Source organism: Hyla sarda, unplaced genomic scaffold (assembly GCF_029499605.1).
Source record: "Hyla sarda isolate aHylSar1 unplaced genomic scaffold, aHylSar1.hap1 scaffold_624, whole genome shotgun sequence".
NCBI classification, from domain to species: domain Eukaryota; kingdom Metazoa; phylum Chordata; class Amphibia; order Anura; family Hylidae; genus Hyla; species Hyla sarda.
In genome coordinates, this window is record NW_026610639.1 from 382 (window position 1) to 141,736 (window position 141,355).

The following is a 141,355-nucleotide window of genomic DNA, read 5'->3' on the forward strand; positions in this document are numbered from 1 at the left end:
CATACACAGCAAAGGAGAGATGTTGTTTACACCTAGTGATGTCAGTGGTATTGAGTGACATCACAGCACAGTGCTAAGGCTCCTGGGCCTGGACACAGCAGCGGCTGCAATATCTCAACGGAGAATACGTTTATATATATGTGTGTGTGTGCGCGTATATATATATATATATATATATATATATATATATATATATATATTTCTCCGCCGAAATCACTTTTAAACCCATTTCCACCTTTTTTTCCCTTCTCTTCCTCTTACTTTTTTTTCACGTTTTTTTACGTTTTTCTCCTTTTCGCCTCTTTTCTGGGCGTATTATTCTTCTTTTTCTTCTTTTTTTTCGTCTAATGCATACCCCATCAGTGCAGCAATGCTTATTCAATACCGCCAGCAGATGGAGACACTGGGGGATAATTTTCTAAGGATTTATACTGATTTTTCCTGTCTGAATTTGTCGCACAGAAAGTTGCAGGCCAAATATGTGTGACATTTCTGCGACTTTAGCTTCTAGAGCATTTTTACAACATTATACATAGGTGCTGAATACATAAAAAGCGACTGTTCAGCGACAGACAAGTCGCATCGGCTGAAAGTAGGCCAGAATGTCAGTCCATGTTGGAGCAGGTTTAGATACAGTCTAAAGTATAGATCTCAAAGTCTGTGCACAGAATTTAGCAAGGGCCTCGCACCTTCTGATGCATCAGGTAGGTGCACAATAGCATAGCCTAACCCTCTGTACTTTGGTCTATATTGATGCGGGACATAGACAGCCAGCTGATGACCAATCCATTAGTGCAATGGATGGCTGGAAGCATTTGTCTTTGCCTTTGCAATACCACAGAAGCAATGCATGGTCAATGTACAGCAATGACACACCTGTGTGAACAGCCAGGAGACCCCCCCCCCCCCCCATGTTATGTTACATAGTTACATAGTTAGTACGGTCGAAAAAAGACATATGTCCATCAAGTTCAACCAAGGAATTAAGGGGTAGGGGTGTGGCGCGATATTGGGGAAGGGATGAGATTTTATATTTCTTCATAAGCATTAATCTTATTTTGTCAATTAGGAACATTCAGCACCCACCCGCTATCAAGGCAGCTGCCTATCATGTCATGCCCTACCTGCACAGGTGTGCTGGCTACTCAAATGATCCAATTAAGGAGGCCATTTAGTCAGCAGCAGCAGAAGTCCTGTGCCTGGACGCTCCAACAGCGGCCAGACACAAGCAGAAGCAGCAGAAGCAGCAGAAGCAGCAGCAGCAGCACCACCTTTTGTTTTTTGGCTGCAGCAGCAAGGCCCACAGGGCTGGCTAGCTGGCTAGCCAGCAAGCAGGTAGCAATGAAAGTAGGAATCTTTCTTTTTAACCCTGTAAGGGGGTGGTGCACTGTACCTGAAGATACTGCCATATCGGGTCAATGCATAGGGCGACGGAAGCAAGCTTCGAAATCGGCCCCCGTTCTCAAAAATCCATTTAATATATGGTCCCCAGATAGGGGACGTATCAGATATTAAACTGATAAGAACAGATTTTTTTTTTTTTTTTTTTTTTTATCTAAAGCCGAGGAACGTGCTTTCGATTCACCCAAAGTGCAAGAAAAAGTGCAAACGTGTTACACTAAAAAAAACGTGCACAAAGGATGCGGTCTATCGCAAGCCCTTCTCCGATAGGAGAGAGGCCCCCCAACAAACCTTACCCTTCGCCTCCGGACCAAAAGATACCTGCGAGGTTCCAGGTTCGATGTCCCTTTTCGCCGAAGCTACTAGGGGACCACAAATGCTCCCGGCATCCCCCTTGGCGTCAGCCAAGGTATCTGCCCGCAGAGCCAATTACGGTAGGTACCCTGCCAAAGCAGGAGTACCCGGGGTGTTTGCAGGGAGGTGCGGAACCTAATGGCCACACACACCTCCCCTAGACCGCCAGGAGGGACACCCAGAAGGGCTACCGCATCCTGACAAATCCTGTGAACACACAACACGCAAAAAGTGACACAGTGAGACAAAAAAGAAATAAATAAGTGAATGTGTGCAGATATACTGCCCGGACATCCGGCCGGATCTATAAAAATTTCTCTGATCCTAGCCAGAAGGCCGGGAATCAAGAGGTGAGTGCCACAAGGTGAAGAGATTATGGTGCCCGTGCTTCAACTCAGTGAGTCTATCCTCCCAGTGAGTTTCGGCACCTCGGGGTCACCACTCCCCGAGGCACAAAAGTACCTCGGTTCTAGACCCTCTCAGCCTCATGGCGAGACCCGGAGGGAACAGGTCACATCGGGGCAGCCGTCGAGCTGATTCCTCAGAACCAGCCCCGGAAAGCCCTGGTACACCTGCATCCTCCATGCAGCACCCATTCCCACCAGCCCCATATCGGCGTTACGGTCCACCGGCATGAAAAACTGATAAGAACAGATACTACACTTGATCTTAGCCAAAAGGCCGAGAAGCGATAACCGTGAAAGGGGCGGGCCCAACAAGGTCCCCTTCATGGGCACTATCACTGCTTGCTGTCAGGGAGGCTGCCAGACAATTTTCCATGCACACTCTGGGCTGGGGGGCAGTCAACCACCAGTACACACAGCAGAACCTAAACCCATACCATTATTGCTAAGCAGCAAGACAGGGGCCCATTGCACTCCCACGGGGCCTTTTTAAATGCAATCCATAACCCGGATTTGCCAGGAACCCTTCTTACTCCTCCTACTTGCATGTGACACTGGGCTTAGGATCTGCATAGGAAACACACACACAAGCACACACCTACCTTTGTTGCCTGCAGATGCCTCCTTGGCCGTCCCCAAACGGTATCAAACCAACACCCACGGGAAGCTGTAAGCATAGAGGACATGCCTGCACCCCATTGGACTTACCTGTGTGGGTTAAATCCGGGTTATTTGACAACCTATGGCGGTGATGGTTCTGCTCAGGCAGAGCAGTGCTGATGCTCCTCATAAAGCTGTCGCTGCTGTGAAGGTTCTAGGTGACATCACAAATCCCTATGGTTACATACACAACAAAGCTGGGTTGTTGTTGTTTACACTCTGCAAGGCCTGTGGAAGTCAGTGACATCATAGCACTGTAGTTCTGAGGGTTCTAGATGGATGCAACAATCTCCTGTTGCTTCTATGAAGGCCATAATAGACGACATCACCAAACAGCTCCATAGTCACATACACAGCAAAGGAGAGATGTTGTTTACACCTAGTGATGTCAGTGGTATTGAGTGACATCACAGCACAGTGCTAAGGCTCCTGGGCCTGGACACAGCAGCGGCTGCAATATCTCAACGGAGAATACGTTTATATATATGTGTGTGTGTGCGCGTATATATATATATATATATATATATATATATATATATATTTCTCCGCCGAAATCACTTTTAAACCCATTTCCACCTTTTTTTCCCTTCTCTTCCTCTTACTTTTTTTTCACGTTTTTTTACGTTTTTCTCCTTTTCGCCTCTTTTCTGGGCGTATTATTCTTCTTTTTCTTCTTTTTTTTCGTCTAATGCATACCCCATCAGTGCAGCAATGCTTATTCAATACCGCCAGCAGATGGAGACACTGGGGGATAATTTTCTAAGGATTTATACTGATTTTTCCTGTCTGAATTTGTCGCACAGAAAGTTGCAGGCCAAATATGTGTGACATTTCTGCGACTTTAGCTTCTAGAGCATTTTTACAACATTATACATAGGTGCTGAATACATAAAAAGCGACTGTTCAGCGACAGACAAGTCGCATCGGCTGAAAGTAGGCCAGAATGTCAGTCCATGTTGGAGCAGGTTTAGATACAGTCTAAAGTATAGATCTCAAAGTCTGTGCACAGAATTTAGCAAGGGCCTCGCACCTTCTGATGCATCAGGTAGGTGCACAATAGCATAGCCTAACCCTCTGTACTTTGGTCTATATTGATGCGGGACATAGACAGCCAGCTGATGACCAATCCATTAGTGCAATGGATGGCTGGAAGCATTTGTCTTTGCCTTTGCAATACCACAGAAGCAATGCATGGTCAATGTACAGCAATGACACACCTGTGTGAACAGCCAGGAGACCCCCCCCCCCCCCCCATGTTATGTTACATAGTTACATAGTTAGTACGGTCGAAAAAAGACATATGTCCATCAAGTTCAACCAGGGAATTAAGGGGTAGGGGTGTGGCGCGATATTGGGGAAGGGATGAGATTTTATATTTCTTCATAAGCATTAATCTTATTTTGTCAATTAGGAACATTCAGCACCCACCCGCTATCAAGGCAGCTGCCTATCATGTCATGCCCTACCTGCACAGGTGTGCTGGCTACTCAAATGATCCAATTAAGGAGGCCATTTAGTCAGCAGCAGCAGAAGTCCTGTGCCTGGACGCTCCAACAGCGGCCAGACACAAGCAGAAGCAGCAGAAGCAGCAGCAGCAGCACCACCTTTTGTTTTTTGGCTGCAGCAGCAAGGCCCACAGGGCTGGCTAGCTGGCTAGCCAGCAAGCAGGTAGCAATGAAAGTAGGAATCTTTCTTTTTAACCCTGTAAGGGGTGGTGCACTGTACCCGAAGATACTGCCATATCGGGTCAATGCATAGGGCGACGGAAGCAAGCTTCGAAATCGGCCCCCGTTCTCAAAAATCCATTTAATATATGGTCCCCAGATAGGGGACGTATCAGATATTAAACTGATAAGAACAGATACTACACTTGATCTTAGCCAAAAGGCCGAGAAGCGATAACCGTGAAAGGGGCGGGCCCAACAAGGTCCCCTTCATGGGCACTATCACTGCTTGCTGTCAGGGAGGCTGCCAGACAATTTTCCATGCACACTCTGGGCTGGGGGGCAGTCAACCACCAGTACACACAGCAGAACCTAAACCCATACCATTATTGCTAAGCAGCAAGACAGGGGCCCATTGCACTCCCACGGGGCCTTTTTAAATGCAATCCATAACCCGGATTTGCCAGGAACCCTTCTTACTCCTCCTACTTGCATGTGACACTGGGCTTAGGATCTGCATAGGAAACACACACACAAGCACACACCTACCTTTGTTGCCTGCAGATGCCTCCTTGGCTGTCCCCAAACGGTATCAAACCAACACCCACGGGAAGCTGTAAGCATAGAGGACATGCCTGCACCCCATTGGACTTACCTGTGTGGGTTAAATCCGGGTTATTTGACAACCTATGGCGGTGATGGTTCTGCTCAGGCAGAGCAGTGCTGATGCTCCTCATAAAGCTGTCGCTGCTGTGAAGGTTCTAGGTGACATCACAAATCCCTATGGTTACATACACAACAAAGCTGGGTTGTTGTTGTTTACACTCTGCAAGGCCTGTGGAAGTCAGTGACATCATAGCACTGTAGTTCTGAGGGTTCTAGATGGATGCAACAATCTCCTGTTGCTTCTATGAAGGCCATAATAGACGACATCACCAAACAGCTCCATAGTCACATACACAGCAAAGGAGAGATGTTGTTTACACCTAGTGATGTCAGTGGTATTGAGTGACATCACAGCACAGTGCTAAGGCTCCTGGGCCTGGACACAGCAGCGGCTGCAATATCTCAACGGAGAATACGTTTATATATATGTGTGTGTGTGCGCGTATATATATATATATATATATATATATATATATATATATATATATATATATATATATTTCTCCGCCGAAATCACTTTTAAACCCATTTCCACCTTTTTTTCCCTTCTCTTCCTCTTACTTTTTTTTCACGTTTTTTTACGTTTTTCTCCTTTTCGCCTCTTTTCTGGGCGTATTATTCTTCTTTTTCTTCTTTTTTTTCGTCTAATGCATACCCCATCAGTGCAGCAATGCTTATTCAATACCGCCAGCAGATGGAGACACTGGGGGATAATTTTCTAAGGATTTATACTGATTTTTCCTGTCTGAATTTGTCGCACAGAAAGTTGCAGGCCAAATATGTGTGACATTTCTGCGACTTTAGCTTCTAGAGCATTTTTACAACATTATACATAGGTGCTGAATACATAAAAACGACTGTTCAGCGACAGACAAGTCGCATCGGCTGAAAGTAGGCCAGAATGTCAGTCCATGTTGGAGCAGGTTTAGATACAGTCTAAAGTATAGATCTCAAAGTCTGTGCACAGAATTTAGCAAGGGCCTCGCACCTTCTGATGCATCAGGTAGGTGCACAATAGCATAGCCTAACCCTCTGTACTTTGGTCTATATTGATGCGGGACATAGACAGCCAGCTGATGACCAATCCATTAGTGCAATGGATGGCTGGAAGCATTTGTCTTTGCCTTTGCAATACCACAGAAGCAATGCATGGTCAATGTACAGCAATGACACACCTGTGTGAACAGCCAGGAGACCCCCCCCCCCATGTTATGTTACATAGTTACATAGTTAGTACGGTCGAAAAAAGACATATGTCCATCAAGTTCAACCAGGGAATTAAGGGGTAGGGGTGTGGCGCGATATTGGGGAAGGGATGAGATTTTATATTTCTTCATAAGCATTAATCTTATTTTGTCAATTAGGAACATTCAGCACCCACCCGCTATCAAGGCAGCTGCCTATCATGTCATGCCCTACCTGCACAGGTGTGCTGGCTACTCAAATGATCCAATTAAGGAGGCCATTTAGTCAGCAGCAGCAGAAGTCCTGTGCCTGGACGCTCCAACAGCGGCCAGACACAAGCAGAAGCAGCAGAAGCAGCAGCAGCAGCACCACCTTTTGTTTTTTGGCTGCAGCAGCAAGGCCCACAGGGCTGGCTAGCCAGCAAGCAGGTAGCAATGAAAGTAGGAATCTTTCTTTTTAACCCTGTAAGGGGGTGGTGCACTGTACCCGAAGATACTGCCATATCGGGTCAATGCATAGGGCGACGGAAGCAAGCTTCGAAATCGGCCCCCGTTCTCAAAAATCCATTTAATATATGGTCCCCAGATAGGGGACGTATCAGATATTAAACTGATAAGAACAGATTTTTTTTTTTTTTTTTTTTTTTTTTTTTTAAACCTTCAGGTTTGGACATTAAAACATCAAAATCCAACTCCATACTTCGTCACTTAGACTTTCTGAAGTAAAGTCCAACTCATCATTAGGTCTTTCTTTTTATTTTCAATTTCAAACAAACATAAATACCATCACCAATTACAAACTTACAAGATATCTCCATTTCAAAAACTTCCATATCCCCTCAGCATCCTTATCCCCCAAATTCTTCCTATCACACAAATAAACCACATATAACCTATCTAGAATCATCTTAATACAACCCTCCACCGACACGTTATTTCTTTTGAATACACATAAATTCCTAACATCCCAAAGTACTTCTTTAATAATGGCAAGCAACACAAAAAAAACCCTTTCCTTATCTCTCCCTACCATACTAAGTCCAAACATAACCACATCATACGACATATACCTTATACCAGTCAATTCTTTAAACAGCAAACTCACCCCTTTCCACACACCTTGCGCCATTTCACAATTCCAAAATACATGCATCACACTCTCAATCCCATCACACCCATCTCTTGGACACCTCTCATACCTTCCAATCCCTCTATTTCTTTGAAATTCTCTTACCGGTAACGCACCATGCAAACTCTGCCATACTATCTCACGTTGTCTATTTGTTACTCCAACAGTCATTATACTCTTCCACACTCTCCCCACATCTACAGCTCTCACCATATTAATTGAACATTCAACTTCCTCTTTTTTAATGTACCCAATCATACTCTTTTTACTCACAAACACTTCTGGACCCACACCAATCAACCTATAATTCTCCAAAAATTTCACCACATATACATACCAACTAGGACACACAAAAGCATAAGGCACTCTCAAATCTCTTTCCAACCAACCCAATTTACATAACACACTGCCACCCAAATATCTCACCATACATGCACAACTCTTTTCACCTCCCATCATTCTTTTCAAAGCAAAAACAATATTCACACCCAGATACACATCAACATTCGGAAAGTCCATTCCTCCATTTTTACCATCTTTCATTACAATCTCTCTCTTAACTCTTTCCATCTTTGTACCCCACAAAAACACAAATAACATTCTTTTCACCTTTCGCAAAACCATATAACTTGGCGGAAACACAACAGCAACATATAACAGTATTGGCAAAATCACACTCTTCACTATCATAACCTTACCAACCATTGACAACTCTCTCAACCTCCAAAAATTCAATTTCTTTTGCACTCTCTTCCCCACATCCTCCCAACTATTTCTACCATCCAACCGTTCATCCATCTTAACCCCCAACACTTGAATAGGCCCTTCCACCCCTTCCATACCAACATCCTCACTCTGAGTCACACCACCAAAACATTTATATTCACTCTTTCCCCAATTGACCTTAAAACCAGACGCACCACAAAACAGACTTACCAATAACTTGGATCTTCTTACAGCCGCAACAGATTCACTTACCACACATACATCATCCATATAAGCCAACACTTTAACCTCTTTACCACGACCCCCCGGAACTCTCACACCTCTCACACATTTATCCTTACGCAATAATTCTAATAATGGTTCCATAGCACAAATAAAAGCAATAGGTGACAAGGGACATCCCTGTCTCACCCCTGAACATACTTTAATCTCCTCAGTCATCCATCCATTAATCAGAATCTTACTATACACTTCCTTATACAACATTCTCACAATATTCACAAAATCACCTGGAAACCCCATTTTAACTAGCACCTTAAACAAAAACCCATGCGACAAACGGTCAAAAGCTTTTTCAAAATCAATTGACAACACACGAACCACCTGCTTTCTACACATACCATCCCACAATATATCTCTCAACAAACACAAATTCTCACTAATTCTTCTTCCTGGCACACCACACACTTGCTCCTCCCCAATCACTTGCTCTATCACGTCCCTCATTCTATTTGTAATCAGCTTTGCAAATATTTTATAATCCACATTCAACAAAGTTATCGGCCTCCAATTCCTTATATCATTCACATCCCCTTTCTTATAAATCAAAACCACTATCCCACTCTTCATACTTTCCACCAATCTTCCATTAGCCCACATATACTTAAAGATACTCTCCATATCATCCTTCAGTACATCCCACAATTTCACATAAAACTCAGCCGGCAACCCATCCTCTCCAGGAGTCTTATTTTTAGCCATACTATCAACCGTCCTTTTAATCTCTTCCATTCCAATCTCTCTCATTAAACTCTCATACTCATTACAATCTACCTTCTTATCAATCACTTCCAGCACTTCCTCAGCCAAACCCCTATCACACTGTTTGACTGCATATAAGTCCTCATAAAACTCTTTCACCACATTCAGTACAGCTTTGCCTCTCACCAAACCACCATCCTTATCATACACACTCACTAAATCATCCTTTCTCCCAATCACTTTCTTAAAAAAATATCTTGAACACTTTTCATCCTTCTCCAATTTATCCACTTTTGCTCGGTACATTAACTCTTTTCCTCTTTCATTCAACCAATCCTTTATATCTCTTTTCACAGCATCAATCTTACCATCCACTCTCCATCCCTTCTTTTTCAACTTAATGAGAAACCCCAACCTTTTATTCAGCCATTCATACTTCTTTCTTTCCCTAGCTTTCCTTTTATAACCTTCCCTCTTGAAAAAAACCTTAGTTCTTTCTTTAACCCACTCCCACCAACACAATAAATCCAAAAATTCTTTTTTCTTCTCACACCATAACTTATACTTCTTAATATACCTATCATATACCTCCTTTTCATCCAACAGTTTCACATTAAGCTTCCAGTAACCCCTCCCACTTATGCAAATCTCATCCAACACCAAACCACAACTCACACGCTCATGATCAGAATAAATCACTCTCTCTTGCTTATACCACATACATCCTATCATTTTGGACACAAAACACATATCTAATCTTGACTCACTCCTTCCACTCTCAGCATGATATGTTGCTAACACAGGATTCACACCACACACTTCAACCACATCTCTTAACTTGAAATCACTCACCATACTCTTAAGCATATTTCCAGAAACATCCGCATCCCTCCCAATCTCACAGTTGAAATCACCTACTAACAACACTGGTTCCTTCCCAGACAAAAACCCCTTAATTATTTCAAACAAACCCACCCTCTCCTCCTTATTCACAGGTGCATAAACATTAATTAACTTAAACTTAAACCCATGTAACCCAACCTCCACCAACACACACCTTCCTTCCCTTAACACCATTTGACTACAAACTTTAAACTTATTATTCCTAAACAAAACCCCAACTCCATCATTTCTATTTACATTAGAGCAAGACCACACTGCTGGTCCATATCTCCACTCCTCCTTTTTTGGAGGAAAATCCAATCCACATTCCTGTAGACAAATTATGTCATTATTAGTTCCTGCCAATTCCTCCAGAATGGCCGCTCTTCTATTCTTATTTTTAAAGACTCTAACATTTGACAAACTAACCGAAAAAGACATATCAAATCAAATAACAACCCATAGGAAGAAAAAACCTAGAAGAGAGTTAATGAACTTTACGGCTCAGTGTCGAGGGAGAAGTTTCTTCTCCAATGCATTTATCCATTTCACCCTCAGATATTGCGGCAAAACGATTACTCGTCTCCACCACCGTCTGCTCCATCTTTTCACCACTGGCACCTCTCGCCGCCTTCCGTGGGGGACGAAAAAGATCTTCCTCTCTCTCTTTAGCACTTTCCTCTTCTGAATTCGACCATTCAACTTTTTGAGTGCCAGACACCTGAGGACTAGGCACCTCTTCAATTCTCACCTCCTCCTCCATCTCCTCTTCAATCTCCTCCTGCACCTTCTCTTCCACCACCGTTTCTTTCTCAATAATAGCAATCACACTCTTTTCTGCCATGTCTGCCTTTGCCTTTTCCCTTTTTTTAATTGCCAAATCTTTTCTGGCCTCTTTCTCCTTCTCCCTTTTAGCCACCTCCGGACAATTTCTATACACATGTCCAACAAGGCCACAAAGATCACAAGTTCTGGGCTGTGGACAAGCTCCCGCTTCATGCCCTGGCATTTTACAATTTCGGCACTTCTTATTACCTGGACAAGCCTCTTTAACATGTCCAAACAGCAAACAATCACGGCAAAACAATGGCTGGCCATAATAATAGACATAACCCCGGTTTCCGGCGATTGAAAAATTGGCCGGTGGGTGTTTCACTCCACCAATGCTCCCAGGATCCAGCTTCAGTTTTACAAAGAACTTCCATGTGCCATTAAACACACCCAAACTACTAGTTTGCTTCACTCCCCCTTGGACACTTTCACAGTAGATACTTAGAAAGTTCTTAATCATATCCGGGTCTAAGAATGGATTGTACATATGTACAAACAGAGTCTTCACTCCCATCTCAAACAGAGGAAAAAACTTTACATTTTCCAAGACAGGGTTATTGGCATTTCTTTTCAAACATTCATAGAAGTTCTGGCAATCAGCTTCATAGATGAAGGACACATCATATATTCCTTGCTTCCTATTCTCTTGCACACAGAACAAACTATCCATGCCAAAACCACCCAATTTCTCCACAAGTTCATGTCCAATGTACTCAATCCGATTCTTACCCCGGTCAGAAGTTTCCACCACAAAACGTACAGTCTTCTCAATCGCAGGGAGGTATTCCTTTCCAGCCATTGTTCTTCTCTTGTCTGTCGATTCCACAGTAAGATCACCACTCCGGATTCCTGCTCAGCAGAACACCCGCACCCCTGACCCAGACCAAGTTTACACTTGATCGGAGCCAAAAGGCCGAGAAGCGATAACCGTGAAAGGGGCGGGCCCAACAAGGTCCCCTTCATGGGCACTATCACTGCTTGCTGTCAGGGAGGCTGCCAGACAATTTTCCATGCACACTCTGGGCTGGGGGGCAGTCAACCACCAGTACACACAGCAGAACCTAAACCCATACCATTATTGCTAAGCAGCAAGACAGGGGCCCATTGCACTCCCACGGGGCCTTTTTAAATGCAATCCATAACCCGGATTTGCCAGGAACCCTTCTTACTCCTCCTACTTGCATGTGACACTGGGCTTAGGATCTGCATAGGAAACACACACACAAGCACACACCTACCTTTGTTGCCTGCAGATGCCTCCTTGGCTGTCCCCAAACGGTATCAAACCAACACCCACGGGAAGCTGTAAGCATAGAGGACATGCCTGCACCCCATTGGACTTACCTGTGTGGGTTAAATCCGGGTTATTTGACAACCTATGGCGGTGATGGTTCTGCTCAGGCAGAGCAGTGCTGATGCTCCTCATAAAGCTGTCGCTGCTGTGAAGGTTCTAGGTGACATCACAAATCCCTATGGTTACATACACAACAAAGCTGGGTTGTTGTTGTTTACACTCTGCAAGGCCTGTGGAAGTCAGTGACATCATAGCACTGTAGTTCTGAGGGTTCTAGATGGATGCAACAATCTCCTGTTGCTTCTATGAAGGCCATAATAGACGACATCACCAAACAGCTCCATAGTCACATACACAGCAAAGGAGAGATGTTGTTTACACCTAGTGATGTCAGTGGTATTGAGTGACATCACAGCACAGTGCTAAGGCTCCTGGGCCTGGACACAGCAGCGGCTGCAATATCTCAACGGAGAATACGTTTATATATATGTGTGTGTGTGCGCGTATATATATATATATATATATATATATATATATATATATATATTTCTCCGCCGAAATCACTTTTAAACCCATTTCCACCTTTTTTTCCCTTCTCTTCCTCTTACTTTTTTTTCACGTTTTTTTACGTTTTTCTCCTTTTCGCCTCTTTTCTGGGCGTATTATTCTTCTTTTTCTTCTTTTTTTTCGTCTAATGCATACCCCATCAGTGCAGCAATGCTTATTCAATACCGCCAGCAGATGGAGACACTGGGGGATAATTTTCTAAGGATTTATACTGATTTTTCCTGTCTGAATTTGTCGCACAGAAAGTTGCAGGCCAAATATGTGTGACATTTCTGCGACTTTAGCTTCTAGAGCATTTTTACAACATTATACATAGGTGCTGAATACATAAAAAGCGACTGTTCAGCGACAGACAAGTCGCATCGGCTGAAAGTAGGCCAGAATGTCAGTCCATGTTGGAGCAGGTTTAGATACAGTCTAAAGTATAGATCTCAAAGTCTGTGCACAGAATTTAGCAAGGGCCTCGCACCTTCTGATGCATCAGGTAGGTGCACAATAGCATAGCCTAACCCTCTGTACTTTGGTCTATATTGATGCGGGACATAGACAGCCAGCTGATGACCAATCCATTAGTGCAATGGATGGCTGGAAGCATTTGTCTTTGCCTTTGCAATACCACAGAAGCAATGCATGGTCAATGTACAGCAATGACACACCTGTGTGAACAGCCAGGAGACCCCCCCCCCCCCATGTTATGTTACATAGTTACATAGTTAGTACGGTCGAAAAAAGACATATGTCCATCAAGTTCAACCAGGGAATTAAGGGGTAGGGGTGTGGCGCGATATTGGGGAAGGGATGAGATTTTATATTTCTTCATAAGCATTAATCTTATTTTGTCAATTAGGAACATTCAGCACCCACCCGCTATCAAGGCAGCTGCCTATCATGTCATGCCCTACCTGCACAGGTGTGCTGGCTACTCAAATGATCCAATTAAGGAGGCCATTTAGTCAGCAGCAGCAGAAGTCCTGTGCCTGGACGCTCCAACAGCGGCCAGACACAAGCAGAAGCAGCAGAAGCAGCAGCAGCAGCACCACCTTTTGTTTTTTGGCTGCAGCAGCAAGGCCCACAGGGCTGGCTAGCTGGCTAGCCAGCAAGCAGGTAGCAATGAAAGTAGGAATCTTTCTTTTTAACCCTGTAAGGGGGGGGTGCACTGTACCCGAAGATACTGCCATATCGGGTCAATGCATAGGGCGACGGAAGCAAGCTTCGAAATCGGCCCCCGTTCTCAAAAATCCATTTAATATATGGTCCCCAGATAGGGGACGTATCAGATATTAAACTGATAAGAACAGATTTTTTTTTTTTTTTTTTTTTTTTTATCTAAAGCCGAGGAACGTGCTTTCGATTCACCCAAAGTGCAAGAAAAAGTGCAAACGTGTTACACTAAAAAAACGTGCACAAAGGATGCGGTCTATCGCAAGCCCTTCTCCGATAGGAGAGAGGCCCCCCAACAAACCTTACCCTTCGCCTCCGGACCAAAAGGTACCTGCGAGGTTCCAGGTTCGATGTCCCTTTTCGCCGAAGCTACTAGGGGACCACAAATGCTCCCGGCATCCCCCTTGGCGTTAGCCAAGGTATCTGCCCGCAGAGCCGATTACGGTAGGTACCCTGCGAAGCAGGAGTACCCGGGGTGTTTGCAGGGAGGTGCGGAACCTAATGGCCACACACACCTCCCCTAGACCGCCAGGAGGGACACCCAGAAGGGCTACCGCATCCTGACAAATCCTGTGAACACACAACACGCAAAAAGTGACACAGTGAGACAAAAAATAAATAAATAAGTGAATGTGTGCAGATATACTGCCCGGACATCCGGCCGGATCTATAAAAATTTCTCTGATCCTAGCCAGAAGGCCGGGAATCAAGAGGTGAGTGCCACAAGGTGAAGAGATTATGGTGCCCGTGCTTCAACTCAGTGAGCCTATTCTCCCAGTGAGTTTCGGCACCTCGGGGTCACCACTCCCCGAGGCACAAAAGTACCTCGGCTCTAGACCCTCTCAGCCTCATGGCGAGACCCGGAGGGAACAGGTCACATCGGGGCAGCCGTCGAGCTGATTCCTCAGAACCAGCCCCGGAAAGCCCTGGTACACCTGCATCCTCCATGCAGAACCCATCCCCACCAGCATGAAAACTGATAAGAACAGATACTACACTTGATCTTAGCCAAAAGGCCGAGAAGCGATAACCGTGAAAGGGGCGGGCCCAACAAGGTCCCCTTCATGGGCACTATCACTGCTTGCTGTCAGGGAGGCTGCCAGACAATTTTCCATGCACACTCTGGGCTGGGGGGCAGTCAACCACCAGTACACACAGCAGAACCTAAACCCATACCATTATTGCTAAGCAGCAAGACAATGGCCCATTGCACTCCCACGGGGCCTTTTTAAATGCAATCCATAACCCGGATTTGCCAGGAACCCTTCTTACTCCTCCTACTTGCATGTGACACTGGGCTTAGGATCTGCATAGGAAACACACACACAAGCACACACCTACCTTTGTTGCCTGCAGATGCCTCCTTGGCTGTCCCCAAACGGTATCAAACCAACACCCACGGGAAGCTGTAAGCATAGAGGACATGCCTGCACCCCATTGGACTTACCTGTGTGGGTTAAATCCGGGTTATTTGACAACCTATGGCGGTGATGGTTCTGCTCAGGCAGAGCAGTGCTGATGCTCCTCATAAAGCTGTCGCTGCTGTGAAGGTTCTAGGTGACATCACAAATCCCTATGGTTACATACACAACAAAGCTGGGTTGTTGTTGTTTACACTCTGCAAGGCCTGTGGAAGTCAGTGACATCATAGCACTGTAGTTCTGAGGGTTCTAGATGGATGCAACAATCTCCTGTTGCTTCTATGAAGGCCATAATAGACGACATCACCAAACAGCTCCATAGTCACATACACAGCAAAGGAGAGATGTTGTTTACACCTAGTGATGTCAGTGGTATTGAGTGACATCACAGCACAGTGCTAAGGCTCCTGGGCCTGGACACAGCAGCGGCTGCAATATCTCAACGGAGAATACGTTTATATATATGTGTGTGTGTGCGCGTATATATATATATATATATATATATATATATATATATATATATATTTCTCCGCCGAAATCACTTTTAAACCCATTTCCACCTTTTTTTCCCTTCTCTTCCTCTTACTTTTTTTTCACGTTTTTTTACGTTTTTCTCCTTTTCGCCTCTTTTCTGGGCGTATTATTCTTCTTTTTCTTCTTTTTTTTCGTCTAATGCATACCCCATCAGTGCAGCAATGCTTATTCAATACCGCCAGCAGATGGAGACACTGGGGGATAATTTTCTAAGGATTTATACTGATTTTTCCTGTCTGAATTTGTCGCACAGAAAGTTGCAGGCCAAATATGTGTGACATTTCTGCGACTTTAGCTTCTAGAGCATTTTTACAACATTATACATAGGTGCTGAATACATAAAAAGCGACTGTTCAGCGACAGACAAGTCGCATCGGCTGAAAGTAGGCCAGAATGTCAGTCCATGTTGGAGCAGGTTTAGATACAGTCTAAAGTATAGATCTCAAAGTCTGTGCACAGAATTTAGCAAGGGCCTCGCACCTTCTGATGCATCAGGTAGGTGCACAATAGCATAGCCTAACCCTCTGTACTTTGGTCTATATTGATGCGGGACATAGACAGCCAGCTGATGACCAATCCATTAGTGCAATGGATGGCTGGAAGCATTTGTCTTTGCCTTTGCAATACCACAGAAGCAATGCATGGTCAATGTACAGCAATGACACACCTGTGTGAACAGCCAGGAGACCCCCCCCCCCCATGTTATGTTACATAGTTACATAGTTAGTACGGTCGAAAAAAGACATATGTCCATCAAGTTCAACCAGGGAATTAAGGGGTAGGGGTGTGGCGCGATATTGGGGAAGGGATGAGATTTTATATTTCTTCATAAGCATTAATCTTATTTTGTCAATTAGGAACATTCAGCACCCACCCGCTATCAAGGCAGCTGCCTATCATGTCATGCCCTACCTGCACAGGTGTGCTGGCTACTCAAATGATCCAATTAAGGAGGCCATTTAGTCAGCAGCAGCAGAAGTCCTGTGCCTGGACGCTCCAACAGCGGCCAGACACAAGCAGAAGCAGCAGAAGCAGCAGCAGCAGCACCACCTTTTGTTTTTTGGCTGCAGCAGCAAGGCCCACAGGGCTGGCTAGCTGGCTAGCCAGCAAGCAGGTAGCAATGAAAGTAGGAATCTTTCTTTTTAACCCTGTAAGGGGGTGGTGCACTGTACCCGAAGATACTGCCATATCGGGTCAATGCATAGGGCGACGGAAGCAAGCTTCGAAATCGGCCCCCGTTCTCAAAAATCCATTTAATATATGGTCCCCAGATAGGGGACGTATCAGATATTAAACTGATAAGAACAGATTTTAACTTGACTACCCTTACGGGGGCAACTTTATTAAAAATTAAATAATGTTAACAAAGTTGTGCAAATATGTCAATAAATACAGTTACATATAAATAACATATTTACAACATATTAAAACATAAAATGGGCACTTGGTGGCTTTACAAGATAGAATTCCATTCTTTTAAAAACCATTTTCTAGATAAAAGCGGAAATCTCTTCTTGTCTAAAAGATAGTACTGGTACATTTCATAAAAACAGATAGATAAAATGTCCTTCACAGATAAAACCTCATGCTTGAACAATAAAATATTCCTGGCCTTCCACAGAGCTGCCTTCACACAGTTTATGATCTTCCATGCAATAGTCTCTTGAGTCCGTGTTGGGCATTCCAGGCAACCATAAAAAACCACTGCAATATTTAAGTCTTTTAGTCCAGTTATCCTTTTTACCAGAGGGAGTATCTTTGTCCATATTTTCTGCGAGTAAAAACAAGTCCATATTAGATGGTGCACGGTCTCCTCTTGGCGGCATCCCTCCCTCGGGCAGGTTGCAGAGTTGGATAATCCTCTTCGGTGCTGGAATGCCCGGCATGGAAGACACTCGTGTGCGCAGCTCCAGGCCAGGTCCTTCTGTGAATTAAAAAGATAATTAATACTCAACATCTTCCAAATCTGTATACACTTCTGTTCGTTAAAATTTTTGATGGGAGTCACGGTACTGGTTTCTTTTATTTCCTTTAGTAGTTTTTTGCTATTGCACAGATCCTGAACACTTTTACCTTTAAAATTATATAAGTTTAAAATTTTTCCTAAAATCATGTATTGAGGGGGTAAATTCAAAGAATAAGGGCAACTTAAAACTGTAGAAAACCAGCCGTTCCTCCGCATAAAATAACCAGTATTAAAACGAACAAAATAAGACCAGTAGCTATCTTTAAAAACAGTAGTAAAACACATGCTAAAAAACTTTATTAAAAGGAAAGCTTTAAAATCTGGAAAATCCTTACCGCCCCTGGAGTTCGGTTTTATCACAATTTGTCTCTTTAATTTTTCGCTCTTAGAACTCCAAAAGAAAGTAAAACAAGCTTTTGTTATTTTCTTTAGAACCATTTCGGGGGGTGGGAAAACCAGACTTAAATACAATAAAATAGGTAAAAGCACCATTTTTGTAATTAAAACCTTCCCTTCCATTGTAAGTTCTCGCATGTTCCACATACATATTTTCTTATTTATTTTTTGAGCCACCAAGTCCCAGCTATTAAAACCATTATTAGACTCGTCAAAGGAGACACCTAAAATCTGCACCGACTCAGACACAGGGACGGGCACATCATACAAAGGCATTCCGCCTATGTTTAAAATGTTACTTTTGTTAAAATTGACTTTAAAACCGGAGGCACAATTAAAATATTGAATCTGTTTTAGCGTCTTCTGAAGCGATGGGGTGTCCCTGCAAAACACCGCAACATCGTCCATGTACCCCACTACCTTCGCCTCTAGTCCCCCTCCTCCTGGCAGGGGGACTCCATGGATCTGCTTATCCTTTCGTATTGTACATAAAAGAGGCTCTATTGCGCAAATGAAGAGTAGTGGGGACAAGGGACACCCCTGCTTCACTCCGGAATTTAAAATCACGCCCTGTGTCTTAAAACCATTTACTAAAATTTCACTAGTACAGTTATCATAAAAAGCTCTAAGAGACAATAAAAAGCCATCAGGTATACCCATTTTCTCTAAAACCTTAAAAAGATAAAAATGCGACACCCTGTCGAAAGCTTTTTCAAAATCTATGGATAAAACCGCCAGCTTTCCTTTTCTTAATTTGGTGTCGCTAATTACATCCTTTAAAAGGTTTAGGTTCTCCCATAGACTCCTCCCAGGCACCCCACAGACTTGGTTTGTATGAATTATTTTATGGATTACGTTCTTTAAGCGGTTAGCACACAGTTTCGCCATTATTTTATAGTCGCAGTTCAGAAGGGTGATTGGTCTCCAGTTTTTTAGTTCCGACCGGTCTCCCTTTTTGAATAGCAGGGAGACATCACCCTTCTTCCATGAGCCTGGGAGGATTTTAGACTTAAAGACTTCAGTAAAAAGGGAGAACAAATCTTCTTTTAAAATACCATAAAAAGTAACATAAAATTCAATGGGTATACCATCCGGCCCAGGCACTTTACCTGTTTTAAAACTCTTGACGGTCTCTAAAATCTCCTGCTCTGAAATATTCTGCAATAAAAAAGACTGTGAGACAGGATCTAAAAAATTGGTGATCTCCTTTAACGAGTCATTCATAAAACATTCATCAATGTGTTTTACATTAAAAAGATCCGCATAAAACTCTTGCACCTTTTTTAAAATACCCTGTACATCATTCACTCCTTCAATGTTTTCTATTAACCTTCTATTTTCATGTATTTTCTTAAAAAAATACCTGGAGCAGGTCTCGTTTTCCTCAAGATGCTGTATTCGAGACCTAAAGATAATTTCTTTTCCTTTCTGCTCCAGGCACTTAGTTATTTCTTTTTTAAGATCATGTACCTCCTTCTCCACCTCCATCCCATGTGCTCTGAATTTGTACAGGGTTTGCAGACGAGTATTTAGGATATTATAAAATTCACGTTTTTCTTTAGCTTTCCTAACCCCAACACGGATAAAAAATTCTTTTATTTTTAGTTTCATTTTTTCCCACCAGATACTGGTGGGAGTGTTGGGGTCTTTTACTCGTCTGCATTCCTTGTAAAAGGTGATAAAATCTGATAAAACCTGCGGATCTTCTAAAAGGGACACGTTTAACTTCCAGGCATTCCTACCAGTTCTCCTTTTAAAATCACTTTTAACTTTAAAATACAATAATTTATGGTCAGAAAAAACATTGGTAAAAAGATCACAGTTAAAAGGCAGTACTTGATAAGAACAAAAAATAAAATCTATCCTGGAGCTACAGCTTGCATTGCTCCAGGTAACACCGTCTTCCTCTGGTACGTTAAAATTACATTTTTTAAAAACATCAGTGAGATTAAAATCTAAAATCAAGTTTTTTAACATAAAAGACGTCTTATCATAGTTCCTACTCACTGCGTTCGAAAAACGGCGTTCTCCCCTTAAAATACAATTAAAATCACCTGATAAAACAAGAGGACTAGAATTGTTAATAAAAAGGGGTAAAATCTCCAACATTTTTATTCTTTCATTCTTATCAGGAGAACCATAAAAATTTAAAAACTGCCATTTAATACCATTAATAAAAGCGCTGACCAATAAAATTCTGCCTGGTAAAATTTCGTTAAAACTCTCAATTAAAACGTTCCCTTTAAAAAGTATGGCGACCCCTGCTGATCTGGACTCATTTGATCCAGACCAGACTGATGGACCGTGCACCCAATCATCTTCATATTCTTTATAATTTAATCTGTGCGGGATGCCACATTCCTGCAGGAAAAGGACGGAAGCAGCAAAAACCGACAAGTAATTAAATAGGGCAACCCTTCTTACTCTGGCGCTCACACTTCTCACGTTCAAGGACAGACCGGACAACTCAGCCATGGGAATGTACAAGAAAACGTCTTACACCTCTGATTCCCCCTCCGAAGCCTCATACCCCCCAAAATCTGACTCAACTGTACGCATAGAGGAGGCAGGAGAGGAGGCACCATCACTCAGCCGACCCCCCTCCTCCATCATGATTGAGGCATAGTTGTTCTCGGGCATCCTGGCAATCAGGGCTCCAGACTCATTGGGTTCTTCCACCTCTTGCCCCTCCATAGGGGTCGGGTGTTCACTTAGCTCCGTCTCTGGTACCTCAGAGACGGTCACCCCTGAAACCTCCTCCTGGCAGGGAGGAGGGGGGGTATCCCCTATGGGGACCTGTGGAGGAACGTCACTTGGGTTCCCTGCATCCGCAGGTACTTCCATCGGCTCCCCCTGGACCGCCTCCGAATAGAGTCTTCTGGAGCCCCTCCGCCTTTTAACCTTCACCTCTCCACCCGGATCATCGCTCTCAGGGGGACCCTGAGCCAGAGGTTGCTGAGGAGCGGATTCGGCCGCCGTCCGCTCCTCTCTTAACCCAGCATGCTCCTGGGGGCCAGTTTTTTCACCACTTGCACGTTTTTTGGCCATCCTCTGCTCTTTAGGGTCCCCTCCTTTTGCCTGAGGGGGGTCTTTCTCCTTCTCCATCTCACCGCTTACCTCTTGTGGGGGGGTAATCACTGGCTCTGCTTGCCTCGGCTGATGTCCCGGTTGCTGTCCTTGCTGCCTCCAGGGTTGCCACTGCTGCTCCGTCCTATGTCTGTGGGGACAAGAGGAGAAAAGGTGACCGAATTGTTGACAGAAATTGCACCTCCCTCCTCTTGTGCATTTCTCTGTCTCGTGCTGTGTGCTACCACATTTTTTGCATGTACTTTCACAGTTTTCTTTTGTGTGTCCATATCTGTGACACTTCCTGCAGTAGCTTGGCATCCCCGCATAAAAGAGGTCGCCACACATATTATTTATTTTAAAACGAGCTGGTGGTAGTTGTATTCCCCCTGGCAATCTGTCATCTTTTTCGCATGTAACCTGAAATCTCCACTTAGATGTCCAGATGCCACAGCTGTTCATGATTTTTCCTCTGCACTCAACCTTACTAAAATAGACTTGTAAAAACAACTCAACATCGTGTAGGTTGGCGAAAGGGGAATACATCTTTACTACCACCAGCTTAATATCGTCTAGAACGTGCTCAATAATCCGGACACCCTGAAGCTTTTTGTCTTTACTCGCAGCAGCTCTGGTAACAAAATCTCTGTGGATGCCATTTTGTGTGAACGTCACATCAAAAATTTTACGCTTCGGGTAGTCCTGGATTGCCAATATCTCGCCCTTCTGTATTCCGAAAACTCCTCCGAGCACGTCCTCTACTACGAATTTCAAATCGTCCGCCCTTTTGGTATCATCCGTGAGAATGACTCTCACGGTGTTTTTGATCCTTGCGTATGCCGGCACAGAACCTGGATCCGGATCATCATCCATGGTTCTAACCTCTCTCCACCCGAAGGTCTTGAGAGGCGATCGCTACTCGTTACCCTGGGACTAGGCCCTCTCCCCAATAGCAACAAGTGGGTGAAGCCCAGGCAATAAACCTGGGCGATCCCACAAGGCCGAGGAGAGGGGTACCCGAGTACCTTCTGACCAGATCTCCTGTATTACTACACTTGATCTTAGCCAAAAGGCCGAGAAGCGATAACCGTGAAAGGGGCGGGCCCAACAAGGTCCCCTTCATGGGCACTATCACTGCTTGCTGTCAGGGAGGCTGCCAGACAATTTTCCATGCACACTCTGGGCTGGGGGGCAGTCAACCACCAGTACACACAGCAGAACCTAAACCCATACCATTATTGCTAAGCAGCAAGACAGGGGCCCATTGCACTCCCACGGGGCCTTTTTAAATGCAATCCATAACCCGGATTTGCCAGGAACCCTTCTTACTCCTCCTACTTGCATGTGACACTGGGCTTAGGATCTGCATAGGAAACACACACACAAGCACACACCTACCTTTGTTGCCTGCAGATGCCTCCTTGGCTGTCCCCAAACGGTATCAAACCAACACCCACGGGAAGCTGTAAGCATAGAGGACATGCCTGCACCCCATTGGACTTACCTGTGTGGGTTAAATCCGGGTTATTTGACAACCTATGGCGGTGATGGTTCTGCTCAGGCAGAGCAGTGCTGATGCTCCTCATAAAGCTGTCGCTGCTGTGAAGGTTCTAGGTGACATCACAAATCCCTATGGTTACATACACAACAAAGCTGGGTTGTTGTTGTTTACACTCTGCAAGGCCTGTGGAAGTCAGTGACATCATAGCACTGTAGTTCTGAGGGTTCTAGATGGATGCAACAATCTCCTGTTGCTTCTATGAAGGCCATAATAGACGACATCACCAAACAGCTCCATAGTCACATACACAGCAAAGGAGAGATGTTGTTTACACCTAGTGATGTCAGTGGTATTGAGTGACATCACAGCACAGTGCTAAGGCTCCTGGGCCTGGACACAGCAGCGGCTGCAATATCTCAACGGAGAATACGTTTATATATATGTGTGTGTGTGCGCGTATATATATATATATATATATATATATATATATATATATATTCTCCGCCGAAATCACTTTTAAACCCATTTCCACCTTTTTTTCCCTTCTCTTCCTCTTACTTTTTTTTCACGTTTTTTTACGTTTTTCTCCTTTTCGCCTCTTTTCTGGGCGTATTATTCTTCTTTTTCTTCTTTTTTTTCGTCTAATGCATACCCCATCAGTGCAGCAATGCTTATTCAATACCGCCAGCCAGATGGAGACACTGGGGGATAATTTTCTAAGGATTTATACTGATTTTTCCTGTCTGAATTTGTCGCACAGAAAGTTGCAGGCCAAATATGTGTGACATTTCTGCGACTTTAGCTTCTAGAGCATTTTTACAACATTATACATAGGTGCTGAATACATAAAAAGCGACTGTTCAGCGACAGACAAGTCGCATCGGCTGAAAGTAGGCCAGAATGTCAGTCCATGTTGGAGCAGGTTTAGATACAGTCTAAAGTATAGATCTCAAAGTCTGTGCACAGAATTTAGCAAGGGCCTCGCACCTTCTGATGCATCAGGTAGGTGCACAATAGCATAGCCTAACCCTCTGTACTTTGGTCTATATTGATGCGGGACATAGACAGCCAGCTGATGACCAATCCATTAGTGCAATGGATGGCTGGAAGCATTTGTCTTTGCCTTTGCAATACCACAGAAGCAATGCATGGTCAATGTACAGCAATGACACACCTGTGTGAACAGCCAGGAGACCCCCCCCCCCCCATGTTATGTTACATAGTTACATAGTTAGTACGGTCGAAAAAAGACATATGTCCATCAAGTTCAACCAGGGAATTAAGGGGTAGGGGTGTGGCGCGATATTGGGGAAGGGATGAGATTTTATATTTCTTCATAAGCATTAATCTTATTTTGTCAATTAGGAACATTCAGCACCCACCCGCTATCAAGGCAGCTGCCTATCATGTCATGCCCTACCTGCACAGGTGTGCTGGCTACTCAAATGATCCAATTAAGGAGGCCATTTAGTCAGCAGCAGCAGAAGTCCTGTGCCTGGACGCTCCAACAGCGGCCAGACACAAGCAGAAGCAGCAGAAGCAGCAGCAGCAGCACCACCTTTTGTTTTTTGGCTGCAGCAGCAAGGCCCACAGGGCTGGCTAGCTGGCTAGCCAGCAAGCAGGTAGCAATGAAAGTAGGAATCTTTCTTTTTAACCCTGTAAGGGGGTGGTGCACTGTACCCGAAGATACTGCCATATCGGGTCAATGCATAGGGCGACGGAAGCAAGCTTCGAAATCGGCCCCCGTTCTCAAAAATCCATTTAATATATGGTCCCCAGATAGGGGACGTATCAGATATTAAACTGATAAGAACAGATTTTTTTTTTTTTTTTTTTTTTTTTCCTCAGTTACAGACTATTGTTTGGACGATCATCAGGTCACCTACCAAGACTCGTCACTTAAAACAATATCTGAAAAAACATCATACGGAAAAAACTAACTAAGGGAACCGAGTGCCAAGAAAAAGTGACCAAACAACAAAACAAAAAAACATGTCAAAAACAATCACAGAAATTGGTCAAAAACTTACAGCTTTCTCCTTTACGTACTTCTTATAAATTTTTCCATCGTGTATGCATCCAGATTTTCTCCGCTTCTTCTTCACCAATTCTCTTTTTGTCCAGTAGAAAGATAGTAAAAATCCTTCCTAAAAACAATCTTTTCAATTCCCTCGGAGAAATAACAACATTTTTAAAAACAAGCAAATTGCGTGAGTCCCATAAAACCTCTTTAAAAACAGAAAAAAGAATCCAATTAGTACGTGTATCTTCCTTTTTACTAAGATCTTGACCAATAAAAACTTTCTCAAAAGAAAAACTGTTATATCCAGTGAGTTGGATTAAAAACTTCTTTAAAAACATAAAAAATTCTTTTGCATAAAAACAGTCCCAATAAAGGTGCACTAAGTCTTCTCTACCTCCACAACCCTCTCTTGGGCATCTGTCACTTATTCTCAAACCTCTTCCATTTAAAAAAGATCGGGTTGGGAGGCAGCCATGAAAGGACATCCAACTAACGTCTTTTTGTCTGTTTGATAGTCCAATAACTTTAAAAAACTTCCAAATCTTCACAGACTGAGCATTAGTGCAGAATGGTACTTCATATAATCTCTCATTTTTCCTTATTTCTTGTTCTATTTTCTTTTTATCAGGTTCACCTAAAGAGCTCAAACCAAATTGATCATTGAAAGACCTGAGGAGCACATAGAAGGTAGGTATCACATGTGCTATGGGTCTCCTCAAATCCCTCTCACACCAGCCCCATTTGGAAAACAACCATCCTGCAAGGTATTTACTCATGTCTGCCGCCCTATTATTGCACTGTATCAATTTAAAAATTAAAAGAAAATAGTGCACCTTTAAAAACAGATCAATGTTTGGAAAGTTATATCCGCCCAAATTCATACTCTTCATCACTTCTTCTCTTCTCATTTTCTCCATCTTAGACCCCCAGAAGAACACAAAAAGCTTCCTTGTGACTCTCCTAGTCCATAACTTCCCTGGAGGAAGCACCATAGCCGTATACAAGAGAAGCGGTAGGATTACAGACTTAATGATAAGAACTTTCCCTTTAAGTGACAAGTTCCTTAACCTCCAGAAGGATAGCTTCTTCTCAATTTTACTGTCCAAATTCTCATAACTTTTCTTTCCTTTGAGGTCTTTATCAAATATCACTCCTAGCACTTCAATGTCTTCTTTTTCCTTAACACCATCCACTACTATATTCTCTTGGTTCCCAAAACTGCATAATTGGCACTTCCCCCAGTTCACATTCATCCCAGCCACACAACAAAAAATCCTCACATGCAAATTTACTCTGTTGAGATCTGCTTGGGATGTACAAGTAAAAACCACATCGTCCATATAACTTAAAACCTTTAACTTACTACCATCACTACCTGGAATAAAAACACCACTCACACATTTATCTTTCTGCACATTCTTCAACAGGCCCTCTATAACGCATATAAACAGAATTGGGGAGAGTGGGCATCCCTGTCTGACTCCAGACAAGACATTAAAAGCAGGCCCCACATGCCCATTTACTAAAATCTGACTTGTCACCCCATGATAAAAACTCATAATAACAGATAATAACTTTTCTGGAATACCTAAGTGTTTTAGAGCAATGAACATAAAATCATGTGCAACCTTATCATAAGCCTTTTCGAAATCTATGGACTCAACAAACAGTGCATTCTTGTTAAAGTTACTGTAATAAATAGAGTCTCTTAAAAGCAATAAATTATCTGTTATTTTTCTTTTCGGTACTGCACAAACTTGGTATTCTCCCACAAGGTGGTCCACTACATCACTCAGTCTATTAGCCACAATCTTAGCAATTATCTTGTAGTCACAATTTAATAAAGTTATAGGTCTCCAATTTTTAAGATCTCTGCCATCACCTTTTTTATGAATTAATGTTATGACCCCTTTCTTCATAGATTCAGCTAAAACACCTGAGTTAAAAACATATTGCACCACCCGTGTAAACTCTTTACTTAAAATATTCCAGAACGCGGAATAAAACTCAGCGGGGAGACCATCACAGCCTGGTGTCTTCCCTTTGGCCATCTTATCCAGGGCCTGCTTGATCTCCCCTTCACTAACATCATCAATCAAAAAATCTACTTTTTCAACAGGAACATTATTCTCCAAAATATTACAATAATCATTCATCTCCGTCTCACTGGCTCTGCTCTTATTACTAAAGAGTGTCTCATAAAATCTGCCAATCTCCTTCACCATCTCCTCTCCAAAAACTTCCCCCGTAGGGGTAAAAACAGATTTAAAAACACCTTTAGCATTAAAACATTTTTTAAAGAAATACCGTGTACACTGCTCATTTTCTTCTAGGTGCTGCACTTTAGACTTATATACAATATTCCTTCCCTTTTCCAACAACCTTTTTTTCATCTCCCCCTTCACCTTAACAATCTCATCCTCCACCTCCACACCAACACGTTTAAACTTATAGAGAGTCTCTAACCGGGATACAAGCCTTTCATCACTCCTCCTCTTCTCTTGTGCTCTCTTTATGCAAAACATCTTAAAGAAATTAGAAAACTCTCCTTTAGCCCATTCCCACCACACTAAGACATTACTAAAATCAGGTTGTTTAGAAACACAGGATAAAAACACATGATTAAAACCAGCCATTACTTCCTCATCTTCCAATAGACTTACATTTAATTTCCAGAGCCCCCTCCCAAAATGAAGGGACTCTGTGACACTTATCTCAGCCGACACCATCTTGTGGTCTGAGAAAGTTGACATCATTTGATTGCACCGGACCACCTTAATCCCATCAGAGACCAGGATGTAATCGATCCGGGATTTACAGCGGCCACTATCTGATATGTACGTATATCTTTCATCAGTGCTAACCATCAGTCCAACATCAGTAAAATGCAAGTCTTGAATAATTTGATTTAAAACATTGGAAGTAATATCAGTTCTAACCTCAGCAGAGCTCTCACGATCATTGACGGATCTAATGCAGTTAAAATCGCCAACAATAATAGTATCTTCACGACCAGGGATAAAAAACTTAAGGGACTCTAAAAAAGACAAACGTGCTTGTTTTTCTGCTGGAGCATACACATTAAAAATTCTCATCCTCTGGCCCAAAACCTCAAAAATTAAAACCATACAACGACCAGGTACTAAAGTTTGGCAATTTAAAACTTTAATGTCCCTGTTTCGCAATAAAATCCCAACACCTTCATTTTTGTTTTCTGCACATGTGGACCAGAAGGACTGCCCACACTTCCACTCATTTGCATAAGGTGCTGACTTTATTGCACACTCCTGTAAACATATCACATCACTTCTAACATTCTCAAGAATATCAAAAATTGCAGCTCTCCTAATTTCAGACTCAATACTTCTTACATTAATAGTTGTTACAACCAAAGTCATAATAACTAGGAAAAGAAAACCAAATGCTTTAAAATCCATCTTAACTTAGAAATTAACATTTTGGCCTTCAACTTTCCTATGTAAACTTGCAAAACAATCAGGCGACCCTATGTTAGAGTCCCTGTCTATTTCATTATCACTACCAAGAACAAGGGCTTCCTGATCCTCAGACCAGCTCCCTGTCTTACACCTTTTATTCACAACCTGCACATCCTCATCTTCCTCCTCCTCTTCTTCCTTACTGCGAGAAACTCTCTGACCAGGTGTTAGAGATCTCTGAGATGACCCAACAACCTCCATTCCCTCCTCCTCCCCCACAATTGGGTTTGGACATTCAATATCATCCATAGCCTCTTCACTAGAAAGAACATCACCATACACTGTCTCAATTTTCTCCACCACTTTCACTTTTTTTGCTTTTTTCTTTTTCACCAAGGTAAATTCACCTCCCACACCTGTCTCCTCACCAGTCACAGCAGTGGAAACACCCTCCTCCCCTGACCTCTCCTGAGTGCTAATGTGCTCCACTATCACAGAACTTTCCTCAGCCACCTGTGCCACATTAACACTCACACTCACACTCTCACCAACTCCAGGAACAAACCTCCCTCCCCCTTTTTCTCTTTGTTCTCCTCTATTCCCAGCTGCATCAGCATAACTTCTCTTCTTTTTATACCACATATCACAGCCTCTTGCCAAATGTTCCTCACTTCCACAGATATCACATGTCTTCTTCTCTGTACAAATACTTGCTTCATGACCAGTTTTCCCACAATTTCTGCAACATTCTCCTTTCTCAGGGCAATAATCCTGCACATGGCCATAGGCATGGCACTTTCTACAATATTGCAACTGGCCTTCATAAAAGCAGAAACCTCTCTCTCCTCCGATAGAAAACACCTGTGGTATGCTCTTCCTTCCATCTTGCATTCCTTCATCTTTTTTAAATTTTACAATAAACTTTCTCTTACAATTAAAGTACCCAAACTTGTTCTTAAGTCTTCCTATAAATTTCACTTCCTCGCAATACCGGAACAAAAAGTTTGTAACCATTTCATCAGAAACCTTAGGATTATACATGTGGACAATTACTACCTTTGTTGTATTCATAAATAATGGTTCCACTTTAATCTTCTTCATTATAGCAGGCTCACTTTTCCTCTTCATTTCTTCAAGATCCATATAGACTTTCTGGCAAATCTCAGAACCACAAAAAGTAATATCATAAATTCCTTGCCTAGGAAAATCCTGTATAGCCAATACATTCCATACCTGTAGGTAATCAAGCTTGCGAAGAATCTCCACAACGATTTGGTCAAGTCCGATCGTCCCCCGGTGCTCGCCAGGAACGTAGATCCGCACCGTGTCCTCAAGTCCACGCGCCTTCTCGCTCATTTTTGCAGGTAAAACCCACGATCGCAGCTCAGCAACAATCCAGGGCCCCCCGTAAAGAGGGCCCCGATCACCACTCCTTTCAACCCAAACCACGCACAGAAATCCACACGTGATCTTAGCCAAAAGGCCGAGAAGCGATAACCGTGAAAGGGGCGGGCCCAACAAGGTCCCCTTCATGGGCACTATCACTGCTTGCTGTCAGGGAGGCTGCCAGACAATTTTCCATGCACACTCTGGGCTGGGGGGCAGTCAACCACCAGTACACACAGCAGAACCTAAACCCATACCATTATTGCTAAGCAGCAAGACAGGGGCCCATTGCACTCCCACGGGGCCTTTTTAAATGCAATCCATAACCCGGATTTGCCAGGAACCCTTCTTACTCCTCCTACTTGCATGTGACACTGGGCTTAGGATCTGCATAGGAAACACACACACAAGCACACACCTACCTTTGTTGCCTGCAGATGCCTCCTTGGCTGTCCCCAAACGGTATCAAACCAACACCCACGGGAAGCTGTAAGCATAGAGGACATGCCTGCACCCCATTGGACTTACCTGTGTGGGTTAAATCCGGGTTATTTGACAACCTATGGCGGTGATGGTTCTGCTCAGGCAGAGCAGTGCTGATGCTCCTCATAAAGCTGTCGCTGCTGTGAAGGTTCTAGGTGACATCACAAATCCCTTTGGTTACATACACAACAAAGCTGGGTTGTTGTTGTTTACACTCTGCAAGGCCTGTGGAAGTGAGTGACATCATAGCACTGTAGTTCTGAGGGTTCAAGATGGATGCAACAATCTCCTGTTGTTTCTATGAAGGCCGTAATAGACGACATCACCAAACAGCTCCATAGTCACATACACAGCAAAGGAGAGATGTTGTTTACACCTAGTGATGTCAGTGGTATTGAGTGACATCACAGCACAGTGCTAAGGCTCCTGGGCCTGGACACAGCAGCGGCTGCAATATCTCAACGGAGAATACGTTTATATCTATGTGTGTGTGTGCGCATATATATATATATATATATATATATATATATATATATATATATATTTCTCCGCCGAAATCACTTTTAAACCCATTTCCACCTTTTTTTCCCTTCTCTTCCTCTTACTTTTTTTTCACGTTTTTTTACGTTTTTCTCCTTTTCGCCTCTTTTCTGGGCGTATTATTCTTCTTTTTCTTCTTTTTTTTCGTCTAATGCATACCCCATCAGTGCAGCAATGCTTATTCAATACCGCCAGCAGATGGAGACACTGGGGGATAATTTTCTAAGGATTTATACTGATTTTTCCTGTCTGAATTTGTCGCACAGAAAGTTGCAGGCCAAATATGTGTGACATTTCTGCGACTTTAGCTTCTAGAGCATTTTTACAACATTATACATAGGTGCTGAATACATAAAAAGCGACTGTTCAGCGACAGACAAGTCGCATCGGCTGAAAGTAGGCCAGAATGTCAGTCCATGTTGGAGCAGGTTTAGATACAGTCTAAAGCATAGATCTCAAAGTCTGTGCACAGAATTTAGCAAGGGCCTCGCACCTTCTGATGCATCAGGTAGGTGCACAATAGCATAGCCTAACCCTCTGTACTTTGGTCTATATTGATGCGGGACATAGACAGCCAGCTGATGACCAATCCATTAGTGCAATGGATGGCTGGAAGCATTTGTCTTTGCCTTTGCAATACCACAGAAGCAATGCATGGTCAATGTACAGCAATGACACACCTGTGTGAACAGCCAGGAGACCCCCCCCCCCCCCCCCCATGTTATGTTACATAGTTACATAGTTAGTACGGTCGAAAAAAGACATATGTCCATCACGTTCAACCAGGGAATTAAGGGGTAGGGGTGTGGCGCGATATTGGGGAAGGGATGAGATTTTATATTTCTTCATAAGCATTAATCTTATTTTGTCAATTAGGAACATTCAGCACCCACCCGCTATCAAGGCAGCTGCCTATCATGTCATGCCCTACCTGCACAGGTGTGCTGGCTACTCAAATGATCCAATTAAGGAGGCCATTTAGTCAGCAGCAGCAGAAGTCCTGTGCCTGGACGCTCCAACAGGGGCCAGACACAAGCAGAAGCAGAAGCAGCAGAAGCAGCAGCAGCACCACCTTTTGTTTTTTGGCTGCAGCAGCAGCAAGGCCCACAGGGCTGGCTAGCTGGCTAGCCAGCAAGCAGGTAGCAATGAAAGTAGGAATCTTTCTTTTTAACCCTGTAAGGGGGTGGTGCACTGTACCCGAAGATACTGCCATATCGGGTCAATGCATAGGGCGACGGAAGCAAGCTTCGAAATCGGCCCCCGTTCTCAAAAATCCATTTAATATATGGTCCCCAGATAGGGGACGTATCAGATATTAAACTGATAAGAACAGATACTACACTTGATCTTAGCCAAAAGGCCGAGAAGCGATAACCGTGAAAGGGGCGGGCCCAACAAGGTCCCCTTCATGGGCACTATCACTGCTTGCTGTCAGGGAGGCTGCCAGACAATTTTCCATGCACACTCTGGGCTGGGGGGCAGTCAACCACCAGTACACACAGCAGAACCTAAACCCATACCATTATTGCTAAGCAGCAAGACAGGGGCCCATTGCACTCCCACGGGGCCTTTTTAAATGCAATCCATAACCCGGATTTGCCAGGAACCCTTCTTACTCCTCCTACTTGCATGTGACACTGGGCTTAGGATCTGCATAGGAAACACACACACAAGCACACACCTACCTTTGTTGCCTGCAGATGCCTCCTTGGCTGTCCCCAAACGGTATCAAACCAACACCCACGGGAAGCTGTAAGCATAGAGGACATGCCTGCACCCCATTGGACTTACCTGTGTGGGTTAAATCCGGGTTATTTGACAACCTATGGCGGTGATGGTTCTGCTCAGGCAGAGCAGTGCTGATGCTCCTCATAAAGCTGTCGCTGCTGTGAAGGTTCTAGGTGACATCACAAATCCCTTTGGTTACATACACAACAAAGCTGGGTTGTTGTTGTTTACACTCTGCAAGGCCTGTGGAAGTGAGTGACATCATAGCACTGTAGTTCTGAGGGTTCAAGATGGATGCAACAATCTCCTGTTGCTTCTATGAAGGCCGTAATAGACGACATCACCAAACAGCTCCATAGTCACATACACAGCAAAGGAGAGATGTTGTTTACACCTAGTGATGTCAGTGGTATTGAGTGACATCACAGCACAGTGCTAAGGCTCCTGGGCCTGGACACAGCAGCGGCTGCAATATCTCAACGGAGAATACGTTTATATCTATGTGTGTGTGTGCGCATATATATATATATATATATATATATATATATATATATATATATATATATATATTCTCCGCCGAAATCACTTTTAAACCCATTTCCACCTTTTTTTCCCTTCTCTTCCTCTTACTTTTTTTTCACGTTTTTTTACGTTTTTCTCCTTTTCGCCTCTTTTCTGGGCGTATTATTCTTCTTTTTCTTCTTTTTTTTCGTCTAATGCATACCCCATCAGTGCAGCAATGCTTATTCAATACCGCCAGCAGATGGAGACACTGGGGGATAATTTTCTAAGGATTTATACTGATTTTTCCTGTCTGAATTTGTCGCACAGAAAGTTGCAGGCCAAATATGTGTGACATTTCTGCGACTTTAGCTTCTAGAGCATTTTTACAACATTATACATAGGTGCTGAATACATAAAAAGCGACTGTTCAGCGACAGACAAGTCGCATCGGCTGAAAGTAGGCCAGAATGTCAGTCCATGTTGGAGCAGGTTTAGATACAGTCTAAAGCATAGATCTCAAAGTCTGTGCACAGAATTTAGCAAGGGCCTCGCACCTTCTGATGCATCAGGTAGGTGCACAATAGCATAGCCTAACCCTCTGTACTTTGGTCTATATTGATGCGGGACATAGACAGCCAGCTGATGACCAATCCATTAGTGCAATGGATGGCTGGAAGCATTTGTCTTTGCCTTTGCAATACCACAGAAGCAATGCATGGTCAATGTACAGCAATGACACACCTGTGTGAACAGCCAGGAGACCCCCCCCCCCCCCCCATGTTATGTTACATAGTTACATAGTTAGTACGGTCGAAAAAAGACATATGTCCATCACGTTCAACCAGGGAATTAAGGGGTAGGGGTGTGGCGCGATATTGGGGAAGGGATGAGATTTTATATTTCTTCATAAGCATTAATCTTATTTTGTCAATTAGGAACATTCAGCACCCACCCGCTATCAAGGCAGCTGCCTATCATGTCATGCCCTACCTGCACAGGTGTGCTGGCTACTCAAATGATCCAATTAAGGAGGCCATTTAGTCAGCAGCAGCAGAAGTCCTGTGCCTGGACGCTCCAACAGGGGCCAGACACAAGCAGAAGCAGAAGCAGCAGAAGCAGCAGCAGCACCACCTTTTGTTTTTTGGCTGCAGCAGCAGCAAGGCCCACAGGGCTGGCTAGCTGGCTAGCCAGCAAGCAGGTAGCAATGAAAGTAGGAATCTTTCTTTTTAACCCTGTAAGGGGGTGGTGCACTGTACCCGAAGATACTGCCATATCGGGTCAATGCATAGGGCGACGGAAGCAAGCTTCGAAATCGGCCCCCGTTCTCAAAAATCCATTTAATATATGGTCCCCAGATAGGGGACGTATCAGATATTAAACTGATAAGAACAGATACTACACTTGATCTTAGCCAAAAGGCCGAGAAGCGATAACCGTGAAAGGGGCGGGCCCAACAAGGTCCCCTTCATGGGCACTATCACTGCTTGCTGTCAGGGAGGCTGCCAGACAATTTTCCATGCACACTCTGGGCTGGGGGGCAGTCAACCACCAGTACACACAGCAGAACCTAAACCCATACCATTATTGCTAAGCAGCAAGACAGGGGCCCATTGCACTCCCACGGGGCCTTTTTAAATGCAATCCATAACCCGGATTTGCCAGGAACCCTTCTTACTCCTCCTACTTGCATGTGACACTGGGCTTAGGATCTGCATAGGAAACACACACACAAGCACACACCTACCTTTGTTGCCTGCAGATGCCTCCTTGGCTGTCCCCAAACGGTATCAAACCAACACCCACGGGAAGCTGTAAGCATAGAGGACATGCCTGCACCCCATTGGACTTACCTGTGTGGGTTAAATCCGGGTTATTTGACAACCTATGGCGGTGATGGTTCTGCTCAGGCAGAGCAGTGCTGATGCTCCTCATAAAGCTGTCGCTGCTGTGAAGGTTCTAGGTGACATCACAAATCCCTTTGGTTACATACACAACAAAGCTGGGTTGTTGTTGTTTACACTCTGCAAGGCCTGTGGAAGTGAGTGACATCATAGCACTGTAGTTCTGAGGGTTCAAGATGGATGCAACAATCTCCTGTTGCTTCTATGAAGGCCGTAATAGACGACATCACCAAACAGCTCCATAGTCACATACACAGCAAAGGAGAGATGTTGTTTACACCTAGTGATGTCAGTGGTATTGAGTGACATCACAGCACAGTGCTAAGGCTCCTGGGCCTGGACACAGCAGCGGCTGCAATATCTCAACGGAGAATACGTTTATATCTATGTGTGTGTGTGCGCATATATATATATATATATATATATATATATATATATATATATATATTTCTCCGCCGAAATCACTTTTAAACCCATTTCCACCTTTTTTTCCCTTCTCTTCCTCTTACTTTTTTTTCACGTTTTTTTACGTTTTTCTCCTTTTCGCCTCTTTTCTGGGCGTATTATTCTTCTTTTTCTTCTTTTTTTTCGTCTAATGCATACCCCATCAGTGCAGCAATGCTTATTCAATACCGCCAGCAGATGGAGACACTGGGGGATAATTTTCTAAGGATTTATACTGATTTTTCCTGTCTGAATTTGTCGCACAGAAAGTTGCAGGCCAAATATGTGTGACATTTCTGCGACTTTAGCTTCTAGAGCATTTTTACAACATTATACATAGGTGCTGAATACATAAAAAGCGACTGTTCAGCGACAGACAAGTCGCATCGGCTGAACAGTAGGCCAGAATGTCAGTCCATGTTGGAGCAGGTTTAGATACAGTCTAAAGCATAGATCTCAAAGTCTGTGCACAGAATTTAGCAAGGGCCTCGCACCTTCTGATGCATCAGGTAGGTGCACAATAGCATAGCCTAACCCTCTGTACTTTGGTCTATATTGATGCGGGACATAGACAGCCAGCTGATGACCAATCCATTAGTGCAATGGATGGCTGGAAGCATTTGTCTTTGCCTTTGCAATACCACAGAAGCAATGCATGGTCAATGTACAGCAATGACACACCTGTGTGAACAGCCAGGAGACCCCCCCCCCCCCATGTTATGTTACATAGTTACATAGTTAGTACGGTCGAAAAAAGACATATGTCCATCACGTTCAACCAGGGAATTAAGGGGTAGGGGTGTGGCGCGATATTGGGGAAGGGATGAGATTTTATATTTCTTCATAAGCATTAATCTTATTTTGTCAATTAGGAACATTCAGCACCCACCCGCTATCAAGGCAGCTGCCTATCATGTCATGCCCTACCTGCACAGGTGTGCTGGCTACTCAAATGATCCAATTAAGGAGGCCATTTAGTCAGCAGCAGCAGAAGTCCTGTGCCTGGACGCTCCAACAGGGGCCAGACACAAGCAGAAGCAGAAGCAGCAGAAGCAGCAGCAGCACCACCTTTTGTTTTTTGGCTGCAGCAGCAGCAAGGCCCACAGGGCTGGCTAGCTGGCTAGCCAGCAAGCAGGTAGCAATGAAAGTAGGAATCTTTCTTTTTAACCCTGTAAGGGGGTGGTGCACTGTACCCGAAGATACTGCCATATCGGGTCAATGCATAGGGCGACGGAAGCAAGCTTCGAAATCGGCCCCCGTTCTCAAAAATCCATTTAATATATGGTCCCCAGATAGGGGACGTATCAGATATTAAACTGATAAGAACAGATACTACACTTGATCTTAGCCAAAAGGCCGAGAAGCGATAACCGTGAAAGGGGCGGGCCCAACAAGGTCCCCTTCATGGGCACTATCACTGCTTGCTGTCAGGGAGGCTGCCAGACAATTTTCCATGCACACTCTGGGCTGGGGGGCAGTCAACCACCAGTACACACAGCAGAACCTAAACCCATACCATTATTGCTAAGCAGCAAGACAGGGGCCCATTGCACTCCCACGGGGCCTTTTTAAATGCAATCCATAACCCGGATTTGCCAGGAACCCTTCTTACTCCTCCTACTTGCATGTGACACTGGGCTTAGGATCTGCATAGGAAACACACACACAAGCACACACCTACCTTTGTTGCCTGCAGATGCCTCCTTGGCTGTCCCCAAACGGTATCAAACCAACACCCACGGGAAGCTGTAAGCATAGAGGACATGCCTGCACCCCATTGGACTTACCTGTGTGGGTTAAATCCGGGTTATTTGACAACCTATGGCGGTGATGGTTCTGCTCAGGCAGAGCAGTGCTGATGCTCCTCATAAAGCTGTCGCTGCTGTGAAGGTTCTAGGTGACATCACAAATCCCTTTGGTTACATACACAACAAAGCTGGGTTGTTGTTGTTTACACTCTGCAAGGCCTGTGGAAGTGAGTGACATCATAGCACTGTAGTTCTGAGGGTTCAAGAGGATGCAACAATCTCCTGTTGCTTCTATGAAGGCCGTAATAGACGACATCACCAAACAGCTCCATAGTCACATACACAGCAAAGGAGAGATGTTGTTTACACCTAGTGATGTCAGTGGTATTGAGTGACATCACAGCACAGTGCTAAGGCTCCTGGGCCTGGACACAGCAGCGGCTGCAATATCTCAACGGAGAATACGTTTATATCTATGTGTGTGTGTGCGCATATATATATATATATATATATATATATATATATATATATATATTTCTCCGCCGAAATCACTTTTAAACCCATTTCCACCTTTTTTTCCCTTCTCTTCCTCTTACTTTTTTTTCACGTTTTTTTACGTTTTTCTCCTTTTCGCCTCTTTTCTGGGCGTATTATTCTTCTTTTTCTTCTTTTTTTTCGTCTAATGCATACCCCATCAGTGCAGCAATGCTTATTCAATACCGCCAGCAGATGGAGACACTGGGGGATAATTTTCTAAGGATTTATACTGATTTTTCCTGTCTGAATTTGTCGCACAGAAAGTTGCAGGCCAAATATGTGTGACATTTCTGCGACTTTAGCTTCTAGAGCATTTTTACAACATTATACATAGGTGCTGAATACATAAAAAGCGACTGTTCAGCGACAGACAAGTCGCATCGGCTGAAAGTAGGCCAGAATGTCAGTCCATGTTGGAGCAGGTTTAGATACAGTCTAAAGCATAGATCTCAAAGTCTGTGCACAGAATTTAGCAAGGGCCTCGCACCTTCTGATGCATCAGGTAGGTGCACAATAGCATAGCCTAACCCTCTGTACTTTGGTCTATATTGATGCGGGACATAGACAGCCAGCTGATGACCAATCCATTAGTGCAATGGATGGCTGGAAGCATTTGTCTTTGCCTTTGCAATACCACAGAAGCAATGCATGGTCAATGTACAGCAATGACACACCTGTGTGAACAGCCAGGAGACCCCCCCCCCCCATGTTATGTTACATAGTTACATAGTTAGTACGGTCGAAAAAAGACATATGTCCATCACGTTCAACCAGGGAATTAAGGGGTAGGGGTGTGGCGCGATATTGGGGAAGGGATGAGATTTTATATTTCTTCATAAGCATTAATCTTATTTTGTCAATTAGGAACATTCAGCACCCACCCGCTATCAAGGCAGCTGCCTATCATGTCATGCCCTACCTGCACAGGTGTGCTGGCTACTCAAATGATCCAATTAAGGAGGCCATTTAGTCAGCAGCAGCAGAAGTCCTGTGCCTGGACGCTCCAACAGGGGCCAGACACAAGCAGAAGCAGAAGCAGCAGAAGCAGCAGCAGCACCACCTTTTGTTTTTTGGCTGCAGCAGCAGCAAGGCCCACAGGGCTGGCTAGCTGGCTAGCCAGCAAGCAGGTAGCAATGAAAGTAGGAATCTTTCTTTTTAACCCTGTAAGGGGGTGGTGCACTGTACCCGAAGATACTGCCATATCGGGTCAATGCATAGGGCGACGGAAGCAAGCTTCGAAATCGGCCCCCGTTCTCAAAAATCCATTTAATATATGGTCCCCAGATAGGGGACGTATCAGATATTAAACTGATAAGAACAGATACTACACTTGATCTTAGCCAAAAGGCCGAGAAGCGATAACCGTGAAAGGGGCGGGCCCAACAAGGTCCCCTTCATGGGCACTATCACTGCTTGCTGTCAGGGAGGCTGCCAGACAATTTTCCATGCACACTCTGGGCTGGGGGGCAGTCAACCACCAGTACACACAGCAGAACCTAAACCCATACCATTATTGCTAAGCAGCAAGACAGGGGCCCATTGCACTCCCACGGGGCCTTTTTAAATGCAATCCATAACCCGGATTTGCCAGGAACCCTTCTTACTCCTCCTACTTGCATGTGACACTGGGCTTAGGATCTGCATAGGAAACACACACACAAGCACACACCTACCTTTGTTGCCTGCAGATGCCTCCTTGGCTGTCCCCAAACGGTATCAAACCAACACCCACGGGAAGCTGTAAGCATAGAGGACATGCCTGCACCCCATTGGACTTACCTGTGTGGGTTAAATCCGGGTTATTTGACAACCTATGGCGGTGATGGTTCTGCTCAGGCAGAGCAGTGCTGATGCTCCTCATAAAGCTGTCGCTGCTGTGAAGGTTCTAGGTGACATCACAAATCCCTTTGGTTACATACACAACAAAGCTGGGTTGTTGTTGTTTACACTCTGCAAGGCCTGTGGAAGTGAGTGACATCATAGCACTGTAGTTCTGAGGGTTCAAGATGGATGCAACAATCTCCTGTTGCTTCTATGAAGGCCGTAATAGACGACATCACCAAACAGCTCCATAGTCACATACACAGCAAAGGAGAGATGTTGTTTACACCTAGTGATGTCAGTGGTATTGAGTGACATCACAGCACAGTGCTAAGGCTCCTGGGCCTGGACACAGCAGCGGCTGCAATATCTCAACGGAGAATACGTTTATATCTATGTGTGTGTGTGCGCATATATATATATATATATATATATATATATATATATATATATATATATTTCTCCGCCGAAATCACTTTTAAACCCATTTCCACCTTTTTTTCCCTTCTCTTCCTCTTACTTTTTTTTCACGTTTTTTTACGTTTTTCTCCTTTTCGCCTCTTTTCTGGGCGTATTATTCTTCTTTTTCTTCTTTTTTTTCGTCTAATGCATACCCCATCAGTGCAGCAATGCTTATTCAATACCGCCAGCAGATGGAGACACTGGGGGATAATTTTCTAAGGATTTATACTGATTTTTCCTGTCTGAATTTGTCGCACAGAAAGTTGCAGGCCAAATATGTGTGACATTTCTGCGACTTTAGCTTCTAGAGCATTTTTACAACATTATACATAGGTGCTGAATACATAAAAAGCGACTGTTCAGCGACAGACAAGTCGCATCGGCTGAAAGTAGGCCAGAATGTCAGTCCATGTTGGAGCAGGTTTAGATACAGTCTAAAGCATAGATCTCAAAGTCTGTGCACAGAATTTAGCAAGGGCCTCGCACCTTCTGATGCATCAGGTAGGTGCACAATAGCATAGCCTAACCCTCTGTACTTTGGTCTATATTGATGCGGGACATAGACAGCCAGCTGATGACCAATCCATTAGTGCAATGGATGGCTGGAAGCATTTGTCTTTGCCTTTGCAATACCACAGAAGCAATGCATGGTCAATGTACAGCAATGACACACCTGTGTGAACAGCCAGGAGACCCCCCCCCCCCCCCATGTTATGTTACATAGTTACATAGTTAGTACGGTCGAAAAAAGACATATGTCCATCACGTTCAACCAGGGAATTAAGGGGTAGGGGTGTGGCGCGATATTGGGGAAGGGATGAGATTTTATATTTCTTCATAAGCATTAATCTTATTTTGTCAATTAGGAACATTCAGCACCCACCCGCTATCAAGGCAGCTGCCTATCATGTCATGCCCTACCTGCACAGGTGTGCTGGCTACTCAAATGATCCAATTAAGGAGGCCATTTAGTCAGCAGCAGCAGAAGTCCTGTGCCTGGACGCTCCAACAGGGGCCAGACACAAGCAGAAGCAGAAGCAGCAGAAGCAGCAGCAGCACCACCTTTTGTTTTTTGGCTGCAGCAGCAGCAAGGCCCACAGGGCTGGCTAGCTGGCTAGCCAGCAAGCAGGTAGCAATGAAAGTAGGAATCTTTCTTTTTAACCCTGTAAGGGGGTGGTGCACTGTACCCGAAGATACTGCCATATCGGGTCAATGCATAGGGCGACGGAAGCAAGCTTCGAAATCGGCCCCCGTTCTCAAAAATCCATTTAATATATGGTCCCCAGATAGGGGACGTATCAGATATTAAACTGATAAGAACAGATACTACACTTGATCTTAGCCAAAAGGCCGAGAAGCGATAACCGTGAAAGGGGCGGGCCCAACAAGGTCCCCTTCATGGGCACTATCACTGCTTGCTGTCAGGGAGGCTGCCAGACAATTTTCCATGCACACTCTGGGCTGGGGGGCAGTCAACCACCAGTACACACAGCAGAACCTAAACCCATACCATTATTGCTAAGCAGCAAGACAGGGGCCCATTGCACTCCCACGGGGCCTTTTTAAATGCAATCCATAACCCGGATTTGCCAGGAACCCTTCTTACTCCTCCTACTTGCATGTGACACTGGGCTTAGGATCTGCATAGGAAACACACACACAAGCACACACCTACCTTTGTTGCCTGCAGATGCCTCCTTGGCTGTCCCCAAACGGTATCAAACCAACACCCACGGGAAGCTGTAAGCATAGAGGACATGCCTGCACCCCATTGGACTTACCTGTGTGGGTTAAATCCGGGTTATTTGACAACCTATGGCGGTGATGGTTCTGCTCAGGCAGAGCAGTGCTGATGCTCCTCATAAAGCTGTCGCTGCTGTGAAGGTTCTAGGTGACATCACAAATCCCTTTGGTTACATACACAACAAAGCTGGGTTGTTGTTGTTTACACTCTGCAAGGCCTGTGGAAGTGAGTGACATCATAGCACTGTAGTTCTGAGGGTTCAAGATGGATGCAACAATCTCCTGTTGCTTCTATGAAGGCCGTAATAGACGACATCACCAAACAGCTCCATAGTCACATACACAGCAAAGGAGAGATGTTGTTTACACCTAGTGATGTCAGTGGTATTGAGTGACATCACAGCACAGTGCTAAGGCTCCTGGGCCTGGACACAGCAGCGGCTGCAATATCTCAACGGAGAATACGTTTATATCTATGTGTGTGTGTGCGCATATATATATATATATATATATATATATATATATATATATATATTTTTCTCCGCCGAAATCACTTTTAAACCCATTTCCACCTTTTTTTCCCTTCTCTTCCTCTTACTTTTTTTTCACGTTTTTTTACGTTTTTCTCCTTTTCGCCTCTTTTCTGGGCGTATTATTCTTCTTTTTCTTCTTTTTTTTCGTCTAATGCATACCCCATCAGTGCAGCAATGCTTATTCAATACCGCCAGCAGATGGAGACACTGGGGGATAATTTTCTAAGGATTTATACTGATTTTTCCTGTCTGAATTTGTCGCACAGAAAGTTGCAGGCCAAATATGTGTGACATTTCTGCGACTTTAGCTTCTAGAGCATTTTTACAACATTATACATAGGTGCTGAATACATAAAAAGCGACTGTTCAGCGACAGACAAGTCGCATCGGCTGAAAGTAGGCCAGAATGTCAGTCCATGTTGGAGCAGGTTTAGATACAGTCTAAAGCATAGATCTCAAAGTCTGTGCACAGAATTTAGCAAGGGCCTCGCACCTTCTGATGCATCAGGTAGGTGCACAATAGCATAGCCTAACCCTCTGTACTTTGGTCTATATTGATGCGGGACATAGACAGCCAGCTGATGACCAATCCATTAGTGCAATGGATGGCTGGAAGCATTTGTCTTTGCCTTTGCAATACCACAGAAGCAATGCATGGTCAATGTACAGCAATGACACACCTGTGTGAACAGCCAGGAGACCCCCCCCCCCCCCCATGTTATGTTACATAGTTACATAGTTAGTACGGTCGAAAAAAGACATATGTCCATCACGTTCAACCAGGGAATTAAGGGGTAGGGGTGTGGCGCGATATTGGGGAAGGGATGAGATTTTATATTTCTTCATAAGCATTAATCTTATTTTGTCAATTAGGAACATTCAGCACCCACCCGCTATCAAGGCAGCTGCCTATCATGTCATGCCCTACCTGCACAGGTGTGCTGGCTACTCAAATGATCCAATTAAGGAGGCCATTTAGTCAGCAGCAGCAGAAGTCCTGTGCCTGGACGCTCCAACAGGGGCCAGACACAAGCAGAAGCAGAAGCAGCAGAAGCAGCAGCAGCACCACCTTTTGTTTTTTGGCTGCAGCAGCAGCAAGGCCCACAGGGCTGGCTAGCTGGCTAGCCAGCAAGCAGGTAGCAATGAAAGTAGGAATCTTTCTTTTTAACCCTGTAAGGGGGTGGTGCACTGTACCCGAAGATACTGCCATATCGGGTCAATGCATAGGGCGACGGAAGCAAGCTTCGAAATCGGCCCCCGTTCTCAAAAATCCATTTAATATATGGTCCCCAGATAGGGGACGTATCAGATATTAAACTGATAAGAACAGATACTACACTTGATCTTAGCCAAAAGGCCGAGAAGCGATAACCGTGAAAGGGGCGGGCCCAACAAGGTCCCCTTCATGGGCACTATCACTGCTTGCTGTCAGGGAGGCTGCCAGACAATTTTCCATGCACACTCTGGGCTGGGGGGCAGTCAACCACCAGTACACACAGCAGAACCTAAACCCATACCATTATTGCTAAGCAGCAAGACAGGGGCCCATTGCACTCCCACGGGGCCTTTTTAAATGCAATCCATAACCCGGATTTGCCAGGAACCCTTCTTACTCCTCCTACTTGCATGTGACACTGGGCTTAGGATCTGCATAGGAAACACACACACAAGCACACACCTACCTTTGTTGCCTGCAGATGCCTCCTTGGCTGTCCCCAAACGGTATCAAACCAACACCCACGGGAAGCTGTAAGCATAGAGGACATGCCTGCACCCCATTGGACTTACCTGTGTGGGTTAAATCCGGGTTATTTGACAACCTATGGCGGTGATGGTTCTGCTCAGGCAGAGCAGTGCTGATGCTCCTCATAAAGCTGTCGCTGCTGTGAAGGTTCTAGGTGACATCACAAATCCCTTTGGTTACATACACAACAAAGCTGGGTTGTTGTTGTTTACACTCTGCAAGGCCTGTGGAAGTGAGTGACATCATAGCACTGTAGTTCTGAGGGTTCAAGATGGATGCAACAATCTCCTGTTGCTTCTATGAAGGCCGTAATAGACGACATCACCAAACAGCTCCATAGTCACATACACAGCAAAGGAGAGATGTTGTTTACACCTAGTGATGTCAGTGGTATTGAGTGACATCACAGCACAGTGCTAAGGCTCCTGGGCCTGGACACAGCAGCGGCTGCAATATCTCAACGGAGAATACGTTTATATCTATGTGTGTGTGTGCGCATATATATATATATATATATATATATATATATATATATATATATATTTCTCCGCCGAAATCACTTTTAAACCCATTTCCACCTTTTTTTCCCTTCTCTTCCTCTTACTTTTTTTTCACGTTTTTTTACGTTTTTCTCCTTTTCGCCTCTTTTCTGGGCGTATTATTCTTCTTTTTCTTCTTTTTTTTCGTCTAATGCATACCCCATCAGTGCAGCAATGCTTATTCAATACCGCCAGCAGATGGAGACACTGGGGGATAATTTTCTAAGGATTTATACTGATTTTTCCTGTCTGAATTTGTCGCACAGAAAGTTGCAGGCCAAATATGTGTGACATTTCTGCGACTTTAGCTTCTAGAGCATTTTTACAACATTATACATAGGTGCTGAATACATAAAAAGCGACTGTTCAGCGACAGACAAGTCGCATCGGCTGAAAGTAGGCCAGAATGTCAGTCCATGTTGGAGCAGGTTTAGATACAGTCTAAAGCATAGATCTCAAAGTCTGTGCACAGAATTTAGCAAGGGCCTCGCACCTTCTGATGCATCAGGTAGGTGCACAATAGCATAGCCTAACCCTCTGTACTTTGGTCTATATTGATGCGGGACATAGACAGCCAGCTGATGACCAATCCATTAGTGCAATGGATGGCTGGAAGCATTTGTCTTTGCCTTTGCAATACCACAGAAGCAATGCATGGTCAATGTACAGCAATGACACACCTGTGTGAACAGCCAGGAGACCCCCCCCCCCCCCATGTTATGTTACATAGTTACATAGTTAGTACGGTCGAAAAAAGACATATGTCCATCACGTTCAACCAGGGAATTAAGGGGTAGGGGTGTGGCGCGATATTGGGGAAGGGATGAGATTTTATATTTCTTCATAAGCATTAATCTTATTTTGTCAATTAGGAACATTCAGCACCCACCCGCTATCAAGGCAGCTGCCTATCATGTCATGCCCTACCTGCACAGGTGTGCTGGCTACTCAAATGATCCAATTAAGGAGGCCATTTAGTCAGCAGCAGCAGAAGTCCTGTGCCTGGACGCTCCAACAGGGGCCAGACACAAGCAGAAGCAGAAGCAGCAGAAGCAGCAGCAGCACCACCTTTTGTTTTTTGGCTGCAGCAGCAGCAAGGCCCACAGGGCTGGCTAGCTGGCTAGCCAGCAAGCAGGTAGCAATGAAAGTAGGAATCTTTCTTTTTAACCCTGTAAGGGGGTGGTGCACTGTACCCGAAGATACTGCCATATCGGGTCAATGCATAGGGCGACGGAAGCAAGCTTCGAAATCGGCCCCCGTTCTCAAAAATCCATTTAATATATGGTCCCCAGATAGGGGACGTATCAGATATTAAACTGATAAGAACAGATACTACACTTGATCTTAGCCAAAAGGCCGAGAAGCGATAACCGTGAAAGGGGCGGGCCCAACAAGGTCCCCTTCATGGGCACTATCACTGCTTGCTGTCAGGGAGGCTGCCAGACAATTTTCCATGCACACTCTGGGCTGGGGGGCAGTCAACCACCAGTACACACAGCAGAACCTAAACCCATACCATTATTGCTAAGCAGCAAGACAGGGGCCCATTGCACTCCCACGGGGCCTTTTTAAATGCAATCCATAACCCGGATTTGCCAGGAACCCTTCTTACTCCTCCTACTTGCATGTGACACTGGGCTTAGGATCTGCATAGGAAACACACACACAAGCACACACCTACCTTTGTTGCCTGCAGATGCCTCCTTGGCTGTCCCCAAACGGTATCAAACCAACACCCACGGGAAGCTGTAAGCATAGAGGACATGCCTGCACCCCATTGGACTTACCTGTGTGGGTTAAATCCGGGTTATTTGACAACCTATGGCGGTGATGGTTCTGCTCAGGCAGAGCAGTGCTGATGCTCCTCATAAAGCTGTCGCTGCTGTGAAGGTTCTAGGTGACATCACAAATCACCTTTGGTTACATACACAACAAAGCTGGGTTGTTGTTGTTTACACTCTGCAAGGCCTGTGGAAGTGAGTGACATCATAGCACTGTAGTTCTGAGGGTTCAAGATGGATGCAACAATCTCCTGTTGCTTCTATGAAGGCCGTAATAGACGACATCACCAAACAGCTCCATAGTCACATACACAGCAAAGGAGAGATGTTGTTTACACCTAGTGATGTCAGTGGTATTGAGTGACATCACAGCACAGTGCTAAGGCTCCTGGGCCTGGACACAGCAGCGGCTGCAATATCTCAACGGAGAATACGTTTATATCTATGTGTGTGTGTGCGCATATATATATATATATATATATATATATATATATATATATATATATTTCTCCGCCGAAATCACTTTTAAACCCATTTCCACCTTTTTTTCCCTTCTCTTCCTCTTACTTTTTTTTCACGTTTTTTTACGTTTTTCTCCTTTTCGCCTCTTTTCTGGGCGTATTATTCTTCTTTTTCTTCTTTTTTTTCGTCTAATGCATACCCCATCAGTGCAGCAATGCTTATTCAATACCGCCAGCAGATGGAGACACTGGGGGATAATTTTCTAAGGATTTATACTGATTTTTCCTGTCTGAATTTGTCGCACAGAAAGTTGCAGGCCAAATATGTGTGACATTTCTGCGACTTTAGCTTCTAGAGCATTTTTACAACATTATACATAGGTGCTGAATACATAAAAAGCGACTGTTCAGCGACAGACAAGTCGCATCGGCTGAAAGTAGGCCAGAATGTCAGTCCATGTTGGAGCAGGTTTAGATACAGTCTAAAGCATAGATCTCAAAGTCTGTGCACAGAATTTAGCAAGGGCCTCGCACCTTCTGATGCATCAGGTAGGTGCACAATAGCATAGCCTAACCCTCTGTACTTTGGTCTATATTGATGCGGGACATAGACAGCCAGCTGATGACCAATCCATTAGTGCAATGGATGGCTGGAAGCATTTGTCTTTGCCTTTGCAATACCACAGAAGCAATGCATGGTCAATGTACAGCAATGACACACCTGTGTGAACAGCCAGGAGACCCCCCCCCCCCCCATGTTATGTTACATAGTTACATAGTTAGTACGGTCGAAAAAAGACATATGTCCATCACGTTCAACCAGGGAATTAAGGGGTAGGGGTGTGGCGCGATATTGGGGAAGGGATGAGATTTTATATTTCTTCATAAGCATTAATCTTATTTTGTCAATTAGGAACATTCAGCACCCACCCGCTATCAAGGCAGCTGCCTATCATGTCATGCCCTACCTGCACAGGTGTGCTGGCTACTCAAATGATCCAATTAAGGAGGCCATTTAGTCAGCAGCAGCAGAAGTCCTGTGCCTGGACGCTCCAACAGGGGCCAGACACAAGCAGAAGCAGAAGCAGCAGAAGCAGCAGCAGCACCACCTTTTGTTTTTTGGCTGCAGCAGCAGCAAGGCCCACAGGGCTGGCTAGCTGGCTAGCCAGCAAGCAGGTAGCAATGAAAGTAGGAATCTTTCTTTTTAACCCTGTAAGGGGGTGGTGCACTGTACCCGAAGATACTGCCATATCGGGTCAATGCATAGGGCGACGGAAGCAAGCTTCGAAATCGGCCCCCGTTCTCAAAAATCCATTTAATATATGGTCCCCAGATAGGGGACGTATCAGATATTAAACTGATAAGAACAGATACTACACTTGATCTTAGCCAAAAGGCCGAGAAGCGATAACCGTGAAAGGGGCGGGCCCAACAAGGTCCCCTTCATGGGCACTATCACTGCTTGCTGTCAGGGAGGCTGCCAGACAATTTTCCATGCACACTCTGGGCTGGGGGGCAGTCAACCACCAGTACACACAGCAGAACCTAAACCCATACCATTATTGCTAAGCAGCAAGACAGGGGCCCATTGCACTCCCACGGGGCCTTTTTAAATGCAATCCATAACCCGGATTTGCCAGGAACCCTTCTTACTCCTCCTACTTGCATGTGACACTGGGCTTAGGATCTGCATAGGAAACACACACACAAGCACACACCTACCTTTGTTGCCTGCAGATGCCTCCTTGGCTGTCCCCAAACGGTATCAAACCAACACCCACGGGAAGCTGTAAGCATAGAGGACATGCCTGCACCCCATTGGACTTACCTGTGTGGGTTAAATCCGGGTTATTTGACAACCTATGGCGGTGATGGTTCTGCTCAGGCAGAGCAGTGCTGATGCTCCTCATAATAAAGCTGTCGCTGCTGTGAAGGTTCTAGGTGACATCACAAATCCCTTTGGTTACATACACAACAAAGCTGGGTTGTTGTTGTTTACACTCTGCAAGGCCTGTGGAAGTGAGTGACATCATAGCACTGTAGTTCTGAGGGTTCAAGATGGATGCAACAATCTCCTGTTGCTTCTATGAAGGCCGTAATAGACGACATCACCAAACAGCTCCATAGTCACATACACAGCAAAGGAGAGATGTTGTTTACACCTAGTGATGTCAGTGGTATTGAGTGACATCACAGCACAGTGCTAAGGCTCCTGGGCCTGGACACAGCAGCGGCTGCAATATCTCAACGGAGAATACGTTTATATCTATGTGTGTGTGTGCGCATATATATATATATATATATATATATATATATATATATATATATATTTCTCCGCCGAAATCACTTTTAAACCCATTTCCACCTTTTTTTCCCTTCTCTTCCTCTTACTTTTTTTTCACGTTTTTTTACGTTTTTCTCCTTTTCGCCTCTTTTCTGGGCGTATTATTCTTCTTTTTCTTCTTTTTTTTCGTCTAATGCATACCCCATCAGTGCAGCAATGCTTATTCAATACCGCCAGCAGATGGAGACACTGGGGGATAATTTTCTAAGGATTTATACTGATTTTTCCTGTCTGAATTTGTCGCACAGAAAGTTGCAGGCCAAATATGTGTGACATTTCTGCGACTTTAGCTTCTAGAGCATTTTTACAACATTATACATAGGTGCTGAATACATAAAAAGCGACTGTTCAGCGACAGACAAGTCGCATCGGCTGAAAGTAGGCCAGAATGTCAGTCCATGTTGGAGCAGGTTTAGATACAGTCTAAAGCATAGATCTCAAAGTCTGTGCACAGAATTTAGCAAGGGCCTCGCACCTTCTGATGCATCAGGTAGGTGCACAATAGCATAGCCTAACCCTCTGTACTTTGGTCTATATTGATGCGGGACATAGACAGCCAGCTGATGACCAATCCATTAGTGCAATGGATGGCTGGAAGCATTTGTCTTTGCCTTTGCAATACCACAGAAGCAATGCATGGTCAATGTACAGCAATGACACACCTGTGTGAACAGCCAGGAGACCCCCCCCCCCCCCCCCCCCCCCATGTTATGTTACATAGTTACATAGTTAGTACGGTCGAAAAAAGACATATGTCCATCACGTTCAACCAGGGAATTAAGGGGTAGGGGTGTGGCGCGATATTGGGGAAGGGATGAGATTTTATATTTCTTCATAAGCATTAATCTTATTTTGTCAATTAGGAACATTCAGCACCCACCCGCTATCAAGGCAGCTGCCTATCATGTCATGCCCTACCTGCACAGGTGTGCTGGCTACTCAAATGATCCAATTAAGGAGGCCATTTAGTCAGCAGCAGCAGAAGTCCTGTGCCTGGACGCTCCAACAGGGGCCAGACACAAGCAGAAGCAGCAGAAGCAGCAGCAGCACCACCTTTTGTTTTTTGGCTGCAGCAGCAGCAAGGCCCACAGGGCTGGCTAGCTGGCTAGCCAGCAAGCAGGTAGCAATGAAAGTAGGAATCTTTCTTTTTAACCCTGTAAGGGGGTGGTGCACTGTACCCGAAGATACTGCCATATCGGGTCAATGCATAGGGCGACGGAAGCAAGCTTCGAAATCGGCCCCCGTTCTCAAAAATCCATTTAATATATGGTCCCCAGATAGGGGACGTATCAGATATTAAACTGATAAGAACAGATTTTTTATCTAAAGCCGAGGAACGTGCTTTCGATTCACCCAAAGTGCAAGAAAAAGTGCAAACGTGTTACACTAAAAAAACGTGCACAAAGGATGCGGTCTATCGCAAGCCCTTCTCCGATAGGAGAGAGGCCCCCCAACAAACCTTACCCTTCGCCTCCGGACCAAAAGGTACCTGCGAGGTTCCAGGTTCGATGTCCCTTTTCGCCGAAGCTACTAGGGGACCACAAATGCTCCCGGCATCCCCCTTGGCGTTAGCCAAGGTATCTGCCCGCAGAGCCGATAACGGTAGGTACCCTGCCAAAGCAGGAGTACCCGGGGTGTTTGCAGGGAGGTGCGGAACCTAATGGCCACACACACCTCCCCTAGACCGCCAGGAGGGACACCCAGAAGGGCTACCGCATCCTGACAAATCCTGTGAACACACAACACGCAAAAAGTGACACAGTGAGACAAAAAAGAAATAAATAAGTGAATGTGTGCAGATATACTGCCCGGACATCCGGCCGGATCTATAAAAATTTCTCTGATCCTAGCCAGAAGGCCGGGAATCAAGAGGTGAGTGCCACAAGGTGAAGAGATTATGGTGCCCGTGCTTCAACTCAGTGAGTCTATTCTCCCAGTGAGTTTCGGCACCTCGGGGTCACCACTCCCCGAGGCACAAAAGTACCTCGGCTCTAGACCCTCTCAGCCTCATGGCGAGACCCGGAGGGAACAGGTCACATCGGGGCAGCCGTCGAGCTGATTCCTCAGAACCAGCCCCGGAAAGCCCTGGTACACCTGCATCCTCCATGCAGCACCCATCCCCACCAGCATGAAAACTGATAAGAACAGATACTACACTTGATCTTAGCCAAAAGGCCGAGAAGCGATAACCGTGAAAGGGGCGGGCCCAACAAGGTCCCCTTCATGGGCACTATCACTGCTTGCTGTCAGGGAGGCTGCCAGACAATTTTCCATGCACACTCTGGGCTGGGGGGCAGTCAACCACCAGTACACACAGCAGAACCTAAACCCATACCATTATTGCTAAGCAGCAAGACAGGGGCCCATTGCACTCCCACGGGGCCTTTTTAAATGCAATCCATAACCCGGATTTGCCAGGAACCCTTCTTACTCCTCCTACTTGCATGTGACACTGGGCTTAGGATCTGCATAGGAAACACACACACAAGCACACACATACCTTTGTTGCCTGCAGATGCCTCCTTGGCTGTCCCCAAACGGTATCAAACCAACACCCACGGGAAGCTGTAAGCATAGAGGACATGCCTGCACCCCATTGGACTTACCTGTGTGGGTTAAATCCGGGTTATTTGACAACCTATGGCGGTGATGGTTCTGCTCAGGCAGAGCAGTGCTGATGCTCCTCATAAAGCTGTCGCTGCTGTGAAGGTTCTAGGTGACATCACAAATCCCTTTGGTTACATACACAACAAAGCTGGGTTGTTGTTGTTTACACTCTGCAAGGCCTGTGGAAGTGAGTGACATCATAGCACTGTAGTTCTGAGGGTTCAAGATGGATGCAACAATCTCCTGTTGCTTCTATGAAGGCCGTAATAGACGACATCACCAAACAGCTCCATAGTCACATACACAGCAAAGGAGAGATGTTGTTTACACCTAGTGATGTCAGTGGTATTGAGTGACATCACAGCACAGTGCTAAGGCTCCTGGGCCTGGACACAGCAGCGGCTGCAATATCTCAACGGAGAATACGTTTATATCTATGTGTGTGTGTGCGCATATATATATATATATATATATATATATATATATATATATATATATCTCCGCCGAAATCACTTTTAAACCCATTTCCACCTTTTTTTCCCTTCTCTTCCTCTTACTTTTTTTTCACGTTTTTTTACGTTTTTCTCCTTTTCGCCTCTTTTCTGGGCGTATTATTCTTCTTTTTCTTCTTTTTTTTCGTCTAATGCATACCCCATCAGTGCAGCAATGCTTATTCAATACCGCCAGCAGATGGAGACACTGGGGGATAATTTTCTAAGGATTTATACTGATTTTTCCTGTCTGAATTTGTCGCACAGAAAGTTGCAGGCCAAATATGTGTGACATTTCTGCGACTTTAGCTTCTAGAGCATTTTTACAACATTATACATAGGTGCTGAATACATAAAAAGCGACTGTTCAGCGACAGACAAGTCGCATCGGCTGAAAGTAGGCCAGAATGTCAGTCCATGTTGGAGCAGGTTTAGATACAGTCTAAAGCATAGATCTCAAAGTCTGTGCACAGAATTTAGCAAGGGCCTCGCACCTTCTGATGCATCAGGTAGGTGCACAATAGCATAGCCTAACCCTCTGTACTTTGGTCTATATTGATGCGGGACATAGACAGCCAGCTGATGACCAATCCATTAGTGCAATGGATGGCTGGAAGCATTTGTCTTTGCCTTTGCAATACCACAGAAGCAATGCATGGTCAATGTACAGCAATGACACACCTGTGTGAACAGCCAGGAGACCCCCCCCCCCCCCCCCCCCCATGTTATGTTACATAGTTACATAGTTAGTACGGTCGAAAAAAGACATATGTCCATCACGTTCAACCAGGGAATTAAGGGGTAGGGGTGTGGCGCGATATTGGGGAAGGGATGAGATTTTATATTTCTTCATAAGCATTAATCTTATTTTGTCAATTAGGAACATTCAGCACCCACCCGCTATCAAGGCAGCTGCCTATCATGTCATGCCCTACCTGCACAGGTGTGCTGGCTACTCAAATGATCCAATTAAGGAGGCCATTTAGTCAGCAGCAGCAGAAGTCCTGTGCCTGGACGCTCCAACAGGGGCCAGACACAAGCAGAAGCAGCAGAAGCAGCAGCAGCACCACCTTTTGTTTTTTGGCTGCAGCAGCAGCAAGGCCCACAGGGCTGGCTAGCTGGCTAGCCAGCAAGCAGGTAGCAATGAAAGTAGGAATCTTTCTTTTTAACCCTGTAAGGGGGTGGTGCACTGTACCCGAAGATACTGCCATATCGGGTCAATGCATAGGGCGACGGAAGCAAGCTTCGAAATCGGCCCCCGTTCTCAAAAATCCATTTAATATATGGTCCCCAGATAGGGGACGTATCAGATATTAAACTGATAAGAACAGATACTACACTTGATCTTAGCCAAAAGGCCGAGAAGCGATAACCGTGAAAGGGGCGGGCCCAACAAGGTCCCCTTCATGGGCACTATCACTGCTTGCTGTCAGGGAGGCTGCCAGACAATTTTCCATGCACACTCTGGGCTGGGGGGCAGTCAACCACCAGTACACACAGCAGAACCTAAACCCATACCATTATTGCTAAGCAGCAAGACAGGGGCCCATTGCACTCCCACGGGGCCTTTTTAAATGCAATCCATAACCCGGATTTGCCAGGAACCCTTCTTACTCCTCCTACTTGCATGTGACACTGGGCTTAGGATCTGCATAGGAAACACACACACAAGCACACACCTACCTTTGTTGCCTGCAGATGCCTCCTTGGCTGTCCCCAAACGGTATCAAACCAACACCCACGGGAAGCTGTAAGCATAGAGGACATGCCTGCACCCCATTGGACTTACCTGTGTGGGTTAAATCCGGGTTATTTGACAACCTATGGCGGTGATGGTTCTGCTCAGGCAGAGCAGTGCTGATGCTCCTCATAAAGCTGTCGCTGCTGTGAAGGTTCTAGGTGACATCACAAATCCCTTTGGTTACATACACAACAAAGCTGGGTTGTTGTTGTTTACACTCTGCAAGGCCTGTGGAAGTGAGTGACATCATAGCACTGTAGTTCTGAGGGTTCAAGATGGATGCAACAATCTCCTGTTGCTTCTATGAAGGCCGTAATAGACGACATCACCAAACAGCTCCATAGTCACATACACAGCAAAGGAGAGATGTTGTTTACACCTAGTGATGTCAGTGGTATTGAGTGACATCACAGCACAGTGCTAAGGCTCCTGGGCCTGGACACAGCAGCGGCTGCAATATCTCAACGGAGAATACGTTTATATCTATGTGTGTGTGTGCGCATATATATATATATATATATATATATATATATATATATATATATTTCTCCGCCGAAATCACTTTTAAACCCATTTCCACCTTTTTTTCCCTTCTCTTCCTCTTACTTTTTTTTCACGTTTTTTTACGTTTTTCTCCTTTTCGCCTCTTTTCTGGGCGTATTATTCTTCTTTTTCTTCTTTTTTTTCGTCTAATGCATACCCCATCAGTGCAGCAATGCTTATTCAATACCGCCAGCAGATGGAGACACTGGGGGATAATTTTCTAAGGATTTATACTGATTTTTCCTGTCTGAATTTGTCGCACAGAAAGTTGCAGGCCAAATATGTGTGACATTTCTGCGACTTTAGCTTCTAGAGCATTTTTACAACATTATACATAGGTGCTGAATACATAAAAAGCGACTGTTCAGCGACAGACAAGTCGCATCGGCTGAAAGTAGGCCAGAATGTCAGTCCATGTTGGAGCAGGTTTAGATACAGTCTAAAGCATAGATCTCAAAGTCTGTGCACAGAATTTAGCAAGGGCCTCGCACCTTCTGATGCATCAGGTAGGTGCACAATAGCATAGCCTAACCCTCTGTACTTTGGTCTATATTGATGCGGGACATAGACAGCCAGCTGATGACCAATCCATTAGTGCAATGGATGGCTGGAAGCATTTGTCTTTGCCTTTGCAATACCACAGAAGCAATGCATGGTCAATGTACAGCAATGACACACCTGTGTGAACAGCCAGGAGACCCCCCCCCCCCCCCCCCCATGTTATGTTACATAGTTACATAGTTAGTACGGTCGAAAAAAGACATATGTCCATCACGTTCAACCAGGGAATTAAGGGGTAGGGGTGTGGCGCGATATTGGGGAAGGGATGAGATTTTATATTTCTTCATAAGCATTAATCTTATTTTGTCAATTAGGAACATTCAGCACCCACCCGCTATCAAGGCAGCTGCCTATCATGTCATGCCCTACCTGCACAGGTGTGCTGGCTACTCAAATGATCCAATTAAGGAGGCCATTTAGTCAGCAGCAGCAGAAGTCCTGTGCCTGGACGCTCCAACAGGGGCCAGACACAAGCAGAAGCAGAAGCAGCAGAAGCAGCAGCAGCACCACCTTTTGTTTTTTGGCTGCAGCAGCAGCAAGGCCCACAGGGCTGGCTAGCTGGCTAGCCAGCAAGCAGGTAGCAATGAAAGTAGGAATCTTTCTTTTTAACCCTGTAAGGGGGTGGTGCACTGTACCCGAAGATACTGCCATATCGGGTCAATGCATAGGGCGACGGAAGCAAGCTTCGAAATCGGCCCCCGTTCTCAAAAATCCATTTAATATATGGTCCCCAGATAGGGGACGTATCAGATATTAAACTGATAAGAACAGATACTACACTTGATCTTAGCCAAAAGGCCGAGAAGCGATAACCGTGAAAGGGGCGGGCCCAACAAGGTCCCCTTCATGGGCACTATCACTGCTTGCTGTCAGGGAGGCTGCCAGACAATTTTCCATGCACACTCTGGGCTGGGGGGCAGTCAACCACCAGTACACACAGCAGAACCTAAACCCATACCATTATTGCTAAGCAGCAAGACAGGGGCCCATTGCACTCCCACGGGGCCTTTTTAAATGCAATCCATAACCCGGATTTGCCAGGAACCCTTCTTACTCCTCCTACTTGCATGTGACACTGGGCTTAGGATCTGCATAGGAAACACACACACAAGCACACACCTACCTTTGTTGCCTGCAGATGCCTCCTTGGCTGTCCCCAAACGGTATCAAACCAACACCCACGGGAAGCTGTAAGCATAGAGGACATGCCTGCACCCCATTGGACTTACCTGTGTGGGTTAAATCCGGGTTATTTGACAACCTATGGCGGTGATGGTTCTGCTCAGGCAGAGCAGTGCTGATGCTCCTCATAAAGCTGTCGCTGCTGTGAAGGTTCTAGGTGACATCACAAATCCCTTTGGTTACATACACAACAAAGCTGGGTTGTTGTTGTTTACACTCTGCAAGGCCTGTGGAAGTGAGTGACATCATAGCACTGTAGTTCTGAGGGTTCAAGATGGATGCAACAATCTCCTGTTGCTTCTATGAAGGCCGTAATAGACGACATCACCAAACAGCTCCATAGTCACATACACAGCAAAGGAGAGATGTTGTTTACACCTAGTGATGTCAGTGGTATTGAGTGACATCACAGCACAGTGCTAAGGCTCCTGGGCCTGGACACAGCAGCGGCTGCAATATCTCAACGGAGAATACGTTTATATCTATGTGTGTGTGTGCGCATATATATATATATATATATATATATATATATATATATATTTCTCTGCCGAAATCACTTTTAAACCCATTTCCACCTTTTTTTCCCTTCTCTTCCTCTTACTTTTTTTTCACGTTTTTTTACGTTTTTCTCCTTTTCGCCTCTTTTCTGGGCGTATTATTCTTCTTTTTCTTCTTTTTTTTCGTCTAATGCATACCCCATCAGTGCAGCAATGCTTATTCAATACCGCCAGCAGATGGAGACACTGGGGGATAATTTTCTAAGGATTTATACTGATTTTTCCTGTCTGAATTTGTCGCACAGAAAGTTGCAGGCCAAATATGTGTGACATTTCTGCGACTTTAGCTTCTAGAGCATTTTTACAACATTATACATAGGTGCTGAATACATAAAAAGCGACTGTTCAGCGACAGACAAGTCGCATCGGCTGAAAGTAGGCCAGAATGTCAGTCCATGTTGGAGCAGGTTTAGATACAGTCTAAAGCATAGATCTCAAAGTCTGTGCACAGAATTTAGCAAGGGCCTCGCACCTTCTGATGCATCAGGTAGGTGCACAATAGCATAGCCTAACCCTCTGTACTTTGGTCTATATTGATGCGGGACATAGACAGCCAGCTGATGACCAATCCATTAGTGCAATGGATGGCTGGAAGCATTTGTCTTTGCCTTTGCAATACCACAGAAGCAATGCATGGTCAATGTACAGCAATGACACACCTGTGTGAACAGCCAGGAGACCCCCCCCCCCCCCCCATGTTATGTTACATAGTTACATAGTTAGTACGGTCGAAAAAAGACATATGTCCATCACGTTCAACCAGGGAATTAAGGGGTAGGGGTGTGGCGCGATATTGGGGAAGGGATGAGATTTTATATTTCTTCATAAGCATTAATCTTATTTTGTCAATTAGGAACATTCAGCACCCACCCGCTATCAAGGCAGCTGCCTATCATGTCATGCCCTACCTGCACAGGTGTGCTGGCTACTCAAATGATCCAATTAAGGAGGCCATTTAGTCAGCAGCAGCAGAAGTCCTGTGCCTGGACGCTCCAACAGGGGCCAGACACAAGCAGAAGCAGAAGCAGCAGAAGCAGCAGCAGCACCACCTTTTGTTTTTTGGCTGCAGCAGCAGCAAGGCCCACAGGGCTGGCTAGCTGGCTAGCCAGCAAGCAGGTAGCAATGAAAGTAGGAATCTTTCTTTTTAACCCTGTAAGGGGGTGGTGCACTGTACCCGAAGATACTGCCATATCGGGTCAATGCATAGGGCGACGGAAGCAAGCTTCGAAATCGGCCCCCGTTCTCAAAAATCCATTTAATATATGGTCCCCAGATAGGGGACGTATCAGATATTAAACTGATAAGAACAGATACTACACTTGATCTTAGCCAAAAGGCCGAGAAGCGATAACCGTGAAAGGGGCGGGCCCAACAAGGTCCCCTTCATGGGCACTATCACTGCTTGCTGTCAGGGAGGCTGCCAGACAATTTTCCATGCACACTCTGGGCTGGGGGGCAGTCAACCACCAGTACACACAGCAGAACCTAAACCCATACCATTATTGCTAAGCAGCAAGACAGGGGCCCATTGCACTCCCACGGGGCCTTTTTAAATGCAATCCATAACCCGGATTTGCCAGGAACCCTTCTTACTCCTCCTACTTGCATGTGACACTGGGCTTAGGATCTGCATAGGAAACACACACACAAGCACACACCTACCTTTGTTGCCTGCAGATGCCTCCTTGGCTGTCCCCAAACGGTATCAAACCAACACCCACAGGAAGCTGTAAGCATAGAGGACATGCCTGCACCCCATTGGACTTACCTGTGTGGGTTAAATCCGGGTTATTTGACAACCTATGGCGGTGATGGTTCTGCTCAGGCAGAGCAGTGCTGATGCTCCTCATAAAGCTGATCGCTGCTGTGAAGGTTCTAGGTGACATCACAAATCCCTTTGGTTACATACACAACAAAGCTGGGTTGTTGTTGTTTACACTCTGCAAGGCCTGTGGAAGTGAGTGACATCATAGCACTGTAGTTCTGAGGGTTCAAGATGGATGCAACAATCTCCTGTTGCTTCTATGAAGGCCGTAATAGACGACATCACCAAACAGCTCCATAGTCACATACACAGCAAAGGAGAGATGTTGTTTCACCTAGTGATGTCAGTGGTATTGAGTGACATCACAGCACAGTGCTAAGGCTCCTGGGCCTGGACACAGCAGCGGCTGCAATATCTCAACGGAGAATACGTTTATATCTATGTGTGTGTGTGCGCATATATATATATATATATATATATATATATATATATATATATATATTTCTCCGCCGAAATCACTTTTAAACCCATTTCCACCTTTTTTTCCCTTCTCTTCCTCTTACTTTTTTTTCACGTTTTTTTACGTTTTTCTCCTTTTCGCCTCTTTTCTGGGCGTATTATTCTTCTTTTTCTTCTTTTTTTTCGTCTAATGCATACCCCATCAGTGCAGCAATGCTTATTCAATACCGCCAGCAGATGGAGACACTGGGGGATAATTTTCTAAGGATTTATACTGATTTTTCCTGTCTGAATTTGTCGCACAGAAAGTTGCAGGCCAAATATGTGTGACATTTCTGCGACTTTAGCTTCTAGAGCATTTTTACAACATTATACATAGGTGCTGAATACATAAAAAGCGACTGTTCAGCGACAGACAAGTCGCATCGGCTGAAAGTAGGCCAGAATGTCAGTCCATGTTGGAGCAGGTTTAGATACAGTCTAAAGCATAGATCTCAAAGTCTGTGCACAGAATTTAGCAAGGGCCTCGCACCTTCTGATGCATCAGGTAGGTGCACAATAGCATAGCCTAACCCTCTGTACTTTGGTCTATATTGATGCGGGACATAGACAGCCAGCTGATGACCAATCCATTAGTGCAATGGATGGCTGGAAGCATTTGTCTTTGCCTTTGCAATACCACAGAAGCAATGCATGGTCAATGTACAGCAATGACACACCTGTGTGAACAGCCAGGAGACCCCCCCCCCCCCATGTTATGTTACATAGTTACATAGTTAGTACGGTCGAAAAAAGACATATGTCCATCACGTTCAACCAGGGAATTAAGGGGTAGGGGTGTGGCGCGATATTGGGGAAGGGATGAGATTTTATATTTCTTCATAAGCATTAATCTTATTTTGTCAATTAGGAACATTCAGCACCCACCCGCTATCAAGGCAGCTGCCTATCATGTCATGCCCTACCTGCACAGGTGTGCTGGCTACTCAAATGATCCAATTAAGGAGGCCATTTAGTCAGCAGCAGCAGAAGTCCTGTGCCTGGACGCTCCAACAGGGGCCAGACACAAGCAGAAGCAGCAGAAGCAGCAGCAGCACCACCTTTTGTTTTTTGGCTGCAGCAGCAGCAAGGCCCACAGGGCTGGCTAGCTGGCTAGCCAGCAAGCAGGTAGCAATGAAAGTAGGAATCTTTCTTTTTAACCCTGTAAGGGGGTGGTGCACTGTACCCGAAGATACTGCCATATCGGGTCAATGCATAGGGCGACGGAAGCAAGCTTCGAAATCGGCCCCCGTTCTCAAAAATCCATTTAATATATGGTCCCCAGATAGGGGACGTATCAGATATTAAACTGATAAGAACAGATACTACACTTGATCTTAGCCAAAAGGCCGAGAAGCGATAACCGTGAAAGGGGCGGGCCCAACAAGGTCCCCTTCATGGGCACTATCACTGCTTGCTGTCAGGGAGGCTGCCAGACAATTTTCCATGCACACTCTGGGCTGGGGGGCAGTCAACCACCAGTACACACAGCAGAACCTAAACCCATACCATTATTGCTAAGCAGCAAGACAGGGGCCCATTGCACTCCCACGGGGCCTTTTTAAATGCAATCCATAACCCGGATTTGCCAGGAACCCTTCTTACTCCTCCTACTTGCATGTGACACTGGGCTTAGGATCTGCATAGGAAACACACACACAAGCACACACCTACCTTTGTTGCCTGCAGATGCCTCCTTGGCTGTCCCCAAACGGTATCAAACCAACACCCACGGGAAGCTGTAAGCATAGAGGACATGCCTGCACCCCATTGGACTTACCTGTGTGGGTTAAATCCGGGTTATTTGACAACCTATGGCGGTGATGGTTCTGCTCAGGCAGAGCAGTGCTGATGCTCCTCATACTCCTCATAAAGCTGTCGCTGCTGTGAAGGTTCTAGGTGACATCACAAATCCCTTTGGTTACATACACAACAAAGCTGGGTTGTTGTTGTTTACACTCTGCAAGGCCTGTGGAAGTGAGTGACATCATAGCACTGTAGTTCTGAGGGTTCAAGATGGATGCAACAATCTCCTGTTGCTTCTATGAAGGCCGTAATAGACGACATCACCAAACAGCTCCATAGTCACATACACAGCAAAGGAGAGATGTTGTTTACACCTAGTGATGTCAGTGGTATTGAGTGACATCACAGCACAGTGCTAAGGCTCCTGGGCCTGGACACAGCAGCGGCTGCAATATCTCAACGGAGAATACGTTTATATCTATGTGTGTGTGTGCGCATATATATATATATATATATATATATATATATATATATATATATATTCTCCGCCGAAATCACTTTTAAACCCATTTCCACCTTTTTTTCCCTTCTCTTCCTCTTACTTTTTTTTCACGTTTTTTTACGTTTTTCTCCTTTTCGCCTCTTTTCTGGGCGTATTATTCTTCTTTTTCTTCTTTTTTTTCGTCTAATGCATACCCCATCAGTGCAGCAATGCTTATTCAATACCGCCAGCAGATGGAGACACTGGGGGATAATTTTCTAAGGATTTATACTGATTTTTCCTGTCTGAATTTGTCGCACAGAAAGTTGCAGGCCAAATATGTGTGACATTTCTGCGACTTTAGCTTCTAGAGCATTTTTACAACATTATACATAGGTGCTGAATACATAAAAAGCGACTGTTCAGCGACAGACAAGTCGCATCGGCTGAAAGTAGGCCAGAATGTCAGTCCATGTTGGAGCAGGTTTAGATACAGTCTAAAGCATAGATCTCAAAGTCTGTGCACAGAATTTAGCAAGGGCCTCGCACCTTCTGATGCATCAGGTAGGTGCACAATAGCATAGCCTAACCCTCTGTACTTTGGTCTATATTGATGCGGGACATAGACAGCCAGCTGATGACCAATCCATTAGTGCAATGGATGGCTGGAAGCATTTGTCTTTGCCTTTGCAATACCACAGAAGCAATGCATGGTCAATGTACAGCAATGACACACCTGTGTGAACAGCCAGGAGACCCCCCCCCCCCCCCCCATGTTATGTTACATAGTTACATAGTTAGTACGGTCGAAAAAAGACATATGTCCATCACGTTCAACCAGGGAATTAAGGGGTAGGGGTGTGGCGCGATATTGGGGAAGGGATGAGATTTTATATTTCTTCATAAGCATTAATCTTATTTTGTCAATTAGGAACATTCAGCACCCACCCGCTATCAAGGCAGCTGCCTATCATGTCATGCCCTACCTGCACAGGTGTGCTGGCTACTCAAATGATCCAATTAAGGAGGCCATTTAGTCAGCAGCAGCAGAAGTCCTGTGCCTGGACGCTCCAACAGGGGCCAGACACAAGCAGAAGCAGAAGCAGCAGAAGCAGCAGCAGCACCACCTTTTGTTTTTTGGCTGCAGCAGCAGCAAGGCCCACAGGGCTGGCTAGCTGGCTAGCCAGCAAGCAGGTAGCAATGAAAGTAGGAATCTTTCTTTTTAACCCTGTAAGGGGGTGGTGCACTGTACCCGAAGATACTGCCATATCGGGTCAATGCATAGGGCGACGGAAGCAAGCTTCGAAATCGGCCCCCGTTCTCAAAAATCCATTTAATATATGGTCCCCAGATAGGGGACGTATCAGATATTAAACTGATAAGAACAGATACTACACTTGATCTTAGCCAAAAGGCCGAGAAGCGATAACCGTGAAAGGGGCGGGCCCAACAAGGTCCCCTTCATGGGCACTATCACTGCTTGCTGTCAGGGAGGCTGCCAGACAATTTTCCATGCACACTCTGGGCTGGGGGGCAGTCAACCACCAGTACACACAGCAGAACCTAAACCCATACCATTATTGCTAAGCAGCAAGACAGGGGCCCATTGCACTCCCACGGGGCCTTTTTAAATGCAATCCATAACCCGGATTTGCCAGGAACCCTTCTTACTCCTCCTACTTGCATGTGACACTGGGCTTAGGATCTGCATAGGAAACACACACACAAGCACACACCTACCTTTGTTGCCTGCAGATGCCTCCTTGGCTGTCCCCAAACGGTATCAAACCAACACCCACGGGAAGCTGTAAGCATAGAGGACATGCCTGCACCCCATTGGACTTACCTGTGTGGGTTAAATCCGGGTTATTTGACAACCTATGGCGGTGATGGTTCTGCTCAGGCAGAGCAGTGCTGATGCTCCTCATAAAGCTGTCGCTGCTGTGAAGGTTCTAGGTGACATCACAAATCCCTTTGGTTACATACACAACAAAGCTGGGTTGTTGTTGTTTACACTCTGCAAGGCCTGTGGAAGTGAGTGACATCATAGCACTGTAGTTCTGAGGGTTCAAGATGGATGCAACAATCTCCTGTTGCTTCTATGAAGGCCGTAATAGACGACATCACCAAACAGCTCCATAGTCACATACACAGCAAAGGAGAGATGTTGTTTACACCTAGTGATGTCAGTGGTATTGAGTGACATCACAGCACAGTGCTAAGGCTCCTGGGCCTGGACACAGCAGCGGCTGCAATATCTCAACGGAGAATACGTTTATATCTATGTGTGTGTGTGCGCATATATATATATATATATATATATATATATATATATATATATATATCTCCGCCGAAATCACTTTTAAACCCATTTCCACCTTTTTTTCCCTTCTCTTCCTCTTACTTTTTTTTCACGTTTTTTTACGTTTTTCTCCTTTTCGCCTCTTTTCTGGGCGTATTATTCTTCTTTTTCTTCTTTTTTTTCGTCTAATGCATACCCCATCAGTGCAGCAATGCTTATTCAATACCGCCAGCAGATGGAGACACTGGGGGATAATTTTCTAAGGATTTATACTGATTTTTCCTGTCTGAATTTGTCGCACAGAAAGTTGCAGGCCAAATATGTGTGACATTTCTGCGACTTTAGCTTCTAGAGCATTTTTACAACATTATACATAGGTGCTGAATACATAAAAAGCGACTGTTCAGCGACAGACAAGTCGCATCGGCTGAAAGTAGGCCAGAATGTCAGTCCATGTTGGAGCAGGTTTAGATACAGTCTAAAGCATAGATCTCAAAGTCTGTGCACAGAATTTAGCAAGGGCCTCGCACCTTCTGATGCATCAGGTAGGTGCACAATAGCATAGCCTAACCCTCTGTACTTTGGTCTATATTGATGCGGGACATAGACAGCCAGCTGATGACCAATCCATTAGTGCAATGGATGGCTGGAAGCATTTGTCTTTGCCTTTGCAATACCACAGAAGCAATGCATGGTCAATGTACAGCAATGACACACCTGTGTGAACAGCCAGGAGACCCCCCCCCCCCCCCCATGTTATGTTACATAGTTACATAGTTAGTACGGTCGAAAAAAGACATATGTCCATCACGTTCAACCAGGGAATTAAGGGGTAGGGGTGTGGCGCGATATTGGGGAAGGGATGAGATTTTATATTTCTTCATAAGCATTAATCTTATTTTGTCAATTAGGAACATTCAGCACCCACCCGCTATCAAGGCAGCTGCCTATCATGTCATGCCCTACCTGCACAGGTGTGCTGGCTACTCAAATGATCCAATTAAGGAGGCCATTTAGTCAGCAGCAGCAGAAGTCCTGTGCCTGGACGCTCCAACAGGGGCCAGACACAAGCAGAAGCAGAAGCAGCAGCAGCACCACCACCTTTTGTTTTTTGGCTGCAGCAGCAGCAAGGCCCACAGGGCTGGCTAGCTGGCTAGCCAGCAAGCAGGTAGCAATGAAAGTAGGAATCTTTCTTTTTAACCCTGTAAGGGGGTGGTGCACTGTACCCGAAGATACTGCCATATCGGGTCAATGCATAGGGCGACGGAAGCAAGCTTCGAAATCGGCCCCCGTTCTCAAAAATCCATTTAATATATGGTCCCCAGATAGGGGACGTATCAGATATTAAACTGATAAGAACAGATACTACACTTGATCTTAGCCAAAAGGCCGAGAAGCGATAACCGTGAAAGGGGCGGGCCCAACAAGGTCCCCTTCATGGGCACTATCACTGCTTGCTGTCAGGGAGGCTGCCAGACAATTTTCCATGCACACTCTGGGCTGGGGGGCAGTCAACCACCAGTACACACAGCAGAACCTAAACCCATACCATTATTGCTAAGCAGCAAGACAGGGGCCCATTGCACTCCCACGGGGCCTTTTTAAATGCAATCCATAACCCGGATTTGCCAGGAACCCTTCTTACTCCTCCTACTTGCATGTGACACTGGGCTTAGGATCTGCATAGGAAACACACACACAAGCACACACCTACCTTTGTTGCCTGCAGATGCCTCCTTGGCTGTCCCCAAACGGTATCAAACCAACACCCACGGGAAGCTGTAAGCATAGAGGACATGCCTGCACCCCATTGGACTTACCTGTGTGGGTTAAATCCGGGTTATTTGACAACCTATGGCGGTGATGGTTCTGCTCAGGCAGAGCAGTGCTGATGCTCCTCATAAAGCTGTCGCTGCTGTGAAGGTTCTAGGTGACATCACAAATCCCTTTGGTTACATACACAACAAAGCTGGGTTGTTGTTGTTTACACTCTGCAAGGCCTGTGGAAGTGAGTGACATCATAGCACTGTAGTTCTGAGGGTTCAAGATGGATGCAACAATCTCCTGTTGCTTCTATGAAGGCCGTAATAGACGACATCACCAAACAGCTCCATAGTCACATACACAGCAAAGGAGAGATGTTGTTTACACCTAGTGATGTCAGTGGTATTGAGTGACATCACAGCACAGTGCTAAGGCTCCTGGGCCTGGACACAGCAGCGGCTGCAATATCTCAACGGAGAATACGTTTAGCATATATATATATATATATATATATATATATTTCTCCGCCGAAATCACTTTTAAACCCATTTCCACCTTTTTTTCCCTTCTCTTCCTCTTACTTTTTTTTCACGTTTTTTTACGTTTTTCTCCTTTTCGCCTCTTTTCTGGGCGTATTATTCTTCTTTTTCTTCTTTTTTTTCGTCTAATGCATACCCCATCAGTGCAGCAATGCTTATTCAATACCGCCAGCAGATGGAGACACTGGGGGATAATTTTCTAAGGATTTATACAGATTTTTCCTGTCTGAATTTGTCGCACAGAAAGTTGCAGGCCAAATATGTGTGACATTTCTGCGACTTTAGCTTCTAGAGCATTTTTACAACATTATACATAGGTGCTGAATACATAAAAAGCGACTGTTCAGCGACAGACAAGTCGCATCGGCTGAAAGTAGGCCAGAATGTCAGTCCATGTTGGAGCAGGTTTAGATACAGTCTAAAGCATAGATCTCAAAGTCTGTGCACAGAATTTAGCAAGGGCCTCGCACCTTCTGATGCATCAGGTAGGTGCACAATAGCATAGCCTAACCCTCTGTACTTTGGTCTATATTGATGCGGGACATAGACAGCCAGCTGATGACCAATCCATTAGTGCAATGGATGGCTGGAAGCATTTGTCTTTGCCTTTGCAATACCACAGAAGCAATGCATGGTCAATGTACAGCAATGACACACCTGTGTGAACAGCCAGGAGACCCCCCCCCCCCCCCCCCCATGTTATGTTACATAGTTACATAGTTAGTACGGTCGAAAAAAGACATATGTCCATCACGTTCAACCAGGGAATTAAGGGGTAGGGGTGTGGCGCGATATTGGGGAAGGGATGAGATTTTATATTTCTTCATAAGCATTAATCTTATTTTGTCAATTAGGAACATTCAGCACCCACCCGCTATCAAGGCAGCTGCCTATCATGTCATGCCCTACCTGCACAGGTGTGCTGGCTACTCAAATGATCCAATTAAGGAGGCCATTTAGTCAGCAGCAGCAGAAGTCCTGTGCCTGGACGCTCCAACAGGGGCCAGACACAAGCAGAAGCAGCAGCAGCACCACCTTTTGTTTTTTGGCTGCAGCAGCAGCAAGGCCCACAGGGCTGGCTAGCTGGCTAGCCAGCAAGCAGGTAGCAATGAAAGTAGGAATCTTTCTTTTTAACCCTGTAAGGGGGTGGTGCACTGTACCCGAAGATACTGCCATATCGGGTCAATGCATAGGGCGACGGAAGCAAGCTTCGAAATCGGCCCCCGTTCTCAAAAATCCATTTAATATATTGTCCCCAGATAGGGGACGTATCAGATATTAAACTGATAAGAACAGATTTTTTTTTTTTTTTTTTTATCTAAAGCCGAGGAACGTGCTTTCGATTCACCCAAAGTGCAAGAAAAAGTGCAAACGTGTTACACTAAAAAAAACGTGCACAAAGGATGCGGTCTATCGCAAGCCCTTCTCAGATAGGAGAGAGGCCCCCCAACAAACCTTACCCTTCGCCTCCGGACCAAAAGGTACCTGCGAGGTTCCAGGTTCGATGTCCCTTTTCGCCGAAGCTACTAGGGGACCACAAATGCTCCCGGCATCCCCCTTGGCGTTAGCCAAGGTATCTGCCCGCAGAGCCGATTACGGTAGGTACCCTGCCAAAGCAGGAGTACCCGGGGTGTTTGCAGGGAGGTGCGGAACCTAATGGCCACACACACCTCCCCTAGACCGCCAGGAGGGACACCCAGAAGGGCTACCGCATCCTGACAAATCCTGTGAACACACAACACGCAAAAAGTGACACAGTGAGACAAAAAAGAAATAAATAAGTGAATGTGTGCAGATATACTGCCCGGACATCCGGCCGGATCTATAAAAATTTCTCTGATCCTAGCCAGAAGGCCGGGAATCAAGAGGTGAGTGCCACAAGGTGAAGAGATTATGGTGCCCGTGCTTCAACTCAGTGAGCCTATTCTCCCAGTGAGTTTCGGCACCTCGGGGTCACCACTCCCCGAGGCACAAAGTACCTCGGCTCTAGACCCTCTCAGCCTCATGGCGAGACCCGGAGGGAACAGGTCACATCGGGGCAGCCGTCGAGCTGATTCCTCAGAACCAGCCCCGGAAAGCCCTGGTACACCTGCATCCTCCATGCAGCACCCATCCCCACCAGCCCCATACCGGCGTTACTGTCCACCGGCATGAAAAACTGATAAGAACAGATACTACACTTGATCTTAGCCAAAAGGCCGAGAAGCGATAACCGTGAAAGGGGCGGGCCCAACAAGGTCCCCTTCATGGGCACTATCACTGCTTGCTGTCAGGGAGGCTGCCAGACAATTTTCCATGCACACTCTGGGCTGGGGGGCAGTCAACCACCAGTACACACAGCAGAACCTAAACCCATACCATTATTGCTAAGCAGCAAGACAGGGGCCCATTGCACTCCCACGGGGCCTTTTTAAATGCAATCCATAACCCGGATTTGCCAGGAACCCTTCTTACTCCTCCTACTTGCATGTGACACTGGGCTTAGGATCTGCATAGGAAACACACACACAAGCACACACCTACCTTTGTTGCCTGCAGATGCCTCCTTGGCTGTCCCCAAACGGTATCAAACCAACACCCACGGGAAGCTGTAAGCATAGAGGACATGCCTGCACCCCATTGGACTTACCTGTGTGGGTTAAATCCGGGTTATTTGACAACCTATGGCGGTGATGGTTCTGCTCAGGCAGAGCAGTGCTGATGCTCCTCATAAAGCTGTCGCTGCTGTGAAGGTTCTAGGTGACATCACAAATCCCTTTGGTTACATACACAACAAAGCTGGGTTGTTGTTGTTTACACTCTGCAAGGCCTGTGGAAGTGAGTGACATCATAGCACTGTAGTTCTGAGGGTTCAAGATGGATGCAACAATCTCCTGTTGCTTCTATGAAGGCCGTAATAGACGACATCACCAAACAGCTCCATAGTCACATACACAGCAAAGGAGAGATGTTGTTTACACCTAGTGATGTCAGTGGTATTGAGTGACATCACAGCACAGTGCTAAGGCTCCTGGGCCTGGACACAGCAGCGGCTGCAATATCTCAACGGAGAATACGTTTATATCTATGTGTGTGTGTGCGCATATATATATATATATATATATATATATATATATATATATATATATTTCTCCGCCGAAATCACTTTTAAACCCATTTCCACCTTTTTTTCCCTTCTCTTCCTCTTACTTTTTTTTCACGTTTTTTTACGTTTTTCTCCTTTTCGCCTCTTTTCTGGGCGTATTACTCTTCTTTTTCTTCTTTTTTTTCGTCTAATGCATACCCCATCAGTGCAGCAATGCTTATTCAATACCGCCAGCAGATGGAGACACTGGGGGATAATTTTCTAAGGATTTATACTGATTTTTCCTGTCTGAATTTGTCGCACAGAAAGTTGCAGGCCAAATATGTGTGACATTTCTGCGACTTTAGCTTCTAGAGCATTTTTACAACATTATACATAGGTGCTGAATACATAAAAAGCGACTGTTCAGCGACAGACAAGTCGCATCGGCTGAAAGTAGGCCAGAATGTCAGTCCATGTTGGAGCAGGTTTAGATACAGTCTAAAGCATAGATCTCAAAGTCTGTGCACAGAATTTAGCAAGGGCCTCGCACCTTCTGATGCATCAGGTAGGTGCACAATAGCATAGCCTAACCCTCTGTACTTTGGTCTATATTGATGCGGGACATAGACAGCCAGCTGATGACCAATCCATTAGTGCAATGGATGGCTGGAAGCATTTGTCTTTGCCTTTGCAATACCACAGAAGCAATGCATGGTCAATGTACAGCAATGACACACCTGTGTGAACAGCCAGGAGACCCCCCCCCCCCCCCCCCATGTTATGTTACATAGTTACATAGTTAGTACGGTCGAAAAAAGACATATGTCCATCACGTTCAACCAGGGAATTAAGGGGTAGGGGTGTAGCGCGATATTGGGGAAGGGATGAGATTTTATATTTCTTCATAAGCATTAATCTTATTTTGTCAATTAGGAACATTCAGCACCCACCCGCTATCAAGGCAGCTGCCTATCATGTCATGCCCTACCTGCACAGGTGTGCTGGCTACTCAAATGATCCAATTAAGGAGGCCATTTAGTCAGCAGCAGCAGAAGTCCTGTGCCTGGACGCTCCAACAGGGGCCAGACACAAGCAGAAGCAGCAGAAGCAGCAGCAGCACCACCTTTTGTTTTTTGGCTGCAGCAGCAGCAAGGCCCACAGGGCTGGCTAGCTGGCTAGCCAGCAAGCAGGTAGCAATGAAAGTAGGAATCTTTCTTTTTAACCCTGTAAGGGGGTGGTGCACTGTACCCGAAGATACTGCCATATCGGGTCAATGCATAGGGCGACGGAAGCAAGCTTCGAAATCGGCCCCCGTTCTCAAAAATCCATTTAATATATGGTCCCCAGATAGGGGACGTATCAGATATTAAACTGATAAGAACAGATACTACACTTGATCTTAGCCAAAAGGCCGAGAAGCGATAACCGTGAAAGGGGCGGGCCCAACAAGGTCCCCTTCATGGGCACTATCACTGCTTGCTGTCAGGGAGGCTGCCAGACAATTTTCCATGCACACTCTGGGCTGGGGGGCAGTCAACCACCAGTACACACAGCAGAACCTAAACCCATACCATTATTGCTAAGCAGCAAGACAGGGGCCCATTGCACTCCCACGGGGCCTTTTTAAATGCAATCCATAACCCGGATTTGCCAGGAACCCTTCTTACTCCTCCTACTTGCATGTGACACTGGGCTTAGGATCTGCATAGGAAACACACACACAAGCACACACCTACCTTTGTTGCCTGCAGATGCCTCCTTGGCTGTCCCCAAACGGTATCAAACCAACACCCACGGGAAGCTGTAAGCATAGAGGACATGCCTGCACCCCATTGGACTTACCTGTGTGGGTTAAATCCGGGTTATTTGACAACCTATGGCGGTGATGGTTCTGCTCAGGCAGAGCAGTGCTGATGCTCCTCATAAAGCTGTCGCTGCTGTGAAGGTTCTAGGTGACATCACAAATCCCTTTGGTTACATACACAACAAAGCTGGGTTGTTGTTGTTTACACTCTGCAAGGCCTGTGGAAGTGAGTGACATCATAGCACTGTAGTTCTGAGGGTTCAAGATGGATGCAACAATCTCCTGTTGCTTCTATGAAGGCCGTAATAGACGACATCACCAAACAGCTCCATAGTCACATACACAGCAAAGGAGAGATGTTGTTTACACCTAGTGATGTCAGTGGTATTGAGTGACATCACAGCACAGTGCTAAGGCTCCTGGGCCTGGACACAGCAGCGGCTGCAATATCTCAACGGAGAATACGTTTATATCTATGTGTGTGTGTGCGCATATATATATATATATATATATATATATATATATATATATATATATATTTCTCCGCCGAAATCACTTTTAAACCCATTTCCACCTTTTTTTCCCTTCTCTTCCTCTTACTTTTTTTTCACGTTTTTTTACGTTTTTCTCCTTTTCGCCTCTTTTCTGGGCGTATTATTCTTCTTTTTCTTCTTTTTTTTCGTCTAATGCATACCCCATCAGTGCAGCAATGCTTATTCAATACCGCCAGCAGATGGAGACACTGGGGGATAATTTTCTAAGGATTTATACTGATTTTTCCTGTCTGAATTTGTCGCACAGAAAGTTGCAGGCCAAATATGTGTGACATTTCTGCGACTTTAGCTTCTAGAGCATTTTTACAACATTATACATAGGTGCTGAATACATAAAAAGCGACTGTTCAGCGACAGACAAGTCGCATCGGCTGAAAGTAGGCCAGAATGTCAGTCCATGTTGGAGCAGGTTTAGATACAGTCTAAAGCATAGATCTCAAAGTCTGTGCACAGAATTTAGCAAGGGCCTCGCACCTTCTGATGCATCAGGTAGGTGCACAATAGCATAGCCTAACCCTCTGTACTTTGGTCTATATTGATGCGGGACATAGACAGCCAGCTGATGACCAATCCATTAGTGCAATGGATGGCTGGAAGCATTTGTCTTTGCCTTTGCAATACCACAGAAGCAATGCATGGTCAATGTACAGCAATGACACACCTGTGTGAACAGCCAGGAGACCCCCCCCCCCCCCATGTTATGTTACATAGTTACATAGTTAGTACGGTCGAAAAAAGACATATGTCCATCACGTTCAACCAGGGAATTAAGGGGTAGGGGTGTGGCGCGATATTGGGGAAGGGATGAGATTTTATATTTCTTCATAAGCATTAATCTTATTTTGTCAATTAGGAACATTCAGCACCCACCCGCTATCAAGGCAGCTGCCTATCATGTCATGCCCTACCTGCACAGGTGTGCTGGCTACTCAAATGATCCAATTAAGGAGGCCATTTAGTCAGCAGCAGCAGAAGTCCTGTGCCTGGACGCTCCAACAGGGGCCAGACACAAGCAGAAGCAGCAGAAGCAGCAGCAGCACCACCTTTTGTTTTTTGGCTGCAGCAGCAGCAACCCACAGGGCTGGCTAGCTGGCTAGCCAGCAAGCAGGTAGCAATGAAAGTAGGAATCTTTCTTTTTAACCCTGTAAGGGGGTGGTGCACTGTACCCGAAGATACTGCCATATCGGGTCAATGCATAGGGCGACGGAAGCAAGCTTCGAAATCGGCCCCCGTTCTCAAAAATCCATTTAATATATGGTCCCCAGATAGGGGACGTATCAGATATTAAACTGATAAGAACAGATTTTTTTTTTTTCCTCAGTTACAGACTATTGTTCAAGCGATCATCAGGTCACCTACCAAAACTCATCACTTCTAAACAAAGTCTGAAAAAACATCATGCGGAAAAATATCTCAATAAGAAAACTATAAGAGAAGCACAAATTCAAAACCTTGATCAGGATACTTACAACTTTCTCCATTCCTTGTATCTCCAAATCTTTTCAGCCTCTTCCTCTCCCATTCTCTTCTTGTCAAATAGAAAAATAATAAACAACCTTCCAAAAAAAAGTCTCTTCAACTCCCTTGGAGAAATACACACATTTTTAAAAACAAGCAGGTTTCTAGAATCCCATAAAACTTCTTTAAAAACAGAAAATACAATCCAGCTTTCACGTGTGTCCTCTCTCCTGCTAAAATCCTGACCAATAAAAATCTTCTCAAAATTAAAATCAACATATCCCGTGATTGCAGAAAAAAACCTCTGTAGAAGCATAAAAAATTCTCTTGCATAAAAACAGTTCCAAAATAAGTGCACTGTATCCTCCCTGCCTCCACAACCCTCTCTTGGACATTTCTCGCTCACTCTTATTCCTCGTCCATTCAGGAAAGCTCTGGTTGGGAGGCAGCCATGAAAAGTCATCCAGTTTACATCTCTCTGTCTATTCGATAATCCTCTAACATTAAAAAGATTCCAGATCTTCACAGACTGAGCAGTAGTGCAGAATGGTACTTCATATAATCTCTCATTTTTTCTTATTTCATTTTCAATTTTCTTTTTCTCAGGTTTTCCCAGGGAACTCAAACCAAATTGATCACTGAAAGACCTGAGAACCACATAGAAGGTAGGTATAACTTGCGCTATTGGTCTCCTCAGATCCTTCTCACACCAGCCCCATTTGGAAAACAACCATCCTGCCAAATACCTGCTCATGTCTGCCACCCAATTATTGCACTGAGACACTTTATAAATTAAAAGAAAGTAATGAGTCTTTAAAAACAGATTAATATCCGGGAAATTATATCCGCCTTTCTTCACGCTCTTCATCACTTCCTCCCTCTTCATCTTTTCCATCTTTGAACCCCAGAAAAAAATAAACAACTTCCTTGTCATCCTTCTGGTCCATAATTTGCCGGGTGGGAAAACCATTGCAGTATATAATAGTAGTGGCAAAATTACTGCCTTTAAAATCAGAACTTTACCTTTAAGGGACAAGTTTCTCAATTTCCAAAAAGATAATTTCTTCTCTATCTTCTCCTCCAACTTCTCATAACTTTTCCCTCCTTTTAGATTTTTTTCAAAAACAACCCCTAACACTTCAATATCTTCCTTCTCATCCACGCCATCCACCACCACTTTTCCTTGCTTTCCAAAATTACTCAATTGGCACTTCCCCCAATTGACTTTCATACCAGCAATACAACAAAAAATCTTTACATGCAAATTCACTCTGTTAAGATCAGCTTGGGAAGTGCAAGTAAAAACCACATCATCCATGTAACTTAAAACCTTCAAATTCCTTCCATTACTTCCCGGGATAAAAACACCACTCACACATTTGTCCTTCTGTACATTTTTGAGCAAGGCCTCAATGACACAAATGAATAAAATTGGGGAGAGTGGGCATCCCTGTCGTACTCCTGATAAAATATTAAAACCCGGCCCCACATGTCCATTGACTAAAATCTGACTTGTTGCCCCATAATAAAAACTTTTAATCACAAACAGTAGCTTCTCAGGAATACCCATATGCTTTAAAACCATAAACATAAAATCATGAGCAACTCTGTCATAAGCTTTTTCAAAATCAATGGATTCCACAAAAAGTGCATTCTTATTAAAATTACTATAATAAATAGAGTCTCTTAAAACTAATAAATTATCAGTTATTCTCCTATTTGGCACTGCACAAACTTGGTATTCTCCAACAAGGTGCTCAACTATGTCACTCATCCTGTTCGCCACAATCTTTGCAATGATCTTATAATCTGTATTCAATAATGTGATCGGCCTCCAGTTTTTCAAATCTCTTTCATCACCTTTCTTATGTATCAAGGTAATAACTCCTTTCTTCATAGACTCCGCTAAAATACCTGAGTTAAAAACATATTGCATCACCCGTGTAAAATCTTGCTTTAAAATATGCCAAAAAACTGAATAAAACTCAAAGGGGAGGCCATCACAGCCCGGTGTCTTCCCTTTCGCTGTCTTGTCCAGAGCCTGCTTGATCTCCCCTTCACAAACTTCCTCAATTAAAAATGCACTTTTTCCTTCAGGGACATTATTCTCTAAAATATTACAATAATCCTTCATCTCCGTCTCACTGGCTCTGCTCTTATTACTAAAAAGTGTTTCATAAAATCTGCCAATCTCCTTCACCATCTCATCACCAACAACTTCCCCTGTAGGAGTTAAAACAGACTTAAAAACACCCCTAGCATTAAAACATTTTTTAAAGAAATATCTTGTACATTGTTCATTTTCCTCCAAATGTTGAACTTTGGATTTAAAAACAATATTTCTACCTCTTTCCAACAACCTGTTCTTCATCTCAATTTTCACCTTCTCAATTTCCTCCTCCACCTCCACACCAACATGTTTAAACTTAAAGAGAGTTTCTAAACGTGAGATAAGCCTTTCATAACCCCTCCTCTTTTCTTGTGCCCTCCTTATGCAAATGAACTTAAAATACTTAGCAAACTCACTTTTTGCCCAATCCCACCAAGCTAAAACATTACTAAAAACAGATTGTTTAGAAGTACAAGATAAAAAAAAATCTTTAAAACCGGCCATTACTTCTTCATCTTCTAATAGACTTACATTTAATTTCCAGAGCCCTCTACCAAAATGAAAGGACTCTGCAATACTTATTTCTGCCGACACCATCTTATGATCTGAGAAAGTTGACATCATTTGATTGCACCGGACCACCTTAATCCCCTCAGAGACAAGAATGTAATCAATCCGGGATTTACAGCGGCCACTATCTGATATATAGGTGTATCTTTCATCAGTGCTAACCATCAGTCCAACATCAGAATAATGTAAGTCTTGAATAATTTGGTTTAAAACATTTGAAGTAATATCAGTTCTAACCTTAGCAGAGCTCTCACGATCATTGACGGATCTAATGCAGTTAAAATCACCAACAATAATAGTACCATCACGACCAGGAATAAAAAGTTTAAGAGACTCTAAAAATAACACACGTGCCTGTTTTTCTGCTGGCGCATATACGTTAAAAATTCTCATTCTCTGGCCTAAAAACTCAAAATTTAAAACCATACAACGACCTGGTGCTAAAACTTGGCAATTTAAAACTTTAATGTCCCTGTTACACAATAAAATCCCCACACCTTCATTTTTATTCTCTGTGCATGTAGACCAAAAAGACTGCCCTCTCTTCCATTCATCTACATAAGGTGCAGACTTAATTGCACACTCCTGTAAACAAAATATATCTCCCTTCACATTCTCCAAAAAATCTAAAACTGCTGCTCTTCTGATGGTTGTTCCTATACTCCGAACATTAAGAGTAGCCACAACCAATGCCATTAAAAAGGAAAGAAGGCAATCCATTTTCTTAACATCCATTTTAACTAGAAGTTAGTATTCTGACCTTCAACCTTCCTTAGCAGCATCCCATAGCAATCAGGCGACCCCACTTGAGAGTCCCTGTCCATCATTTTCTCACCTCCATACACAGGATCCGTCTGATCCCCTGACCAACTCCCTTTCTTACACCTTTTACTTTTACCTTGAAAGCCTCCATTTGCATCTTCATCTTCATCTTCCCCCTCCTCCTCCTCCTTCTCCTCCTCTTCAGATGTTACATTCTCCTCCCCACTAATCACCCTCTGCCCAGGTGTTAGGGATCTCTCACTCTCATTCTCCTGAAACTCCATCCCCTCCTCCTCCCCCACCACTGGGTTTGGGCATTCAAAATCCTCAATTGTTTCTTCACATGGGGGAACCTCCCTACACACAGTCTCCACACTCTCCACCACTTTCTCTTTTTTCCCTTTACGTGCTTTTTTCTTACTGACCTCAGTAAACTCTTCACCAACACCAGTCTCCTCACAATGCACACCAGTGGAGTCACCCTCCTCCCCTTTTCCAGATTTTTCCTGAGTATTCATGTGCTGCACTGTCACACCTGCTGCACTCCCTTTTACAGAGTTCTCGTCAATCACCTGAGTCACCTCAGCATTCACACCAAAAACACGTGGAAATGGCCTTTCTCCTCTTTCCTCTCTTCTATTTCCTGCTGCGTCAGCATAGCTCATTTTCTTTCTATACCATAAACTGCATCCTCTAGCCAAATGCTCCTCACTACCACAGATATCACACGTTTTCTTCTCAGTACATTCACCCGAGTTGTGACCTGATTTCCCACAATTCCTGCAGCATACTCCTTGCTCAGGGCAAGACTCCTGTACATGTCCATAAGCGTGACAACGTCTACAGTACTGCAACTGTCCTTCATAAAAACAAAAACCTCTTTCTCCTCCAATAGAAAATACCTGTGGTATACTCTTCCTTCCCTCTTCCATTCCTTCGTCCTTTTTAAATTTTACAACAAATTTCCTTTTACAATTAAAGTACCCATGTCTGTTCTTGAGTCTTCCAAGAAATTTAACTTCATCACAATATCGGTACAAAAAATTGGTCACCATCTCATCCGAAACCTTCGGGTTGTACATATGGACTATAACAACCTTAGACATATTCATGAATAAGGGCTCCACTTTCACCTTACTCATTATAGCTGGCTCATTCCTCCTCTTCATCACTTCTAAGTCCATGTAGACCCTCTGGCAAACCTCAGAATCATAAAAGGTTATATCGTAAATCCCTTGCCTAGGGAAGTCTTGCATAGCGATTACATGCCATACCTGAAGGTACTGGAGCTTGCGAAGAATCTCCAGCACAACTTGATCCAATCCAATCGTCCCCCGGTGTTCGCCAGGAACGTAAATCCGCACCGTATCCTCGAGTCCTCGAGTCCTCTCTCCGCTCATTTTTGCAGGTTAAGATACCCACTATCGCAACCCAGTAACAATCCAGGGCCCCCCGCAAAAGAGGGCCCCGATCACCACCCCTTCCGACTCCTACCCTGCCCGGTAAACCGCACAGGATCGAAGCCAAAAGGCCGAGAAGCGATAACCGTGAAAGGGGCGGGCCCAACAAGGTCCCCTTCATGGGCACTATCACTGCTTGCTGTCAGGGAGGCTGCCAGACAATTTTCCATGCACACTCTGGGCTGGGGGGCAGTCAACCACCAGTACACACAGCAGAACCTAAACCCATACCATTATTGCTAAGCAGCAAGACAGGGGCCCATTGCACTCCCACGGGGCCTTTTTAAATGCAATCCATAACCCGGATTTGCCAGGAACCCTTCTTACTCCTCCTACTTGCATGTGACACTGGGCTTAGGATCTGCATAGGAAACACACACACAAGCACACACCTACCTTTGTTGCCTGCAGATGCCTCCTTGGCTGTCCCCAAACGGTATCAAACCAACACCCACGGGAAGCTGTAAGCATAGAGGACATGCCTGCACCCCATTGGACTTACCTGTGTGGGTTAAATCCGGGTTATTTGACAACCTATGGCGGTGATGGTTCTGCTCAGGCAGAGCAGTGCTGATGCTCCTCATAAAGCTGTCGCTGCTGTGAAGGTTCTAGGTGACATCACAAATCCCTTTGGTTACATACACAACAAAGCTGGGTTGTTGTTGTTTACACTCTGCAAGGCCTGTGGAAGTGAGTGACATCATAGCACTGTAGTTCTGAGGGTTCAAGATGGATGCAACAATCTCCTGTTGCTTCTATGAAGGCCGTAATAGACGACATCACCAAACAGCTCCATAGTCACATACACAGCAAAGGAGAGATGTTGTTTACACCTAGTGATGTCAGTGGTATTGAGTGACATCACAGCACAGTGCTAAGGCTCCTGGGCCTGGACACAGCAGCGGCTGCAATATCTCAACGGAGAATACGTTTATATCTATGTGTGTGTGTGCGCATATATATATATATATATATATATATATATATATATATATATATTTCTCCGCCGAAATCACTTTTAAACCCATTTCCACCTTTTTTTCCCTTCTCTTCCTCTTACTTTTTTTTCACGTTTTTTTACGTTTTTCTCCTTTTCGCCTCTTTTCTGGGCGTATTATTCTTCTTTTTCTTCTTTTTTTTTCGTCTAATGCATACCCCATCAGTGCAGCAATGCTTATTCAATACCGCCAGCAGATGGAGACACTGGGGGATAATTTTCTAAGGATTTATACTGATTTTTCCTGTCTGAATTTGTCGCACAGAAAGTTGCAGGCCAAATATGTGTGACATTTCTGCGACTTTAGCTTCTAGAGCATTTTTACAACATTATACATAGGTGCTGAATACATAAAAAGCGACTGTTCAGCGACAGACAAGTCGCATCGGCTGAAAGTAGGCCAGAATGTCAGTCCATGTTGGAGCAGGTTTAGATACAGTCTAAAGCATAGATCTCAAAGTCTGTGCACAGAATTTAGCAAGGGCCTCGCACCTTCTGATGCATCAGGTAGGTGCACAATAGCATAGCCTAACCCTCTGTACTTTGGTCTATATTGATGCGGGACATAGACAGCCAGCTGATGACCAATCCATTAGTGCAATGGATGGCTGGAAGCATTTGTCTTTGCCTTTGCAATACCACAGAAGCAATGCATGGTCAATGTACAGCAATGACACACCTGTGTGAACAGCCAGGAGACCCCCCCCCCCCCCCCCCCATGTTATGTTACATAGTTACATAGTTAGTACGGTCGAAAAAAGACATATGTCCATCACGTTCAACCAGGGAATTAAGGGGTAGGGGTGTGGCGCGATATTGGGGAAGGGATGAGATTTTATATTTCTTCATAAGCATTAATCTTATTTTGTCAATTAGGAACATTCAGCACCCACCCGCTATCAAGGCAGCTGCCTATCATGTCATGCCCTACCTGCACAGGTGTGCTGGCTACTCAAATGATCCAATTAAGGAGGCCATTTAGTCAGCAGCAGCAGAAGTCCTGTGCCTGGACGCTCCAACAGGGGCCAGACACAAGCAGAAGCAGCAGAAGCAGCAGCAGCACCACCTTTTGTTTTTTGGCTGCAGCAGCAGCAAGGCCCACAGGGCTGGCTAGCTGGCTAGCCAGCAAGCAGGTAGCAATGAAAGTAGGAATCTTTCTTTTTAACCCTGTAAGGGGGTGGTGCACTGTACCCGAAGATACTGCCATATCGGGTCAATGCATAGGGCGACGGAAGCAAGCTTCGAAATCGGCCCCCGTTCTCAAAAATCCATTTAATATATGGTCCCCAGATAGGGGACGTATCAGATATTAAACTGATAAGAACAGATACTACACTTGATCTTAGCCAAAAGGCCGAGAAGCGATAACCGTGAAAGGGGCGGGCCCAACAAGGTCCCCTTCATGGGCACTATCACTGCTTGCTGTCAGGGAGGCTGCCAGACAATTTTCCATGCACACTCTGGGCTGGGGGGCAGTCAACCACCAGTACACACAGCAGAACCTAAACACATACCATTATTGCTAAGCAGCAAGACAGGGGCCCATTGCACTCCCACGGGGCCTTTTTAAATGCAATCCATAACCCGGATTTGCCAGGAACCCTTCTTACTCCTCCTACTTGCATGTGACACTGGGCTTAGGATCTGCATAGGAAACACACACACAAGCACACACCTACCTTTGTTGCCTGCAGATGCCTCCTTGGCTGTCCCCAAACGGTATCAAACCAACACCCACGGGAAGCTGTAAGCATAGAGGACATGCCTGCACCCCATTGGACTTACCTGTGTGGGTTAAATCCGGGTTATTTGACAACCTATGGCGGTGATGGTTCTGCTCAGGCAGAGCAGTGCTGATGCTCCTCATAAAGCTGTCGCTGCTGTGAAGGTTCTAGGTGACATCACAAATCCCTTTGGTTACATACACAACAAAGCTGGGTTGTTGTTGTTTACACTCTGCAAGGCCTGTGGAAGTGAGTGACATCATAGCACTGTAGTTCTGAGGGTTCAAGATGGATGCAACAATCTCCTGTTGCTTCTATGAAGGCCGTAATAGACGACATCACCAAACAGCTCCATAGTCACATACACAGCAAAGGAGAGATGTTGTTTACACCTAGTGATGTCAGTGGTATTGAGTGACATCACAGCACAGTGCTAAGGCTCCTGGGCCTGGACACAGCAGCGGCTGCAATATCTCAACGGAGAATACGTTTATATCTATGTGTGTGTGTGCGCATATATATATATATATATATATATATATATATATATATATATTTCTCCGCCGAAATCACTTTTAAACCCATTTCCACCTTTTTTTCCCTTCTCTTCCTCTTACTTTTTTTTCACGTTTTTTTACGTTTTTCTCCTTTTCGCCTCTTTTCTGGGCGTATTATTCTTCTTTTTCTTCTTTTTTTTCGTCTAATGCATACCCCATCAGTGCAGCAATGCTTATTCAATACCGCCAGCAGATGGAGACACTGGGGGATAATTTTCTAAGGATTTATACTGATTTTTCCTGTCTGAATTTGTCGCACAGAAAGTTGCAGGCCAAATATGTGTGACATTTCTGCGACTTTAGCTTCTAGAGCATTTTTACAACATTATACATAGGTGCTGAATACATAAAAAGCGACTGTTCAGCGACAGACAAGTCGCATCGGCTGAAAGTAGGCCAGAATGTCAGTCCATGTTGGAGCAGGTTTAGATACAGTCTAAAGCATAGATCTCAAAGTCTGTGCACAGAATTTAGCAAGGGCCTCGCACCTTCTGATGCATCAGGTAGGTGCACAATAGCATAGCCTAACCCTCTGTACTTTGGTCTATATTGATGCGGGACATAGACAGCCAGCTGATGACCAATCCATTAGTGCAATGGATGGCTGGAAGCATTTGTCTTTGCCTTTGCAATACCACAGAAGCAATGCATGGTCAATGTACAGCAATGACACACCTGTGTGAACAGCCAGGAGACCCCCCCCATGTTATGTTACATAGTTACATAGTTAGTACGGTCGAAAAAAGACATATGTCCATCACGTTCAACCAGGGAATTAAGGGGTAGGGGTGTGGCGCGATATTGGGGAAGGGATGAGATTTTATATTTCTTCATAAGCATTAATCTTATTTTGTCAATTAGGAACATTCAGCACCCACCCGCTATCAAGGCAGCTGCCTATCATGTCATGCCCTACCTGCACAGGTGTGCTGGCTACTCAAATGATCCAATTAAGGAGGCCATTTAGTCAGCAGCAGCAGAAGTCCTGTGCCTGGACGCTCCAACAGGGGCCAGACACAAGCAGAAGCAGCAGAAGCAGCAGCAGCACCACCTTTTGTTTTTTGGCTGCAGCAGCAGCAAGGCCCACAGGGCTGGCTAGCTGGCTAGCCAGCAAGCAGGTAGCAATGAAAGTAGGAATCTTTCTTTTTAACCCTGTAAGGGGGTGGTGCACTGTACCCGAAGATACTGCCATATCGGGTCAATGCATAGGGCGACGGAAGCAAGCTTCGAAATCGGCCCCCGTTCTCAAAAATCCATTTAATATATGGTCCCCAGATAGGGGACGTATCAGATATTAAACTGATAAGAACAGATACTACACTTGATCTTAGCCAAAAGGCCGAGAAGCGATAACCGTGAAAGGGGCGGGCCCAACAAGGTCCCCTTCATGGGCACTATCACTGCTTGCTGTCAGGGAGGCTGCCAGACAATTTTCCATGCACACTCTGGGCTGGGGGGCAGTCAACCACCAGTACACACAGCAGAACCTAAACCCATACCATTATTGCTAAGCAGCAAGACAGGGGCCCATTGCACTCCCACGGGGCCTTTTTAAATGCAATCCATAACCCGGATTTGCCAGGAACCCTTCTTACTCCTCCTACTTGCATGTGACACTGGGCTTAGGATCTGCATAGGAAACACACACACAAGCACACACCTACCTTTGTTGCCTGCAGATGCCTCCTTGGCTGTCCCCAAACGGTATCAAACCAACACCCACGGGAAGCTGTAAGCATAGAGGACATGCCTGCACCCCATTGGACTTACCTGTGTGGGTTAAATCCGGGTTATTTGACAACCTATGGCGGTGATGGTTCTGCTCAGGCAGAGCAGTGCTGATGCTCCTCATAAAGCTGTCGCTGCTGTGAAGGTTCTAGGTGACATCACAAATCCCTTTGGTTACATACACAACAAAGCTGGGTTGTTGTTGTTTACACTCTGCAAGGCCTGTGGAAGTGAGTGACATCATAGCACTGTAGTTCTGAGGGTTCAAGATGGATGCAACAATCTCCTGTTGCTTCTATGAAGGCCGTAATAGACGACATCACCAAACAGCTCCATAGTCACATACACAGCAAAGGAGAGATGTTGTTTACACCTAGTGATGTCAGTGGTATTGAGTGACATCACAGCACAGTGCTAAGGCTCCTGGGCCTGGACACAGCAGCGGCTGCAATATCTCAACGGAGAATACGTTTATATCTATGTGTGTGTGTGCGCATATATATATATATATATATATATATATATATATATATATATATATATATATATATTTCTCCGCCGAAATCACTTTTAAACCCATTTCCACCTTTTTTTCCCTTCTCTTCCTCTTACTTTTTTTTCACGTTTTTTTACGTTTTTCTCCTTTTCGCCTCTTTTCTGGGCGTATTATTCTTCTTTTTCTTCTTTTTTTTCGTCTAATGCATACCCCATCAGTGCAGCAATGCTTATTCAATACCGCCAGCAGATGGAGACACTGGGGGATAATTTTCTAAGGATTTATACTGATTTTTCCTGTCTGAATTTGTCGCACAGAAAGTTGCAGGCCAAATATGTGTGACATTTCTGCGACTTTAGCTTCTAGAGCATTTTTACAACATTATACATAGGTGCTGAATACATAAAAAGCGACTGTTCAGCGACAGACAAGTCGCATCGGCTGAAAGTAGGCCAGAATGTCAGTCCATGTTGGAGCAGGTTTAGATACAGTCTAAAGCATAGATCTCAAAGTCTGTGCACAGAATTTAGCAAGGGCCTCGCACCTTCTGATGCATCAGGTAGGTGCACAATAGCATAGCCTAACCCTCTGTACTTTGGTCTATATTGATGCGGGACATAGACAGCCAGCTGATGACCAATTCATTAGTGCAATGGATGGCTGGAAGCATTTGTCTTTGCCTTTGCAATACCACAGAAGCAATGCATGGTCAATGTACAGCAATGACACACCTGTGTGAACAGCCAGGAGACCCCCCCCCCCCCCCCCCCATGTTATGTTACATAGTTACATAGTTAGTACGGTCGAAAAAAGACATATGTCCATCACGTTCAACCAGGGAATTAAGGGGTAGGGGTGTGGCGCGATATTGGGGAAGGGATGAGATTTTATATTTCTTCATAAGCATTAATCTTATTTTGTCAATTAGGAACATTCAGCACCCACCCGCTATCAAGGCAGCTGCCTATCATGTCATGCCCTACCTGCACAGGTGTGCTGGCTACTCAAATGATCCAATTAAGGAGGCCATTTAGTCAGCAGCAGCAGAAGTCCTGTGCCTGGACGCTCCAACAGGGGCCAGACACAAGCAGAAGCAGCAGAAGCAGCAGCAGCACCACCTTTTGTTTTTTGGCTGCAGCAGCAGCAAGGCCCACAGGGCTGGCTAGCTGGCTAGCCAGCAAGCAGGTAGCAATGAAAGTAGGAATCTTTCTTTTTAACCCTGTAAGGGGGTGGTGCACTGTACCCGAAGATACTGCCATATCGGGTCAATGCATAGGGCGACGGAAGCAAGCTTCGAAATCGGCCCCCGTTCTCAAAAATCCATTTAATATATGGTCCCCAGATAGGGGACGTATCAGATATTAAACTGATAAGAACAGATTTTTTTTTTTTTTTTTAAAGCCGAGGAACGTGCTTTCGATTCACCCAAAGTGCAAGAAAAAGTGCAAACGTGTTACACTAAAAAAACGTGCACAAAGGATGCGGTCTATCGCAAGCCCTTCTCCGATAGGAGAGAGGCCCCCCAACAAACCTTACCCTTCGCCTCCGGACCAAAAGGTACCTGCGAGGTTCCAGGTTCGATGTCCCTTTTCGCCGAAGCTACTAGGGGACCACAAATGCTCCCGGCATCCCCCTTGGCGTTAGCCAAGGTATCTGCCCGCAGAGCCGATTACGGTAGGTACCCTGCCAAAGCAGGAGTACCCGGGGTGTTTGCAGGGAGGTGCGGAACCTAATGGCCACACACACCTCCCCTAGACCGCCAGGAGGGACACCCAGAAGGGCTACCGCATCCTGACCAATCCTGTGAACACACAACACGCAAAAAGTGACACAGTGAGACAAAAAAGAAATAAATAAGTGAATGTGTGCAGATATACTGCCCGGACATCCGGCCGGATCTATAAAAATTTCTCTGATCCTAGCCAGAAGGCCGGGAATCAAGAGGTGAGTGCCACAAGGTGAAGAGATTATGGTGCCCGTGCTTCAACTCAGTGAGTCTATCCTCCCAGTGAGTTTCGGCACCTCAGGGTCACCACTCCCCGAGGCACAAAAGTACCTCGGCTCTAGACCCTCTCAGCCTCATGGCGAGACCCGGAGGGAACAGGTCACATCGGGGCAGCCGTCGAGCTGATTCCTCAGAACCAGCCCCGGAAAGCCCTGGTACACCTGCATCCTCCATGCAGCACCCATCCCCACCAGCATGAAAACTGATAAGAACAGATACTACACTTGATCTTAGCCAAAAGGCCGAGAAGCGATAACCGTGAAAGGGGCGGGCCCAACAAGGTCCCCTTCATGGGCACTATCACTGCTTGCTGTCAGGGAGGCTGCCAGACAATTTTCCATGCACACTCTGGGCTGGGGGGCAGTCAACCACCAGTACACACAGCAGAACCTAAACCCATACCATTATTGCTAAGCAGCAAGACAGGGGCCCATTGCACTCCCACGGGGCCTTTTTAAATGCAATCCATAACCCGGATTTGCCAGGAACCCTTCTTACTCCTCCTACTTGCATGTGACACTGGGCTTAGGATCTGCATAGGAAACACACACACAAGCACACACCTACCTTTGTTGCCTGCAGATGCCTCCTTGGCTGTCCCCAAACGGTATCAAACCAACACCCACGGGAAGCTGTAAGCATAGAGGACATGCCTGCACCCCATTGGACTTACCTGTGTGGGTTAAATCCGGGTTATTTGACAACCTATGGCGGTGATGGTTCTGCTCAGGCAGAGCAGTGCTGATGCTCCTCATAAAGCTGTCGCTGCTGTGAAGGTTCTAGGTGACATCACAAATCCCTTTGGTTACATACACAACAAAGCTGGGTTGTTGTTGTTTACACTCTGCAAGGCCTGTGGAAGTGAGTGACATCATAGCACTGTAGTTCTGAGGGTTCAAGATGGATGCAACAATCTCCTGTTGCTTCTATGAAGGCCGTAATAGACGACATCACCAAACAGCTCCATAGTCACATACACAGCAAAGGAGAGATGTTGTTTACACCTAGTGATGTCAGTGGTATTGAGTGACATCACAGCACAGTGCTAAGGCTCCTGGGCCTGGACACAGCAGCGGCTGCAATATCTCAACGGAGAATACGTTTATATCTATGTGTGTGTGTGCGCATATATATATATATATATATATATATATATATATATATATATATATATATATATATATATTTCTCCGCCGAAATCACTTTTAAACCCATTTCCACCTTTTTTTCCCTTCTCTTCCTCTTACTTTTTTTTCACGTTTTTTTACGTTTTTCTCCTTTTCGCCTCTTTTCTGGGCGTATTATTCTTCTTTTTCTTCTTTTTTTTCGTCTAATGCATACCCCATCAGTGCAGCAATGCTTATTCAATACCGCCAGCAGATGGAGACACTGGGGGATAATTTTCTAAGGATTTATACTGATTTTTCCTGTCTGAATTTGTCGCACAGAAAGTTGCAGGCCAAATATGTGTGACATTTCTGCGACTTTAGCTTCTAGAGCATTTTTACAACATTATACATAGGTGCTGAATACATAAAAAGCGACTGTTCAGCGACAGACAAGTCGCATCGGCTGAAAGTAGGCCAGAATGTCAGTCCATGTTGGAGCAGGTTTAGATACAGTCTAAAGCATAGATCTCAAAGTCTGTGCACAGAATTTAGCAAGGGCCTCGCACCTTCTGATGCATCAGGTAGGTGCACAATAGCATAGCCTAACCCTCTGTACTTTGGTCTATATTGATGCGGGACATAGACAGCCAGCTGATGACCAATCCATTAGTGCAATGGATGGCTGGAAGCATTTGTCTTTGCCTTTGCAATACCACAGAAGCAATGCATGGTCAATGTACAGCAATGACACACCTGTGTGAACAGCCAGGAGACCCCCCCCCCCCCATGTTATGTTACATAGTTACATAGTTAGTACGGTCGAAAAAAGACATATGTCCATCACGTTCAACCAGGGAATTAAGGGGTAGGGGTGTGGCGCGATATTGGGGAAGGGATGAGATTTTATATTTCTTCATAAGCATTAATCTTATTTTGTCAATTAGGAACATTCAGCACCCACCCGCTATCAAGGCAGCTGCCTATCATGTCATGCCCTACCTGCACAGGTGTGCTGGCTACTCAAATGATCCAATTAAGGAGGCCATTTAGTCAGCAGCAGCAGAAGTCCTGTGCCTGGACGCTCCAACAGGGGCCAGACACAAGCAGAAGCAGCAGAAGCAGCAGCAGCACCACCTTTTGTTTTTTGGCTGCAGCAGCAGCAAGGCCCACAGGGCTGGCTAGCTGGCTAGCCAGCAAGCAGGTAGCAATGAAAGTAGGAATCTTTCTTTTTAACCCTGTAAGGGGGTGGTGCACTGTACCCGAAGATACTGCCATATCGGGTCAATGCATAGGGCGACGGAAGCAAGCTTCGAAATCGGCCCCCGTTCTCAAAAATCCATTTAATATATGGTCCCCAGATAGGGGACGTATCAGATATTAAACTGATAAGAACAGATACTACACTTGATCTTAGCCAAAAGGCCGAGAAGCGATAACCGTGAAAGGGGCGGGCCCAACAAGGTCCCCTTCATGGGCACTATCACTGCTTGCTGTCAGGGAGGCTGCCAGACAATTTTCCATGCACACTCTGGGCTGGGGGGCAGTCAACCACCAGTACACACAGCAGAACCTAAACCCATACCATTATTGCTAAGCAGCAAGACAGGGGCCCATTGCACTCCCACGGGGCCTTTTTAAATGCAATCCATAACCCGGATTTGCCAGGAACCCTTCTTACTCCTCCTACTTGCATGTGACACTGGGCTTAGGATCTGCATAGGAAACACACACACAAGCACACACCTACCTTTGTTGCCTGCAGATGCCTCCTTGGCTGTCCCCAAACGGTATCAAACCAACACCCACGGGAAGCTGTAAGCATAGAGGACATGCCTGCACCCCATTGGACTTACCTGTGTGGGTTAAATCCGGGTTATTTGACAACCTATGGCGGTGATGGTTCTGCTCAGGCAGAGCAGTGCTGATGCTCCTCATAAAGCTGTCGCTGCTGTGAAGGTTCTAGGTGACATCACAAATCCCTTTGGTTACATACACAACAAAGCTGGGTTGTTGTTGTTTACACTCTGCAAGGCCTGTGGAAGTGAGTGACATCATAGCACTGTAGTTCTGAGGGTTCAAGATGGATGCAACAATCTCCTGTTGCTTCTATGAAGGCCGTAATAGACGACATCACCAAACAGCTCCATAGTCACATACACAGCAAAGGAGAGATGTTGTTTACACCTAGTGATGTCAGTGGTATTGAGTGACATCACAGCACAGTGCTAAGGCTCCTGGGCCTGGACACAGCAGCGGCTGCAATATCTCAACGGAGAATACGTTTATATCTATGTGTGTGTGTGCGCATATATATATATATATATATATATATATATATATATATATATATATATATATATATTCTCCGCCGAAATCACTTTTAAACCCATTTCCACCTTTTTTTCCCTTCTCTTCCTCTTACTTTTTTTTCACGTTTTTTTACGTTTTTCTCCTTTTCGCCTCTTTTCTGGGCGTATTATTCTTCTTTTTCTTCTTTTTTTTCGTCTAATGCATACCCCATCAGTGCAGCAATGCTTATTCAATACCGCCAGCAGATGGAGACACTGGGGGATAATTTTCTAAGGATTTATACTGATTTTTCCTGTCTGAATTTGTCGCACAGAAAGTTGCAGGCCAAATATGTGTGACATTTCTGCGACTTTAGCTTCTAGAGCATTTTTACAACATTATACATAGGTGCTGAATACATAAAAAGCGACTGTTCAGCGACAGACAAGTCGCATCGGCTGAAAGTAGGCCAGAATGTCAGTCCATGTTGGAGCAGGTTTAGATACAGTCTAAAGCATAGATCTCAAAGTCTGTGCACAGAATTTAGCAAGGGCCTCGCACCTTCTGATGCATCAGGTAGGTGCACAATAGCATAGCCTAACCCTCTGTACTTTGGTCTATATTGATGCGGGACATAGACAGCCAGCTGATGACCAATCCATTAGTGCAATGGATGGCTGGAAGCATTTGTCTTTGCCTTTGCAATACCACAGAAGCAATGCATGGTCAATGTACAGCAATGACACACCTGTGTGAACAGCCAGGAGACCCCCCCCCCCCCCCCCCCATGTTATGTTACATAGTTACATAGTTAGTACGGTCGAAAAAAGACATATGTCCATCACGTTCAACCAGGGAATTAAGGGGTAGGGGTGTGGCGCGATATTGGGGAAGGGATGAGATTTTATATTTCTTCATAAGCATTAATCTTATTTTGTCAATTAGGAACATTCAGCACCCACCCGCTATCAAGGCAGCTGCCTATCATGTCATGCCCTACCTGCACAGGTGTGCTGGCTACTCAAATGATCCAATTAAGGAGGCCATTTAGTCAGCAGCAGCAGAAGTCCTGTGCCTGGACGCTCCAACAGGGGCCAGACACAAGCAGAAGCAGCAGAAGCAGCAGCAGCACCACCTTTTGTTTTTTGGCTGCAGCAGCAGCAAGGCCCACAGGGCTGGCTAGCTGGCTAGCCAGCAAGCAGGTAGCAATGAAAGTAGGAATCTTTCTTTTTAACCCTGTAAGGGGGTGGTGCACTGTACCCGAAGATACTGCCATATCGGGTCAATGCATAGGGCGACGGAAGCAAGCTTCGAAATCGGCCCCCGTTCTCAAAAATCCATTTAATATATGGTCCCCAGATAGGGGACGTATCAGATATTAAACTGATAAGAACAGATACTACACTTGATCTTAGCCAAAAGGCCGAGAAGCGATAACCGTGAAAGGGGTGGGCCCAACAAGGTCCCCTTCATGGGCACTATCACTGCTTGCTGTCAGGGAGGCTGCCAGACAATTTTCCATGCACACTCTGGGCTGGGGGGCAGTCAACCACCAGTACACACAGCAGAACCTAAACCCATACCATTATTGCTAAGCAGCAAGACAGGGGCCCATTGCACTCCCACGGGGCCTTTTTAAATGCAATCCATAACCCGGATTTGCCAGGAACCCTTCTTACTCCTCCTACTTGCATGTGACACTGGGCTTAGGATCTGCATAGGAAACACACACACAAGCACACACCTACCTTTGTTGCCTGCAGATGCCTCCTTGGCTGTCCCCAAACGGTATCAAACCAACACCCACGGGAAGCTGTAAGCATAGAGGACATGCCTGCACCCCATTGGACTTACCTGTGTGGGTTAAATCCGGGTTATTTGACAACCTATGGCGGTGATGGTTCTGCTCAGGCAGAGCAGTGCTGATGCTCCTCATAAAGCTGTCGCTGCTGTGAAGGTTCTAGGTGACATCACAAATCCCTTTGGTTACATACACAACAAAGCTGGGTTGTTGTTGTTTACACTCTGCAAGGCCTGTGGAAGTGAGTGACATCATAGCACTGTAGTTCTGAGGGTTCAAGATGGATGCAACAATCTCCTGTTGCTTCTATGAAGGCCGTAATAGACGACATCACCAAACAGCTCCATAGTCACATACACAGCAAAGGAGAGATGTTGTTTACACCTAGTGATGTCAGTGGTATTGAGTGACATCACAGCACAGTGCTAAGGCTCCTGGGCCTGGACACAGCAGCGGCTGCAATATCTCAACGGAGAATACGTTTATATCTATGTGTGTGTGTGCGCATATATATATATATATATATATATATATATATATATATATATATATTTCTCCGCCGAAATCACTTTTAAACCCATTTCCACCTTTTTTTCCCTTCTCTTCCTCTTACTTTTTTTTCACGTTTTTTTACGTTTTTCTCCTTTTCGCCTCTTTTCTGGGCGTATTATTCTTCTTTTTCTTCTTTTTTTTCGTCTAATGCATACCCCATCAGTGCAGCAATGCTTATTCAATACCGCCAGCAGATGGAAACACTGGGGGATAATTTTCTAAGGATTTATACTGATTTTTCCTGTCTGAATTTGTCGCACAGAAAGTTGCAGGCCAAATATGTGTGACATTTCTGCGACTTTAGCTTCTAGAGCATTTTTACAACATTATACATAGGTGCTGAATACATAAAAAGCGACTGTTCAGCGACAGACAAGTCGCATCGGCTGAAAGTAGGCCAGAATGTCAGTCCATGTTGGAGCAGGTTTAGATACAGTCTAAAGCATAGATCTCAAAGTCTGTGCACAGAATTTAGCAAGGGCCTCGCACCTTCTGATGCATCAGGTAGGTGCACAATAGCATAGCCTAACCCTCTGTACTTTGGTCTATATTGATGCGGGACATAGACAGCCAGCTGATGACCAATCCATTAGTGCAATGGATGGCTGGAAGCATTTGTCTTTGCCTTTGCAATACCACAGAAGCAATGCATGGTCAATGTACAGCAATGACACACCTGTGTGAACAGCCAGGAGACCCCCCCCCCCCCCCCCCCCCATGTTATGTTACATAGTTACATAGTTAGTACGGTCGAAAAAAGACATATGTCCATCACGTTCAACCAGGGAATTAAGGGGTAGGGGTGTGGCGCGATATTGGGGAAGGGATGAGATTTTATATTTCTTCATAAGCATTAATCTTATTTTGTCAATTAGGAACATTCAGCACCCACCCGCTATCAAGGCAGCTGCCTATCATGTCATGCCCTACCTGCACAGGTGTGCTGGCTACTCAAATGATCCAATTAAGGAGGCCATTTAGTCAGCAGCAGCAGAAGTCCTGTGCCTGGACGCTCCAACAGGGGCCAGACACAAGCAGAAGCAGCAGAAGCAGCAGCAGCACCACCTTTTGTTTTTTGGCTGCAGCAGCAGCAAGGCCCACAGGGCTGGCTAGCTGGCTAGCCAGCAAGCAGGTAGCAATGAAAGTAGGAATCTTTCTTTTTAACCCTGTAAGGGGGTGGTGCACTGTACCCGAAGATACTGCCATATCGGGTCAATGCATAGGGCGACGGAAGCAAGCTTCGAAATCGGCCCCCGTTCTCAAAAATCCATTTAATATATGGTCCCCAGATAGGGGACGTATCAGATATTAAACTGATAAGAACAGATACTACACTTGATCTTAGCCAAAAGGCCGAGAAGCGATAACCGTGAAAGGGGCGGGCCCAACAAGGTCCCCTTCATGGGCACTATCACTGCTTGCTGTCAGGGAGGCTGCCAGACAATTTTCCATGCACACTCTGGGCTGGGGGGCAGTCAACCACCAGTACACACAGCAGAACCTAAACCCATACCATTATTGCTAAGCAGCAAGACAGGGGCCCATTGCACTCCCACGGGGCCTTTTTAAATGCAATCCATAACCCGGATTTGCCAGGAACCCTTCTTACTCCTCCTACTTGCATGTGACACTGGGCTTAGGATCTGCATAGGAAACACACACACAAGCACACACCTACCTTTGTTGCCTGCAGATGCCTCCTTGGCTGTCCCCAAACGGTATCAAACCAACACCCACGGGAAGCTGTAAGCATAGAGGACATGCCTGCACCCCATTGGACTTACCTGTGTGGGTTAAATCCGGGTTATTTGACAACCTATGGCGGTGATGGTTCTGCTCAGGCAGAGCAGTGCTGATGCTCCTCATAAAGCTGTCGCTGCTGTGAAGGTTCTAGGTGACATCACAAATCCCTTTGGTTACATACACAACAAAGCTGGGTTGTTGTTGTTTACACTCTGCAAGGCCTGTGGAAGTGAGTGACATCATAGCACTGTAGTTCTGAGGGTTCAAGATGGATGCAACAATCTCCTGTTGCTTCTATGAAGGCCGTAATAGACGACATCACCAAACAGCTCCATAGTCACATACACAGCAAAGGAGAGATGTTGTTTACACCTAGTGATGTCAGTGGTATTGAGTGACATCACAGCACAGTGCTAAGGCTCCTGGGCCTGGACACAGCAGCGGCTGCAATATCTCAACGGAGAATACGTTTATATCTATGTGTGTGTGTGCGCATATATATATATATATATATATATATATATATATATATATATATATATATACTCCGCCGAAATCACTTTTAAACCCATTTCCACCTTTTTTTCCCTTCTCTTCCTCTTACTTTTTTTTCACGTTTTTTTACGTTTTTCTCCTTTTCGCCTCTTTTCTGGGCGTATTATTCTTCTTTTTCTTCTTTTTTTTCGTCTAATGCATACCCCATCAGTGCAGCAATGCTTATTCAATACCGCCAGCAGATGGAGACACTGGGGGATAATTTTCTAAGGATTTATACTGATTTTTCCTGTCTGAATTTGTCGCACAGAAAGTTGCAGGCCAAATATGTGTGACATTTCTGCGACTTTAGCTTCTAGAGCATTTTTACAACATTATACATAGGTGCTGAATACATAAAAAGCGACTGTTCAGCGACAGACAAGTCGCATCGGCTGAAAGTAGGCCAGAATGTCAGTCCATGTTGGAGCAGGTTTAGATACAGTCTAAAGCATAGATCTCAAAGTCTGTGCACAGAATTTAGCAAGGGCCTCGCACCTTCTGATGCATCAGGTAGGTGCACAATAGCATAGCCTAACCCTCTGTACTTTGGTCTATATTGATGCGGGACATAGACAGCCAGCTGATGACCAATCCATTAGTGCAATGGATGGCTGGAAGCATTTGTCTTTGCCTTTGCAATACCACAGAAGCAATGCATGGTCAATGTACAGCAATGACACACCTGTGTGAACAGCCAGGAGACCCCCCCCCCCCCCCATGTTATGTTACATAGTTACATAGTTAGTACGGTCGAAAAAAGACATATGTCCATCACGTTCAACCAGGGAATTAAGGGGTAGGGGTGTGGCGCGATATTGGGGAAGGGATGAGATTTTATATTTCTTCATAAGCATTAATCTTATTTTGTCAATTAGGAACATTCAGCACCCACCCGCTATCAAGGCAGCTGCCTATCATGTCATGCCCTACCTGCACAGGTGTGCTGGCTACTCAAATGATCCAATTAAGGAGGCCATTTAGTCAGCAGCAGCAGAAGTCCTGTGCCTGGACGCTCCAACAGGGGCCAGACACAAGCAGAAGCAGCAGAAGCAGCAGCAGCACCACCTTTTGTTTTTTGGCTGCAGCAGCAGCAAGGCCCACAGGGCTGGCTAGCTGGCTAGCCAGCAAGCAGGTAGCAATGAAAGTAGGAATCTTTCTTTTTAACCCTGTAAGGGGGTGGTGCACTGTACCCGAAGATACTGCCATATCGGGTCAATGCATAGGGCGACGGAAGCAAGCTTCGAAATCGGCCCCCGTTCTCAAAAATCCATTTAATATATGGTCCCCAGATAGGGGACGTATCAGATATTAAACTGATAAGAACAGATACTACACTTGATCTTAGCCAAAAGGCCGAGAAGCGATAACCGTGAAAGGGGCGGGCCCAACAAGGTCCCCTTCATGGGCACTATCACTGCTTGCTGTCAGGGAGGCTGCCAGACAATTTTCCATGCACACTCTGGGCTGGGGGGCAGTCAACCACCAGTACACACAGCAGAACCTAAACCCATACCATTATTGCTAAGCAGCAAGACAGGGGCCCATTGCACTCCCACGGGGCCTTTTTAAATGCAATCCATAACCCGGATTTGCCAGGAACCCTTCTTACTCCTCCTACTTGCATGTGACACTGGGCTTAGGATCTGCATAGGAAACACACACACAAGCACACACCTACCTTTGTTGCCTGCAGATGCCTCCTTGGCTGTCCCCAAACGGTATCAAACCAACACCCACGGGAAGCTGTAAGCATAGAGGACATGCCTGCACCCCATTGGACTTACCTGTGTGGGTTAAATCCGGGTTATTTGACAACCTATGGCGGTGATGGTTCTGCTCAGGCAGAGCAGTGCTGATGCTCCTCATAAAGCTGTCGCTGCTGTGAAGGTTCTAGGTGACATCACAAATCCCTTTGGTTACATACACAACAAAGCTGGGTTGTTGTTGTTTACACTCTGCAAGGCCTGTGGAAGTGAGTGACATCATAGCACTGTAGTTCTGAGGGTTCAAGATGGATGCAACAATCTCCTGTTGCTTCTATGAAGGCCGTAATAGACGACATCACCAAACAGCTCCATAGTCACATACACAGCAAAGGAGAGATGTTGTTTACACCTAGTGATGTCAGTGGTATTGAGTGACATCACAGCACAGTGCTAAGGCTCCTGGGCCTGGACACAGCAGCGGCTGCAATATCTCAACGGAGAATACGTTTATATCTATGTGTGTGTGTGCGCATATATATATATATATATATATATATATATATATATATATATATATATATATTTCTCCGCCGAAATCACTTTTAAACCCATTTCCACCTTTTTTTCCCTTCTCTTCCTCTTACTTTTTTTTCACGTTTTTTTACGTTTTTCTCCTTTTCGCCTCTTTTCTGGGCGTATTATTCTTCTTTTTCTTCTTTTTTTTCGTCTAATGCATACCCCATCAGTGCAGCAATGCTTATTCAATACCGCCAGCAGATGGAGACACTGGGGGATAATTTTCTAAGGATTTATACTGATTTTTCCTGTCTGAATTTGTCGCACAGAAAGTTGCAGGCCAAATATGTGTGACATTTCTGCGACTTTAGCTTCTAGAGCATTTTTACAACATTATACATAGGTGCTGAATACATAAAAAGCGACTGTTCAGCGACAGACAAGTCGCATCGGCTGAAAGTAGGCCAGAATGTCAGTCCATGTTGGAGCAGGTTTAGATACAGTCTAAAGCATAGATCTCAAAGTCTGTGCACAGAATTTAGCAAGGGCCTCGCACCTTCTGATGCATCAGGTAGGTGCACAATAGCATAGCCTAACCCTCTGTACTTTGGTCTATATTGATGCGGGACATAGACAGCCAGCTGATGACCAATCCATTAGTGCAATGGATGGCTGGAAGCATTTGTCTTTGCCTTTGCAATACCACAGAAGCAATGCATGGTCAATGTACAGCAATGACACACCTGTGTGAACAGCCAGGAGACCCCCCCCCCATGTTATGTTACATAGTTACATAGTTAGTACGGTCGAAAAAAGACATATGTCCATCACGTTCAACCAGGGAATTAAGGGGTAGGGGTGTGGCGCGATATTGGGGAAGGGATGAGATTTTATATTTCTTCATAAGCATTAATCTTATTTTGTCAATTAGGAACATTCAGCACCCACCCGCTATCAAGGCAGCTGCCTATCATGTCATGCCCTACCTGCACAGGTGTGCTGGCTACTCAAATGATCCAATTAAGGAGGCCATTTAGTCAGCAGCAGCAGAAGTCCTGTGCCTGGACGCTCCAACAGGGGCCAGACACAAGCAGAAGCAGAAGCAGCAGAAGCAGCAGCAGCACCACCTTTTGTTTTTTGGCTGCAGCAGCAGCAAGGCCCACAGGGCTGGCTAGCTGGCTAGCCAGCAAGCAGGTAGCAATGAAAGTAGGAATCTTTCTTTTTAACCCTGTAAGGGGGTGGTGCACTGTACCCGAAGATACTGCCATATCGGGTCAATGCATAGGGCGACGGAAGCAAGCTTCGAAATCGGCCCCCGTTCTCAAAAATCCATTTAATATATGGTCCCCAGATAGGGGACGTATCAGATATTAAACTGATAAGAACAGATACTACACTTGATCTTAGCCAAAAGGCCGAGAAGCGATAACCGACCGTGAAAGGGGCGGGCCCAACAAGGTCCCCTTCATGGGCACTATCACTGCTTGCTGTCAGGGAGGCTGCCAGACAATTTTCCATGCACACTCTGGGCTGGGGGGCAGTCAACCACCAGTACACACAGCAGAACCTAAACCCATACCATTATTGCTAAGCAGCAAGACAGGGGCCCATTGCACTCCCACGGGGCCTTTTTAAATGCAATCCATAACCCGGATTTGCCAGGAACCCTTCTTACTCCTCCTACTTGCATGTGACACTGGGCTTAGGATCTGCATAGGAAACACACACACAAGCACACACCTACCTTTGTTGCCTGCAGATGCCTCCTTGGCTGTCCCCAAACGGTATCAAACCAACACCCACGGGAAGCTGTAAGCATAGAGGACATGCCTGCACCCCATTGGACTTACCTGTGTGGGTTAAATCCGGGTTATTTGACAACCTATGGCGGTGATGGTTCTGCTCAGGCAGAGCAGTGCTGATGCTCCTCATAAAGCTGTCGCTGCTGTGAAGGTTCTAGGTGACATCACAAATCCCTTTGGTTACATACACAACAAAGCTGGGTTGTTGTTGTTTACACTCTGCAAGGCCTGTGGAAGTGAGTGACATCATAGCACTGTAGTTCTGAGGGTTCAAGATGGATGCAACAATCTCCTGTTGCTTCTATGAAGGCCGTAATAGACGACATCACCAAACAGCTCCATAGTCACATACACAGCAAAGGAGAGATGTTGTTTACACCTAGTGATGTCAGTGGTATTGAGTGACATCACAGCACAGTGCTAAGGCTCCTGGGCCTGGACACAGCAGCGGCTGCAATATCTCAACGGAGAATACGTTTATATCTATGTGTGTGTGTGCGCATATATATATATATATATATATATATATATATATATATATATATTTCTCCGCCGAAATCACTTTTAAACCCATTTCCACCTTTTTTTCCCTTCTCTTCCTCTTACTTTTTTTTCACGTTTTTTTACGTTTTTCTCCTTTTCGCCTCTTTTCTGGGCGTATTATTCTTCTTTTTCTTCTTTTTTTTCGTCTAATGCATACCCCATCAGTGCAGCAATGCTTATTCAATACCGCCAGCAGATGGAGACACTGGGGGATAATTTTCTAAGGATTTATACTGATTTTTCCTGTCTGAATTTGTCGCACAGAAAGTTGCAGGCCAAATATGTGTGACATTTCTGCGACTTTAGCTTCTAGAGCATTTTTACAACATTATACATAGGTGCTGAATACATAAAAAGCGACTGTTCAGCGACAGACAAGTCGCATCGGCTGAAAGTAGGCCAGAATGTCAGTCCATGTTGGAGCAGGTTTAGATACAGTCTAAAGCATAGATCTCAAAGTCTGTGCACAGAATTTAGCAAGGGCCTCGCACCTTCTGATGCATCAGGTAGGTGCACAATAGCATAGCCTAACCCTCTGTACTTTGGTCTATATTGATGCGGGACATAGACAGCCAGCTGATGACCAATCCATTAGTGCAATGGATGGCTGGAAGCATTTGTCTTTGCCTTTGCAATACCACAGAAGCAATGCATGGTCAATGTACAGCAATGACACACCTGTGTGAACAGCCAGGAGACCCCCCCCCCCCCCCCCCATGTTATGTTACATAGTTACATAGTTAGTACGGTCGAAAAAAGACATATGTCCATCACGTTCAACCAGGGAATTAAGGGGTAGGGGTGTGGCGCGATATTGGGGAAGGGATGAGATTTTATATTTCTTCATAAGCATTAATCTTATTTTGTCAATTAGGAACATTCAGCACCCACCCGCTATCAAGGCAGCTGCCTATCATGTCATGCCCTACCTGCACAGGTGCGCTGGCTACTCAAATGATCCAATTAAGGAGGCCATTTAGTCAGCAGCAGCAGAAGTCCTGTGCCTGGACGCTCCAACAGGGGCCAGACACAAGCAGAAGCAGCAGAAGCAGCAGCAGCACCACCTTTTGTTTTTTGGCTGCAGCAGCAGCAAGGCCCACAGGGCTGGCTAGCTGGCTAGCCAGCAAGCAGGTAGCAATGAAAGTAGGAATCTTTCTTTTTAACCCTGTAAGGGGGTGGTGCACTGTACCCGAAGATACTGCCATATCGGGTCAATGCATAGGGCGACGGAAGCAAGCTTCGAAATCGGCCCCCGTTCTCAAAAATCCATTTAATATATGGTCCCCAGATAGGGGACGTATCAGATATTAAACTGATAAGAACAGATACTACACTTGATCTTAGCCAAAAGGCCGAGAAGCGATAACCGTGAAAGGGGCGGGCCCAACAAGGTCCCCTTCATGGGCACTATCACTGCTTGCTGTCAGGGAGGCTGCCAGACAATTTTCCATGCACACTCTGGGCTGGGGGGCAGTCAACCACCAGTACACACAGCAGAACCTAAACCCATACCATTATTGCTAAGCAGCAAGACAGGGGCCCATTGCACTCCCACGGGGCCTTTTTAAATGCAATCCATAACCCGGATTTGCCAGGAACCCTTCTTACTCCTCCTACTTGCATGTGACACTGGGCTTAGGATCTGCATAGGAAACACACACACAAGCACACACCTACCTTTGTTGCCTGCAGATGCCTCCTTGGCTGTCCCCAAACGGTATCAAACCAACACCCACGGGAAGCTGTAAGCATAGAGGACATGCCTGCACCCCATTGGACTTACCTGTGTGGGTTAAATCCGGGTTATTTGACAACCTATGGCGGTGATGGTTCTGCTCAGGCAGAGCAGTGCTGATGCTCCTCATAAAGCTGTCGCTGCTGTGAAGGTTCTAGGTGACATCACAAATCCCTTTGGTTACATACACAACAAAGCTGGGTTGTTGTTGTTTACACTCTGCAAGGCCTGTGGAAGTGAGTGACATCATAGCACTGTAGTTCTGAGGGTTCAAGATGGATGCAACAATCTCCTGTTGCTTCTATGAAGGCCGTAATAGACGACATCACCAAACAGCTCCATAGTCACATACACAGCAAAGGAGAGATGTTGTTTACACCTAGTGATGTCAGTGGTATTGAGTGACATCACAGCACAGTGCTAAGGCTCCTGGGCCTGGACACAGCAGCGGCTGCAATATCTCAACGGAGAATACGTTTATATCTATGTGTGTGTGTGCGCATATATATATATATATATATATATATATATATATATATATATATATATATATATATTTCTCCGCCGAAATCACTTTTAAACCCATTTCCACCTTTTTTTCCCTTCTCTTCCTCTTACTTTTTTTTCACGTTTTTTAACGTTTTTCTCCTTTTCGCCTCTTTTCTGGGCGTATTATTCTTCTTTTTCTTCTTTTTTTTCGTCTAATGCATACCCCATCAGTGCAGCAATGCTTATTCAATACCGCCAGCAGATGGAGACACTGGGGGATAATTTTCTAAGGATTTATACTGATTTTTCCTGTCTGAATTTGTCGCACAGAAAGTTGCAGGCCAAATATGTGTGACATTTCTGCGACTTTAGCTTCTAGAGCATTTTTACAACATTATACATAGGTGCTGAATACATAAAAAGCGACTGTTCAGCGACAGACAAGTCGCATCGGCTGAAAGTAGGCCAGAATGTCAGTCCATGTTGGAGCAGGTTTAGATACAGTCTAAAGCATAGATCTCAAAGTCTGTGCACAGAATTTAGCAAGGGCCTCGCACCTTCTGATGCATCAGGTAGGTGCACAATAGCATAGCCTAACCCTCTGTACTTTGGTCTATATTGATGCGGGACATAGACAGCCAGCTGATGACCAATCCATTAGTGCAATGGATGGCTGGAAGCATTTGTCTTTGCCTTTGCAATACCACAGAAGCAATGCATGGTCAATGTACAGCAATGACACACCTGTGTGAACAGCCAGGAGACCCCCCCCCCCCCCCCCCATGTTATGTTACATAGTTAGTACGGTCGAAAAAAGACATATGTCCATCACGTTCAACCAGGGAATTAAGGGGTAGGGGTGTGGCGCGATATTGGGGAAGGGATGAGATTTTATATTTCTTCATAAGCATTAATCTTATTTTGTCAATTAGGAACATTCAGCACCCACCCGCTATCAAGGCAGCTGCCTATCATGTCATGCCCTACCTGCACAGGTGTGCTGGCTACTCAAATGATCCAATTAAGGAGGCCATTTAGTCAGCAGCAGCAGAAGTCCTGTGCCTGGACGCTCCAACAGGGGCCAGACACAAGCAGAAGCAGAAGCAGCAGAAGCAGCAGCAGCACCACCTTTTGTTTTTTGGCTGCAGCAGCAGCAAGGCCCACAGGGCTGGCTAGCTGGCTAGCCAGCAAGCAGGTAGCAATGAAAGTAGGAATCTTTCTTTTTAACCCTGTAAGGGGGTGGTGCACTGTACCCGAAGATACTGCCATATCGGGTCAATGCATAGGGCGACGGAAGCAAGCTTCGAAATCGGCCCCCGTTCTCAAAAATCCATTTAATATATGGTCCCCAGATAGGGGACGTATCAGATATTAAACTGATAAGAACAGATACTACACTTGATCTTAGCCAAAAGGCCGAGAAGCGATAACCGTGAAAGGGGCGGGCCCAACAAGGTCCCCTTCATGGGCACTATCACTGCTTGCTGTCAGGGAGGCTGCCAGACAATTTTCCATGCACACTCTGGGCTGGGGGGCAGTCAACCACCAGTACACACAGCAGAACCTAAACCCATACCATTATTGCTAAGCAGCAAGACAGGGGCCCATTGCACTCCCACGGGGCCTTTTTAAATGCAATCCATAACCCGGATTTGCCAGGAACCCTTCTTACTCCTCCTACTTGCATGTGACACTGGGCTTAGGATCTGCATAGGAAACACACACACAAGCACACACCTACCTTTGTTGCCTGCAGATGCCTCCTTGGCTGTCCCCAAACGGTATCAAACCAACACCCACGGGAAGCTGTAAGCATAGAGGACATGCCTGCACCCCATTGGACTTACCTGTGTGGGTTAAATCCGGGTTATTTGACAACCTATGGCGGTGATGGTTCTGCTCAGGCAGAGCAGTGCTGATGCTCCTCATAAAGCTGTCGCTGCTGTGAAGGTTCTAGGTGACATCACAATCCCTATGGTTACATACACAACAAAGCTGGGTTGTTGTTGTTTACACTCTGCAAGGCCTGTGGAAGTGAGTGACATCATAGCACTGTAGTTCTGAGGGTTCAAGATGGATGCAACAATCTCCTGTTGCTTCTATGAAGGCCGTAATAGACGACATCACCAAACAGCTCCATAGTCACATACACAGCAAAGGAGAGATGTTGTTTACACCTAGTGATGTCAGTGGTATTGAGTGACATCACAGCACAGTGCTAAGGCTCCTGGGCCTGGACACAGCAGCGGCTGCAATATCTCAACGGAGAATACGTTTATATCTATGTGTGTGTGTGCGCATATATATATATATATATATATATATATATATATATATATATATATTTCTCCGCCGAAATCACTTTTAAACCCATTTCCACCTTTTTTTCCCTTCTCTTCCTCTTACTTTTTTTTCACGTTTTTTTACGTTTTTCTCCTTTTCGCCTCTTTTCTGGGCGTATTATTCTTCTTTTTCTTCTTTTTTTTCGTCTAATGCATACCCCATCAGTGCAGCAATGCTTATTCAATACCGCCAGCAGATGGAGACACTGGGGGATAATTTTCTAAGGATTTATACTGATTTTTCCTGTCTGAATTTGTCGCACAGAAAGTTGCAGGCCAAATATGTGTGACATTTCTGCGACTTTAGCTTCTAGAGCATTTTTACAACATTATACATAGGTGCTGAATACATAAAAAGCGACTGTTCAGCGACAGACAAGTCGCATCGGCTGAAAGTAGGCCAGAATGTCAGTCCATGTTGGAGCAGGTTTAGATACAGTCTAAAGCATAGATCTCAAAGTCTGTGCACAGAATTTAGCAAGGGCCTCGCACCTTCTGATGCATCAGGTAGGTGCACAATAGCATAGCCTAACCCTCTGTACTTTGGTCTATATTGATGCGGGACATAGACAGCCAGCTGATGACCAATCCATTAGTGCAATGGATGGCTGGAAGCATTTGTCTTTGCCTTTGCAATACCACAGAAGCAATGCATGGTCAATGTACAGCAATGACACACCTGTGTGAACAGCCAGGAGACCCCCCCCCCCATGTTATGTTACATAGTTACATAGTTAGTACGGTCGAAAAAAGACATATGTCCATCACGTTCAACCAGGGAATTAAGGGGTAGGGGTGTGGCGCGATATTGGGGAAGGGATGAGATTTTATATTTCTTCATAAGCATTAATCTTATTTTGTCAATTAGGAACATTCAGCACCCACCCGCTATCAAGGCAGCTGCCTATCATGTCATGCCCTACCTGCACAGGTGTGCTGGCTACTCAAATGATCCAATTAAGGAGGCCATTTAGTCAGCAGCAGCAGAAGTCCTGTGCCTGGACGCTCCAACAGGGGCCAGACACAAGCAGAAGCAGAAGCAGCAGAAGCAGCAGAAGCAGCAGCAGCACCACCTTTTGTTTTTTGGCTGCAGCAGCAGCAAGGCCCACAGGGCTGGCTAGCTGGCTAGCCAGCAAGCAGGTAGCAATGAAAGTAGGAATCTTTCTTTTTAACCCTGTAAGGGGGTGGTGCACTGTACCCGAAGATACTGCCATATCGGGTCAATGCATAGGGCGACGGAAGCAAGCTTCGAAATCGGCCCCCGTTCTCAAAAATCCATTTAATATATGGTCCCCAGATAGGGGACGTATCAGATATTAAACTGATAAGAACAGATACTACACTTGATCTTAGCCAAAAGGCCGAGAAGCGATAACCGTGAAAGGGGCGGGCCCAACAAGGTCCCCTTCATGGGCACTATCACTGCTTGCTGTCAGGGAGGCTGCCAGACAATTTTCCATGCACACTCTGGGCTGGGGGGCAGTCAACCACCAGTACACACAGCAGAACCTAAACCCATACCATTATTGCTAAGCAGCAAGACAGGGGCCCATTGCACTCCCACGGGGCCTTTTTAAATGCAATCCATAACCCGGATTTGCCAGGAACCCTTCTTACTCCTCCTACTTGCATGTGACACTGGGCTTAGGATCTGCATAGGAAACACACACACAAGCACACACCTACCTTTGTTGCCTGCAGATGCCTCCTTGGCTGTCCCCAAACGGTATCAAACCAACACCCACGGGAAGCTGTAAGCATAGAGGACATGCCTGCACCCCATTGGACTTACCTGTGTGGGTTAAATCCGGGTTATTTGACAACCTATGGCGGTGATGGTTCTGCTCAGGCAGAGCAGTGCTGATGCTCCTCATAAAGCTGTCGCTGCTGTGAAGGTTCTAGGTGACATCACAAATCCCTTTGGTTACATACACAACAAAGCTGGGTTGTTGTTGTTTACACTCTGCAAGGCCTGTGGAAGTGAGTGACATCATAGCACTGTAGTTCTGAGGGTTCAAGATGGATGCAACAATCTCCTGTTGCTTCTATGAAGGCCGTAATAGACGACATCACCAAACAGCTCCATAGTCACATACACAGCAAAGGAGAGATGTTGTTTACACCTAGTGATGTCAGTGGTATTGAGTGACATCACAGCACAGTGCTAAGGCTCCTGGGCCTGGACACAGCAGCGGCTGCAATATCTCAACGGAGAATACGTTTATATCTATGTGTGTGTGTGCGCATATATATATATATATATATATATATATATATATATATATATATTTCTCCGCCGAAATCACTTTTAAACCCATTTCCACCTTTTTTTCCCTTCTCTTCCTCTTACTTTTTTTTCACGTTTTTTTACGTTTTTCTCCTTTTCGCCTCTTTTCTGGGCGTATTATTCTTCTTTTTCTTCTTTTTTTTCGTCTAATGCATACCCCATCAGTGCAGCAATGCTTATTCAATACCGCCAGCAGATGGAGACACTGGGGGATAATTTTCTAAGGATTTATACTGATTTTTCCTGTCTGAATTTGTCGCACAGAAAGTTGCAGGCCAAATATGTGTGACATTTCTGCGACTTTAGCTTCTAGAGCATTTTTACAACATTATACATAGGTGCTGAATACATAAAAAGCGACTGTTCAGCGACAGACAAGTCGCATCGGCTGAAAGTAGGCCAGAATGTCAGTCCATGTTGGAGCAGGTTTAGATACAGTCTAAAGCATAGATCTCAAAGTCTGTGCACAGAATTTAGCAAGGGCCTCGCACCTTCTGATGCATCAGGTAGGTGCACAATAGCATAGCCTAACCCTCTGTACTTTGGTCTATATTGATGCGGGACATAGACAGCCAGCTGATGACCAATCCATTAGTGCAATGGATGGCTGGAAGCATTTGTCTTTGCCTTTGCAATACCACAGAAGCAATGCATGGTCAATGTACAGCAATGACACACCTGTGTGAACAGCCAGGAGACCCCCCCCCCCCCCCCCATGTTATGTTACATAGTTACATAGTTAGTACGGTCGAAAAAAGACATATGTCCATCACGTTCAACCAGGGAATTAAGGGGTAGGGGTGTGGCGCGATATTGGGGAAGGGATGAGATTTTATATTTCTTCATAAGCATTAATCTTATTTTGTCAATTAGGAACATTCAGCACCCACCCGCTATCAAGGCAGCTGCCTATCATGTCATGCCCTACCTGCACAGGTGTGCTGGCTACTCAAATGATCCAATTAAGGAGGCCATTTAGTCAGCAGCAGCAGAAGTCCTGTGCCTGGACGCTCCAACAGGGGCCAGACACAAGCAGAAGCAGAAGCAGCAGAAGCAGCAGCAGCACCACCTTTTGTTTTTTGGCTGCAGCAGCAGCAAGGCCCACAGGGCTGGCTAGCTGGCTAGCCAGCAAGCAGGTAGCAATGAAAGTAGGAATCTTTCTTTTTAACCCTGTAAGGGGGTGGTGCACTGTACCCGAAGATACTGCCATATCGGGTCAATGCATAGGGCGACGGAAGCAAGCTTCGAAATCGGCCCCCGTTCTCAAAAATCCATTTAATATATGGTCCCCAGATAGGGGACGTATCAGATATTAAACTGATAAGAACAGATAAGGTTTCAACAAAATTTTATTGAATAAATAAGAAACCATACAAAATTTAAAATGCAAAATAATAAAAGGTTCACAAAAGTTTTAAAATACAAATAATAAAACCAGTAATAAAAGGAGAAAAAATAAAAATGGCAGGATAAAACATTATACAAATGTCATAAAAACTGATTATATTGTTATTTCGTTCCATAGAGGCAGACACCACATGGATGCTGCCTCGCTGGCCCCCAACTGTTTCTTGTCTCTTAGGTAATAGATGTACATCTCACTCAGGGCCAGCTTTATACAGTTTTTAACATCAATAAAATCATGTTTAAAAAGTAAGATGTTCCTAACTTTCCAGATGGCATTTTTAAAACAATTAATAATCATCCAGCAGATCATCTGCTGTTTAAAATTGGGGCAGTTAAAAAGACCGTAAAAGACACATTCGTGATTAAAATCTTTTAGGCCGCAGGCCCACTTCAAAAGTGGGCCTACCTTCCTCCAAAGCTCCCGTGCAAAAGGGCAGTTCCAAAATATGTGCAGCACCGTTTCGTCCACTCCGCAGCCATCTCTCGGGCACTTGGCTCTCGCCACCAGTCCTCGCCTGTGCTGGAACTCACGAGTAGGGAGGCACTGGTGGACGATTGCCCAGGCAAGATCCCTGTGTACATTCGCCAGAAACTTCCCGTACACGTTCCGCCATACCTTTTTGGATCTTGCCTGTGTGAAATTGGACACTGCCAGGGTAACCTCACTCCGCCTGAGGACCTTTGATACCTTTCTCTGGTCCCCCAGTATGTCAGGCTCCAAATCTTGGAGACCTAGGAGCCTGACTGTCTTTTCCAACACCACATAATGTTTTGGGGGACACAGAAGCACCGGAGCGTTCAGAGGGATGCGCAACCATCTTTTAAAAACCATGCCCGCAGCGTACCTTAAAAAGCAGCTAAAAATGCCATCGGATTTAATAATTTTAAAACAGAAACAGAAATACTTTATGTAAAAGAAAGTAAAAAGGTTAGGAACATCTTTCCCGCCATTATCTTTACTTTTGTACATAAAATCACGCTTTAATTTCTCCATTTTTGAACCCCATAAAAAAGTAAAAACAATTCTAGTTACTTTTTTTATGTATAAAATAGATGGAGGAAATACCATGGCAATGTATAGCATAATAGGGAGTAAAACCATCTTTATTATTAAAATCTTCCCCTCCATGGTAAGGTTTCTAAGATTCCACATTAAAATCTTCTTCTCCATCTTAGCTATAGCTGAATCCCAGTTAGGGCTCCCATCATTGACCTGGTTAAAAACAATACCTAAAACTTTAATTTGATCCTGTTGCATTGTGACTCCTGGGGTGATGGATGAATCCCAGGAGCCAATATAAAAACAGTCACATTTATCTGTGTTTAGCTTAAAACCAGAGACCTCGCAGAAATAGCTGGTGTTCCTCAATGCCCCCCTCATGGATGGAGAGTCCGGGCACAGTATGGTGACATCATCCATGTACCCCAACACCTTTAGATGGGTCCCTCCTCCACCAGGTATCGGTACGCCTCTTACTACCCGGTCTTTTCTGAGGAGGGCCATCAGTGGTTCGATTGCGCAAATAAAAAGGAGTGGGGACAGGGGGCAGCCCTGTTTGACACCTGATAAAAGAGGAACACCGCTGGTTAAAAAGCCATTAACAGAGACTTGACTAAAACAGGATCGGTATAAAAGCATGATTCGGCTTAAAATCGTTTCAGGCACTGCCATCTTTTTAAGAACTAAAAACAGGTATTCATGGGAGACCCTATCAAAGGCTTTTTCAAAGTCTAAGGATAAAATTGCTACAGTTTGATTTCTATCCTTAAAATACCATAAAACATCTCTTAAAATATTTAGGGATTCAGCTATAGACCTTCCAGGTACCCCACAAACCTGATTTGGGTGAATTAATTTATGAATAAAAGGTTTAAAACGGACAGCTAATAACTTGGCTAAAACTTTATAATCGACATTTAAAAGTGTGATGGGGCGCCAATTTTTTAGCATATCCTTTTCACCCTTTTTAAAAAGTAATGATACAATCCCCCTCCTCCAGGAAGGGGGAAGTTCATTAACAATAAAAGTTTCTTTATACAATAAAACCATATCATCCTTTAAAATATCCCAAAAAGCTAAATAAAATTCGATGGGTAAACCATCTTCCCCAGGGGCCTTCCCACTAGAAAAACTTTTAAAAACAAATAAAAGTTCATCTAAGTTAAGATCACGGGATAAAACCTCCTGGTCTAAAACATCTAGCTTAAAATCAAGGGAATTAAGAACATGTTCTAAAAAGGATGGATTAAGATCTTTCTTATTAAAAAGAAGCTGGTAGAAGTTAAAAACTGCATCTAACATGCCTTTTGGAGTGGATTCACCCTCAAGGTTTTGGATGATATCCCTCCTATTCATCACTTTTTTAAAAAAGAAACGGGAACATTTCTCGCCCTCCTCCAGGTGCTGCACATGTGAGTTAAAAATGATTTGTTTCCCTTTCTTTTCTATGGCATGTTTTATTTCAGTTTTAAGGTTTAAAATATCATTTTCTACATCCATACCAGCTTCTTTCAATTTAAAAAGTACATTTAAACGCATGTTAAGAACATAAAACCACTGTTTTTCCATTTTTGCCTTCTTCTTACCTGCTTTGATAAAAAAAAATCTGATTTTAGATTTGGTGCCCTCCCACCAGTGCAGCATAGGCTCGTGGGGTTTTCTTTGTGATTGCCAGCATTGGTAGGTCCGCACAAACTCCTCTTTTATCTCAGGGTCCTCTAGGAGTGTGGTGTTTAATCTCCAGAGGCCCCTTTTTGCTTTTTGCTCCCCCTCTAGCTCCAGGCCCACCAAGAGGAGCTTATGATCAGAGAAGATATTCTGCTCGAGCGTGCATTTCAGGGGTTTAAAAGCTCTAGAGGAAAAAATAAAATCGATTCTGGAGCTCACTCTTCCATTGGACCATGTGGCGCCCGGGTCCTCCGGCAAGAGATCCTTCCAGCAATCTTTCAAATTAAAATCATCAATAACATTTTTAAGCAGGTAAGAAGTGCGGTCTTTACGATTAATATCCCCACCCTGCCGGTGTTCCCCATCACGTATGCAGTTAAAATCACCTCCCACCAGCAGGGGGGAAGACCCAACACAAAACAGTGGTAAAATTTCAAATAGTTCTGCCCGCTCCTGTTTATCAGGAGGGGCATACACATTTAAAACACGAATTAAAAGTCCATTAAAATATAGATGAATTAAAAGAGCTCTGCCAGGCACAATCTCAGTTACTGTATGAATAGAAAAGGACTGGCCTCGGCAGAGCAGCCCAACACCCACAGAACGACAGTCATTTGCACCGGACCATATGGATGGGCCCAGCTTCCAGTCTTCTTTTAAGTCTTTATAGTCCATTTTACTAGGGATTCCACATTCTTGTAGCAGGCAAAGGTCAAAGTCACATGTCTCTAGATAAGAAAATAAAGCAGCCCTGCGATCAGGGCTCTTTAAGGACCTCACATTGAGTGAGGCAATTTTTACAGGGATAGGCATAGTTTATGGAGAGTCCGTGCTTGGAGAATCAAAGTCAATAATAAGCTGCGTACCGTCATCCCCCGCCTGCGGGGTCATCAGCTCCTTGATGTTCTGAGGGTCGGAGCTTGAGATCGATGATGCCCCGACCCTGAGCTCGCTCTCGTCCGAACTACGGCACGCCGCTTTCCTTTGAATGTCTTCCTCTTCTTCTTCTCTTTGTCTTTTAAATGTCACACTGCTATCCATATCCTCTGTGTTGCTCTCACTCGATGTAATCTCTGGCCCCCGGCTGATGGATCTGCGTCTTCTTTCATCTTTTGACGACTGGAACTGCTGCACAGGGGCCTGTGAGGCCTCTTTTCCGGAACCTTTGCCGCTACCTTGGGAAGTTTTCATCGCTTGTTCCCCAGCAAGCGTTGCTGAGGACTGTTGCTCCAACTTCCCCATCGATCGACGATGGCCAGTTTTACCCACCGGGTCCACTGCTGGCGGGGCAGCAAACCCTGGTTTGGCGCCACTTGTCTTCTTGGCCCTGTCCTGTATAGGCGGAGTAACAGGACCAGGCTCAGACCTGGCCACCTGGCTCCCCTTCCGGCGGGCTTTCACCGGGGCCTCTTCGTCCGGAGCAGGGCGACCCTGGGCCAAGCCAGTACCTGGCTTATGCTGCAATTTTGGGTCCACCTCTGCCCCCACCGAGGCCCGTCGGCTGCCACCCGCCACAGGTGAGCCCCCTTCAGAAGTTTCGGCGGGCTCTTGAGCCAGGTAGGAAGTCGATCGACGTCTTTCAATTTCCCGGGCAGTAAACTCGATCACCCGCCCGGGCTTCGTGGAATCCCCATGGCCTCCCCCTAGCACTACCACCGGTGGGCCCCCCGATGGAGCACCAGAGGTCTTGGGCCTGGACCCATCAGTACCTGCCATCTGGGGTTTGGGCATCTTAAAAAAGGACGTCTTTTGTCCTGTCCCCTCTTTGGGTGGGCCCAGCCTTGACCCACCCATCGTAGTTTTTGCTTTATGGGGACAGGAATTAAAATCGTGATTTTCCTCTCCGCAGAGGTTGCACCTTATCGTATGGCTACATCTTGAGGCTATGTGACCTTCTTGGCCACACCTATTGCAGCGAATCACACGCTCCGCGCCGCAGGTCTCCTGGGTGTGGCCAAACCTCAAGCAATTTCGGCAATACATAGGCATTTGAGGATAGAACAGGAAGCCCCGAACTCTCCCGATGGCAAAATTTGGGGGCGGATGGCAAAGACCCCCAATACCACCGGGATCCTTACGGAGCTTGACCCAGAACTTCCTCTTGCCGTTCCAGAACCGCACGGAGTTCAAGATTTTGTTTGCGAATCGCACCTCTTCGCAGTATCGCTGAAGAAAAGTGGCTATATCCTCCGTGGTCACATGAGGGCTGTGCATAGCCACCACCAACGGTATATGTTCCTCACCATAGAGGAACTGGAACGAAAGACCGTCGAGTCGATCGTCCCTCTGGTCCGCACCAGACAAGGTTGCATAGATGTTATCGCAACACGCCGTGGCCGTGAAGGTGACGGTATACAGGCCACGGCTTTCCTGGTCATTTAGACACAGGATGTCCTCCCTATTGAGGCGGAAGTAGTCAAGAAGAATCACCTCCGCAATGAAGCGGAGGTTCTTCAACTGACGATGGCTCTCCGACACCTCTATGCGGATGGTATTTCGCATCGACATTTCCCCAGAGGGGAAAGCCCAGGAGAACGGCATCTTCCACACCCAGGGACTAAGCCCCTTCCCCAATAGCAGCAGGGGCTCGGAATCCCGCTATAAAAGCGGAACCCTTACCCAAGGCAGAGGTCGGGGGTACCCTAGGTGCTTCCGAAGCTACAGGTAACGCTCAACGTACCGAAAATGCCTTCTGAGACACAAGGTCCCAGAGACAGGGGGATCGCAACCCGTTGTCTGTGGACTAAGCCCGCTCCCCAATAGCAGCAAGGGGGTGAAGTCCCTCCGTAAGGAGAGACAATCCCCCAAGGCCGAGAAGCGGGGTACCACAGACACCTTCCGACCAGACCAAATGCAGATACTACACCTGATCTTAGCCAAAAGGCCGAGAAGCGATAACCGTGAAAGGGGCGGGCCCAACAAGGTCCCCTTCATGGGCACTATCACTGCTTGCTGTCAGGGAGGCTGCCAGACAATTTTCCATGCACACTCTGGGCTGGGGGGCAGTCAACCACCAGTACACACAGCAGAACCTAAACCCATACCATTATTGCTAAGCAGCAAGACAGGGGCCCATTGCACTCCCACGGGGCCTTTTTAAATGCAATCCATAACCCGGATTTGCCAGGAACCCTTCTTACTCCTCCTACTTGCATGTGACACTGGGCTTAGGATCTGCATAGGAAACACACACACAAGCACACACCTACCTTTGTTGCCTGCAGATGCCTCCTTGGCTGTCCCCAAACGGTATCAAACCAACACCCACGGGAAGCTGTAAGCATAGAGGACATGCCTGCACCCCATTGGACTTACCTGTGTGGGTTAAATCCGGGTTATTTGACAACCTATGGCGGTGATGGTTCTGCTCAGGCAGAGCAGTGCTGATGCTCCTCATAAAGCTGTCGCTGCTGTGAAGGTTCTAGGGGAAATCACAAATCCCTTTGGTTACATACACAACAAAGCTGGGTTGTTGTTGTTTACACTCTGCAAGGCCTGTGGAAGTGAGTGACATCATAGCACTGTAGTTCTGAGGGTTCAAGATGGATGCAACAATCTCCTGTTGCTTCTATGAAGGCCGTAATAGACGACATCACCAAACAGCTCCATAGTCACATACACAGCAAAGGAGAGATGTTGTTTACACTTAGTGATGTCAGTGGTATTGAGTGACATCACAGCACAGTGCTAAGGCTCCTGGGCCTGGACACAGCAGCGGCTGCAATATCTCAACGGAGAATACGTTTATATCTATGTGTGTGTGTGCGCATATATATATATATATATATATATATATATATATATATATATATTTCTCCGCCGAAATCACTTTTAAACCCATTTCCACCTTTTTTTCCCTTCTCTTCCTCTTACTTTTTTTTCACGTTTTTTTACGTTTTTCTCCTTTTCGCCTCTTTTCTGGGCGTATTATTCTTCTTTTTCTTCTTTTTTTTCGTCTAATGCATACCCCATCAGTGCAGCAATGCTTATTCAATACCGCCAGCAGATGGAGACACTGGGGGATAATTTTCTAAGGATTTATACTGATTTTTCCTGTCTGAATTTGTCGCACAGAAAGTTGCAGGCCAAATATGTGTGACATTTCTGCGACTTTAGCTTCTAGAGCATTTTTACAACATTATACATAGGTGCTGAATACATAAAAAGCGACTGTTCAGCGACAGACAAGTCGCATCGGCTGAAAGTAGGCCAGAATGTCAGTCCATGTTGGAGCAGGTTTAGATACAGTCTAAAGCATAGATCTCAAAGTCTGTGCACAGAATTTAGCAAGGGCCTCGCACCTTCTGATGCATCAGGTAGGTGCACAATAGCATAGCCTAACCCTCTGTACTTTGGTCTATATTGATGCGGGACATAGACAGCCAGCTGATGACCAATCCATTAGTGCAATGGATGGCTGGAAGCATTTGTCTTTGCCTTTGCAATACCACAGAAGCAATGCATGGTCAATGTACAGCAATGACACACCTGTGTGAACAGCCAGGAGACCCCCCCCCCCCCCCCATGTTATGTTACATAGTTACATAGTTAGTACGGTCGAAAAAAGACATATGTCCATCACGTTCAACCAGGGAATTAAGGGGTAGGGGTGTGGCGCGATATTGGGGAAGGGATGAGATTTTATATTTCTTCATAAGCATTAATCTTATTTTGTCAATTAGGAACATTCAGCACCCACCCGCTATCAAGGCAGCTGCCTATCATGTCATGCCCTACCTGCACAGGTGTGCTGGCTACTCAAATGATCCAATTAAGGAGGCCATTTAGTCAGCAGCAGCAGAAGTCCTGTGCCTGGACGCTCCAACAGGGGCCAGACACAAGCAGAAGCAGAAGCAGCAGAAGCAGCACCACCTTTTGTTTTTTGGCTGCAGCAGCAGCAAGGCCCACAGGGCTGGCTAGCTGGCTAGCCAGCAAGCAGGTAGCAATGAAAGTAGGAATCTTTCTTTTTAACCCTGTAAGGGGGTGGTGCACTGTACCCGAAGATACTGCCATATCGGGTCAATGCATAGGGCGACGGAAGCAAGCTTCGAAATCGGCCCCCGTTCTCAAAAATCCATTTAATATATGGTCCCCAGATAGGGGACGTATCAGATATTAAACTGATAAGAACAGATACTACACTTGATCTTAGCCAAAAGGCCGAGAAGCGATAACCGTGAAAGGGGCGGGCCCAACAAGGTCCCCTTCATGGGCACTATCACTGCTTGCTGTCAGGGAGGCTGCCAGACAATTTTCCATGCACACTCTGGGCTGGGGGGCAGTCAACCACCAGTACACACAGCAGAACCTAAACCCATACCATTATTGCTAAGCAGCAAGACAGGGGCCCATTGCACTCCCACGGGGCCTTTTTAAATGCAATCCATAACCCGGATTTGCCAGGAACCCTTCTTACTCCTCCTACTTGCATGTGACACTGGGCTTAGGATCTGCATAGGAAACACACACACAAGCACACACCTACCTTTGTTGCCTGCAGATGCCTCCTTGGCTGTCCCCAAACGGTATCAAACCAACACCCACGGGAAGCTGTAAGCATAGAGGACATGCCTGCACCCCATTGGACTTACCTGTGTGGGTTAAATCCGGGTTATTTGACAACCTATGGCGGTGATGGTTCTGCTCAGGCAGAGCAGTGCTGATGCTCCTCATAAAGCTGTCGCTGCTGTGAAGGTTCTAGGTGACATCACAAATCCCTTTGGTTACATACACAACAAAGCTGGGTTGTTGTTGTTTACACTCTGCAAGGCCTGTGGAAGTGAGTGACATCATAGCACTGTAGTTCTGAGGGTTCAAGATGGATGCAACAATCTCCTGTTGCTTCTATGAAGGCCGTAATAGACGACATCACCAAACAGCTCCATAGTCACATACACAGCAAAGGAGAGATGTTGTTTACACCTAGTGATGTCAGTGGTATTGAGTGACATCACAGCACAGTGCTAAGGCTCCTGGGCCTGGACACAGCAGCGGCTGCAATATCTCAACGGAGAATACGTTTATATCTATGTGTGTGTGTGCGCATATATATATATATATATATATATATATATATATATATATATTTCTCCGCCAAAATCACTTTTAAACCCATTTCCACCTTTTTTTCCCTTCTCTTCCTCTTACTTTTTTTTCACGTTTTTTTACGTTTTTCTCCTTTTCGCCTCTTTTCTGGGCGTATTATTCTTCTTTTTCTTCTTTTTTTTCGTCTAATGCATACCCCATCAGTGCAGCAATGCTTATTCAATACCGCCAGCAGATGGAGACACTGGGGGATAATTTTCTAAGGATTTATACTGATTTTTCCTGTCTGAATTTGTCGCACAGAAAGTTGCAGGCCAAATATGTGTGACATTTCTGCGACTTTAGCTTCTAGAGCATTTTTACAACATTATACATAGGTGCTGAATACATAAAAAGCGACTGTTCAGCGACAGACAAGTCGCATCGGCTGAAAGTAGGCCAGAATGTCAGTCCATGTTGGAGCAGGTTTAGATACAGTCTAAAGCATAGATCTCAAAGTCTGTGCACAGAATTTAGCAAGGGCCTCGCACCTTCTGATGCATCAGGTAGGTGCACAATAGCATAGCCTAACCCTCTGTACTTTGGTCTATATTGATGCGGGACATAGACAGCCAGCTGATGACCAATCCATTAGTGCAATGGATGGCTGGAAGCATTTGTCTTTGCCTTTGCAATACCACAGAAGCAATGCATGGTCAATGTACAGCAATGACACACCTGTGTGAACAGCCAGGAGACCCCCCCCAACCCCCCCCCCCATGTTATGTTACATAGTTACATAGTTAGTACGGTCGAAAAAAGACATATGTCCATCACGTTCAACCAGGGAATTAAGGGGTAGGGGTGTGGCGCGATATTGGGGAAGGGATGAGATTTTATATTTCTTCATAAGCATTAATCTTATTTTGTCAATTAGGAACATTCAGCACCCACCCGCTATCAAGGCAGCTGCCTATCATGTCATGCCCTACCTGCACAGGTGTGCTGGCTACTCAAATGATCCAATTAAGGAGGCCATTTAGTCAGCAGCAGCAGAAGTCCTGTGCCTGGACGCTCCAACAGGGGCCAGACACAAGCAGAAGCAGAAGCAGCAGAAGCAGCAGCAGCACCACCTTTTGTTTTTTGGCTGCAGCAGCAGCAAGGCCCACAGGGCTGGCTAGCTGGCTAGCCAGCAAGCAGGTAGCAATGAAAGTAGGAATCTTTCTTTTTAACCCTGTAAGGGGGTGGTGCACTGTACCCGAAGATACTGCCATATCGGGTCAATGCATAGGGCGACGGAAGCAAGCTTCGAAATCGGCCCCCGTTCTCAAAAATCCATTTAATATATGGTCCCCAGATAGGGGACGTATCAGATATTAAACTGATAAGAACAGATACTACACTTGATCTTAGCCAAAAGGCCGAGAAGCGATAACCGTGAAAGGGGCGGGCCCAACAAGGTCCCCTTCATGGGCACTATCACTGCTTGCTGTCAGGGAGGCTGCCAGACAATTTTCCATGCACACTCTGGGCTGGGGGGCAGTCAACCACCAGTACACACAGCAGAACCTAAACCCATACCATTATTGCTAAGCAGCAAGACAGGGGCCCATTGCACTCCCACGGGGCCTTTTTAAATGCAATCCATAACCCGGATTTGCCAGGAACCCTTCTTACTCCTCCTACTTGCATGTGACACTGGGCTTAGGATCTGCATAGGAAACACACACACAAGCACACACCTACCTTTGTTGCCTGCAGATGCCTCCTTGGCTGTCCCCAAACGGTATCAAACCAACACCCACGGGAAGCTGTAAGCATAGAGGACATGCCTGCACCCCATTGGACTTACCTGTGTGGGTTAAATCCGGGTTATTTGACAACCTATGGCGGTGATGGTTCTGCTCAGGCAGAGCAGTGCTGATGCTCCTCATAAAGCTGTCGCTGCTGTGAAGGTTCTAGGTGACATCACAAATCCCTTTGGTTACATACACAACAAAGCTGGGTTGTTGTTGTTTACACTCTGCAAGGCCTGTGGAAGTGAGTGACATCATAGCACTGTAGTTCTGAGGGTTCAAGATGGATGCAACAATCTCCTGTTGCTTCTATGAAGGCCGTAATAGACGACATCACCAAACAGCTCCATAGTCACATACACAGCAAAGGAGAGATGTTGTTTACACCTAGTGATGTCAGTGGTATTGAGTGACATCACAGCACAGTGCTAAGGCTCCTGGGCCTGGACACAGCAGCGGCTGCAATATCTCAACGGAGAATACGTTTATATCTATGTGTGTGTGTGCGCATATATATATATATATATATATATATATATATATATATATATATATATATTTCTCCGCCGAAATCACTTTTAAACCCATTTCCACCTTTTTTTCCCTTCTCTTCCTCTTACTTTTTTTTCACGTTTTTTTACGTTTTTCTCCTTTTCGCCTCTTTTCTGGGCGTATTATTCTTCTTTTTCTTCTTTTTTTTCGTCTAATGCATACCCCATCAGTGCAGCAATGCTTATTCAATACCGCCAGCAGATGGAGACACTGGGGGATAATTTTCTAAGGATTTATACTGATTTTTCCTGTCTGAATTTGTCGCACAGAAAGTTGCAGGCCAAATATGTGTGACATTTCTGCGACTTTAGCTTCTAGAGCATTTTTACAACATTATACATAGGTGCTGAATACATAAAAAGCGACTGTTCAGCGACAGACAAGTCGCATCGGCTGAAAGTAGGCCAGAATGTCAGTCCATGTTGGAGCAGGTTTAGATACAGTCTAAAGCATAGATCTCAAAGTCTGTGCACAGAATTTAGCAAGGGCCTCGCACCTTCTGATGCATCAGGTAGGTGCACAATAGCATAGCCTAACCCTCTGTACTTTGGTCTATATTGATGCGGGACATAGACAGCCAGCTGATGACCAATCCATTAGTGCAATGGATGGCTGGAAGCATTTGTCTTTGCCTTTGCAATACCACAGAAGCAATGCATGGTCAATGTACAGCAATGACACACCTGTGTGAACAGCCAGGAGACCCCCCCCCCCCCCCCCCCATGTTATGTTACATAGTTACATAGTTAGTACGGTCGAAAAAAGACATATGTCCATCACGTTCAACCAGGGAATTAAGGGGTAGGGGTGTGGCGCGATATTGGGGAAGGGATGAGATTTTATATTTCTTCATAAGCATTAATCTTATTTTGTCAATTAGGAACATTCAGCACCCACCCGCTATCAAGGCAGCTGCCTATCATGTCATGCCCTACCTGCACAGGTGTGCTGGCTACTCAAATGATCCAATTAAGGAGGCCATTTAGTCAGCAGCAGCAGAAGTCCTGTGCCTGGACGCTCCAACAGGGGCCAGACACAAGCAGAAGCAGAAGCAGCAGAAGCAGCAGCAGCACCACCTTTTGTTTTTTGGCTGCAGCAGCAGCAAGGCCCACAGGGCTGGCTAGCTGGCTAGCCAGCAAGCAGGTAGCAATGAAAGTAGGAATCTTTCTTTTTAACCCTGTAAGGGGGTGGTGCACTGTACCCGAAGATACTGCCATATCGGGTCAATGCATAGGGCGACGGAAGCAAGCTTCGAAATCGGCCCCCGTTCTCAAAAATCCATTTAATATATGGTCCCCAGATAGGGGACGTATCAGATATTAAACTGATAAGAACAGATACTACACTTGATCTTAGCCAAAAGGCCGAGAAGCGATAACCGTGAAAGGGGCGGGCCCAACAAGGTCCCCTTCATGGGCACTATCACTGCTTGCTGTCAGGGAGGCTGCCAGACAATTTTCCATGCACACTCTGGGCTGGGGGGCAGTCAACCACCAGTACACACAGCAGAACCTAAACCGCTAAGCAGCAAGACAGGGGCCCATTGCACTCCCACAGGGCCTTTTTAAATGCAATCCATAACCCGGATTTGCCAGGAACCCTTCTTACTCCTCCTACTTGCATGTGACACTGGGCTTAGGATCTGCATAGGAAACACACACACAAGCACACACCTACCTTTGTTGCCTGCAGATGCCTCCTTGGCTGTCCCCAAACGGTATCAAACCAACACCCACGGGAAGCTGTAAGCATAGAGGACATGCCTGCACCCCATTGGACTTACCTGTGTGGGTTAAATCCGGGTTATTTGACAACCTATGGCGGTGATGGTTCTGCTCAGGCAGAGCAGTGCTGATGCTCCTCATAAAGCTGTCGCTGCTGTGAAGGTTCTAGGTGACATCACAAATCCCTTTGGTTACATACACAACAAAGCTGGGTTGTTGTTGTTTACACTCTGCAAGGCCTGTGGAAGTGAGTGACATCATAGCACTGTAGTTCTGAGGGTTCAAGATGGATGCAACAATCTCCTGTTGCTTCTATGAAGGCCGTAATAGACGACATCACCAAACAGCTCCATAGTCACATACACAGCAAAGGAGAGATGTTGTTTACACCTAGTGATGTCAGTGGTATTGAGTGACATCACAGCACAGTGCTAAGGCTCCTGGGCCTGGACACAGCAGCGGCTGCAATATCTCAACGGAGAATACGTTTATATCTATGTGTGTGTGTGCGCATATATATATATATATATATATATATATATATATATATATATATATTCTCCGCCGAAATCACTTTTAAACCCATTTCCACCTTTTTTTCCCTTCTCTTCCTCTTACTTTTTTTTCACGTTTTTTTACGTTTTTCTCCTTTTCGCCTCTTTTCTGGGCGTATTATTCTTCTTTTTCTTCTTTTTTTTCGTCTAATGCATACCCCATCAGTGCAGCAATGCTTATTCAATACCGCCAGCAGATGGAGACACTGGGGGATAATTTTCTAAGGATTTATACTGATTTTTCCTGTCTGAATTTGTCGCACAGAAAGTTGCAGGCCAAATATGTGTGACATTTCTGCGACTTTAGCTTCTAGAGCATTTTTACAACATTATACATAGGTGCTGAATACATAAAAAGCGACTGTTCAGCGACAGACAAGTCGCATCGGCTGAAAGTAGGCCAGAATGTCAGTCCATGTTGGAGCAGGTTTAGATACAGTCTAAAGCATAGATCTCAAAGTCTGTGCACAGAATTTAGCAAGGGCCTCGCACCTTCTGATGCATCAGGTAGGTGCACAATAGCATAGCCTAACCCTCTGTACTTTGGTCTATATTGATGCGGGACATAGACAGCCAGCTGATGACCAATCCATTAGTGCAATGGATGGCTGGAAGCATTTGTCTTTGCCTTTGCAATACCACAGAAGCAATGCATGGTCAATGTACAGCAATGACACACCTGTGTGAACAGCCAGGAGACCCCCCCCACCCCCCCCCCCATGTTATGTTACATAGTTACATAGTTAGTACGGTCGAAAAAAGACATATGTCCATCACGTTCAACCAGGGAATTAAGGGGTAGGGGTGTGGCGCGATATTGGGGAAGGGATGAGATTTTATATTTCTTCATAAGCATTAATCTTATTTTGTCAATTAGGAACATTCAGCACCCACCCGCTATCAAGGCAGCTGCCTATCATGTCATGCCCTACCTGCACAGGTGTGCTGGCTACTCAAATGATCCAATTAAGGAGGCCATTTAGTCAGCAGCAGCAGAAGTCCTGTGCCTGGACGCTCCAACAGGGGCCAGACACAAGCAGAAGCAGAAGCAGCAGAAGCAGCAGCAGCACCACCTTTTGTTTTTTGGCTGCAGCAGCAGCAAGGCCCACAGGGCTGGCTAGCTGGCTAGCCAGCAAGCAGGTAGCAATGAAAGTAGGAATCTTTCTTTTTAACCCTGTAAGGGGGTGGTGCACTGTACCCGAAGATACTGCCATATCGGGTCAATGCATAGGGCGACGGAAGCAAGCTTCGAAATCGGCCCCCGTTCTCAAAAATCCATTTAATATATGGTCCCCAGATAGGGGACGTATCAGATATTAAACTGATAAGAACAGATACTACACTTGATCTTAGCCAAAAGGCCGAGAAGCGATAACCGTGAAAGGGGCGGGCCCAACAAGGTCCCCTTCATGGGCACTATCACTGCTTGCTGTCAGGGAGGCTGCCAGACAATTTTCCATGCACACTCTGGGCTGGGGGGCAGTCAACCACCAGTACACACAGCAGAACCTAAACCCATACCATTATTGCTAAGCAGCAAGACAGGGGCCCATTGCACTCCCACGGGGCCTTTTTAAATGCAATCCATAACCCGGATTTGCCAGGAACCCTTCTTACTCCTCCTACTTGCATGTGACACTGGGCTTAGGATCTGCATAGGAAACACACACACAAGCACACACCTACCTTTGTTGCCTGCAGATGCCTCCTTGGCTGTCCCCAAACGGTATCAAACCAACACCCACGGGAAGCTGTAAGCATAGAGGACATGCCTGCACCCCATTGGACTTACCTGTGTGGGTTAAATCCGGGTTATTTGACAACCTATGGCGGTGATGGTTCTGCTCAGGCAGAGCAGTGCTGATGCTCCTCATAAAGCTGTCGCTGCTGTGAAGGTTCTAGGTGACATCACAAATCCCTTTGGTTACATACACAACAAAGCTGGGTTGTTGTTGTTTACACTCTGCAAGGCCTGTGGAAGTGAGTGACATCATAGCACTGTAGTTCTGAGGGTTCAAGATGGATGCAACAATCTCCTGTTGCTTCTATGAAGGCCGTAATAGACGACATCACCAAACAGCTCCATAGTCACATACACAGCAAAGGAGAGATGTTGTTTACACCTAGTGATGTCAGTGGTATTGAGTGACATCACAGCACAGTGCTAAGGCTCCTGGGCCTGGACACAGCAGCGGCTGCAATATCTCAACGGAGAATACGTTTATATCTATGTGTGTGTGTGCGTATATATATATATATATATATATATATATATATATATATATATATATTTCTCCGCCGAAATCACTTTTAAACCCATTTCCACCTTTTTTTCCCTTCTCTTCCTCTTACTTTTTTTTCACGTTTTTTTACGTTTTTCTCCTTTTCGCCTCTTTTCTGGGCGTATTATTCTTCTTTTTCTTCTTTTTTTTCGTCTAATGCATACCCCATCAGTGCAGCAATGCTTATTCAATACCGCCAGCAGATGGAGACACTGGGGGATAATTTTCTAAGGATTTATACTGATTTTTCCTGTCTGAATTTGTCGCACAGAAAGTTGCAGGCCAAATATGTGTGACATTTCTGCGACTTTAGCTTCTAGAGCATTTTTACAACATTATACATAGGTGCTGAATACATAAAAAGCGACTGTTCAGCGACAGACAAGTCGCATCGGCTGAAAGTAGGCCAGAATGTCAGTCCATGTTGGAGCAGGTTTAGATACAGTCTAAAGCATAGATCTCAAAGTCTGTGCACAGAATTTAGCAAGGGCCTCGCACCTTCTGATGCATCAGGTAGGTGCACAATAGCATAGCCTAACCCTCTGTACTTTGGTCTATATTGATGCGGGACATAGACAGCCAGCTGATGACCAATCCATTAGTGCAATGGATGGCTGGAAGCATTTGTCTTTGCCTTTGCAATACCACAGAAGCAATGCATGGTCAATGTACAGCAATGACACACCTGTGTGAACAGCCAGGAGACCCCCCCCCCCCCCCCCATGTTATGTTACATAGTTACATAGTTAGTACGGTCGAAAAAAGACATATGTCCATCACGTTCAACCAGGGAATTAAGGGGTAGGGGTGTGGCGCGATATTGGGGAAGGGATGAGATTTTATATTTCTTCATAAGCATTAATCTTATTTTGTCAATTAGGAACATTCAGCACCCACCCGCTATCAAGGCAGCTGCCTATCATGTCATGCCCTACCTGCACAGGTGTGCTGGCTACTCAAATGATCCAATTAAGGAGGCCATTTAGTCAGCAGCAGCAGAAGTCCTGTGCCTGGACGCTCCAACAGGGGCCAGACACAAGCAGAAGCAGAAGCAGCAGAAGCAGCAGCAGCACCACCTTTTGTTTTTTGGCTGCAGCAGCAGCAAGGCCCACAGGGCTGGCTAGCTGGCTAGCCAGCAAGCAGGTAGCAATGAAAGTAGGAATCTTTCTTTTTAACCCTGTAAGGGGGTGGTGCACTGTACCCGAAGATACTGCCATATCGGGTCAATGCATAGGGCGACGGAAGCAAGCTTCGAAATCGGCCCCCGTTCTCAAAAATCCATTTAATATATGGTCCCCAGATAGGGGACGTATCAGATATTAAACTGATAAGAACAGATACTACACTTGATCTTAGCCAAAAGGCCGAGAAGCGATAACCGTGAAAGGGGCGGGCCCAACAAGGTCCCCTTCATGGGCACTATCACTGCTTGCTGTCAGGGAGGCTGCCAGACAATTTTCCATGCACACTCTGGGCTGGGGGGCAGTCAACCACCAGTACACACAGCAGAACCTAAACCCATACCATTATTGCTAAGCAGCAAGACAGGGGCCCATTGCACTCCCACGGGGCCTTTTTAAATGCAATCCATAACCCGGATTTGCCAGGAACCCTTCTTACTCCTCCTACTTGCATGTGACACTGGGCTTAGGATCTGCATAGGAAACACACACACAAGCACACACCTACCTTTGTTGCCTGCAGATGCCTCCTTGGCTGTCCCCAAACGGTATCAAACCAACACCCACGGGAAGCTGTAAGCATAGAGGACATGCCTGCACCCCATTGGACTTACCTGTGTGGGTTAAATCCGGGTTATTTGACAACCTATGGCGGTGATGGTTCTGCTCAGGCAGAGCAGTGCTGATGCTCCTCATAAAGCTGTCGCTGCTGTGAAGGTTCTAGGTGACATCACAAATCCCTTTGGTTACATACACAACAAAGCTGGGTTGTTGTTGTTTACACTCTGCAAGGCCTGTGGAAGTGAGTGACATCATAGCACTGTAGTTCTGAGGGTTCAAGATGGATGCAACAATCTCCTGTTGCTTCTATGAAGGCCGTAATAGACGACATCACCAAACAGCTCCATAGTCACATACACAGCAAAGGAGAGATGTTGTTTACACCTAGTGATGTCAGTGGTATTGAGTGACATCACAGCACAGTGCTAAGGCTCCTGGGCCTGGACACAGCAGCGGCTGCAATATCTCAACGGAGAATACGTTTATATCTATGTGTGTGTGTGCGCATATATATATATATATATATATATATATATATATATATATATATATATTTCTCCGCCGAAATCACTTTTAAACCCATTTCCACCTTTTTTTCCCTTCTCTTCCTCTTACTTTTTTTTCACGTTTTTTTACGTTTTTCTCCTTTTCGCCTCTTTTCTGGGCGTATTATTCTTCTTTTTCTTCTTTTTTTTCGTCTAATGCATACCCCATCAGTGCAGCAATGCTTATTCAATACCGCCAGCAGATGGAGACACTGGGGGATAATTTTCTAAGGATTTATACTGATTTTTCCTGTCTGAATTTGTCGCACAGAAAGTTGCAGGCCAAATATGTGTGACATTTCTGCGACTTTAGCTTCTAGAGCATTTTACAACATTATACATAGGTGCTGAATACATAAAAAGCGACTGTTCAGCGACAGACAAGTCGCATCGGCTGAAAGTAGGCCAGAATGTCAGTCCATGTTGGAGCAGGTTTAGATACAGTCTAAAGCATAGATCTCAAAGTCTGTGCACAGAATTTAGCAAGGGCCTCGCACCTTCTGATGCATCAGGTAGGTGCACAATAGCATAGCCTAACCCTCTGTACTTTGGTCTATATTGATGCGGGACATAGACAGCCAGCTGATGACCAATCCATTAGTGCAATGGATGGCTGGAAGCATTTGTCTTTGCCTTTGCAATACCACAGAAGCAATGCATGGTCAATGTACAGCAATGACACACCTGTGTGAACAGCCAGGCAGACCCCCCCCCCCCCCATGTTATGTTACATAGTTACATAGTTAGTACGGTCGAAAAAAGACATATGTCCATCACGTTCAACCAGGGAATTAAGGGGTAGGGGTGTGGCGCGATATTGGGGAAGGGATGAGATTTTATATTTCTTCATAAGCATTAATCTTATTTTGTCAATTAGGAACATTCAGCACCCACCCGCTATCAAGGCAGCTGCCTATCATGTCATGCCCTACCTGCACAGGTGTGCTGGCTACTCAAATGATCCAATTAAGGAGGCCATTTAGTCAGCAGCAGCAGAAGTCCTGTGCCTGGACGCTCCAACAGGGGCCAGACACAAGCAGAAGCAGAAGCAGCAGAAGCAGCAGCAGCACCACCTTTTGTTTTTTGGCTGCAGCAGCAGCAAGGCCCACAGGGCTGGCTAGCTGGCTAGCCAGCAAGCAGGTAGCAATGAAAGTAGGAATCTTTCTTTTTAACCCTGTAAGGGGGTGGTGCACTGTACCCGAAGATACTGCCATATCGGGTCAATGCATAGGGCGACGGAAGCAAGCTTCGAAATCGGCCCCCGTTCTCAAAAATCCATTTAATATATGGTCCCCAGATAGGGGACGTATCAGATATTAAACTGATAAGAACAGATACTACACTTGATCTTAGCCAAAAGGCCGAGAAGCGATAACCGTGAAAGGGGCGGGCCCAACAAGGTCCCCTTCATGGGCACTATCACTGCTTGCTGTCAGGGAGGCTGCCAGACAATTTTCCATGCACACTCTGGGCTGGGGGGCAGTCAACCACCAGTACACACAGCAGAACCTAAACCCATACCATTATTGCTAAGCAGCAAGACAGGGGCCCATTGCACTCCCACGGGGCCTTTTTAAATGCAATCCATAACCCGGATTTGCCAGGAACCCTTCTTACTCCTCCTACTTGCATGTGACACTGGGCTTAGGATCTGCATAGGAAACACACACACAAGCACACACCTACCTTTGTTGCCTGCAGATGCCTCCTTGGCTGTCCCCAAACGGTATCAAACCAACACCCACGGGAAGCTGTAAGCATAGAGGACATGCCTGCACCCCATTGGACTTACCTGTGTGGGTTAAATCCGGGTTATTTGACAACCTATGGCGGTGATGGTTCTGCTCAGGCAGAGCAGTGCTGATGCTCCTCATAAAGCTGTCGCTGCTGTGAAGGTTCTAGGTGACATCACAAATCCCTTTGGTTACATACACAACAAAGCTGGGTTGTTGTTGTTTACACTCTGCAAGGCCTGTGGAAGTGAGTGACATCATAGCACTGTAGTTCTGAGGGTTCAAGATGGATGCAACAATCTCCTGTTGCTTCTATGAAGGCCGTAATAGACGACATCACCAAACAGCTCCATAGTCACATACACAGCAAAGGAGAGATGTTGTTTACACCTAGTGATGTCAGTGGTATTGAGTGACATCACAGCACAGTGCTAAGGCTCCTGGGCCTGGACACAGCAGCGGCTGCAATATCTCAACGGAGAATACGTTTATATCTATGTGTGTGTGTGCGCATATATATATATATATATATATATATATATATATATATATATATATTTCTCCGCCGAAATCACTTTTAAACCCATTTCCACCTTTTTTTCCCTTCTCTTCCTCTTACTTTTTTTTCACGTTTTTTTACGTTTTTCTCCTTTTCGCCTCTTTTCTGGGCGTATTATTCTTCTTTTTCTTCTTTTTTTTCGTCTAATGCATACCCCATCAGTGCAGCAATGCTTATTCAATACCGCCAGCAGATGGAGACACTGGGGGATAATTTTCTAAGGATTTATACTGATTTTTCCTGTCTGAATTTGTCGCACAGAAAGTTGCAGGCCAAATATGTGTGACATTTCTGCGACTTTAGCTTCTAGAGCATTTTTACAACATTATACATAGGTGCTGAATACATAAAAAGCGACTGTTCAGCGACAGACAAGTCGCATCGGCTGAAAGTAGGCCAGAATGTCAGTCCATGTTGGAGCAGGTTTAGATACAGTCTAAAGCATAGATCTCAAAGTCTGTGCACAGAATTTAGCAAGGGCCTCGCACCTTCTGATGCATCAGGTAGGTGCACAATAGCATAGCCTAACCCTCTGTACTTTGGTCTATATTGATGCGGGACATAGACAGCCAGCTGATGACCAATCCATTAGTGCAATGGATGGCTGGAAGCATTTGTCTTTGCCTTTGCAATACCACAGAAGCAATGCATGGTCAATGTACAGCAATGACACACCTGTGTGAACAGCCAGGAGACCCCCCCCCCCCATGTTATGTTACATAGTTACATAGTTAGTACGGTCGAAAAAAGACATATGTCCATCACGTTCAACCAGGGAATTAAGGGGTAGGGGTGTGGCGCGATATTGGGGAAGGGATGAGATTTTATATTTCTTCATAAGCATTAATCTTATTTTGTCAATTAGGAACATTCAGCACCCACCCGCTATCAAGGCAGCTGCCTATCATGTCATGCCCTACCTGCACAGGTGTGCTGGCTACTCAAATGATCCAATTAAGGAGGCCATTTAGTCAGCAGCAGCAGAAGTCCTGTGCCTCCTGTGCCTGGACGCTCCAACAGGGGCCAGACACAAGCAGAAGCAGAAGCAGCAGAAGCAGCAGCAGCACCACCTTTTGTTTTTTGGCTGCAGCAGCAGCAAGGCCCACAGGGCTGGCTAGCTGGCTAGCCAGCAAGCAGGTAGCAATGAAAGTAGGAATCTTTCTTTTTAACCCTGTAAGGGGGTGGTGCACTGTACCCGAAGATACTGCCATATCGGGTCAATGCATAGGGCGACGGAAGCAAGCTTCGAAATCGGCCCCCGTTCTCAAAAATCCATTTAATATATGGTCCCCAGATAGGGGACGTATCAGATATTAAACTGATAAGAACAGATACTACACTTGATCTTAGCCAAAAGGCCGAGAAGCGATAACCGTGAAAGGGGCGGGCCCAACAAGGTCCCCTTCATGGGCACTATCACTGCTTGCTGTCAGGGAGGCTGCCAGACAATTTTCCATGCACACTCTGGGCTGGGGGGCAGTCAACCACCAGTACACACAGCAGAACCTAAACCCATACCATTATTGCTAAGCAGCAAGACAGGGGCCCATTGCACTCCCACGGGGCCTTTTTAAATGCAATCCATAACCCGGATTTGCCAGGAACCCTTCTTACTCCTCCTACTTGCATGTGACACTGGGCTTAGGATCTGCATAGGAAACACACACACAAGCACACACCTACCTTTGTTGCCTGCAGATGCCTCCTTGGCTGTCCCCAAACGGTATCAAACCAACACCCACGGGAAGCTGTAAGCATAGAGGACATGCCTGCACCCCATTGGACTTACCTGTGTGGGTTAAATCCGGGTTATTTGACAACCTATGGCGGTGATGGTTCTGCTCAGGCAGAGCAGTGCTGATGCTCCTCATAAAGCTGTCGCTGCTGTGAAGGTTCTAGGTGACATCACAAATCCCTTTGGTTACATACACAACAAAGCTGGGTTGTTGTTGTTTACACTCTGCAAGGCCTGTGGAAGTGAGTGACATCATAGCACTGTAGTTCTGAGGGTTCAAGATGGATGCAACAATCTCCTGTTGCTTCTATGAAGGCCGTAATAGACGACATCACCAAACAGCTCCATAGTCACATACACAGCAAAGGAGAGATGTTGTTTACACCTAGTGATGTCAGTGGTATTGAGTGACATCACAGCACAGTGCTAAGGCTCCTGGGCCTGGACACAGCAGCGGCTGCAATATCTCAACGGAGAATACGTTTATATCTATGTGTGTGTGTGCGCATATATATATATATATATATATATATATATATATATATATATATATTTCTCCGCCGAAATCACTTTTAAACCCATTTCCACCTTTTTTTCCCTTCTCTTCCTCTTACTTTTTTTTCACGTTTTTTTACGTTTTTCTCCTTTTCGCCTCTTTTCTGGGCGTATTATTCTTCTTTTTCTTCTTTTTTTTCGTCTAATGCATACCCCATCAGTGCAGCAATGCTTATTCAATACCGCCAGCAGATGGAGACACTGGGGGATAATTTTCTAAGGATTTATACTGATTTTTCCTGTCTGAATTTGTCGCACAGAAAGTTGCAGGCCAAATATGTGTGACATTTCTGCGACTTTAGCTTCTAGAGCATTTTTACAACATTATACATAGGTGCTGAATACATAAAAAGCGACTGTTCAGCGACAGACAAGTCGCATCGGCTGAAAGTAGGCCAGAATGTCAGTCCATGTTGGAGCAGGTTTAGATACAGTCTAAAGCATAGATCTCAAAGTCTGTGCACAGAATTTAGCAAGGGCCTCGCACCTTCTGATGCATCAGGTAGGTGCACAATAGCATAGCCTAACCCTCTGTACTTTGGTCTATATTGATGCGGGACATAGACAGCCAGCTGATGACCAATCCATTAGTGCAATGGATGGCTGGAAGCATTTGTCTTTGCCTTTGCAATACCACAGAAGCAATGCATGGTCAATGTACAGCAATGACACACCTGTGTGAACAGCCAGGAGACCCCCCCCCCCCCCCCCCCATGTTATGTTACATAGTTACATAGTTAGTACGGTCGAAAAAAGACATATGTCCATCACGTTCAACCAGGGAATTAAGGGGTAGGGGTGTGGCGCGATATTGGGGAAGGGATGAGATTTTATATTTCTTCATAAGCATTAATCTTATTTTGTCAATTAGGAACATTCAGCACCCACCCGCTATCAAGGCAGCTGCCTATCATGTCATGCCCTACCTGCACAGGTGTGCTGGCTACTCAAATGATCCAATTAAGGAGGCCATTTAGTCAGCAGCAGCAGAAGTCCTGTGCCTGGACGCTCCAACAGGGGCCAGACACAAGCAGAAGCAGAAGCAGCAGAAGCAGCAGCAGCACCACCTTTTGTTTTTTGGCTGCAGCAGCAGCAAGGCCCACAGGGCTGGCTAGCTGGCTAGCCAGCAAGCAGGTAGCAATGAAAGTAGGAATCTTTCTTTTTAACCCTGTAAGGGGGTGGTGCACTGTACCCGAAGATACTGCCATATCGGGTCAATGCATAGGGCGACGGAAGCAAGCTTCGAAATCGGCCCCCGTTCTCAAAAATCCATTTAATATATGGTCCCCAGATAGGGGACGTATCAGATATTAAACTGATAAGAACAGATTTTTTTTTTTTTTTTTTTATCTAAAGCCGAGGAACGTGCTTTCGATTCACCCAAAGTGCAAGAAAAAGTGCAAACGTGTTACACTAAAAAAAACGTGCACAAAGGATGCGGTCTATCGCAAGCCCTTCTCCGATAGGAGAGAGGCCCCCCAACAAACCTTACCCTTCGCCTCCGGACCAAAAGGTACCTGCGAGGTTCCAGGTTCGATGTCCCTTTTCGCCGAAGCTACTAGGAGACCACAAATGCTCCCGGCATCCCCCTTGGCGTTAGCCAAGGTATCTGCCCGCAGAGCCGATTACGGTAGGTACCCTGCGAAGCAGGAGTACCCGGGGTGTTTGCAGGGAGGTGCGGAACCTAATGGCCACACACACCTCCCCTAGACCGCCAGGAGGGACACCCAGAAGGGCTACCGCATCCTGACAAATCCTGTGAACACACAACACGCAAAAAGTGACACAGTGAGACAAAAAATAAATAAATAAGTGAATGTGTGCAGATATACTGCCCGGACATCCGGCCGGATCTATAAAAATTTCTCTGATCCTAGCCAGAAGGCCGGGAATCAAGAGGTGAGTGCCACAAGGTGAAGAGATTATGGTGCCCGTGCTTCAACTCAGTGAGCCTATTCTCCCAGTGAGTTTCGGCACCTCGGGGTCACCACTCCCCGAGGCACAAAAGTACCTCGGCTCTAGACCCTCTCAGCCTCATGGCGAGACCCGGAGGGAACAGGTCACATCGGGGCAGCCGTCGAGCTGATTCCTCAGAACCAGCCCCGGAAAGCCCTGGTACACCTGCATCCTCCATGCAGCACCCATCCCCACCAGCATGAAAACTGATAAGAACAGATACTACACTTGATCTTAGCCAAAAGGCCGAGAAGCGATAACCGTGAAAGGGGCGGGCCCAACAAGGTCCCCTTCATGGGCACTATCACTGCTTGCTGTCAGGGAGGCTGCCAGACAATTTTCCATGCACACTCTGGGCTGGGGGGCAGTCAACCACCAGTACACACAGCAGAACCTAAACCCATACCATTATTGCTAAGCAGCAAGACAGGGGCCCATTGCACTCCCACGGGGCCTTTTTAAATGCAATCCATAACCCGGATTTGCCAGGAACCCTTCTTACTCCTCCTACTTGCATGTGACACTGGGCTTAGGATCTGCATAGGAAACACACACACAAGCACACACCTACCTTTGTTGCCTGCAGATGCCTCCTTGGCTGTCCCCAAACGGTATCAAACCAACACCCACGGGAAGCTGTAAGCATAGAGGACATGCCTGCACCCCATTGGACTTACCTGTGTGGGTTAAATCCGGGTTATTTGACAACCTATGGCGGTGATGGTTCTGCTCAGGCAGAGCAGTGCTGATGCTCCTCATAAAGCTGTCGCTGCTGTGAAGGTTCTAGGTGACATCACAAATCCCTTTGGTTACATACACAACAAAGCTGGGTTGTTGTTGTTTACACTCTGCAAGGCCTGTGGAAGTGAGTGACATCATAGCACTGTAGTTCTGAGGGTTCAAGATGGATGCAACAATCTCCTGTTGCTTCTATGAAGGCCGTAATAGACGACATCACCAAACAGCTCCATAGTCACATACACAGCAAAGAAGAGATGTTGTTTACACCTAGTGATGTCAGTGGTATTGAGTGACATCACAGCACAGTGCTAAGGCTCCTGGGCCTGGACACAGCAGCGGCTGCAATATCTCAACGGAGAATACGTTTATATCTATGTGTGTGTGTGCGCATATATATATATATATATATATATATATATATATATATATTTCTCCGCCGAAATCACTTTTAAACCCATTTCCACCTTTTTTTCCCTTCTCTTCCTCTTACTTTTTTTTCACGTTTTTTTACGTTTTTCTCCTTTTCGCCTCTTTTCTGGGCGTATTATTCTTCTTTTTCTTCTTTTTTTTCGTCTAATGCATACCCCATCAGTGCAGCAATGCTTATTCAATACCGCCAGCAGATGGAGACACTGGGGGATAATTTTCTAAGGATTTATACTGATTTTTCCTGTCTGAATTTGTCGCACAGAAAGTTGCAGGCCAAATATGTGTGACATTTCTGCGACTTTAGCTTCTAGAGCATTTTTACAACATTATACATAGGTGCTGAATACATAAAAAGCGACTGTTCAGCGACAGACAAGTCGCATCGGCTGAAAGTAGGCCAGAATGTCAGTCCATGTTGGAGCAGGTTTAGATACAGTCTAAAGCATAGATCTCAAAGTCTGTGCACAGAATTTAGCAAGGGCCTCGCACCTTCTGATGCATCAGGTAGGTGCACAATAGCATAGCCTAACCCTCTGTACTTTGGTCTATATTGATGCGGGACATAGACAGCCAGCTGATGACCAATCCATTAGTGCAATGGATGGCTGGAAGCATTTGTCTTTGCCTTTGCAATACCACAGAAGCAATGCATGGTCAATGTACAGCAATGACACACCTGTGTGAACAGCCAGGAGACCCCCCCCCCCATGTTATGTTACATAGTTACATAGTTAGTACGGTCGAAAAAAGACATATGTCCATCACGTTCAACCAGGGAATTAAGGGGTAGGGGTGTGGCGCGATATTGGGGAAGGGATGAGATTTTATATTTCTTCATAAGCATTAATCTTATTTTGTCAATTAGGAACATTCAGCACCCACCCGCTATCAAGGCAGCTGCCTATCATGTCATGCCCTACCTGCACAGGTGTGCTGGCTACTCAAATGATCCAATTAAGGAGGCCATTTAGTCAGCAGCAGCAGAAGTCCTGTGCCTGGACGCTCCAACAGGGGCCAGACACAAGCAGAAGCAGAAGCAGCAGAAGCAGCAGCAGCACCACCTTTTGTTTTTTGGCTGCAGCAGCAGCAAGGCCCACAGGGCTGGCTAGCTGGCTAGCCAGCAAGCAGGTAGCAATGAAAGTAGGAATCTTTCTTTTTAACCCTGTAAGGGGGTGGTGCACTGTACCCGAAGATACTGCCATATCGGGTCAATGCATAGGGCGACGGAAGCAAGCTTCGAAATCGGCCCCCGTTCTCAAAAATCCATTTAATATATGGTCCCCAGATAGGGGACGTATCAGATATTAAACTGATAAGAACAGATTTTTTTTTTTTTTTTTTTATCTAAAGCCGAGGAACGTGCTTTCGATTCACCCAAAGTGCAAGAAAAAGTGCAAACGTGTTACACTAAAAAAAACGTGCACAAAGGATGCGGTCTATCGCAAGCCCTTCTCCGATAGGAGAGAGGCCCCCCAACAAACCTTACCCTTCGCCTCCGGACCAAAAGGTACCTGCGAGGTTCCAGGTTCGATGTCCCTTTTCGCCGAAGCTACTAGGAGACCACAAATGCTCCCGGCATCCCCCTTGGCGTTAGCCAAGGTATCTGCCCGCAGAGCCGATTACGGTAGGTACCCTGCGAAGCAGGAGTACCCGGGGTGTTTGCAGGGAGGTGCGGAACCTAATGGCCACACACACCTCCCCTAGACCGCCAGGAGGGACACCCAGAAGGGCTACCGCATCCTGACAAATCCTGTGAACACACAACACGCAAAAAGTGACACAGTGAGACAAAAAATAAATAAATAAGTGAATGTGTGCAGATATACTGCCCGGACATCCGGCCGGATCTATAAAAATTTCTCTGATCCTAGCCAGAAGGCCGGGAATCAAGAGGTGAGTGCCACAAGGTGAAGAGATTATGGTGCCCGTGCTTCAACTCAGTGAGCCTATTCTCCCAGTGAGTTTCGGCACCTCGGGGTCACCACTCCCCGAGGCACAAAAGTACCTCGGCTCTAGACCCTCTCAGCCTCATGGCGAGACCCGGAGGGAACAGGTCACATCGGGGCAGCCGTCGAGCTGATTCCTCAGAACCAGCCCCGGAAAGCCCTGGTACACCTGCATCCTCCATGCAGCACCCATCCCCACCAGCATGAAAACTGATAAGAACAGATACTACACTTGATCTTAGCCAAAAGGCCGAGAAGCGATAACCGTGAAAGGGGCGGGCCCAACAAGGTCCCCTTCATGGGCACTATCACTGCTTGCTGTCAGGGAGGCTGCCAGACAATTTTCCATGCACACTCTGGGCTGGGGGGCAGTCAACCACCAGTACACACAGCAGAACCTAAACCCATACCATTATTGCTAAGCAGCAAGACAGGGGCCCATTGCACTCCCACGGGGCCTTTTTAAATGCAATCCATAACCCGGATTTGCCAGGAACCCTTCTTACTCCTCCTACTTGCATGTGACACTGGGCTTAGGATCTGCATAGGAAACACACACACAAGCACACACCTACCTTTGTTGCCTGCAGATGCCTCCTTGGCTGTCCCCAAACGGTATCAAACCAACACCCACGGGAAGCTGTAAGCATAGAGGACATGCCTGCACCCCATTGGACTTACCTGTGTGGGTTAAATCCGGGTTATTTGACAACCTATGGCGGTGATGGTTCTGCTCAGGCAGAGCAGTGCTGATGCTCCTCATAAAGCTGTCGCTGCTGTGAAGGTTCTAGGTGACATCACAAATCCCTTTGGTTACATACACAACAAAGCTGGGTTGTTGTTGTTTACACTCTGCAAGGCCTGTGGAAGTGAGTGACATCATAGCACTGTAGTTCTGAGGGTTCAAGATGGATGCAACAATCTCCTGTTGCTTCTATGAAGGCCGTAATAGACGACATCACCAAACAGCTCCATAGTCACATACACAGCAAAGGAGAGATGTTGTTTACACCTAGTGATGTCAGTGGTATTGAGTGACATCACAGCACAGTGCTAAGGCTCCTGGGCCTGGACACAGCAGCGGCTGCAATATCTCAACGGAGAATACGTTTATATCTATGTGTGTGTGTGCGCATATATATATATATATATATATATATATATATATATATATTTCTCCGCCGAAATCACTTTTAAACCCATTTCCACCTTTTTTTCCCTTCTCTTCCTCTTACTTTTTTTTCACGTTTTTTTACGTTTTTCTCCTTTTCGCCTCTTTTCTGGGCGTATTATTCTTCTTTTTCTTCTTTTTTTTCGTCTAATGCATACCCCATCAGTGCAGCAATGCTTATTCAATACCGCCAGCAGATGGAGACACTGGGGGATAATTTTCTAAGGATTTATACTGATTTTTCCTGTCTGAATTTGTCGCACAGAAAGTTGCAGGCCAAATATGTGTGACATTTCTGCGACTTTAGCTTCTAGAGCATTTTTACAACATTATACATAGGTGCTGAATACATAAAAAGCGACTGTTCAGCGACAGACAAGTCGCATCGGCTGAAAGTAGGCCAGAATGTCAGTCCATGTTGGAGCAGGTTTAGATACAGTCTAAAGCATAGATCTCAAAGTCTGTGCACAGAATTTAGCAAGGGCCTCGCACCTTCTGATGCATCAGGTAGGTGCACAATAGCATAGCCTAACCCTCTGTACTTTGGTCTATATTGATGCGGGACATAGACAGCCAGCTGATGACCAATCCATTAGTGCAATGGATGGCTGGAAGCATTTGTCTTTGCCTTTGCAATACCACAGAAGCAATGCATGGTCAATGTACAGCAATGACACACCTGTGTGAACAGCCAGGAGACCCCCCCCCCCATGTTATGTTACATAGTTACATAGTTAGTACGGTCGAAAAAAGACATATGTCCATCACGTTCAACCAGGGAATTAAGGGGTAGGGGTGTGGCGTGATATTGGGGAAGGGATGAGATTTTATATTTCTTCATAAGCATTAATCTTATTTTGTCAATTAGGAACATTCAGCACCCACCCGCTATCAAGGCAGCTGCCTATCATGTCATGCCCTACCTGCACAGGTGTGCTGGCTACTCAAATGATCCAATTAAGGAGGCCATTTAGTCAGCAGCAGCAGAAGTCCTGTGCCTGGACGCTCCAACAGGGGCCAGACACAAGCAGAAGCAGAAGCAGCAGAAGCAGCAGCAGCACCACCTTTTGTTTTTTGGCTGCAGCAGCAGCAAGGCCCACAGGGCTGGCTAGCTGGCTAGCCAGCAAGCAGGTAGCAATGAAAGTAGGAATCTTTCTTTTTAACCCTGTAAGGGGGTGGTGCACTGTACCCGAAGATACTGCCATATCGGGTCAATGCATAGGGCGACGGAAGCAAGCTTCGAAATCGGCCCCCGTTCTCAAAAATCCATTTAATATATGGTCCCCAGATAGGGGACGTATCAGATATTAAACTGATAAGAACAGATACTACACTTGATCTTAGCCAAAAGGCCGAGAAGCGATAACCGTGAAAGGGGCGGGCCCAACAAGGTCCCCTTCATGGGCACTATCACTGCTTGCTGTCAGGGAGGCTGCCAGACAATTTTCCATGCACACTCTGGGCTGGGGGGCAGTCAACCACCAGTACACACAGCAGAACCTAAACCCATACCATTATTGCTAAGCAGCAAGACAGGGGCCCATTGCACTCCCACGGGGCCTTTTTAAATGCAATCCATAACCCGGATTTGCCAGGAACCCTTCTTACTCCTCCTACTTGCATGTGACACTGGGCTTAGGATCTGCATAGGAAACACACACACAAGCACACACCTACCTTTGTTGCCTGCAGATGCCTCCTTGGCTGTCCCCAAACGGTATCAAACCAACACCCACGGGAAGCTGTAAGCATAGAGGACATGCCTGCACCCCATTGGACTTACCTGTGTGGGTTAAATCCGGGTTATTTGACAACCTATGGCGGTGATGGTTCTGCTCAGGCAGAGCAGTGCTGATGCTCCTCATAAAGCTGTCGCTGCTGTGAAGGTTCTAGGTGACATCACAAATCCCTTTGGTTACATACACAACAAAGCTGGGTTGTTGTTGTTTACACTCTGCAAGGCCTGTGGAAGTGAGTGACATCATAGCACTGTAGTTCTGAGGGTTCAAGATGGATGCAACAATCTCCTGTTGCTTCTATGAAGGCCGTAATAGACGACATCACCAAACAGCTCCATAGTCACATACACAGCAAAGGAGAGATGTTGTTTACACCTAGTGATGTCAGTGGTATTGAGTGACATCACAGCACAGTGCTAAGGCTCCTGGGCCTGGACACAGCAGCGGCTGCAATATCTCAACGGAGAATACGTTTATATCTATGTGTGTGTGTGCGCATATATATATATATATATATATATATATATATATTTCTCCGCCGAAATCACTTTTAAACCCATTTCCACCTTTTTTTCCCTTCTCTTCCTCTTACTTTTTTTTCACGTTTTTTTACGTTTTTCTCCTTTTCGCCTCTTTTCTGGGCGTATTATTCTTCTTTTTCTTCTTTTTTTTCGTCTAATGCATACCCCATCAGTGCAGCAATGCTTATTCAATACCGCCAGCAGATGGAGACACTGGGGGATAATTTTCTAAGGATTTATACTGATTTTTCCTGTCTGAATTTGTCGCACAGAAAGTTGCAGGCCAAATATGTGTGACATTTCTGCGACTTTAGCTTCTAGAGCATTTTTACAACATTATACATAGGTGCTGAATACATAAAAAGCGACTGTTCAGCGACAGACAAGTCGCATCGGCTGAAAGTAGGCCAGAATGTCAGTCCATGTTGGAGCAGGTTTAGATACAGTCTAAAGCATAGATCTCAAAGTCTGTGCACAGAATTTAGCAAGGGCCTCGCACCTTCTGATGCATCAGGTAGGTGCACAATAGCATAGCCTAACCCTCTGTACTTTGGTCTATATTGATGCGGGACATAGACAGCCAGCTGATGACCAATCCATTAGTGCAATGGATGGCTGGAAGCATTTGTCTTTGCCTTTGCAATACCACAGAAGCAATGCATGGTCAATGTACAGCAATGACACACCTGTGTGAACAGCCAGGAGACCCCCCCCCCCCATGTTATGTTACATAGTTACATAGTTAGTACGGTCGAAAAAAGACATATGTCCATCACGTTCAACCAGGGAATTAAGGGGTAGGGGTGTGGCGCGATATTGGGGAAGGGATGAGATTTTATATTTCTTCATAAGCATTAATCTTATTTTGTCAATTAGGAACATTCAGCACCCACCCGCTATCAAGGCAGCTGCCTATCATGTCATGCCCTACCTGCACAGGTGTGCTGGCTACTCAAATGATCCAATTAAGGAGGCCATTTAGTCAGCAGCAGCAGAAGTCCTGTGCCTGGACGCTCCAACAGGGGCCAGACACAAGCAGAAGCAGAAGCAGCAGAAGCAGCAGCAGCACCACCTTTTGTTTTTTGGCTGCAGCAGCAGCAAGGCCCACAGGGCTGGCTAGCTGGCTAGCCAGCAAGCAGGTAGCAATGAAAGTAGGAATCTTTCTTTTTAACCCTGTAAGGGGGTGGTGCACTGTACCCGAAGATACTGCCATATCGGGTCAATGCATAGGGCGACGGAAGCAAGCTTCGAAATCGGCCCCCGTTCTCAAAAATCCATTTAATATATGGTCCCCAGATAGGGGACGTATCAGATATTAAACTGATAAGAACAGATACTACACTTGATCTTAGCCAAAAGGCCGAGAAGCGATAACCGTGAAAGGGGCGGGCCCAACAAGGTCCCCTTCATGGGCACTATCACTGCTTGCTGTCAGGGAGGCTGCCAGACAATTTTCCATGCACACTCTGGGCTGGGGGGCAGTCAACCACCAGTACACACAGCAGAACCTAAACCCATACCATTATTGCTAAGCAGCAAGACAGGGGCCCATTGCACTCCCACGGGGCCTTTTTAAATGCAATCCATAACCCGGATTTGCCAGGAACCCTTCTTACTCCTCCTACTTGCATGTGACACTGGGCTTAGGATCTGCATAGGAAACACACACACAAGCACACACCTACCTTTGTTGCCTGCAGATGCCTCCTTGGCTGTCCCCAAACGGTATCAAACCAACACCCACGGGAAGCTGTAAGCATAGAGGACATGCCTGCACCCCATTGGACTTACCTGTGTGGGTTAAATCCGGGTTATTTGACAACCTATGGCGGTGATGGTTCTGCTCAGGCAGAGCAGTGCTGATGCTCCTCATAAAGCTGTCGCTGCTGTGAAGGTTCTAGGTGACATCACAAATCCCTTTGGTTACATACACAACAAAGCTGGGTTGTTGTTGTTTACACTCTGCAAGGCCTGTGGAAGTGAGTGACATCATAGCACTGTAGTTCTGAGGGTTCAAGATGGATGCAACAATCTCCTGTTGCTTCTATGAAGGCCGTAATAGACGACATCACCAAACAGCTCCATAGTCACATACACAGCAAAGGAGAGATGTTGTTTACACCTAGTGATGTCAGTGGTATTGAGTGACATCACAGCACAGTGCTAAGGCTCCTGGGCCTGGACACAGCAGCGGCTGCAATATCTCAACGGAGAATACGTTTATATCTATGTGTGTGTGTGCGCATATATATATATATATATATATATATATATATATATATATATATATATATTCTCCGCCGAAATCACTTTTAAACCCATTTCCACCTTTTTTTCCCTTCTCTTCCTCTTACTTTTTTTTCACGTTTTTTTACGTTTTTCTCCTTTTCGCCTCTTTTCTGGGCGTATTATTCTTCTTTTTCTTCTTTTTTTTCGTCTAATGCATACCCCATCAGTGCAGCAATGCTTATTCAATACCGCCAGCAGATGGAGACACTGGGGGATAATTTTCTAAGGATTTATACTGATTTTTCCTGTCTGAATTTGTCGCACAGAAAGTTGCAGGCCAAATATGTGTGACATTTCTGCGACTTTAGCTTCTAGAGCATTTTTACAACATTATACATAGGTGCTGAATACATAAAAAGCGACTGTTCAGCGACAGACAAGTCGCATCGGCTGAAAGTAGGCCAGAATGTCAGTCCATGTTGGAGCAGGTTTAGATACAGTCTAAAGCATAGATCTCAAAGTCTGTGCACAGAATTTAGCAAGGGCCTCGCACCTTCTGATGCATCAGGTAGGTGCACAATAGCATAGCCTAACCCTCTGTACTTTGGTCTATATTGATGCGGGACATAGACAGCCAGCTGATGACCAATCCATTAGTGCAATGGATGGCTGGAAGCATTTGTCTTTGCCTTTGCAATACCACAGAAGCAATGCATGGTCAATGTACAGCAATGACACACCTGTGTGAACAGCCAGGAGACCCCCCCCCCCCCATGTTATGTTACATAGTTACATAGTTAGTACGGTCGAAAAAAGACATATGTCCATCACGTTCAACCAGGGAATTAAGGGGTAGGGGTGTGGCGCGATATTGGGGAAGGGATGAGATTTTATATTTCTTCATAAGCATTAATCTTATTTTGTCAATTAGGAACATTCAGCACCCACCCGCTATCAAGGCAGCTGCCTATCATGTCATGCCCTACCTGCACAGGTGTGCTGGCTACTCAAATGATCCAATTAAGGAGGCCATTTAGTCAGCAGCAGCAGAAGTCCTGTGCCTGGACGCTCCAACAGGGGCCAGACACAAGCAGAAGCAGAAGCAGCAGAAGCAGCAGCAGCACCACCTTTTGTTTTTTGGCTGCAGCAGCAGCAAGGCCCACAGGGCTGGCTAGCTGGCTAGCCAGCAAGCAGGTAGCAATGAAAGTAGGAATCTTTCTTTTTAACCCTGTAAGGGGGTGGTGCACTGTACCCGAAGATACTGCCATATCGGGTCAATGCATAGGGCGACGGAAGCAAGCTTCGAAATCGGCCCCCGTTCTCAAAAATCCATTTAATATATGGTCCCCAGATAGGGGACGTATCAGATATTAAACTGATAAGAACAGATACTACACTTGATCTTAGCCAAAAGGCCGAGAAGCGATAACCGTGAAAGGGGCGGGCCCAACAAGGTCCCCTTCATGGGCACTATCACTGCTTGCTGTCAGGGAGGCTGCCAGACAATTTTCCATGCACACTCTGGGCTGGGGGGCAGTCAACCACCAGTACACACAGCAGAACCTAAACCCATACCATTATTGCTAAGCAGCAAGACAGGGGCCCATTGCACTCCCACGGGGCCTTTTTAAATGCAATCCATAACCCGGATTTGCCAGGAACCCTTCTTACTCCTCCTACTTGCATGTGACACTGGGCTTAGGATCTGCATAGGAAACACACACACAAGCACACACCTACCTTTGTTGCCTGCAGATGCCTCCTTGGCTGTCCCCAAACGGTATCAAACCAACACCCACGGGAAGCTGTAAGCATAGAGGACATGCCTGCACCCCATTGGACTTACCTGTGTGGGTTAAATCCGGGTTATTTGACAACCTATGGCGGTGATGGTTCTGCTCAGGCAGAGCAGTGCTGATGCTCCTCATAAAGCTGTCGCTGCTGTGAAGGTTCTAGGTGACATCACAAATCCCTTTGGTTACATACACAACAAAGCTGGGTTGTTGTTGTTTACACTCTGCAAGGCCTGTGGAAGTGAGTGACATCATAGCACTGTAGTTCTGAGGGTTCAAGATGGATGCAACAATCTCCTGTTGCTTCTATGAAGGCCGTAATAGACGACATCACCAAACAGCTCCATAGTCACATACACAGCAAAGGAGAGATGTTGTTTACACCTAGTGATGTCAGTGGTATTGAGTGACATCACAGCACAGTGCTAAGGCTCCTGGGCCTGGACACAGCAGCGGCTGCAATATCTCAACGGAGAATACGTTTATA

At 45.5% G+C, this 141,355-nt stretch overlaps 48 non-coding genes and 8 pseudogenes across 48 annotated transcripts; all 56 read right to left on the bottom strand.

Moving 5' to 3' along the window:
* Positions 1-1,377: 1,377 nt before the first annotated feature.
* Positions 1,378-1,566, bottom strand: LOC130341712 (U2 spliceosomal RNA). The gene has a single exon (XR_008881499.1). It is a non-coding gene; the product is annotated as a U2 spliceosomal RNA (small nuclear RNA).
* Positions 1,567-2,260: 694 nt separating this feature from the next.
* Positions 2,261-2,448, bottom strand: LOC130341720 (U2 spliceosomal RNA). Its single transcript, XR_008881501.1, has one exon. It is a non-coding gene; the product is annotated as a U2 spliceosomal RNA (small nuclear RNA).
* Positions 2,449-4,528: 2,080 nt separating this feature from the next.
* LOC130341683 (U2 spliceosomal RNA) lies at positions 4,529-4,719 on the bottom strand. The gene has a single exon (XR_008881475.1). It is a non-coding gene; the product is annotated as a U2 spliceosomal RNA (small nuclear RNA).
* A 2,085-nt stretch (positions 4,720-6,804) lies between these two features.
* LOC130341711 (U2 spliceosomal RNA) lies at positions 6,805-6,994 on the bottom strand. The gene has a single exon (XR_008881498.1). It is a non-coding gene; the product is annotated as a U2 spliceosomal RNA (small nuclear RNA).
* Positions 6,995-13,889: 6,895 nt separating this feature from the next.
* Positions 13,890-14,080, bottom strand: LOC130341709 (U2 spliceosomal RNA). The gene has a single exon (XR_008881496.1). It is a non-coding gene; the product is annotated as a U2 spliceosomal RNA (small nuclear RNA).
* A 742-nt stretch (positions 14,081-14,822) lies between these two features.
* Positions 14,823-14,932, bottom strand: LOC130341715 (U2 spliceosomal RNA; annotated as a pseudogene).
* A 2,083-nt stretch (positions 14,933-17,015) lies between these two features.
* Positions 17,016-17,201, bottom strand: LOC130341699 (U2 spliceosomal RNA). Its single transcript, XR_008881489.1, has one exon. It is a non-coding gene; the product is annotated as a U2 spliceosomal RNA (small nuclear RNA).
* Positions 17,202-22,239: 5,038 nt separating this feature from the next.
* On the bottom strand, positions 22,240-22,372 carry LOC130341722 (U2 spliceosomal RNA; annotated as a pseudogene).
* A 2,080-nt stretch (positions 22,373-24,452) lies between these two features.
* LOC130341710 (U2 spliceosomal RNA) lies at positions 24,453-24,647 on the bottom strand. The gene has a single exon (XR_008881497.1). It is a non-coding gene; the product is annotated as a U2 spliceosomal RNA (small nuclear RNA).
* Positions 24,648-31,838: 7,191 nt separating this feature from the next.
* Positions 31,839-32,029, bottom strand: LOC130341731 (U2 spliceosomal RNA). The gene has a single exon (XR_008881510.1). It is a non-coding gene; the product is annotated as a U2 spliceosomal RNA (small nuclear RNA).
* Positions 32,030-34,129: 2,100 nt separating this feature from the next.
* LOC130341743 (U2 spliceosomal RNA) lies at positions 34,130-34,320 on the bottom strand. The gene has a single exon (XR_008881521.1). It is a non-coding gene; the product is annotated as a U2 spliceosomal RNA (small nuclear RNA).
* Positions 34,321-36,411: 2,091 nt separating this feature from the next.
* LOC130341755 (U2 spliceosomal RNA) lies at positions 36,412-36,602 on the bottom strand. The gene has a single exon (XR_008881532.1). It is a non-coding gene; the product is annotated as a U2 spliceosomal RNA (small nuclear RNA).
* A 2,086-nt stretch (positions 36,603-38,688) lies between these two features.
* Positions 38,689-38,879, bottom strand: LOC130341767 (U2 spliceosomal RNA). Its single transcript, XR_008881543.1, has one exon. It is a non-coding gene; the product is annotated as a U2 spliceosomal RNA (small nuclear RNA).
* Positions 38,880-40,973: 2,094 nt separating this feature from the next.
* Positions 40,974-41,164, bottom strand: LOC130341689 (U2 spliceosomal RNA). Its single transcript, XR_008881481.1, has one exon. It is a non-coding gene; the product is annotated as a U2 spliceosomal RNA (small nuclear RNA).
* A 2,092-nt stretch (positions 41,165-43,256) lies between these two features.
* On the bottom strand, positions 43,257-43,447 carry LOC130341701 (U2 spliceosomal RNA). Its single transcript, XR_008881491.1, has one exon. It is a non-coding gene; the product is annotated as a U2 spliceosomal RNA (small nuclear RNA).
* Positions 43,448-45,538: 2,091 nt separating this feature from the next.
* LOC130341713 (U2 spliceosomal RNA) lies at positions 45,539-45,729 on the bottom strand. Its single transcript, XR_008881500.1, has one exon. It is a non-coding gene; the product is annotated as a U2 spliceosomal RNA (small nuclear RNA).
* Positions 45,730-47,821: 2,092 nt separating this feature from the next.
* Positions 47,822-48,012, bottom strand: LOC130341723 (U2 spliceosomal RNA). The gene has a single exon (XR_008881503.1). It is a non-coding gene; the product is annotated as a U2 spliceosomal RNA (small nuclear RNA).
* A 2,097-nt stretch (positions 48,013-50,109) lies between these two features.
* Positions 50,110-50,319, bottom strand: LOC130341702 (U2 spliceosomal RNA; annotated as a pseudogene).
* A 655-nt stretch (positions 50,320-50,974) lies between these two features.
* LOC130341716 (U2 spliceosomal RNA) lies at positions 50,975-51,134 on the bottom strand (annotated as a pseudogene).
* A 2,090-nt stretch (positions 51,135-53,224) lies between these two features.
* LOC130341724 (U2 spliceosomal RNA) lies at positions 53,225-53,415 on the bottom strand. The gene has a single exon (XR_008881504.1). It is a non-coding gene; the product is annotated as a U2 spliceosomal RNA (small nuclear RNA).
* Positions 53,416-55,509: 2,094 nt separating this feature from the next.
* On the bottom strand, positions 55,510-55,700 carry LOC130341726 (U2 spliceosomal RNA). The gene has a single exon (XR_008881505.1). It is a non-coding gene; the product is annotated as a U2 spliceosomal RNA (small nuclear RNA).
* A 2,087-nt stretch (positions 55,701-57,787) lies between these two features.
* Positions 57,788-57,978, bottom strand: LOC130341727 (U2 spliceosomal RNA). The gene has a single exon (XR_008881506.1). It is a non-coding gene; the product is annotated as a U2 spliceosomal RNA (small nuclear RNA).
* Positions 57,979-60,062: 2,084 nt separating this feature from the next.
* On the bottom strand, positions 60,063-60,253 carry LOC130341728 (U2 spliceosomal RNA). The gene has a single exon (XR_008881507.1). It is a non-coding gene; the product is annotated as a U2 spliceosomal RNA (small nuclear RNA).
* A 2,102-nt stretch (positions 60,254-62,355) lies between these two features.
* On the bottom strand, positions 62,356-62,546 carry LOC130341729 (U2 spliceosomal RNA). The gene has a single exon (XR_008881508.1). It is a non-coding gene; the product is annotated as a U2 spliceosomal RNA (small nuclear RNA).
* A 2,085-nt stretch (positions 62,547-64,631) lies between these two features.
* On the bottom strand, positions 64,632-64,822 carry LOC130341730 (U2 spliceosomal RNA). The gene has a single exon (XR_008881509.1). It is a non-coding gene; the product is annotated as a U2 spliceosomal RNA (small nuclear RNA).
* Positions 64,823-66,868: 2,046 nt separating this feature from the next.
* On the bottom strand, positions 66,869-67,053 carry LOC130341705 (U2 spliceosomal RNA). Its single transcript, XR_008881493.1, has one exon. It is a non-coding gene; the product is annotated as a U2 spliceosomal RNA (small nuclear RNA).
* Positions 67,054-67,746: 693 nt separating this feature from the next.
* LOC130341721 (U2 spliceosomal RNA) lies at positions 67,747-67,934 on the bottom strand. Its single transcript, XR_008881502.1, has one exon. It is a non-coding gene; the product is annotated as a U2 spliceosomal RNA (small nuclear RNA).
* A 2,089-nt stretch (positions 67,935-70,023) lies between these two features.
* LOC130341732 (U2 spliceosomal RNA) lies at positions 70,024-70,214 on the bottom strand. Its single transcript, XR_008881511.1, has one exon. It is a non-coding gene; the product is annotated as a U2 spliceosomal RNA (small nuclear RNA).
* A 2,085-nt stretch (positions 70,215-72,299) lies between these two features.
* LOC130341704 (U2 spliceosomal RNA) lies at positions 72,300-72,493 on the bottom strand. Its single transcript, XR_008881492.1, has one exon. It is a non-coding gene; the product is annotated as a U2 spliceosomal RNA (small nuclear RNA).
* Positions 72,494-79,681: 7,188 nt separating this feature from the next.
* LOC130341733 (U2 spliceosomal RNA) lies at positions 79,682-79,872 on the bottom strand. The gene has a single exon (XR_008881512.1). It is a non-coding gene; the product is annotated as a U2 spliceosomal RNA (small nuclear RNA).
* Positions 79,873-81,947: 2,075 nt separating this feature from the next.
* LOC130341734 (U2 spliceosomal RNA) lies at positions 81,948-82,138 on the bottom strand. The gene has a single exon (XR_008881513.1). It is a non-coding gene; the product is annotated as a U2 spliceosomal RNA (small nuclear RNA).
* A 2,100-nt stretch (positions 82,139-84,238) lies between these two features.
* LOC130341706 (U2 spliceosomal RNA) lies at positions 84,239-84,417 on the bottom strand (annotated as a pseudogene).
* A 693-nt stretch (positions 84,418-85,110) lies between these two features.
* On the bottom strand, positions 85,111-85,270 carry LOC130341717 (U2 spliceosomal RNA; annotated as a pseudogene).
* Positions 85,271-87,368: 2,098 nt separating this feature from the next.
* On the bottom strand, positions 87,369-87,559 carry LOC130341735 (U2 spliceosomal RNA). Its single transcript, XR_008881514.1, has one exon. It is a non-coding gene; the product is annotated as a U2 spliceosomal RNA (small nuclear RNA).
* A 2,099-nt stretch (positions 87,560-89,658) lies between these two features.
* LOC130341737 (U2 spliceosomal RNA) lies at positions 89,659-89,849 on the bottom strand. Its single transcript, XR_008881515.1, has one exon. It is a non-coding gene; the product is annotated as a U2 spliceosomal RNA (small nuclear RNA).
* Positions 89,850-91,941: 2,092 nt separating this feature from the next.
* On the bottom strand, positions 91,942-92,132 carry LOC130341738 (U2 spliceosomal RNA). Its single transcript, XR_008881516.1, has one exon. It is a non-coding gene; the product is annotated as a U2 spliceosomal RNA (small nuclear RNA).
* A 2,089-nt stretch (positions 92,133-94,221) lies between these two features.
* Positions 94,222-94,412, bottom strand: LOC130341739 (U2 spliceosomal RNA). The gene has a single exon (XR_008881517.1). It is a non-coding gene; the product is annotated as a U2 spliceosomal RNA (small nuclear RNA).
* A 2,093-nt stretch (positions 94,413-96,505) lies between these two features.
* Positions 96,506-96,696, bottom strand: LOC130341740 (U2 spliceosomal RNA). The gene has a single exon (XR_008881518.1). It is a non-coding gene; the product is annotated as a U2 spliceosomal RNA (small nuclear RNA).
* A 2,091-nt stretch (positions 96,697-98,787) lies between these two features.
* LOC130341741 (U2 spliceosomal RNA) lies at positions 98,788-98,978 on the bottom strand. The gene has a single exon (XR_008881519.1). It is a non-coding gene; the product is annotated as a U2 spliceosomal RNA (small nuclear RNA).
* A 2,097-nt stretch (positions 98,979-101,075) lies between these two features.
* Positions 101,076-101,266, bottom strand: LOC130341742 (U2 spliceosomal RNA). The gene has a single exon (XR_008881520.1). It is a non-coding gene; the product is annotated as a U2 spliceosomal RNA (small nuclear RNA).
* A 2,096-nt stretch (positions 101,267-103,362) lies between these two features.
* Positions 103,363-103,553, bottom strand: LOC130341744 (U2 spliceosomal RNA). The gene has a single exon (XR_008881522.1). It is a non-coding gene; the product is annotated as a U2 spliceosomal RNA (small nuclear RNA).
* A 2,092-nt stretch (positions 103,554-105,645) lies between these two features.
* LOC130341700 (U2 spliceosomal RNA) lies at positions 105,646-105,831 on the bottom strand. Its single transcript, XR_008881490.1, has one exon. It is a non-coding gene; the product is annotated as a U2 spliceosomal RNA (small nuclear RNA).
* Positions 105,832-113,523: 7,692 nt separating this feature from the next.
* Positions 113,524-113,714, bottom strand: LOC130341745 (U2 spliceosomal RNA). The gene has a single exon (XR_008881523.1). It is a non-coding gene; the product is annotated as a U2 spliceosomal RNA (small nuclear RNA).
* A 2,094-nt stretch (positions 113,715-115,808) lies between these two features.
* Positions 115,809-115,999, bottom strand: LOC130341746 (U2 spliceosomal RNA). The gene has a single exon (XR_008881524.1). It is a non-coding gene; the product is annotated as a U2 spliceosomal RNA (small nuclear RNA).
* A 2,100-nt stretch (positions 116,000-118,099) lies between these two features.
* On the bottom strand, positions 118,100-118,290 carry LOC130341748 (U2 spliceosomal RNA). Its single transcript, XR_008881525.1, has one exon. It is a non-coding gene; the product is annotated as a U2 spliceosomal RNA (small nuclear RNA).
* Positions 118,291-120,374: 2,084 nt separating this feature from the next.
* On the bottom strand, positions 120,375-120,565 carry LOC130341749 (U2 spliceosomal RNA). The gene has a single exon (XR_008881526.1). It is a non-coding gene; the product is annotated as a U2 spliceosomal RNA (small nuclear RNA).
* Positions 120,566-122,659: 2,094 nt separating this feature from the next.
* LOC130341750 (U2 spliceosomal RNA) lies at positions 122,660-122,850 on the bottom strand. Its single transcript, XR_008881527.1, has one exon. It is a non-coding gene; the product is annotated as a U2 spliceosomal RNA (small nuclear RNA).
* Positions 122,851-124,943: 2,093 nt separating this feature from the next.
* Positions 124,944-125,134, bottom strand: LOC130341751 (U2 spliceosomal RNA). Its single transcript, XR_008881528.1, has one exon. It is a non-coding gene; the product is annotated as a U2 spliceosomal RNA (small nuclear RNA).
* Positions 125,135-127,232: 2,098 nt separating this feature from the next.
* Positions 127,233-127,423, bottom strand: LOC130341752 (U2 spliceosomal RNA). Its single transcript, XR_008881529.1, has one exon. It is a non-coding gene; the product is annotated as a U2 spliceosomal RNA (small nuclear RNA).
* Positions 127,424-129,519: 2,096 nt separating this feature from the next.
* On the bottom strand, positions 129,520-129,704 carry LOC130341707 (U2 spliceosomal RNA). The gene has a single exon (XR_008881494.1). It is a non-coding gene; the product is annotated as a U2 spliceosomal RNA (small nuclear RNA).
* Positions 129,705-130,397: 693 nt separating this feature from the next.
* LOC130341718 (U2 spliceosomal RNA) lies at positions 130,398-130,557 on the bottom strand (annotated as a pseudogene).
* A 2,082-nt stretch (positions 130,558-132,639) lies between these two features.
* Positions 132,640-132,824, bottom strand: LOC130341708 (U2 spliceosomal RNA). Its single transcript, XR_008881495.1, has one exon. It is a non-coding gene; the product is annotated as a U2 spliceosomal RNA (small nuclear RNA).
* A 693-nt stretch (positions 132,825-133,517) lies between these two features.
* LOC130341719 (U2 spliceosomal RNA) lies at positions 133,518-133,677 on the bottom strand (annotated as a pseudogene).
* A 2,082-nt stretch (positions 133,678-135,759) lies between these two features.
* Positions 135,760-135,950, bottom strand: LOC130341753 (U2 spliceosomal RNA). Its single transcript, XR_008881530.1, has one exon. It is a non-coding gene; the product is annotated as a U2 spliceosomal RNA (small nuclear RNA).
* A 2,077-nt stretch (positions 135,951-138,027) lies between these two features.
* LOC130341754 (U2 spliceosomal RNA) lies at positions 138,028-138,218 on the bottom strand. Its single transcript, XR_008881531.1, has one exon. It is a non-coding gene; the product is annotated as a U2 spliceosomal RNA (small nuclear RNA).
* A 2,093-nt stretch (positions 138,219-140,311) lies between these two features.
* Positions 140,312-140,502, bottom strand: LOC130341756 (U2 spliceosomal RNA). The gene has a single exon (XR_008881533.1). It is a non-coding gene; the product is annotated as a U2 spliceosomal RNA (small nuclear RNA).
* Between the last annotated feature and the right edge of the window lie 853 nt (positions 140,503-141,355).